This window comes from Chlorocebus sabaeus, chromosome 4 (assembly GCF_047675955.1).
Source record: "Chlorocebus sabaeus isolate Y175 chromosome 4, mChlSab1.0.hap1, whole genome shotgun sequence".
NCBI lineage: Eukaryota > Metazoa > Chordata > Mammalia > Primates > Cercopithecidae > Chlorocebus > Chlorocebus sabaeus.
In genome coordinates, this window is record NC_132907.1 from 54970576 (window position 1) to 55114754 (window position 144179).

A 144179-nucleotide genomic window follows, 5' to 3' on the forward strand; every position below is an offset into this window, starting at 1 on the left:
CATTATGTAGCAGATAATAAGATTCAATGGATACTTGTTAAATAAATAAAGTCTGGTTTTTATGATGTTAATTGAAACAAGTTATTGTTACTAAAAGTCTCTTCTGTGTACTAAAGAAAAAATATGGTTGATAAACTCAAATATGTTGTGGATTGACAATTTCATAAATGATATTGGGGGATGCGTAGAAAAAACAGTTCTTTCATGAGATTTTCTTTGTTGATGTCTAGAGAAGTGGAAGATGGAGTGGGAAGAGGCATGTGAGGAAGAAATATGAAAATTCAAATTTTATAATGAAAAAGAGCAAAAATTTACTCTGTAGGCCACAGATAGCAAGGAATTTCTGAAGGAGATAGAACATATGTGGACAGGAAATACTAATGTTAGTGATAGAAGAATTATAGGAGATTTCTGAAACAAGGTTATTTGCAAATAAACAATGAAAAGTACTGAAAACTGAAGATATAGAAAGAAACACATTTAGAGTTCTAAAAAGAAGAATTTCTCAGAGTTTTTTCTTTTAATATACCAAATTGTTGTGTTTTCTACATGAACTTGTCTTCCATATGAAATGCAAAGCAGTATTAAGTTACTTTCTTGGTTTTATGCCTTTCAATAAAAGCCGAGGCCTCACTGGATAAAGAGTATGGCATTTGAAATAAAATTCTGGCCCAGTTGGTTACTTAACCTCTTGGAAACTCAGTTGCCTCCTCTTCAAAGCACAGATATAATCATGAGGTTTACTGAGATGATTGGATGCCTAAGTACTCAGCCTAGTGGCTTGGCATGTAATCCTCCCTTTCACTCCTTCCTTCCTATTTCCCTCCTAATCACTTTCTTCTCTTTTCTCTGATTCTTTTTTTCCTCTTGCCTGCCTTCCTTGAAGAAAGGAAGACTGCTCTGTACATAAAGGAACTTAAGAGCACTAAGGGAAAATTCGACTTAACTATAATTTATTCTCAATGTCCCTAATATTCCCTTGGGTATCCCTTAATACGGAAGCAAAAGCATTATGTGGTGTGATCCCTCTATAATATTTGGGAGGAGTCAAGATTTATGCCCATATCACAAAGAGCCGTATGTAAAGGAGAAAATCCTGAATTAGATAGAAGCAAGTGTCATATAGTATAAAAAATAATGTCTGTGGTCTCGTGAGGAGGCAGCAAGACTGATCCTACCGATCAGTTGTAGTTAAGAGCAGACTACCAGACTAAGACTACCAGATTAAGGCACTCTTTTCAGGAACATCACTTCTTCTCTTAAAGAATAAGAGAGGCAGTTTTTACACAACTCATTTATGGCATCTCTGTATTGGACTATGGTCTCATTTGTGCTTCATACTTATAAATAAAATAAGATGAATTATGTTAAGTAAATACTCGAACTGGAAAAGGATATCCTTATTTTGAAGGAGTTTTTTAAAGAATGTAAATTTACTTAATCTGAAATTTCTAGAATCATACAGAATTGTGGAATAGGACATTTACAAGATTATCACAAAATTAAAACATTCCGGTTGAAAGAAAATTTATGGTTTTTTTTCTACTTTATTACTACTCTCATCACTTCACTTCTGATAGTAAATATGTGGGGTTTTCTCCCTCCATACCAAGCAATTCTTCACTTCTCCTCTGACATTGACTAGGTGTTCTAATAGAATTTAACTCAGTTCTGACACTGTCCACCTGGAGTTAGTGCCAGATCCTTCAGGCTAAAGATTCAGCCCTGCAAGACTTCCTCCACTTCAGATACCAACTGCAAGTCCAGGTTCTCACTTGTGATTCTGGCTAGAAATGGAAGGTTCTCATCTCCCTCTCATGTAAAATAATTTGTCAGAATGGCTCACAGAACTCAGGAAAACAATTTGCTTACCAGACTATCAGTTGATTAATAAAGAATACAACTCAAAAACAGCCAGATGGAACAGAAGCAGAGGGCAAAGTTTGGAGTTTCCATGCCCCTTTCAGATGGCCACCTTCCCAGCATCTCCATGTGTTCAGCAACCAGAAGCGCACCAAACACTTTTAGTTAGGATTTTCATGGAGGGCTCATTACTAGCCATGGTTGATTAAGTCACTGGCCATTAATAATTAACTCAACCTCTAGTCCTTCACCCCTTTCTGGAGGTCAGGGGTGAAGAGAGGTGGGGAGAGGGAAAGTTCTAATCATTTAATCACTGGCTTGGGTCCCCTGGCAACTAGTCCTCGCTATGGGACAAAAGAAGGTGACAGCAGAGACCAAATCTATATTTTGTTATGTAACACCAGTCCGGAAGGGTAAACATGAAGTATAATGCTAGAGAGATGAGATAATTTTGATATTTATTTCTGTCCTTCTTTCAAACCCCATGTTATTGGCCAAAGAGTGTCAGCTTAAAATTAAACTTCCATCCCTAGGGAAACTTTTGCTATCTTAAGGAAAAAGTAATTGAAAATGAAAAATATGACTTTTGTGTTTTGTTAGTTTCCTGTCTCTGCTATAAAAAGACTTGAATATTTCATTAGACTTCTCACCCCAAGGATGTATCATGCTTCCTCTTAGAGGACATTGCAGCTGTTACAGTGTTTATGTCTAGGGGAATATTAAGATATATGAAGGTAATTATCAGGTTTGAAAACACCTTGGTAGAGTCTGAGATCTCACAAAATATGCAGAGACCCAGTGCATCAACATCCCATATTGGGAAGAATTGAAGTATGCATACATAGACCTTCTCTGCCAATCTAGACTAGCTGTTAGAATATTTTTTTAACCCAAACAACTGTAAGCATGGAGCAAGAATTAAATATACAGTTTTCATTCACACAACTTTTATTTCATGCTTCCTGCTTTACTATTCAAGCATGTTTGAAAATTGTTTTGGAGCCTAAATGGTGTGGTCTGTGTGTTAGCTCTCCATGTGGCATTGTAACAGAATCCTATGCCCTCTATAAAACCACCGATACTGGATATACACACAATGTTAAAAAAAAATGTTACTCAGAAGGTCAGGGGACCCACAAAAACAGATGTTCTGGCTTAGGGATCATCATTTAACTTGTTGGTATTACATCACTATTTTGTCATCTGGATCCAAATAGAAATCATGGCAGTGTCAACACTTTGTTAATATTCTGGGGGTAGATGAACCAGCAGCGTGCCTCATCTGGTTAGCTTTGAGAGAAGCTAGCAGCTAGACTTCTCATTAACTAGGTATGACTTGGCTTGCCACAGGGTTGGGAGGCATTTTTAAAGCTGAGTTACCCTTGTAACAAATGCCAGATGCCAGGCTGGATTTATAAACATGCGCCAGGTTTCAAATACATCTGGTCGAACTTGAAAATATTAATGTGCTGCATTGGAAACTCTGTGTTCTACTTATTTTGCTTTCCAAAGCTTCACACATGAGGTTTAAGTAATGAATTCCTGGGACTCCGGAGTGGGAGAGTGGAAGGAGAGCTAAGGATGGAGGTGGGGATGTGATTTGACAGGAATAGACCTGCTCTATGTAAGGCAAAGAGGTTGTAGTGCAAAGAGGGAACACTTCTGTTTCACTTAAAAAAAAAAAAAAAAAAAAACTTTGGCGTGCTAATGGATTGTTTTTATTAAATAAGTAGGGTTTATCTCCTATTCTCTCAATGCTAAGCAGTAGGGAGTTGGGAGCTATGAAACATGAGTTGTAGACTTTGCTTTTACCCACCTTTCTGGGTCTCAGTGTTACCACATGCAAAATGAATATAGTAATTCTTATCCTTCCTATAGCACAAAAGTTTTAATGATTAATGAGATAAAACTGTGAAAGTTCTGTCACTCTGAAGGTCCTCTGGAATATTTCAGGGATGCGGTTGTATTCTCTATAAATATCTACTTGATTCCATTGTTATATATGTTTTGAAATATTACTTAAATTGTCTTTTGATTTTAAATTGTTACTAAGAAGGGATAATGTTTGAGATCATCACTGAATTTGAGTATATGCATCCTGTGCTTTGACTTACCTTTTGCTTTTCTTTCTTTCTTTGAGACAAGGTCTTACTCTGTTGCCCAGCTGGAGTGCAGTGGCCTGATCACAGCTCACTGCAGCCTTGACCTCCAGGACTCAAGTGATCCTCTTGCCTCAGCCTCCTGAGTAGCACGGACTACAGGTTCATGCCACCATGCCTGGCTAATTTTTGTATTTTTTTGTAGAGGCAGGGCTTTGTCATGTTGGTCTTGAACTCCTAGACTGATCTGGAACTTCTAGACTCAAGCAATCCACTCCCCCTTGGCCTCCCAAAGTCCTGGGATGAGGCACTGTATCTGGCCTGATTTTTCATACATGGAAATAACAGAGTAAACATTTCAAATGGATTTTTTTTTTTGGTATTAAAAAGAGGTTCAATATTTGTAAATGAAAGTCTTCCTCAGAACATAATACACTGATTATTTCATATAGGGTATAGTATTTTAGGACATCAAGTAAATCAGGGTTAAATTCTGGTTTTGCATTTTGTGGTTGGGTGACATTGAGAAAGTAATTAAGAACTCTGTACCTCAGTCTGCATATCTGTGAAATGGGGATATGTTTTGAAGTTAAAAAGACGTGATGCATAGAAAATATTTAGTATAGTTCCCAGCTTATAGAAAGCACACCAAGAATGTCAGCTGTTAATATTGGTTATTACTTATAAGTCTGATGAGCAACTAAGGCAGGACATTTAAGTACATTTAATGTAAGCCACAAAGTTAGTGGCAGAGCTAGGATTTGAACTCCCAGTAGCCTGGCTCAGAATAGCCTGCTTTTAATTATTTTGCCCCTCTACTAAGTTACTGTTATATTAAAATTTTCTTACAAATACATTTTTAGAAGAGCATTCAATGCTCAATACATTCAATTCTGGCTAACAGACATATTTTATAACTTCCATTCTGAAAATAATTAGGATAAGTTCTTTCCAAATATGCAGTCATGAGGTGGGGAGGGAGGGGAGGGATTGCATTAGGTGATATACCTAATGTAAATGACGAGTTAATGGGTGCAGAACACCAACATGGCACATGTATACATATGTAACAAACCTGCACGTTGTGCATTTGTACCCTAGAACTTAAAGTATTATATATATATACACACATATATATACATATATATATATATATATATATATATATAAAATCAGCATGATAGCTTTGGTGCAAAAGACAAAGAGACTTGATAAGTATTTAAATTTAAGGTTTACCTATTCTGTTTATCCTTTCGACTTAACACTATGCTTTCAGGTTACAAAGGTGAGTAGCACATGGTCACTGTATGAAGTTCAGTGTGTTGGGGACACAGAATGAGAATCCAGTGCACCCACTGTTCTGATGGTGCTGTCACAGAATTTCAGAGAAGAGACACTTGAATCAGTGTCATCATAGGGTTGGGAAAGGGTCCAGAAATACTCATAAATTAGAGGATGCTTGAGCTCAGTCTCAGTGGTTGAAAAGGGTGGGGAAGATTTCCAAGCAAAAAAACTGAGAAATCAAGGTGTAAATGCCTGAAAAAGTCTGGCAAATTCAGGAGTGAATATGTGTCAGAATGACTGGTAGCCACGGATGCTTTCTGGATGTAGTAAGAAAATGGACCATCCAGGTAAAGAAATACATAAAAGGATATGGGTTCTGTTTTGAAGGCAGATCTTTGGCAAGATAATTCTGATAGTGAATGAATAAAGATAAGAGAGGCATAGCCAGAGGTGAAAAACAAAACAAATAAATGAAAAAATAAACAAAAGCAATAAGGATGTTTCTACCGTAATCCAGGTAAAAAAAAAGTGATGATGGCATGGACTAAAGTGGTAGCAGATGGGATACAAACAAGGGGCAGAAGTAGAGAGAAATTACAACTGGCATGTGAGGAAGTATACTGGACAAAAGATGACTCACAAATTTCTGGCTTGGGCAACTCAAGACACAACCTGTTCCTTAATACGTTTTAGGCATTTGTTTTTTCTAATTTATGTAATTACATAATTGGTTTGGTGCCTAAAATTTGAAAAAAAAAAAAAAAGTATTGTGTCTTAAGGCAGTTTCCAAGAAAACATGTATTATTAGGTATCACGTTCAGAAATCTGAGTGACACCTTACTTCATCTATCTACTCCCAGACATATTAGTGATTTTCCTTCTGCTTTAAAATTCAATTCCATCATTCTTTCAACATAAAGAATACCCAAAGAAAATGTGATGTTTGCGGTAAAAACTAATTTTTTGGGATACTAAGCACTGAATTTAAAAGATGTAGGTACAAACCTTCAGACTGGCATAATGTAATACTTCAGCTTAATCTTAGTTTACTTCTCTGGACTTCAGTTTCTTCACATGTAAAATGAGTATGTGTTGGTTTAGAATTTTGTTCTTAATTATTGGGGTGCACAGAACTCTTTGAGAATATTAATAAAGATAAGAGGAGCGTGACTAGAGGTGAAAAACAAAACAAATGCACAAACATAATCAATAAGGATGTTGCTGTAATCCATCCAGGTAAAAATAATGAAGACCTGAATTATCTAGAGAAACGATCATACCTATGTGTCAATGAATGCTGCACAACTTTAGAATTGTCTCTGTATCCTTTCTGACGTCTGTTCATGAATGCCAAAATAAACATCTCAGAGGTAGATGATCTACAAGGTCCTTCCTAGCAATCTACACATATTTACAGACAAAATCAAGGAATAGGAAAACAGACACAAAAAGAGTAAAGGAAACTCTGGCCTATTCCTATCTTGCTAAAATCACTTACCTTGAATTAGTACATTAAATCCTAATGCAAACTATACGATCATGTTAATGTAAGTCTTTGTAGCTTGATCAGTTGGATAATGTGCGTCTTTCTATAAATTATTTCTTAAGGTAAAAATCTATCTTCATATATCTAAATTAAAAGCTAGTCAAGCCAAATAAAATAAAACCACCAAACCAAAACAATTTTTTCTTTCCTATGACAAATGAAAATTGCTTTTCCTCACGTGGATATTTATGTTGCCTTAGGAGCACTTCTGATAAAACTATCTGAAAGTATTTGTGACAGTTTGTACTATGGAGATATACATTCAGGCTGTGCTCTATATGTATGTTTGATGTGCAAGGAAAAATACTGAGAAGCGCTTTTGTATTTTGTTTTCAGGCCTGATTAATCTGTCCTTATGCATTCTTTTAGTTACAAATGTTACAAATAATAACTGTACCTGTCAGGTTGGAAAGACTTTCTGGAGGATTTTGAGTTTACATGCCTTACATGTAAACTTATGTTTTCTTCATTACTTAACAAAATAACAATGTGTGTTTATTTAGATCTCCAAAGCATCCAGCTATGAATCATTTTTCCAACTTGGGAGTTTTCAAATTGAACCACTTTTAAACAACCCATATCAAGTTCTTATTTGGTTATTTCTTTGGTAGACTAAAGTCTAATCCTCTCTCTAAATCTAAAGTTAGTTGCAACTTTGATATGATGTTTGACTCTTGAATAAATATCATAAACAACTACAGTGACCGAATTATGTATGAATTTCAAAAGTTATATTTAGTACAGGTTTCCAGCAACTGTTTTAGTAAGTTTAGCACGCTGTGGTTTTATTTCAAGTGGAAAATGCACTTGGTTCCTCAGGATTCCCAGGATTTAAAACAGTCAGTGAATCAACAAAACAAAGCAAGAAAAATCACATTTTTTTGAGGAATAAACAATACATATAAGATTATAAAAATCAACAAAAAATGAAAACTATTTCTAAAAACTCTTTTATATTTAATTATTCTAATTTCAAGTACAAAAATAAGCCATATGATACATTAACTTTTTTTATTCTGAACATGATGTACTTGGCTTTGCAGTGTGGCAAAGGTAACATTTTGCAAACATCTGGATACAATCAGTGTTTGGAAGGTATAAACTTAGTGGCTAAGACACTAAGGTTTGAATCCATCTCTGTGGAGTCTGACAGAGATGGATTCAATTATTGACTCTATCTCTTGCTGACTCAGTTTCTGAAAGAGGACAAAGGACAAATTACTTAATCTGAATGTAAATTTTCTTTTTTCTTTTCTTTCTTCTCTTTTTTCTTTTTCTTTTTCTTTTTCTTTTTTTTTTTCAGAAAGAAGCTGTTGCCCAGGGTGAAGTGCAGTAGTGTGGTCACAGCTCTGGGCTCAAGCGATCCTCCTGCCTCAGTCTCCTGAATAGCTGGAACTACAGGTATGGGGCACCATGGCAGCTAATACTTTTATTTTATGTAAAGACAGGGTCTTGCTATGTTGTCCAGGCTGGTCTTGAATTCCTGACCTCAAGCGATCTTCCTGCCCCTACCTCTCAGAGTGCTTGGATTAAAGGAGTGAACCATTGCTCCAGGCCTAATATTCTTAACTGCAAAGCAAAATAATAATTTTTCTTCTTCATAAGATTGTTTAAAGGATGAAGTGAAATCATGGGTATCACACTGTTTTAATGGCTCTATGTGACTTTAATGTGTTTGAATGGCCTCTACTTCACTCCTTCCATCCCCCATTAGAAAGTAAACTCTATACACAGAGACATTTTATTTTTTTCACCATTGCATTTCTCAGAACAGTACTTGGCATATTGTGAGTGTTTCATAAATTGTGAATCAATGAATGAACACTGAATACCAGGCTGAAAGAAATTTATTTTATTTTCTACAGCAATGAGAGCCACTAAAAGTTTTTAAGTGCATGTAGGGTTAAGAAGTGGTAGCCAAATAAGATAGTAAAAAATATAAATCTAACAAAGTATGTAATAGATGGTAGGGAGATAGGGTGGGGATCAACAGCAGAGGGAGGAATACGTGCTTAGAACTAATTTCTTACAACTTTAGAAAAATAAAAGTGAGTTTCAAAAATCTTCACCCTAAAATAAGTAGCTCCACATGCCTTTCTGGTCCTGGTAGCTTAAAGTGAACTCACCATTACTAAAATTTCTCTCCAAGAGCTCACCTTCAATCCTTTCTTATACATTAGAAAGGAAAATGATTGCATGGGAAGAGTATGACCTGTGCTGAGTAGAAGTCTACATGGATTCACCATTCTTCCCACTTAGGAGAAATAGGACAAATACTGAAATGGCATTTATCTAGGCATACTGTCATCTTCCTTTTAAAATTTACACATCCACCCTGTTCCAGAATGACCATTATTAACTTGGATTTGTATGATCAAAGATGATGGGCCATGTACAGCCTTGCTCATGCTCTGAGCCAAAAGTGAAGTACCCTTGGGATTTCAACAGGAGCTCTGAATTTTGAGAACTATGCCACATTCAGGACAAGATGAATAATGAGTCATGCTGAGTAATTGGCTTTCTTATTTTCAGAGTCTGTAAAGGGAAATCTATACATATAGTACTGCTTGGATACGAAATTAAAGGTTTTCAGCTAGGTCAGTTAACTTACCATGGCAGATATACACCAACTCTCAACAACAGGTCTTTCTTGCTGTTAAATTTGCCTAAATAGAGAATTCCTTTCTTTTTCTGGTAAACCACAGGGACTGCACTCTTTTGGAAAATGCCTTCTTTCACTAAACCTATTGTAGCTAAGTTCATTTCATCCTTTGCATCTCTAAAAAGAATTGAAAAATAAAAGGACACATTTTAGTGAGTGTTTATTTTTTCTTATCATTCCACAATTTGCTATATGCTCCTTGTTCCATTGACATAAATAAAAGATCGCTTCTATCTCTGAGCTTGCTTACTGAAACTCTCACAGCAATGACTATTCCATCCCATGGAAATCCCCTATCCACTGGCACTTCCATTGTTTCTTTGCTAATTATCATCAGCTCATATTCATATATTCACATTCCTTCCTTCCCAGATTAGATTTCATGGAACATCATCAAATCTCCTCCTTTCAAGCTGTCGTCACTCTCTTGCCCTTTGACCTCTATTATACTCATCAGAAAAACTGTCAACCTTTTTTCAACCTAATAGCCACGAGCTCTATGCTTGCGTCTGAGTAGTTGATACTTCTGCACATAATCTTACTACCCTTCTGAGCAGCCCCACTTTAAATAGATGGACTTCAAATTTCAGTTGACCATTCAGCAGTGTCTGGAAAACCCACTGAATTTGCATTTCCCTTCCCAAATCTTGGGAAGAGAGGTAAAATCATTATTTTACTTCCCAAAAGTGAAAATCATTATTTTATTTCCCAATCTTTGTCTCAACATCTCCTCTCTGCTCATTATGAGCTGATTATCTCAGCAGATATCTCAGTCATCGTGACATATTGGATACAAATGGTTCATCTTCTTTCCACAAAATCTATAACCTCCTTGCAACTATATTGCCTCTGTGCTCTCTCTATATATGACAAAGAATCCCTGCTTCCCATGAAGACTTTGATCTACCAGGGATCAGAATCTCATCCCTTCATCTACTCAATGACTTTACTCCAGCAATTACTCCCTCCTCCTCTTCACGACCCCATCTCTTCTGCAGGTTCAATTTCTCTTTTTCTATCGAATCAGTTCCATGACAAATACCCTCAATAATCTCCTCTCCTTTGTTCTCATGGTGTCCCCAGCTAAAGCCAGCATCTATGCAACCCATAACAGAAAACCTCTTGGAAGAGATGTCTTCAGAAACTTTTGTAATTTACGCCTTTCATTCTTTATTTTATGACTTCAATTTGTAAGTAGGATAGCTGAGTCAAACATATAGAGTTTAAACTTCAATAAATTTTGCAAGCCTGACTTTCATGAAGATGATATTAATGCATATTCTCACCAAAAAGTCTTATTTTCACTACATTCTTGATGTGTTGAAAGATTTAATAAAAAATCTATTGTCTTGTAGTGTGGTAAAAGTTCTGTGATTATGTATTATGGTTTTAAAAAGAGTTTTAATAGGAATTAGACTAAGTTTTACATTAAAATACCTTGATTTACTTCAAATTTTATTCTTTTATGCTTGAGAAACAATGACAATAATTAGAATTTTTTATACTTGAGAAACAATTACAAAGAATGTGTGTTTTTCTTTTATCCATTTCTGAAAATAATAACACAACCCAAGGAAGATTGCCTACATATGTTCAGATCCTTAGCAACCTGTATTTTTCAGCATATGCCCTAAGCTTATAGCTTTAGAAAAGTGTAAATTACTTTATTCAACAAGAATAACTAATTCATCTTCATCCAGTAGCATGAATGCTAAAGAGCTTGTAAGTATATTTGATATTATAATTCCTCAAGAAGCTAAAATACAAAATTGATTTACCAAATTTATATTTTAGTTTGTTGTGCTTCAAAACATAATTAGCAATTGTATCTGTCAGCCCACAGATTACATGGGCCCAGTTAGTGTGTTTGATAAATTATTTTAATAACCCTGAAAGACATTAACTTAATAAAAATATGAAACTTTGCTTAGCCATCTGAATAGCTGATGGTAGCATCTGTGGAGTTTGTAATCCATTTTTCACATCTAATAAATTTGACTATTTACTTGTTTGGTTGGATAATTGCAAATGATAGTTGAAACAACCTTTTAAAGACATCTAATAAATTTGACTGTTTACTTGTTTGGTCACATAATTGGACATGATAGCTGAAAACAACCTTTTAAAACAAATTAAACATCACAATTTCATCATCTTTTATATATAAAAAATTTCATTGTGCAAAATCAGTCTTGAAAGTTGTTTAATAAATGATATTTGTCTCAATAAGATTATACAATCTTTTCAAAATTTCTTTTTGAAGGACATTGCACGTTTTATTTTCTATGATGGGACCATATCAAAATCCCAAAGCACTCTCAGAAGAACATATATTAAAATTTGAAAAGTAATGACAATTAGTGACAGAATTTTCAGAAGGTTTCCCTGGACAAACACTTGGTTATAAGCCTATAGTGATTGATATTCCAGTGAAAATTTTACAGCTTTGAAGACAACTAAATCACAAACAACATTGGAAAAAATTTAAGAAATACAGAAAATTTAAGTGTTGATGAGTCAGTGAAGCAAGTATAAGAACTTAAAAATTGTTCCTCCACTTTAGAAAATAGTTTTTCATTATTAAACAAAGTTGAAGATGTACATCATTTCTTGTTACTCAGAAAGTCTATCCATGGGATTCACCCACAACTGTGTATTTTCACTAGCATATGAGGTAAGAAATTTCACAGCCATTGTTTGAATATAAAAAAAATGAACCAAAAGTGAAGTCCATAAAGAGTTGAAAGAATGAAGAAAATTTTTGCTTCAGTATAGTCAATATAGAAGTAGAAATACTACCTAGTAATGAAAATCAATGTGACACACCTACATGCAACATTAAAAATAAAAATCAGGACATGATGTAGAACTAAAGTGCTGATTTTATAAGATTACATAAAATAGGATTCCATTTGCATAAATATTAAAAATATTCAAGTTAAGAAGCATTCTGTTTAGGGATATAAATGTACTTGGTGAAACTCTTAACAATAAACAAGAGGAAGATAAAACACAAAATTTGGAATAGTGGAAGAAGTAAAAGAGTGGAACAAAGAAAAGTAGTCGTGGATATTCAGGTGTGTATTGTATTTTTACTATATACCTTGGCTATGATTTGTAAATCTTACTTTGTGTCTATTTAGTATTTAACAAAAATACATTTTCAGTTGCCCAACTGAACATTTTAGGAACTAACCATTGGGGAAAAAAAACCTCTTGTTTTCAATGTATATCTTGGCTCTGTAATTTTGTTGCTTTAGTTAGGACTCCTTTGGAAATCAACTGAGCAAACTCAAAAGGAGGTAGGATACATTCTAAATATACTGATGACTCTGGCAAATTATGTCCAACCAGGCTTTATGGCGCCTAGAACTGAGACATAACACATTATGAATGCGGCAGATATCCTTCTCTTTCTTCCTCTTCTATCTCCCTTTCTCCCTCCTGCATGTCTTCTGTGCACACTCTTGGGTTGCCTCTTCTGCTATACCCCCTGCAGACCATCTTCCTCTGCTCATCTACAGTTTCCTTTCTGAGTATACTGACTGAGGTCCCATCATTACATGTCCTTTCTTAAACGTACCTCCTTCAGTTGTCAACAATCTTTCATGTATTTTTAGTATAATTCTCAGGAAACAGAATCTGATTAGTTACTGCAGAGCCATCATTTGTACTGACTATCAGTCAACTGTCTGCCATTCATTCAATTAGGTATGGCTAGCACAAAAGTGAATACCCAATAGATGCTTAGATCTGGACAGATTTTCTAAGAAGAGAATATGAGGTAGGGAAGCCACTTCAAAATTAGCCTTATACATTCACATTTATGTTACACTGAGCCTTATGCAAGTTTCTCCATTTGGGGCATGTGGGGCTTCCAACCTGAGCTAAATATTCCCAAAAATAAATGAACATATTCCTAATGGATGTTGTGGTCTCTTTTCCTTTCTGCATTTCCATTCTCCAGGGTGATGTTTTGCTACTCTAGCAAGAAATCAGAAGAATGACAATTGGATTGTCCTCCACTGAGATGACAAATTCCTTGATACAGTGTTTTAGGTTTCAAAGAAATGTCCCGCAGCAAATGCTTCCTGCCTAATGTTAACCTCTGCTTTTCCTTTCCTTTACACAAGTTGGTAGTAAGATGGAATTGGTGAAATTCCCATACTACTTTTCTCTTCCCTGTAGACCTACTAGATCATGTCAATTTGATGGGACAGATTATCCATTTAACTTGTCCCTATGTGCTGCAGGAACCAAAAAGGAACCATTGAAAATATATGCGTGGAGCAGTCACTTCTAACTCTAGAAAAGAAAGCCATTGTAGGTAGAATAGCATATTTCTTCCTGTGTCTGGACAGTCTCTCTTCTGGACTCTGTTGTTTGTATTTATGGAACAGGAGTCTACAAATTGCATTTATCAGCCTCTCATGTCTGCTGGATTCTTGTTAGGTTCTGCCAATAGGAGGCACTTGAGGGAGAAGTTAGTGGGAGAGCAAAATTTTCTGCTTCTGACTTCAGTACTGGGGTGGTTGCACTGGGAGTGGGGAAATTCTTGACTTTAAGAACATGGGTAGGGGCCACCCCTTTCTGGTAGGTTCCAACTTTGACAGACCTGATGCATCTTCAGCAATCCAGGACTGATTATGAGTGTCACCAACAGCATAGTGGCAGGTGCAGGCAAATGGTCTCCAGATGAGTGGTTTTAATTGCTTTGTATCAAAGAAGTGCCACCTTTTATTCTTTTCTGTTTCTTTAGCTCCCTCCACTTCACCTACTTCTCTTTGTTCTTCTTGTCCTTCCAAAACTTATGTAGATAATTCCCTGTGTTAAATTCATTCTGTTTTAAATACTTGGGGTACTTTTTGTTTTCCTTGCTAAACCCATACTCATACACTGCCACTATCATTTTTGGCTCCAATTAGGCCAAAGCTTCTGCATTGCTACTTTGCCCCAGGCTGAGAAGGAAGGCCATCTGTCTGCATCTGGGAATAAACATTTGAGAGCGACACTAGGAACCTGAGAATGCTTTGTGGTTGTGCACTTCACAGTGTCACCTCATTCTGTAAGTACTCTGGATTCTTAGGAAAGAAATATATATATATTCATTCTTAAGAAAACAGTAGCCACATTTTTGAAATAAAGTCATTGTTAATTCTTACAGTGTAAGGTTAATCTTTCAAACATTAAAATGGAATATTTTTCACACATGGCCTATTTTCAATTCCATGAAATGTGGTTTCATAGTAGAATGGTTGTTGAAGTGGTTAGAATGCTTTTCACTCTAAGTTGAATCTCTGTGCTTGACAATAACATTTGATGCAATTAAAAATTTGAAGACATTTAAAACATCAGTTTCAAAATTTGGCCATAAAAATAAACCACTTCAAGACAAGAATTAATGAATTGTGAATGACTCCCTCTAGAGGCACGGACAGTCAGGCATAAAATTTAGAGATGATTGTCCCTGTTTTTGAAAAATCTATTCCAGGGCTCTACTTTAGACTATTTTCAAAGTCTAATTCCATCTAAGTTGGTAACCACCCATCACTTCCCACTGTATATGATTGCAGCCCTTATTCACTAAGACAAGTTCTAAAACTAACATTTGAATATGATTTTCATGTCCTTTGCTCTTTTTCAACTTTAAAATTGTGCATGTATCTTTCTATCTCTGCTGGACAAGTGGGACTAGGGAAAGCCATAACAAAATTCTATTTGTGAGCAACTGTTGGGAAAACATAAAAAACGTGAATGTTACAGAAGCTGGTAACTACTTCTTCACTCCTTTCACAGACCCATCCAGAAAGAGTTTACAGGAGGGCATATTTCCAGAGAGATGTATTTGTAAAGACCTTCTGGAATTATATTCAAGTACATGAGACTCTTTAAAGATATGAGAGTATCTTAATACAAATGCTTCTGAATTCCCAAACGCTGTGCTTGAAAAAAAAATTAAAGTCATAAAAATCAGAACTGCAAAAATAGTGACATGAAAATGAGGACCAATGAATAAGAGCTTAAACTGGGCCTGAGGCAGGAAGAATTGTCAAGGTTTATAAGCACAGTCAGATCATTAGAATTTCACTGGATTCAACTTCAAAATAAATGAATGGGAGAATGACTGCCGGAATCATTAAAATTTTCCATAATGATGACATATTTTTGTGTGTAAACTTGAGGCCAAACCTAAGAAGCTAAAAACAAACAAACAATGAGTGAAGCTTTGGTCTATTGCTGTAGTCTCTGAAAATATATTTCCTATTTATTAGGTGCAAGTGGATCATCATAAAGGTCTTCATCCTCATTGTCTTCATGTTGAGTGGAGGCTGAGGAGGCAGAGAAAGAGGAAGGACTGGTGTTGTTTCAGAGATGGCAGAAGCTAAAGAGGTGGAGGAGATGGAAGAGGGAGCAGGAAAGGCAGGCATACTTGGTGTAACTTTATGGAAATACATAATAATTTCTGCCTGATATTTTTTGCGTTTTCATTAAAAAATGTTTCTATGTTAATACCAATCCTTCTTCTATCATTTCAGTACCTGTATCATATATAGAAGCGTGCATGTAATAAGATAAGCCAAAAGCAGTCTTGAATAACCTGAAACATTCTCCCTGATCACCTAAAGTCAATTTATTTATTTATTTATTTATTTATTTATTTATTTTTGGGTACTGCTTTTGTGACTTCCTTACCATCTGACACTGGTTTGGAATCACTGAACTTCATCAACTCATCATCTTCTGTTAATTCCTCTGGTGTGGTGCCTATTAACTCTTGAATTTCTCCAAGATACATATCTTGAAATGCTTCACCTTCTACCCTTTTTGCCATATCCACAATCTCTTTCATGATTTCCTTGATTGGCTCTGTTATAAATCCTCTGAAGTTATGCACAACATCTAGACAGTTTCTTCGGGAGGAATTTATTGTTTCTTGTTTGATGGCTTTTGTGGCTTTTTCCATAACAACGTCATCCTCAATGGTGTAACTCTTCCAGATGTTCTATTCTTTCATGATGTTCTATTAGGATTCTTTGCCACAGCCTTGACACTTCTTTCCATAGAATACTGTGTGTAATGAGCCTTAATGATCCTTCTGACTCCTTATTTAGAGGTTGAATTAGAAATGGTGTGTTTGGAGGCAAGTAGATCACTTTAAGACCTTTGGTGTTAAACTTATAGAGTTTTTGGTAGCTGGGGGCATTGTCCGATAAAAAGTAGTTACTTACAGGCAAGGTACTTCCTGAATTTAGGGACAAAGCATTGATGGAACCAATCCAGAAAAGGATTCTTGTTTTCCAGGCTTTTATTTATTTATTTATTTATTTATTTATTGTAAAACTAAAAGACTGGATGTTTGTGTTTATCTTTTCCTTTTAAATCTCAGGGGTGGGTGGCATTATAGACAAGGGCAGTCCTGGTCATAAACACAACTGCATTTGCACGAGACAGTATAGTTAGCTTATCCCTTTCTGCCTTAAATCTTGTTGTTCAATTATCATCCTAATAAATGTCCTTTGTGGAAGTTTGTTGTGTTTTTTATCCCAGAATAGGGTACTTTTGTGTGTAATAAAGACCTGTTGAGGCAGATAATCTTTCTTCTCAATGATTTTCCTAATGGTATCTGAGAACTCAACTGCTGTCTCTTGGTTAGCAGAAGATACTACTCCTACTATCTTGACATTTTAAAACCACATCTCTTTCTGAAATTATCAAACCATCCTTTGCTAGTATTAAATTCTCTAGCCTTAGATCCTTCACATTGTTTTTGCTTTGAGTCGTTATATAATGACTTCACTTTTTCTTAAATCATTTTAGAGACTATGGGTACACTTTTCCTATAGCAATTCTGCACCCACATAAAAGGTGTGTTTTCAATATGAAATTAAAAGAAACTGTATTTTACAAAAAATGCAAGGCTTCATGCCTGCTGGTATAGCTGCAGTGAAAGCTTCACAAATTTTCTTTTCTTTTAAAATAATGGTTGTTATGCTGGATTTATTTATCTGGATGTGGTGGGCATCCACAGCTGCAGATGTCAGTCTATGGTACACATCAAGCAATTAAATCATTTTTGTGTCATTACTTTGCTTCTTGGGAACATTTTCAGCATCACTAGTGGCACTTCATATGGGTACCATAATATTACTCAAGGTTTAATGTATTATACTAAACACAATAAAAATGGGCAAGAACTGAAAGAGATCACTTTTGCTACAATATGCAAAAGTTGTACTGGAGAGACAAACTGCTCATAAGGAGATGACTGGTGTCACACAGAGTTTTAAACAAATACTTGCAACTCTTGAGATCACTGCAATAGCAACAAGAGGTCAATAAAAAATTATTACAGTAGTACAGTATATACTACAGTTAATTTTAGGCAGTTATGATTTAATACTGCATCTTTGCATTTGTTTAAATTTCTCTAGAATGCAATGGTACCATATGTGGCCTGTAAGTGTTTATGTGTGTTTTGGTAAATTTTAAATTTTTATAATAGATTTGTGTATATTTTATGGTAGTAAATAATAAAATAGACTAGTATTTACATATATTTTATGCATTCATAGCACACCTAACTTTTTCTTATTTTTTCCAGTATTTCTAAACTACATGGTTCATCTGCAAATTTCTGTAAATTGTCACAAATCTTCAGAAAAGTTTTCAATATATTTACTAAAAAATGTACATATAATTGGACTAGTGAAGTTCAAATCCATGTTTCTCAAGGGTCAACTGTACAATATAACATAATGAGAATGAAAAGTGTGAAAGTCCAGAAAATTGAAGTGGGATTTGACATCAAGTAACCTGCATATCTACTTTACTTGGAGATTCTGAATTTTCTATCAAAAGATAGAAAAAATCTTTTTGAAAATGAACGTGCAAGACATCAGAATATTTAGGTCTAATCATTAATAGTCAAACTAAAGAAATGGTCTCTCAAATCAGGCCTCTCTTTTCTTTATGCTTACAATACCTAATGTGTGTCCTGCTGCATAAGTTTTCCTGGAGAATGGCTACTTTCTAAGTCAGCAGTGATTTTTCTGAGTGGAAATGCAATTGGACTTTTTTGCCCGATGGTCTTCAAGGAATCTGAAATGTGACTCAGACTCACTCTTCTAAATTATTAACTAGAGCACAAAAATGGAGAGATCTCCATAGATAAACTTTTGTATCATGTAATCTGAATGTCCCTGCATTTTTAACATCCTGGCATGGCCCCAAAACACTCCTCCATTACCCTTTTCTTGTTCAGTTTTTCATTGGGTTTTATCCAAGTTCAGAATAAATTACCTTGGCAATTTTAAACACTTGCACTTCCTCTCCCCTTGGAGCTAAATGAGCACAAATCATTTCTTTTCCATGGAAAGAACCAAGATAGTTTGTTTCCCCTCTCATCAGTGAATCAAAAGAAATTTATTTAGCTGTTTGGCCTTTGCTCTCCTAAATCAAACATGCTGTTTATCACTAAAATTAACCATTACTTATAGGCTCATTGACTAAACCAATAAACCGGCAGAAATTTAAGTAAGCTAAAAGCAAATCGAGTAAAACCTAATACAATCATGGTTTGTTTTTGAAGAAAATAAAAAACCAGCTATGAAAAGTCATTTGCAACCTAACTTACTTATTCTACTGAAAAACATTGTTTTGTTCTTAGCCTGAACCCTCTGTTTTTTCTAGCCTATTCTCTCTACAGCAGATTTTCTTATTCCATTCAACACGCACATGCCTAGTCCAATCTACCTTATATTTTCTTTTTAATGCTGTATCTACATAGCATTGAATTCCATTGATTTTTCTCCACTATATTTCCCATACATATATTGTATCAGGCTGTTTTTCGCATTACTGTAAAGAAATACCTGAAATTGGGTAATTCATAAGTAAAATAATTTCTATTTTGTCTCATGGCACCGCAGGCTGTACATGAAGCATAGTGCTGGTATCTGCTTCCAGTGAGGGTCTCAGGAATATTACAATCATGGCAGAAGGTGAAGGGGGAGCCAGCATATCATATGGCAAGAGAGAGAGCAAAAGTGAGAGGGTAGGCTTCATGCCCTTTTAAACAACTTGATCTCATGTGAACTACCAGAGCAAGAACTCACTTATCGCCCAGGGGATGGTGCTAGGCCATTTGTGAGGAATCCATATCCATGGTCCAAATGCCTCCAATCAGGCCCCACTTCCAACACTGGGGATCACATTTCAACATGAGATTTGAAGAAGAAAAACTTGCAAATTATATCATTTCAATCTTGGCCCTTTAAATCTCATGTCCTTCTCACACTACAAAATACAATCATCCCTTCCCAATAGTACCCCAAAGTCTTAACTCATTCCAGCATCAAATCAATCAAAAGTCCAAAGCCTGAAATATCATCTGAGACTCATCTCCATCTGCCTATGAGCCTATAAAATCAACAATGAGTTATTTACTTCCAAGATACAATGGTTGTATAGGAACTGGGTACAAATTCCTATTCCAAAAGGGAGAAATCAGCCGAAAGGAAAGGGCTATAGGCCCTTTGCAAGTCTGAAACCCAGCAGGGCAGTGATTAAATCTTAAAGCTACAAAATAATCTTTTAAAACTCCATATCTAGCATCTAGGGCACACTAGTGCCAGGGACAGGCTCCCAAAGCCTTGGGCAGCTCTACCTCTGTGACTTTGCAAGGTCACCGCAGCTGCTTTCACAGGTTGGAATTGAGTGCCTATGGTTTCTTCAGGCTCAGGATGCAAGCGGCTGGTGGCTCTATCATTCTGGTGTCTGGAGGGTGGCAGTCCTATTCCCACAGCTCAACTAGGTAGTGCTCTAGCAGGTATTCTTTGTGGAGGCTGCAACCCCACAATTGCCCTCAGCATTTCCTTAGTATAGGCTGTCTGTGGGGGCTCCACCTTGTAGCAGGCTTCTGAAATACATCATACAATATCTGAAATTTAGATGAAGGCTGTCAAGTCTCCTTCACTCTTGTATTCTGAGCACCTGTAGGTTTAATGCCATGTATAAGCCACCAAGGCTTATCACTTGAGCATCCTGGAGCAGCAGGCCGAACTGTATCAGGGCCCCTTTGAGCCAAGGTTGGAGCCAGAGCAGCCAGGATGCAAGTAGCAATGTCCCAAGGTGGAGCATAGCAGTGGAGCCGTGTGCCTGGCCCCTGAAAACATTCTTTCCTCCTAGGCTTCTGGGCCTGTGATGGGAGAGACAGCTTAGAAAATTTCTAAACTGCCTTCTAAACCTTTTTCCCATTGTCTCAGATATTAGCACTTGGCTCCCTTTTAGTCATCCAAATCCCTGTAGCAAGAGGTTGCTTGAAGCCTGCTTATATTAGTCTCCTAAAAATGTTTTCTTGTTTGTTTTCTGCCATATGGTTAGGTTGTAAATTTTCCAAATTTGTATGTTCTTCTTCTCTTTTAAACATGAGTTCCAACTTTAAGTCACTTCTTTGCTTCTGTATCTGTTCATAGCCTGTTAGAAGCAACTAGGTCACTTTTTTTTTTTTTTTTTTTTTTTTTTTTTTTAGATGAAGTTTCACTCTTGTTGACCACGCTGGAGCGTAATGGCATGATCTCGGCTCACTGCAACCTCTGCCTCCCAGGTTCAAGTGATTCTCCTGCCCCAGCCCCTTAAGTAGCTGGGATTACAGGTGCCTGCCACCATGTCCAGTTAATTTTTTGTATTTTTAGTAGAGACGGGGTTTCACCATGTTGGTCAGGCTGGTCTCAAACTCCTAACCTCAGGTGATCCACCCTCCTCAGCCTCTCAAAGTGCTGGGATTACAGGCATGAGCCAGGTCACATTTTAAATGCTTTCCTGCTTAGAAATTTCTTCCACCAGATGCCCTATCAAGCTTTTCCAATGTGCCTTATTTTGTTGTTGTTGTTCTGTTTTGTTTTGTTTTGTTTTAGGCTTTCAGCAGCCTGAAGCCATGGTTTTAAGTTACTGTCTCTAGTCATAAGTGGTAAAGAGGAATGAGGAGGGAACTTTACTGGCCCAACCAGAAACAGAAACAAAGAACCCATGACTGTATTCTCTCCCTTGGACACCACTGAGTCATTGCTCTTAAGTTTGGCCTTCCATAGACTTCCTAGGATGTTAACATAATGTAGTCAAGCTCTTTGCTAGGTTGCAACACAGGTGACCATTACTCCACTTCCTGATAACTTTCTCATTTTCATCTGAATCATCATCAGCCTGGACTCACTGTCCATATTTCCATCAGCATTTTGGTCACAATCACTTAACCAGTCTCTAAGAAGTTCCAAACTTTCTCCCATCTTCTTGTCTTCTGAGCCCTCCAAACTCTTCCAACCTCTGACCATTACCCAGTTCCAAAGCTTCTTCCACATTTTCAGGTATCTTTATAGCAATACTTCACTTCTCATCAATTTTCTGTGTTAGGCCATTTGTCCATTGCTATAACAAAATACTTGAGGCTGGGTAATTGATAAAGAAAAGGAGTTTAATTGGCTCGTGGTTCTGCAGGCTATACTAGCATGGCTCCATCTACTTCTGGTGAGGCCTCAGGAACCTTACAGTCACAGCAGAACATGAAGGGGGAGCAGGTACATCACATGGCAAGAAAGGTACCGAGAAAATGAGGGGGAAAATATCACACTTTCTTAAACAACCAGATCTCACATGAACTCCAGAGTGACAGCTCACTCATCACCAAATGGATGGCCCAAGCCATTCATAAAGAATCCTCCCACATGATCCAAACACCTCCTACCAGGCCCCATCTCTAACACTGAGGATTGCATTCAACATGAAATTTGGAAGGGACAAACATCCAGACTATATTATATGTAAATGCTTTTTAAAACAGTAATAAAGGGTTAGGCTTTTATTTTTGCTTAAGGTTGGACATATAATATTTTTCTACAGATTTTTAGTATCTTTTTACTTATCTATATTCAATACAATTTCTCTAACCACCTAATGATAAACCTTTTCCCTAAGACAGAAAAGTTTTCCCACATATACATTAAAAGGAATGAAAACTAGTATATTTACCCCTCTCTACCGAGGTAGTTATAAATCTATTGCAAGGTTGTAAGAAGTTGGGTCCAAGAAAACCAGGCCACACAATAGGAGTACAGAGACCAGAAGCCTGCCTTTCGTCCTCAACACCTGTGTCTTTCCATTCATCCTGATATCTCAGCTGCTGCAAGGAAGCAATGAGCTGAGATAGTTAACATTTTGCTTCCACGAAGAATTTACTCCTCTGTCAGTGGAATCAGACTGTATTTCACTTTCCTTCTTGGTGCTCAGAGAATAACAGAATAACCACTCCAGCAAGTACTTGGAGACTGTGAACATTAATAAAGGTTAATAAAGCATTTTAAGTGCTGAAGAAAAAGTATCATATGACTCAGTCAGATAGGAATTGAATTGTCCTGCTTTCAGGAACTAGCACTAAAACAATCTCATTAGTTGTTACAAATCAAGCTAGAAATGTCATAGGAAACATCGTGATATCTTGATAGTGGTTATCTGAGCTCACAGAATCACCCTTTGAGATTAAGATTTAAATTGCAGGGCAGAATGTCTTCATTAAATTGTACTCCCAGAGTTACCAATTTAGGCTTAGCTATAATAAAAAATGTAGAAAAATGATTTAAAGAATTATCTCATTTATTCAAAATTTGGTTAAGAATATGAAAATCTTGGTTAATTTGCCAAAAAATCAGTTACTTAAAAATTCTTTATATATTATGACCTTATATGTGCAAAGCTTGAATAATATATTCATGAAAAGTAGCTACTGAAATTAATTGTGCATACGTATGATTAAAATGTACCTACAGAGAATATAATGTGGCAGGCAGAAGTATGAATGACAATTTCAGGAAAGCTGCATTTGTACTCTGGTTCCACTATTTTCCAACAGAATTGGAAAATTAATATAATGAGAGATTGAACTTTTAATATGCTTATGAGTTTCTCACTATATAAAAATATTAATTTCATAATTTAGATTAGCTCATGTGAAAGAACATTGACCAATTAGAGAAAGGTCTAGTGCCATATAAATTTAGTGTATATTTTACTGTGCAGAGATTTGATAGTCACAAAAATGAGAGCACTGCTCTTCTGAGAAGTGTCAGCCTCTTCTGATCCACATCACCATCTCTGTGCTCTCCAATCTGCACCACATATTCCACTTACCCTCTACATCTTCACTTGAACATGCAACATACCTTTGTCCATTAGGCATAGGGCTAGAATCTCCCAGCTTTTCTCGAACTTTGGGAAGGTTTGAGACTGGAAAAACATGTCACGAAAGTACAAAAAAGAAAACTTCAAAATCCAAACAATATATGGTAATGATGTCCATTATTTCAATAGCCACAAACTGATTATTATACAGTGAGTGCATTTTAGACTTTTGTTATAATGTATAATATAATTTCCAAAAAGGTGAGACTGTCACTGATATGGTTTGGCTGCATCTCCACCCAAATTTCATCTGAAATTGTAGTACCCATGATCCCCAATTGTCATGGGAGAGATCCAGGAGGTAATTTAATCATGGGGGTGGTTACCCTATGTTGTTCTCATGATAGTGAGTGAGTTCTCATGAAATCTGATGGTTTTCTAAGGGGAGTTTCCCTCTTTTGCTTAGGACTTCTCCTCGCTGTTCCCATCTGAAGAAAGATGTGTTTGTTTCCCCTTCTGCCATGATTGTAAGTTTCCTGAGGCCTCCTCAGCCCTGTGGAATTGTGAGTCAATTAAACCCCTTTCCTTTATAAATTACCCAGTCTGGGGTATGTCTTTATTAGCAGCATGAGAAAGGGCTAATACAGTCACATATTGATAAATGTCCTTAAGTGGCTTTCACTCAAACCCCAAATATTCAAACAATTCTCAACTTCTTCCTTCAAAACTTTCCTCCTCACTGTTCACCAACATAGCACCAAAACAGCCCCACTGGCAGTCTGGTCCCTGAACAAGAAAACGTTGCCTCCAAGTTTCCTCAAAATATTACTCCTTCCCTCAATCCTCCCTGTCCTCCTTAGGGACTCATTTTTCTTAACTCCGGGCTGGACTCCAGGCTTCTAGTCTCAGAGTTCTAGTACTTTACTGTGTATAAATAAAATTTGAAGTACATTTTTAAAACATAGATTTCTGGGCTCCATCTACCAGTTTGATTGTGATTCAGTTCATTTTGGGTGAGGCTTGGGAATCTCTTTGTTTCTTATCTTTTGAGATGCTCCCCCAATGATTTCAACCCCCACTTTGTGAAATATTTAATTTTTTTGTTCAAAGAATAACTACATTTATCCCAAAACATTTATTTGATTCTTTTGGCCTAAAATAATTCATTGCAGTCAGAATAAATGTCTATCTTCTCACCATGGTGCTCAAAGTTCTCTGCTGCAACTTTTGCCATATTTCCAGGCCCACCTTTGTTTCTCAATACAGATAGTGTTCTTATCTATATATTCTCAATCTAGCTAGCACCTTCTCCTCCTTCAATGCTCAGATTGGGCACTACTTTGTGATGGTTAGTGCTGAGTGTCAACATGATCGGATTGAAGGATACAAAGTATTGATCCTGGGTGTGTCTGTGAGGGTTTTTCCAGAGGAGATTAACATTTGAATCAGTGGGCTAGGGAAGACAGACACACTCTTAATCTTGTGGACAAAGTCTAATCAGCTACCAGTGAATATAAAGTAGGCAGAAAAATGTGAAGAGGTGAGACTGGCCTAGGCTCCCAGTCTACATCTGTCTCCCATGCTGGATGATTCCTGTTCTTGAACATCAGACTTCAAGTTCTTCAGTTTTGAGATTCAGACTCCCTCTCCTTGCTTCTCAAACTTGCAGAGAGTCTATTTTGGGACCTTGTGATCATGTAATTTAAATATATATGTATGTATGTGTATATATATATATACCTCCAAGGAGACTTCTGGCCTTTTACCACGGTAACTGTGCACTGGGGACAGGGATGATTAGACATACTGGAGACTACTGGACCCTGACTCTGAGCTGATGTTGATTCTAGGGGACCCAAAACACCATTGTGGTCCTCCAGTTGAAGTAGGGGTTTATGGAGGTCAGGTAATTAATGGAGTTTTAGTTCAGATCTGACTGACAGTGGGTCCAGTGGGTCCCTGGATTCATTCTGTGGTCATTTTCCCAGTGCCAGAATGCATCACTGGCATAGACATACTTAGCAGTTGGCAGAACCCCCACATTGGCTCCCTGACTGGTAGGGTGAGGGCAATTATGATGGAAAAGGCCAAATGGAAGCTGTTAGAGCTGCCTCTACCTAGAAAAATCATAAATCAAAAACAGTATCACCTTCCTGGAGGGATTGCAGAGATTAGTGCCACTATCAAGGATTTGAAAGACATAGGAGTGATGATTTCCACCACATCCCCATTTAAGTCTCCCACTTGACCTGTGTGGAAGACAGATGGATCTTGGAGAATGACAGTGGATTATCGTTAGCTTAGCCAAGTGGTGACTCCAATTGCCGCTGCTGTACCAAATGTAGTTTCATTGCTTGAGCAAATTAACACATCTCCTGGTACCTGGTATGCAGCCATTGACTTGGGAAATGCCTTTTTCTCTATTCCTGTCCATAAAGCCCACCAGAAGCAATTTGCCTTCAGCTGGCAAGGCGAGCAATATACCTTTACTATCCTACCTCAGGGGTATATCCACTCTCTCAGGGGTATATCCGCTTCCTGTCATAATCTTATTCAGAGAGACTTTGATCACTTTTTCCTTCCACAATATATCATACTAATCCACTACATTGATGACATTATGCTGATTGGATCCAGTGAACAAGAAGTAGCAACACACTGGACTTATTGGTGAGACATTTGTATGCCAGAAGATGGGAAGTAAATCTGACTAAAATTCAGGGACCTTCTACCTAAGTAAAATTTCTAGGAGTCTCGTGGTGTGAGGCCTGGTGAGATATTCCTTCTAAGGTGAAGGATGAGTTGCTGCATTTGGACCCTCCTACAGCCAGGAAAGAGGCACAGTGCCTAGTGGGCCTACTTGGATTTTGGAGGAAATACAGTCCTCATATGAACATAAGAAGGCTCTGCAACAGGTCCAGGCTGCTGTGCAAGCTGCTCTGGCACTTTGGCCATATGACCCAGCAGATCTAATGGTGCTTGAGGTGTCAGTGCCAGATAGGGATGCTGTTTGAAGCCTTTGGCAGGCCCTAATAGGTGAATCATAGTGGAGGTCTCTAGAATTTTGGAGCAAGGACTTGCCTTCTTCTTCAGATAACTATTCTCCTTTCGAGACAGCTCTTGGCCTGTAACTGGGCTTTGGTGGAAACTGAATGTTTGACTATGGATCATCAAGTCATCATGCAACCTGAACTGCCTATCATGAACTGGGTGTTTTCTGATCCATCTAGCCAGAAAGTGGGCCGCGCATAGAAGCATTGCATCATCAAATGGAAGTGGTATATACATGATCGGGCTTCAGCAGGTCCTGAATGGAAAAGGAAATGACATGAGAAAGTGGCTCAAATGCCCGTGATCTCCACTCCTGCCACTCTGCATTCTTTACCCCAGTCTGCACTGATGGCATCATGGGGAGGTTCCTATGACCAGTTGACAGAGGAGGAGAAGACTAGGGCCTGATTCACAGACGGTTCTGCACGATATGCAGGCACCACTGGAAGTGGACAGAAGCATCACTACAGCCCCTTTCTAGGACGTCCTTGAAGGACAGCAGTGAAAGGAAATCTTCCCAGTGCACAGAACTTTGAGTAGTGCACCTGGTTATGCACTTCGCATGGAAAGAGAAATGACCACATGTACGATTATATACTGATTCATGGGTTGTAGCCAATGGTTTGACTGAATGGTCAGGGACTTGGAAGAAGCGTGATTGGAAAATTAATGACAAAAAAATTTGGGGAAGAGGTACGTGGATGGAACTCTCTGAATGGTCAAAAACTGTGAAGATATTTGTATCCCATATGAGTGTTCACCAACAGGTGACCTCAGCAGAGGCAGATTTTAATAATCGAGTGGATAGGATGACCCATTATGTGAACACCATTCAGCCTCTTTCCCCAGCCACACCTGTCATCACCCAATGGGACCATGAATAAAGTGGCCATGGTGGCAGGGATGGAGGTTATACATGGGCTCAGCAACATGGACTTCCACTCACCAAGGCTGACCTGGCTATGGCCACTGCTGAGTAGCAGAGACCAACACTGAGCCCTTGATATGGCATCATTCCTCGGGGTAATCAGCAAGCTACCTGGTGGCAGGTTGATTAGGTTAGATTTATTTCATCACGGAAAGGGCAGAGGTCTGTCCTCTCTGGAACAGACACTCTGGATATGGGTTTGCCTATCCTGCATGCAATGCTTCTGCCAAGACTACCATCCATGGACTCATGGAATGCTTTATCTACTGTTATGGTATTCCACACAGCATTGTCTCTGACCAAGGTACTCACTTTATGGCTAAAAAGTGCAGCAGTGGGCTCATGCTCATGGAATTCATTGGTTTTACCATGTTTCACCTCATCCTGAAGCAGCCGGATTGATAGAACAGCAGAATGGCCTTTTGAAGTCACAATTACAATGCCAACTAGGTGACAATACTTTGCAGGGCTGGAGCAAAGTTCTACAGAAGGCCACGTATGCTCTGAATCAGCATCCAATATATGGTACTCTTTCTCCCATAGCCAGGAATCATGGGTCCAGGATTCAAGGGGTGAGAGTGGGAGTGGAACCACTCACCATCACCCCTAGTGATCCACTAGCAAAATTTTTGCTTCCGTTCCTGGAACATTATGCTCTGCTGGCCTAGAAGTCTTAGGTCCAGAGTGAGGAACGCAGCCGCCAGGGGACACAACAATGATTCCATTAAACTAGAAGTTAAGATTGCCCCCTGGACACCTTGGGTTCCTCCTACCTTTAAGTCAACAGGCTAAGAAGGGAGCTACAGTGTTGGTTGGGGTGACTGATATGGACTATCACGATGAAATCAGTCTACTACTCCACAGTGGAGGTAAGGAAGAATATGCACAGAATACAGGAGATCCATTAGGGCATCTCTTAGTATTACCACGCCCTGTGATTAAGGTCAATGAGAAACTACAACAGCCTAATCCAGGCAGGACTACAAATGGCCCAGAACCCTAAGGAATGAAGGTTTGGATCACTCCACCAGGGAAAAAAAAAAAAATCACAACCTGCTGAGGTGCTTGCTGAAGGCAATGGAATACAGAATGGGTAGTAGAAGAAGGTAGTCATCAATACCAACTATGACCACATGACCAGCTGCAGAAATGAGGACTGTAACTGCCATGAGAATTTGCTCCTTCTTTTGTTAATAACGTGTTTGTTCATGTATACACTTGTACTAAGAAAATATCTTCATTTTATTTCTTTTTCTGGTATGTGACTTAAGATTTATTGACTTCATATCAGCATTTAAGTACTGTTAACTTTATGTGATAGGATTTGGGTTGGGTATTGGTATGTTTCTGGTTGTATGAAGGATAGTTGTATTATGTTAGGTGTAATTATGACCTTGTTATTGTCTTTATTTGAAGATTATGTATGATCTCATGAGATATGTATAGGTTCAAGTTGACAAGGGGTGGACTTGTGATGGTTAATACCAAGTGTCAACTTGATTGGATTGAAGGATACAGAGTATTGATCCTGGGTGTGTCTGTAAGAGTGTTGCCAAAGGAGATTAACATTTGAGTCCATGGCCTGAGGAACGCAGACCCTCCCTTAATCTGGTGGGCACCATCTAATCAGCTGATAGAGAATATAAAGCAGGCAGAAAAACGTGAAAAGATGAGACTGGCCTAGCCTCCCAGCCTACATCTTTCTCCCATGCTGGACGCTTCCTGCCCTCAAACATTGAACTCTAAGTTGTTCAGTTTTGAAACATGGCTCTCCTTGTTCCACAAGCTTGCAGACAGCATATTGTGGGACCTTGTGATTGTGTAAGTTAATAATAAACTCCTATATATATTTTATATTATATATAAAATATAATATATATTTTTATATTATATTAAAATATTATTAAAATATAAATTATATAAAAATATATAATATATAATCATATTTATATATTATATTACATATAAATATATGATATATAAATAAATTATATTATATTATATTATATAAAAATATTTTTATTTAATAAGTATATTATATATTTATATAATATAATATATAATAATATATTACATTATATTATTGAATAATATATTTAATAAAATATATAATATATTTATATATTATATATTTTTATATATTATTTATATATTTTATATACATATATAATTAACTATGTCCCTCTAGAGAACAGTGACTAATACGTACCTCCACCAGGTTATATTTCCTGATTAGTTTCATTTGGGTTAGGTGTCTTTCTTCTCATAGCATCTGGTGCATGCTTCTACTGATCTTGAAATATCTGGTCTGTTTAAGTCTTTGGCTTCTGCCCTAGCCTATGAGATCTTGGGCATTAGAGGCTGTTTCTTGGATGTTTAAGTCAATGGCATCTAGCACAGGGCCTGGCAGGTATTCGGCACTCACTAAATCAAGTGAAATTGAAAACAATTAGTTTGTAAGTTGGGTCCTCTTGCCTTCTACCTTTGTGCAGTAGAGAACTTTAGGCAAAGGTATACAGGCCATACTTTAGTTGAGGTAGATTAGGCCATGCCAAAGTAACTCCCAAATTTCAATGGCTTATCACAATAAAAGTTTATTTTTTGCTCATATTACACAAATATGAGGGCTTTGCCACCCAAAACTCAGACAGACAGATGCTTGGACATCTCAATATGAGGTATCAAGACTGCTTAGAGAGCTTCTCTTGAATGTTTTAGTAAAATAAGACCAATTCCACTTTTATATCATAATTCATAAACCAGAACTTATCACACACACTGCTTAACCTCTCAAAGGTGGAAAGTGAGGAGAAGCACATGGATATTTGGCAAAGGGTAAATTTCTCTACCAACAGGCCCTTGTATGCGGAATTTAAATTTCTCTGAAATTGATCCCACAAATCTATTTGAAGCCATCATTCTTGAGACCGAATGACTATTTTGTTTATGTACAAGGCGTAGTAAGTTGAAAACTTGGCAATCAACTAATCAGAACAGACTCAATTAGAAACTCTTTTAATATATTTTATCCACAAAGGATGATCAGATAAGTAAACAAAATAGTGTAAATATTAATTTTTCCAGTTATTTTTCATTCATTTAAAATTGATTGGATTAATAAAATCTGTCACTTTTTAATCAGTTCAACGTCTTTTCTTTTTTATTCAAATTAAGTTGGATCATCCTAGTTGTGTGTGTGTGTGTTTATTTGTATATCTTCATGCAGTGGCGTATATGCCAAGCACATTCATTCTGTCCGTAAGAGGACCTTGGTGTTCTTACAAATGTACTTGGCCTTGCTAATTCCTATGTGTAGTATGCTGGAAAAGGCCAATAGAAATAAGGGCAATTTTCTACAAACTTGGCATACATTTCCTCAAAGTGTTTGATTATTTGTTATCTCTTGTAACACATATTCAGTAGTTTAACTTTATAGGTGTTTTGGTAGGTTGGGCTCTTTAGTTATCAAAACTGATTTTAAATAAAATATGCTTAACTGCTTCCTTGTTAAAATATAACAATTACTGGGAGCTGAGGCAGGTGCAATCATCCTGTTTAAGATTTCACTCACATCTTACTGATTAAGTGACTGGTCAATACAAGCACAGTGTACTAAGTTTCGAAGAATGATGCAAACTGAAAGTAGCAGTTGCCAAAGACTTTGATAAATATTGTTTCTGTTGCTTATTCACTGGTTGTAATTCACATAAATTTTGTCAATTGGTAGCAGCAATCATTTAAAAATAAAAGAGTAGTTTAGAACAGTGTTAACTTTAACTTCATGAGCAATTTACTGTCATAATTGAAATGGGCCAAGTGTTTATTTTGAGCTAAAAATGAGATTAATATTGTAGAGGTTAATGGTACTCATTGCTGTATCTGTCCAATTCTCCTTGAATGAAGCGCGTATTCATAATCCACTTCAAATAATGAAGGAAATTGAAGAATGGCCCATTAAGAGTACTTGCCTAGGCACTACCAGCAATCTAAAATTGGAAAAACATAGAGTATAAATTTGAAACTGTTACCAGTATCTGAAATTCAAGTTACCCCTAGTTACTGGTTGCCTATTCGTATGAGTCCATAGCAACTTCACTCCTTGCCTCCTCAGAAGCAATAATTCGACTAACGGGCATAAAGCAGATAAAGAGACAGAGTCAAGTTTCAGAACAGGAGTGGAAGTTTATCAAAAAGTCTATAGAACAGGAAAGAAAGGACAGAACCTTTGGAAGAGATCCAACTGGGCACCTGAAGGCCAAAGAGAGAAAAGAGCCCCTTTCACCCTGATCCTGGGACTTTACAGGATGGGCTCTTTTCCATGATACTTCCCCTAGTGTGGGATTTCCGCATGCGCAGTGCTTCCCTTACCTTTTGGAACTGATCATGCGCGGTGTGCTTAGGGAGTGAGGCATATGCCCATCTGATACTTTTTTTCCTTTTTCCAGTGGAATGTGCCCCGGAATGTCATACTTCGCCATTTTGTCTATTAACATGCATGCCTAAGAAACTGCTTCTCCCTGGGGTCTGCTTTCAACTAACACTTTTAATGTTAACAGGTATGGACCATCAGGAGATTGCCTCTCCCTGGCTTCTCAATTATCATTTTTAGAGAGTCAATGTGATAATTGCTGAACCATCACTGGACATTTCTAGTGGGTAGGGGAAGAGCCCTCTTCTGCCCTGCTCATGCCTAACTACCTGTAACAAAATGATACTCTCTAAGAATAAGAACTCTCTTAAGAAAAAAAAAAATGCCGTTGTATTGCCCGTTGTAGTGATTCTATCTGGACTGTTTTATTAATCTTTCCTTTTGTATTTTGAAAAAAAGGAGGGAAAATTTTAAGATCTGGAGTTAACATAAAGAGAAATCTGAGGCTTTTTTTGTGACAATCTGGTAAATCACTTTCTAAGGCAGGAAGAAAATCTTGAATTTTTTTGTTTGTTTGTTTTGTTTTGTTTTGTTTTTTTTGAGACTGAGTCTCTCTCTGTTGCCCAGGCTGGAGTGCAGTGGCCGGATCTCAGCTCACTGCAAGCTCTGCCTCCCGGGTTCACGCCATTCTCCTGCCTCAGCCTCCCAAGTAGCTGGGACTACAGGCGCCCGCCACCTCGTCTGGCTAGTTTTTTGTATTTTTTAGTAGAGACGGGGTTTCACCGGGTTAGCCAGGATGGTCTCGATCTCCTGACCTCGTGATCCGCCCGTCTCGGCTTCCCAAAGTGCTGGAATTACAGGAAAATCTTGAACTTTTATTCTTAATGTACAGCTACACAGATCAGTGTTTTCTAATTTCATTCCAATGTTTCCATTTCCAAAATTTCCAAAATGTAAATTTTTCACAAAGAGAAAGCTCTGTGATCAAGTAGTTATAAATCATTTTGCATCTTCTATTTATAGAGACACAATGTATATTTTTATATTCAAGAAAAAGTAAAGAGTTCCTTTTAGAGAAGAATTGCATTTAATTTTTTTTAATCCATCAAACACACCCGTTTTCTCTGTTTGTGTGTTTGTTTCAGTTACATCTATGAACACTTCTCAGAGCACATCTTTTAAATCATGCTCTGCTGTAATAAGTGGGAAATGAGAATTACCAGCTGACCTTTTCTCCATTTGCCTGTTGTCCTTATAGGTGAGAAGTATTTAGTCATGGACTAGCTGCTGTATGTTGTGATTTAAATGTGGAAATAGAATCACTCTACTCTTAGCTTTCATCACCCTTCCATCACTCTGTAAAACTTAATTTGTTTAAAATTCATTTTACTGCTGTATTTTTTGATCTGACACATGGAAGTGTTCCAGCCTATGCCTAATGCTCAAATAGCAGGGTAGGGATATTACCCTGAGGAGGTGGTATCTTGTTTAACTGGGTATCACAGGGTACCTAACTATGTGAATTTGCACATTTATGGCTCTTATCAATAAGAACCCATTCATATTGTCCTCAATATGAATGAGAACTTGATTTCATATAACATATATGATTTCATATAGCCTGCCTGCTTTCCATTTGTTGAAAATGCAATGATTCGAATAATGTTCTTTCACAAAAATCCTTTTGTATACATAGGAAGTATGATTAGAGTCAGCTATTACATTTAGAGCAGTAGTTTCAAAAGAGATATACTAGGACTCAAATATTCATTAATGTAGTTGGAGGGTCATATGTCTTTTGATACATTCTTACTTTTTGACTATGATTTTGGTGTGGCTTTTAGGAAATAAAACTTAGTTACTCTTAATGTAGATGCCCACATCCTACATTAATATAAGTGGGCCGATTTGATCATTAAGAGTAGGACTAATATGTCCTAAAGGGAACTAAACTTACACCCATCTTTAACTCTTTAGAAAAAAAAAATTAAGACAAAGACAAAGGTCATTTTGTATACAAAACATGCTATATGTAAACCTGCCACCCCAAAGGATTCTGAGTATTATTTGAGCATAACTAAGAAAAAGATCAGGGTGTTTTTCATTTGCAATGGTCGTTCTCTTTCTTTACACACAACAGAATCCACATAATTATGACTGTATATATTAGTATGCTCACATCCTTAAAGATAAGCAACATGACTACTATTTTAGACCCTGTAAATATGCTTGCGTATTGGAGATCTGCCAAAAGTGAAGTTGGAACCAAGATTTTATAACTTAAGTCCACTAGAAGAAAGATTTTTTTCTTTTGTTTCTAAGAGGAAAGATCCAAAAAAATTTCACCAGAGTTTTCACCAGAGGAAAAGTTTTACCAATTACCTGGGTCACCAGTTTCAGAGTTAGCCTATCCATCAAAATTTCATGGTCAAGAAAGAGAATGAACCAAAAAATTCTTGCTATTTTGGTGTAGAAAAGAAGGAAATTTATATTTTTTTCTATTCTAAAAATTGACTTAGGATTTTGTAATAGAGTATGGGATCTTTCTTATCCTGTTTCCCAACATCTGCACATTTGAGATTTCCATTCAATGCCTATTGCAGGATTTTCGACATCACCAAATACACTGTTGGCTACTATTGTATATAAAATAGCTGAGTCAAACATCATAGTAGTAGGTATGCTTCATAATAGTGTATTTGATGTTATCCAACCATGACATGGAACTGCATCTTAAATAATTGAAACTTGGATAAGCATTTGACAGAAATCTATTAAAGGTTCTTGATTTAGAGTATTACTTAGATGGCCAACTTCCTGTATTTCCATTTCTTTGTTTACTTAATTTGTTAATCACTTATTTATTCTGATATCCATCCAACAATCCTAAAGATCCAAAGGAGATAACACCTCTGACCTCCAGTAGCTTCTGGCCCAGTGAGGAACAGAGAGATCTTGGTTACTGTACTATGTTAAAAGTGCTATGACTATGGAAAGCACAAGGTTCCCAGGAGTTATGCTTAGCAGCTAACAAAACTTAGGCTGGAGGGTACAGAAAAGACTTCTCAGGGTAGGTGAAGATGATCTCAAGCAATCAGGGAGGATTGGTTGTGAGAGAAAGGTGAAAGGGAGAGAAGCAAATTGGGAGAAAGGCAGAATGGTTAGGAGGGTGCTGCAGGAATCTAGGAGATCAATGAGTATGGACTGACTGGAGGAGGGGCAGAAAGGTGGGATTCCATTGAGAAGTCTTTGGTCACTGGGACATGAAATGGGAGATTGAATAAGCTAGAAGGTTGCAAGGTGACTGTCAGGTTTCCAATATAGACTTCTGAGTAGCATGGACAGAACACGACTCCAAACTCTATTAGAAGCATTCCTTCATTTTGGCTCCCCAAAATAGACCCGAGAATGCCGAGCTCAGTCAGGGCTCTAAGTTCCTTAGAGAGTCCTACTTACAATGAATTAAACAAATTCAATATATACACAATGAATTAAACAAATTCAATCTATACAGTGATACAATTCTGTATCTGTCTAAAAATGACACAGGAAGATGGGGCATAGAGAGAGTACAAAGTTAATGTATCTAAGGTGATGGTGAAACGAAGTTAATTTTTAAATTTAGCTAATTATAGAAAGCCCGGAAAAAACAACGTCTTTTCTTGCCTTGAAGTTTACAATTCCTGTTGCAAAAAATATGGTTGATGGAATGATTTGCATAACATTAAAATCCTGATTGAAGTTTTTCTATCTGGGCTTACCTAGAACACCAGGAATAAAGAATTTTGTAATTTGCTAACCTTTGCCAGAAGAGACTTCAGTTTTCACTGAGACGACAAAGGGTTAAAGTTAGAATTGTCAGCAACCAACAGAACATCTAAGATCAGTACATCTCACTAGGGAATTGCTTGGTCTATTCTGGGTAGATTTTAAGCCAAGATTTGGTAAAATTCCTTCTCTGAATGCACTTATCAAAGTAGCAGGATGCATGAAAGATCACTGAGTTTATTTTTAAATGACAGGGGAAGGCTCCCCCATCTTTTATCTCATTCGAGTTTGTCTTTGTCTCCAAAATGGACTTCAGTGTCACATTCAGTGTCATATTCAGTGTCACATTCATAGAAAACTACAGAGCAGTAAACTCTAGCCAGAAGTTATCAGAAGTATAAGGACCACATGGAACTCTAACTGAAGAAGCTGAAGACAAAATCATGGGGTATATGTAACAATAAGGTGAAGCTGGCAAAAATAACATAGCAAAAGAGAAAATCCAACATTCTTTAATGTGTGCTTATTTTATGCTGTCTTTCTAAAGGGCAGCTAATTAAAAACTGACTCTTATCCAACTATTTATGAGACAGGTGGTTTGCCTTTGGTAACTTACCCAGTCACAAAGCAAGACGGTGGTGATGATGGGCACAGACAGTTTTAAGCCCCATACTAAGATTCTATCCTCTAAACTATCATTAATATTGCTTTAAACGGTGATACATAACAGTTTGACATGACTAGTTATCTGGCATAAGTAGTTATCTTGTTATGTATTTTCTTAACTGGTAAATAAGTTTCCCAATCCCCAAAGCTTTATCTTTTAATGTATTGATACTGATTTATGCCAATTTTATTATTATTATTATTATTATGAGATGGAGGCTGGCTCTGTCGCCCAGGCTGGAGTGCAGTGGCGTGTTCTCTGCTCAATGCAAGCTCCACTTCCCAGGTTCACGCCATTCTCCTGCCTCAGCCTCCCGACTAGCTGGGACTACCGACACCAGCCATCACGCCCAGCTAATTTTTCTATTTTTAGTAGAGACGGGGTTTCACCGTGTTAGCCAGGATGGTCTCGATTTCCTAACCTTGTAAACCGCCCACCTCGGCCTCCCAAGGTGCTGGGATTACAGGCGTGAGCCACCGCCCAGCCAATTTATGCCATTTTATTTTTAATACCTGTTTATTGGTGAACCCAAACGAAAATTTTTTAAACTTATAACCTTGAGAATTATCAATCCAGCATGTCTGATTTTCGCAAATAGGGAAACTGACATTCATAAAAACAAAGGAATTTTCCACAATTGCATTGCGAATATAGACTCTCTGCCACTAGACTGTAGGACTTCTGCAATCTAGAGCTTGACTTTTCCCAGAATTCCTCTTTCTCCCCGTTATTTGGTGCAAGAAGCCTATTCCCTGCAGCTCTGATGAAACACTGCCAGAAAAATATTTCACTGAAACCACTAGAGTTTTTGCTTTGTTTGGCCTTTGCATTGTTTCTAGTGACCCCAACATGTTCAAAGTCAGATTGACTTTGTGGCCACTTTTTTCTTCTTAAATTCCATTATAGCACCTGCATTCCATGAAGAGCATTGCAAATGCTTATATAACCCACATCTCTAATAAAGCCACACATGGTTCCCTGGTCTCTATTTCTCAATACGTATGTAATATTTATCATCAATAAATTGCAATGTGGTGGTCCCTCGCCAAAAGGCTAAAAAGAAGGTAAAAGTGAGAGGTCCAAAGAAGGCCATATAAAAGGCCATGTGCATACATCTTAGTCTGGCATCCAAGGCTCTTCATAACCTGTTCCTGCTCAGTTTATCCGCATTTACCTTATGCCAGGTAAAAGGAACACTTTGCTCCTAGTGGAACAAGTATTTTTAATGTTTTATTCAGGTCAACTCAGATCCACTTTCTAGTAGCCTTGCATCCCACCACTGCTTCATCCAATTTGGATACAATCATGAATATTCTTATTCCTTCCACTTCCCTCTCTGAATCTAATAATTTATATATAATCTCACCTTGTTCACCTACTTTCTTTATTCACCCATCCACATCTCTCTCTTTTATCTCTGAACTTCTTAAATACTTTTTTTTTGCAGTACCACACGATGAGTCTTAGAACATATTTTACTTGACATTCGACTCTGTTTACATAAATTCTTACATATATGTTCTATTCTGCAACTGGCTTCCAAGGTCTTGGAAAACAAGTTGGTGTTTGTGTAATTTAGTTTCTCCTTAAGGCCATACATGGTTCTATTTTGTTGGACACATGGTAGGATTGCACTTTCTCAGTTTTCTTTCTAAATCAGGCACAGCTTTATGACTTGCTTTAGACAATAAAATGTAACAGAAGTGATATATACATACATCATTTAAAGGCAAAAGCTTTCAGAGCTAATTTATGGATCACTTCATTCCCATCTCCTGCCATGAGATACCAGTATTAAGATAGAGCCTCTATCAGCTTGGTTCCTTGAATGACTACAGTGGTAGACTTTACTGTCAATCTGTAATGCATATATGTACTCTTAGTGAGAAATCAACTGTCTCTTTGATATATTAGTAAGATTTGGGTATTCTTTGTTTCTGTGACATAACCTATAATGTCCTGCCAAGTTAAGCATCCTGGATAAATGTTGTACCTGCAGTGGATGGCCAGTAAATACTTGTGAAAAGTTAACAGAATTAACTAGACACTAAAATTTATAATTCATTTTGGAAAAGCCCCAGTGATAACTAATAAACATAATCTGGAACACCAGTGAGAAAGTAAAAACAGTAAAAAGATGATTTTTGTGCTGATTTACCCAAAATGAAGCTTAACAATTTCCTTTAACTCTGATTGACCTTTGAAGTACTGTGAAAGTCCCGGAACAGCCTGAAGTTGCAAATATTTGATAGCTCAGTTACTGGAATATTCATTTCTAAGGCCAGTTTGGAAATGGGGAGGAGGTAAGACAGGAAAAGCTGAAAAAAATGGATGTTTTATAAAATAAGCAAATTGTGGAAGTAAGCAAATTGAACAGGGATTTTTAAAAATTATTGATATTACTTTGAGCCAGTCTGAGATGCACTTATATATTACAGTTATATGTATTATCTTCATTTAATACATATATATGTTATATGCAGAAACATGTCAAAAAGCACAGGAGGCAGGCTGGCATGTGTTTTTTCAGAAAGAAGAGTAGACAAAGCAAACTGTAATGACTTGGTTATTTACATAACTCACATAAAAACTATAAGTAGCACTATCATGACAAGATTTGTCCTACTCACAGTCATTTTCATTTTGCATGTCATTTTCAAATAAACTTTATATATGTATATAAGTGTGAATCATGGTGAAATTTCTTAAAAATAACATAAAACATTGCAATATCCATTTAGTTGTCTGTACTTTCATTATATAATTCATACACTATTATTCTACAAACATTAATTGCCAACTGAACTCTGGTCTATGTAGTGCTCCAAAACAGAGCTTCTCAAATTTTAAGGTGTATATTATTATGAGGGGATTTTATTAAAATGCAGATTCAGACCCACTGGGACAGGGACTGAGATCCTGCATTTCTTACAAACTCCAAAGTGATGTGGATGATGCTGGTGTGGAGCACACTTTGAGGTACAAGTTTCTAAACATAGTTTGTCAGGTTGCAAATGGCCTGCCTTAGAAATAATCCTCCTCTTAGCCCTCTGAGAGGTCATCACTCACTGTGGCCAGTAGTCATTGCTGAGTACCCTGCTCAGTGACTCCTCAGAGGTGCATCCCATGGTCATTTCATAAAGACTGAATGAGCAGTAGTATCCAGCACTCATTAATTTTTTCCGCTTACTGAGCATGGCCAAGGACAAAATCTACCATGTGGATGGTCCATTACCAAACTCTTCTCTACTCATCATAAAGATAAGACCCATTGAAATGATAAAGAATATGTGTTTCTGGGAGCCATGTTGAAAAATGTGCAGCCCAACCTGAGGCTTATCAAGGAGAGGGAAGCAAAATAAGTAGGTGAGACTTCCTGAAGAGTAGGGCACCAAGTGGCCCCATTGAATGTCTATCTTCACATATATCTGCTGCTTATGTTCATTTGAGGCATATATGCCCTTGCCAGTAGCATCCTGGCTAGCTTAGGAGGATGATGATGCATAAAAGTTTTGTAAACTAGAGCTTCTTCATTGTTCTGAAACACTGGAAATGAAAAAAATTGAATCTTATGTACATTTGCATTATACCAAGAAGTTCCCACACTATGTCTATCCATGAAAATAAGAAATATCTGTTAGTTACTATGAATATATTCCTCTGTTGATAATTTTTTAGTATCTATTTTTGGGAAAGTTTCTCATTGATATTATCAATCATATAAAGATATAATCATTAAAAAGTCATCAGAAATTTTTCAGCTATTTCAAGCACAAAGTCTAATATAAGAAAGTATGTTTGGGACAGCCAGCTCATATTTTATGTTAAAAGTTTATAAGGATTGTATTTAAAAACTTCATATAAGCTTAATATTTAATGTGAAAACTAGTCTTTTTATTCTATTTTCTTAAAATTACATAATATAATAAATATAATTTTATCAGTTAAGTCCCAAATAAATGCACTAAATGTCCAATTTACCCCAAAGTGCCAAATAAATATTATCATTCATATTTTTTATGATATATGAAAGGTAGAAAAGCAATATTCTTGGTACTATAGCAGTAAATGAGACAAAGTCCCTGTTCTCATGTAGCTCTCATTCTCATAGGAGAGAAAGAAAATAGTAAATTAATTTATAAATATGTAAAATATCGGGGAGAGTTGCACTTTCCAGAGAAATGTAAAATGAGTTGTGCTATTAAGCAGTAACAGTGTGGCTTCCTTCAATTGGTGATCATGAAGGCTTCCGTTAGGAGGTAACATTTTAATTGGGCTCTGAAGACCAAGGAGAAGCCAGTTATGCGGTATTGAGGGTGTAGGTATTACAACAGAAGAAATCGCCAATGCAAGAACCTTCTGGCTGGAAGTATTTAGCTTGTAGCAGGAAAAGAAAGGCCAGTGTGGTTACAACATTGTAGGCAGAGGGATATGGTCAGAGATGATCTTGAGAAGATCCTCACAGGTCAGATTATGTAGGATCACAGTAAGAAATTAATTCTGGGCATTAAGAGAAGCTGTTGAAGGCTTTAACTGGGAATGTGGCAGCATAGAGCTAGCGTTAAATTCAAGGCCTCTGGAGCCAGCCTACCTGGGTTCAGATCCCAACTCTGCTGTTTTCTAGCTATGTGTTACGGAAAAGCTATTTAACTTCTCTGCACCTCAATTTCCTCCTTGTAAAATGTATGTGACAATAGCATCTGCCTCACAGGGTTGTTGTAAGAATTAGACAAGTTAAAATTTGTGGAGCACACAGAATGGAGTTTGGCAGGTAGAGAGGCTACAGAAGGGTGTGTTTAGTTAGGAACACAGATAGTCTGAAGTTTGTTTATAAAAGATTATTCTGTTTTTACTGTTAACAATGGATTATAGAAGTACAGGGAAATAACCAGGGCTACAAATTGGAGACTACTCAATAGAAATTGGCTTGGACTAGGATGGAATTGGGGGTAAATAGAAACAAATATTTATAGTTACATTTCAGTAGTAAGGAGGTTATAGGACATCAAGTTAGAAAGAAAATTTTAAACATATAGTTAATATTATTGAGACCTTCACATATTGCCCAGGTCCAGATGAATAAAAGTAAATTTAATCATAAGAAGGTTTAATATTTTGCTTCTCTAACAACTTTTGAAGGCTTCCATTTGGTAAGTCTATGTTCTCTGAGGACTTTCAGAGCACACCTTTTTACACCTTGTCCCATCAAGCATTTGCCAACATATTAACAGAAGATTATCTGGTGATTATCTGTTTTGCTGATGCCCAGGTGTTTTCCTTAGCTTCATTCCCACTTTTGAATTCTTCCAGCTCTCAGTGACTTCTATAACTTGTCCCTTTGGGATTAATCCTCCCTTTCTAGAATCAAAGTCAGGATATGTTACAGTCTGTCTACATCTTATAAATGATCAAATTTCCTTCTTCTGGGACCTGAGAAAGGCTATGTTTCCCAGCTTCTGATGCAGTTAGGTTGGGTTAAGGAGATGCAAGCTGGCTAGTGATTGTATTAGTTCATTCTCACACTGCTAGAAAGAACTACCTGAGACTGGGTAATTTATAAAGAAAAGAGGTTTAATTGAATTAGAATCACAGGTTATACAGGAAACATCGTTGGGGAGGCCTCCGGAAACTTACAATCATGGCAGAAGGATGAAGGGGAAGCAAGTCCCTCTTCCCATGGTGGCGGGAGAGTCAGGGGAATGCAGATCCCATGAGAATTTTGCCTTGAGACAACACTAGGGGGTTGGTGCTAAAACCTCAGAAACTGCCTCTATGGTCCAATTACCTACCACCGGGCCCCATCTCTAATACTCGGGATTCCAATTCAACATGATATTTCGGTAGGGACGCAGAGCCAAACCATATTAGTGGTAGGTGAGTGAAAGTGATAAATACTACCTCCAACCCATGACTTCAAATCTCCTTGGAGACCTGCAGTTTGATCTCTTTTCCCTCACATGGCTGGGGCCACACTATGAGAGTAACCTGGAATTCTGAGGCATCATGGGAGAAGAACCACACTAGATCATAGCCTAATCTATATTAAATTGTAAAGTGAGAGGGAAATAAACAGTTTCTTGTGTTGAACAACTAAGATTTTGAAATTGCTTGCTATAGCTATTACAATTAATTATCCAAGTTAAGACTACCAGATGATTCCAGCAAGAAACAAGACTCACTTGATAAAAATTTTGTTCATCAAGTTTTTTAAAAATTAAGATATAGGTAGCTTATTGGTGAAGGACTATATATCACGTATTTTTCCGTGCAACTTCTCTAATTTTTTTTTCAAAAACATTAACAAAATTACTGCAGGTAATAACATAAAGTTTTATGTTAGATGCTTTAGTAGGTACCAAAAGGAAAGTTTTCATCTTTGATAAATGTACGGTTTGGTTTAGGAGACAAGAAATAGAAATAACAGCAATGCAAAGGTCATTGCAGCCACATAAAAGATGGGGTTAATGGCCGGGCGCAGTGGCTCACACTTGTTATCCCAGCACTTTGGGAGGCCAAGGTGGGTGGATCACCTGAGGTCAGGAGCTCGAGACCAGCCTGGCCAATATGGTGAAACCCCATCTCTACTAAAAATACAAAAAAAAAAAAAAAAAAAAATAGCCAGGTGTGGTGGCACGTGCCTGTAGTCCCAGCTACTCTGGAGGTTGAGGCAGGAGAATCGCTTGAACCTGAGAGGTGGAGGTTGCAGTGAGCCAAAATCATGCCACTGCTCACCAGTCTAGGTGACACAGCGAATCTCCGTTCTCCCCCCAAAAAAGATAGGGCTAACTATAAAATGAGAAGTGTAACTATTGGAGTTAACTACAAAATAAGTATAACTGCTGAGTGCTACGTTTACAGAGAAGGAGATGCGAGGTTGTGAGTGGAAATCTAATGAGAACATTTAACTTTTCACAATGCCTGAAGAGAAAAATTAGGGAGGTCAACTACAAGAAAAGCAAAGTGATCAATATAAAGTTAGATAGCAAGGGGGAACGGTGTTCAGTAAAAACGAACTCCCGTCAGAAATTAGGAATCTTACGTTCTTTTTATTTATTTTTCAGAAAACCTTTGCTTCTAAGTAAATGATATCTATATTAAAACATGCACACAAACTACACTGCTTCCTTCTTATTACAACATCAATGTATTGCCTGTGTTAGTCCACAGGTACTCATTTCTGTCCCTAAAACTTCTTTGTACAATGTCATTGGATTAGACTTAAGAATTAAAATATTAGATGAATTTTAACACACACATACACGTGCACACAATTTACTATATATTTTTAAACATATGTAGTAGTTGCTTTATAGTTTCTAGCAACAGCTTTTAAAAATTAATTTTACAAAGGTATTCTCTTCTCTGGCGAATTATATCTAAGGCAATGATTTCTCCAGAGAGTTTATTTAGGTGGAGCTCTTTTTTTCTCATTCTGACAACATACAAGTATTATTTATTTATTTTACCCGAAACGAGAGAGCTCAAGATTAACAAATCTCAAAGTGCTGAGTGCCTAATATAATGACTTTCCAAAATGACTTGCCGTCAAGTTGTAACCGTTCCTGGTCACACACTTGCTTGTGCAGTCATACATACAGACAACTTGAATAGGAAAGCAGCCCTTCCACAATCAAAATGTGTTGTTCATACAAAAACCTATCATACCTCTTCCCTTAAGGATTTCCTAAGTAATTCCTTTAAAAATGTAATTATTTCATGTCAGTTTGGCAGCTCCTTTTAAAAAAGTTTTGAAATACTCCTTACCAAAAAATAGAGTGCTATAGTACATAATAACTGAGATCTACATAGAAGGAAAGTGTTTAGGCACATGTGTCATCTGGAAAATGGCAGAAAATGCGAAAATATGTAGATTACGTAGGATACGTTAGACAAAACAATCTGGCCTCCGATTTGATTAAAAATCAATTTATTTCCTGCAGTCACTCAAGAAACATCTCACAGGGGATAACGCACAGTCAAAAAATGTTTAAATCCTCCTTTTCATGTCTCTCAACACATAAAGCAACTTTTCTCAAAATTACTTTCCTTCCTTGCTGTATTCCAAAATGCAGAACACACCAATTCTCGCCAAATTCTCTGTCTCGGGCACTGTTACCTCATTTTAGTACCCTGTTCTTCTGAATATCAATTTCTTTTCTCCCATCATGCCCTTGGTAGTTCTTTCCAGACTAGGCCTAGCTCATTGATCTGATTCTTATCCCCACCAATTACCCTGCTCTACAGAACAGACCCATGAGTCAAGATACAGTCTACAGGGGCTGACAGTTGGTTGGGAGAGGGTTAAATCACAGACATGAAGATTAATTTGGGACAACTTTCTTACTTTTATTTCAGAACATGTATAAAATTTTAATGTAATGTATAGAAAAATCCCTTAAAAAGAATATAATGGCTTTGGTTATATACCTGAGTCTAATATTTATTAGAACAAGTGGCAATAGCAAAATATATACTATATATTTATGTAGTGTGTGTGTATGCATATACATAGATATCTGTAGTATATATATGTATTACTATTGTGTGTGTGTATATATGTGTATGTGTATACACACACACACACATATAAAATAGCAAAATGTATTGAACTGTGCTTGTCCATTATGATCATTATCCTGAACTTTTATACAGCTTGCCCTGACACTATTCTATGTCTGAGATCATGGGGAGTCAAGCCAATAAATAAATACAAATATAAATAAACATGTGCTTGTATATAAATACAAATAAACTCCAATTCTATATTGTCTTTCAATTAGTTCCTGTTTGCATAAAAACATCTTTTTAATAAATGTAATTATAACTTTTTAAAAGCAATGCAAATTGAGAAAATAATTTTCATCCTGTTCTAAAATATATTCTTTTCTAAAAAAGTGTTCAATCTCTGTGATTTTTTCATCATTGTTGAATATGTTTAAACATGTTTGCATGAACTTTTGTTTTGGACTCAAATGAAATATAATAAATGTTTAATCATCACTTAACCTTACTTTGTTCTATATCAAAATAAGTTATTTTTGAAAAGTAAAAATATCTTACATATTCATGAATGTTTGTATATTCATTTAAGTGGAGTAGAGGTAAATTACGTACTTCCAGGGAACTAAGTTTAGTCATAATGATTTTTGTTAGAGATTCTGATTACTTTAGGCAAGAAATAGGGAAGGAATGACAGAATGAATACTTGATGAGAATTCAGGAGCCCTGTGTTCTATTCTTACTTGGTATAATAGAAGATATCTTACCTGTAAAATTTCAGAGTTGCAATTAGCTTGTTTTTAACTTGTAAATTAAGAAACTAAACTGAGTGAACTTCACATTTCTTTTATCTCTAGTAGCTTAGATATCAAATACAGAACGCCTTCACCATTTTGCTCAGTACTTTCATGTGATACTAAAATTTGCAGTAGTTTTATATTAACCAGTACACAGTGTATTTGAATTCAACCCAAATATAAAATTAATATAATGCCAACTGCCGATACACTGTCTAAAAGTTGCTCAGCTAGATTAACTAAATATTTTACTAAATATTTTACCAGTTGAGACTGTTTTATCAATAGCGCAGCCCTCTGCAAATCCAGAGAAAAGTGTCATCTTCTTGAAGATAGGCCAGAGGTTGCATTACTACCTACATATAAATTCAAATCAATAATTTTAAGAAACAATACTCTTTCTCTTGCTCTCTCCCCCTACTATTTAAACTAAAGTAGAAATTTTAAATTTTCTTTATATTGTTCCTACTTTCATCACAGGCTTTACTATTTTCCTATAAAATATTACTTTCTATATTATATTGCATGTGTGTGTGTGCATGTGTGTGTCTTTTCTTTTTCTACCTACCCCCCCCAAAAAATATGATTACATTAGTCCATTTTCATATTACCATGAAGAAATACCTCAGACTGGGCAATTTATAAAGAAAAAGAGGTTTAATGGATTCACAGTTCCACATGGCTGGAAAGGCCTCACAATCATGGCAGAAGGTGAAGGAGGAGCAAACGCAAGTCTTACATGGTGGCAGGCAAGAGAGCATGTGCAGGGGAACTGCCCTTTATAAAACATTAGATCTCGTGAGACGTATTCACTATCATGAGAATAGCAAAGGAAAGACCTGCCCCCATGATTCAATTACCTCCCACCAGGTCCCTCCCACAACACTTGGGGATTATGGGAGCTGCAATTCAAGAGATTTGGGTGAGGACCCAGTCAAACCGTATCATTGATTCTTGTCCCCTTGGTGAAATTCCTAATAATGTTATGACTATTTTGCTCTGTCTCTTAATTAACTCTGACTCTGAATAAAAGTACCTTAAAATGTGTCTTAGCTTATCATGCTCTACATTAAAACTTCTAACAGGTGTCTCAGTGGCCTTTTTCAAAGTTCCCACATTTATCAGCCTTTGACTTGAAGAAACTGTTATCTTTGCACTTATGTATTACTTCTTTTATCTCTTAGGCATTTTCACCTGTATTATATGAATATGTGCACTGCTTTAACCTCTCCAGGGAGACTTTAGTGTGTCTTGAAATGTCTTATTATCCTTCTATCTCATCCTACCCCCTTTTCCTTTCCTATGACCCTCACATATGGCTGGAATGAAGGGACGTAGGTGATGAGGCAGGCATGAGTATTTGGAGAGGAGGATGCCGAACGGGGAGCCAGAACATGAGGTATTGTATGGGCAACTTTCCTAACTATAAACTTCTAGTTTTGGGCTTGGCTTCCTGAGAATAAAAATTATTTGGGGACAATGAAGGATTTTTTTTTTTTTTTTCCTGAGACAGAGTCTTACTCTGTCGCCCAGCCTGCAGTGCAGTGGCATGATCTCAGCTCACTGCAAGCTCCACCTCCCGGGTTCACGCCATTCTCCTGCCTCAGCCTCCCAAGTAACTGGGACTACAGGCACCTGCCACCACGTCCAGTTAATTTTTTTTTTTTTTTTTTTGTTTTTGTTTTTGTTTTTTTAGTAGAGACGGGGTTTCACTGTGTTAGTCAGAATGGTGTCAATATCCTGACCTAGTGATCTGCCTGCCTCAGCCTCCCAAAGTGCTGGGATTACACGCATTAGCCACCGCACCTGGCCTCTTTTTTAAAAATTTTATTTTATTTTAAGTTCTAGGATACATGTACAGGACATGCAGGTTTGTTACATAGGTAAATATGTGTCATGGTGGTTTGCTGCACCTGTTAACCCATCACCTAGGTATTAAGCTTCTCATGCATTAGCTATTTATCCTGATGCTGTCCCTCCCCACTCTCCCACCCCCAAGACCTCAGTATGTGTTGTTCCCCTCCCTATGTCCATGTGTTCTCATTGTTCAGCTCCTACTTATAAGTGAGAACATGTGGTGTTTGATTTTCTGTTCCTGTGTTAGTTTTCTGAGGATAATGACTTCCAGTTCCATTCACATCTCTGCAAAGGACATGACCTTGTTCCTTTTTATGGGTGCATAGTATTCCATGGTGCATATGTACATTTTCTTTATCCAGTCTATCATTGATGGGCATTTAGGTTGATTCCATGTCTTTGCTATTGTGAATAGTGCTGCAGTAAACATACGTGTGCATGTATCTTTATAATGGAATAATTTATATTCCGCTGAGTATATACCCAGTAATGGGATTGCTGGGCCAAATGGTGTTTCTGGTCCTAGGTCTTTCAGGAATAGCCACACTGTCTTCCACAATGGTTGAACTAATTTACATCCCCATCAACAGTGTAAAAGCATTCCTATTTCTCCACAGCCTTGCCAGCGTCTGGTGTTTCTCAACTTTTTAATAATTGCCATTCTGACTGAAGTCATAATATCTCATTGTGGTTTTGATTTGTATTTCTCTAATAATCAGTAATGTTCAGTTTTTCTTCATATGTTTGTTGGCTGCATAAATGTCTTCTTTTGAAAAGTGTTCGTTCATGTCTTTTGCCTACTTTTTAATGGGGTTGTTTGTTTATTTCTTGTAAATTTGTTTAAGTTCCTTGTAGATTGTCAGATAAGCAGATTGCAGAAAAATTTCCCCTATTCTATAGGTTGTCTGTTCACTCTGATGATCATTTCCTTTGCTGTGCAGAAGCTTTTTAGTTTCATTAGATCCCATTTGTCAATTTTTTGTTTTTGTAGTAATTGCTTTTGCCATTTTCATCATGAAATCTTTGCCCATGCCTGTGTCCTGAATGGTATTGCCTAGATTTTCTTCTAGGGTTTTTATAGTTTGGGATTTTACATTTAAGTCTTTAATCCACCTTGAGTTAATTTTTGTATAAGGAGTAAGGAAGTATTCCAGTTTCAATTTTCTGCATATGGCTAGCAAGTTCTTCCAGCACTGTTTGTTAAATAGGGAATCCTTTACCCATTGCTTGTTTTTGTCAAGTTTGTCAAAGATCAGATGGTTGTAGACATGTGGTCTTATTTCTTAGCTCTCTATTCTGTTTCATTGGTCTCTGTGTCTGTTTTTGTACCACTACCATGCTGTTTTGGTTACTGCAAACTTGTAGTATAGTGTGAAGTTAAGTAGCGTGATGCCTCCAGCTTTGTTCTTTTTGCTTAAAATTGTCTTGGCTATATGGGCTCTATTTTTGGTTCCATATGAATTTTATAGTAATTCTGTTAAGAATATTAATAGTAGTTTAATAGAAATAACGCTGAATCTATAAATTACTTTGGGAAGTATGGCCATTTTCATGATATTGATTCTTCCTATCCATGAACATGGAACAGTTTCCATTTGTTTGTGTCCTCTTTGATTTGCTTGAGTAGTGGTTTATAGTTCTGCTTGAAGAGGTCCTTCACTTCCCTTGTTACCTGTATTCCTTGATATTTTATTCTCTTTGTAGCAATTGTGAACGGGAGTTCATTCATAATTTGGTTCTCTGTCTATTGTTGGTCTATAGGAATGCTTGTGACTTTCATACATTGATTTTGTATCCTGAGACTTTGCTGAAGTTGCTTATCAGTTTAAGAAGCTTTTGGGCTGAGACAATGTGGTTTTCTAGATATAGGATCAAGTGTCATCTGGAAAGAGAGATGGTTTGATTTCTCTCTTTTTACTTGAATATCCTTTATTTCTTTCTCTTGTTTGATTGCCCTAGCCAGAAGTCCCAATACTATGTTGAATAGAATGGTGAGAGAGGGCATCCTTATCTTGTGCCAGTTTTCAAGGGGAATGCTTCCAGCATATGCCCATTCAGTATCACACTGGCTGTGGGTTTGTCATAACTGCCTCTTATGATTTTGAGGTATGTTCCATCAATACCTAGTTTATTGAGAGTTTTTAACATGAAGCAATGTTGAATTATATCGAAAGCCTTTTCTGTATCTACTGAGATAATCATGTGGTTTTTATCCTTAGCTCTGTTGATGTAATGAATTACATTTATTAATTTGTGTATGCTGAACCAACCTTGCATCCTGGGGATGAAGCCAACTTGATTGTGATGGACAAGCTTTTTGATATGCTGCTGGATTCAGTTTGCCAGTATTTTTTTGAGAATTTTTGCATTGATGTTCATCAAGGATATTGGCCTAAAGTTTCCTTTTTTGTTGTATCTCTGCCAGGTTTTGGTATCAGGATGATGCTGGCCTCATAAAATGAGTTAAAGTCCTTCCTTTTCAATTATTTGGAATAGTTTCAAAAGAAATGATGCCAGCTCTTCTTTGTACCTCTTCTTTGTACCTTTGTACACCTGGTAGAATTCAGCTGCAAATCTGTCTGGCCCTGGACTTTATTTGGTTGGTAGGTTATTTATTACTGCCTCAACTTCAGAACTTCTTACTGGTCTTTTCACGGATTCAACTTCTTCCTGCTTCAGTCTTGGGAAGGTATATGTATCAGGGAATTTATCCATTTATTCTAGACTTTCTAGTTTATTTTTAAAGAGGTGTGTATAATATTCTTTAATGGTCTTTTGTGTTTCTGTGAGGTCAGTGGTAATATCCCCTGTATCATTTTTTATTGTATCTATTTGATTATTCTCTCTTTTCATTTTTATTGTTAAGCTAACAGTCTATTTTATTAATTTTTTTTCCCAAAAAAAACAGCTCTTGGATTCATTGATTTTTTGAAGCGTCTTTCATGTCTCTATCTCCTTCAGTTTCATTCTGACCTTACTCAATTCTTGTCTTCTGCTAGCTTTAGGGTTTGTTTGCTTTTGGTACTCTAGTTCTTTTAGTTGCAATGTTAGGGTGTCAATTTGAAATCTTTCTAGCTTTTCAAAATGAACATTCAGTGCTATACATTTCCCTCTTAACACTGCTTTAGCTGCGTCCAAGACATTCTGGTACACTGTATCTTTGTTCTCACTGGTTTCAAATAACTTCTTGACTTCTGCCTTAATTTCATTATTTGCCCAGGAGTCATTCAGCAGCAAGTTGTTCAATTTCCATGTGGTTGTGTGGATTTGAGTGAGTTTCTTAATCTTGAATTCTAATTTGATTGCACTGTGCTCCAAGAGACTGTTTGTTATAAATTCAGTTCTTTTGCATTTGCTGAGGAGTGATTTACTTTTAGTTACGTGATAAATTTTAGAGTAAGTGTCATGTGGTACCAAGAAGAATGTATGTTCTCTTGTTTTGGGGTAAAGAGTTCTGTAGTTACCTATCAGGTCCACTTGATCCAGAGCTGAGTTCAATCCTGAATATCTTTGTTAATTTTCTGTCTCCATGATCTTTCTAATACTGACAGTGGGTGTTAATATCTCCCACTACTATTGTAGGGGTGTCTAAGTGTCTTTGTACATCTCTAAGAACTTGTTTTATGAATCTTGGTGCTCCCATACTAAATGAATATATATTTAGGATAGTTAGTTCTTCATGTTAAATTGAACCCTTTACAATTTTGTAATGCCCTTCTTTGTCTTTTTTGATCTTTGTTGGTTTAAAGTCTGTTTTTGTCAGAAACTAGAACTGCAGCCCTTGCTTTTTTCTGCTTTCCATTTGCTTGGTAAATTTTCCTCCAACCCTTTATTTTGAGTTCATGTGTGTCTTTGCACATGAGATGGGTCTCTTGAATACAGCACACCACTGGGTCTTGACTCTATTGAGCTTGCCATTCTGTGTCTTTTAATTGGGGCATTTAGCCCATTTATATTTAAGGTTAATATTGTTATGTGTGAATTTGATCCTGGCCTCATGATGCTAGCTGGTTATTTTGCAGACTTGTTGATGTAGTTGTTTCACAGTGTCATTAATCTTTGTACTTCAGTGTGTTTTTGTAGTGGCTAGTAATGGTTTTTCCTTTCCATGTTTAGTGCTTCCTTCAGGAGCTCTTGCAAGGCAGGCCACGAATTCCCTCAGCATTTGCTTGTTTAAGAAGGATTTTATTTCTCCTTCACTTATGAAGCTTAGTTTGACTGAATATGAAATTCTGAGTTGGAAATTATTTTCTTTAATAATATTGAATATTGGCCCCCAGTCTCTTCTAGATTGTAGGGTTTCTGCTGAGAGGACTGCTGTTAGTCTAATGGGCTTCCCTTTGTAAGTGACCTGGCCTTTCTTTGCCTTTCTTTCTGGCTACCCTTAACATTTTTTTCTTCATTTTGACCTTGGAGAATTTGATAATTATGTGTCTTAGAGTTGATCTTCTCATGGAGTATCTTACTGGGGTTCTCTGGATTTCCTGAATTTGAATGTTGGCCTGTCTTGCTAGGTTGGAGAAGTTCTCCTTGATGATATCCTGAAGTATATTTTCCAACTTGATTCCGTGCTCCCCATCTCTTTCTGATACCCCAGTCAGTCATAGGTTTGGTCTTTTTAAATAATCCCATAGTTCTTGGAAGTTTTGTTTGTTCCTTTTTTCTTCTCTTTTTCTCTAATCTTGTATGCCTGTCTTATTTCAGCAAGATAGTTGTCAAGCTCTGGAATTCTTTCCTCCACTTGGTCTATTTGGTTATTGATACTTGTGAAGATGCATTGTGAAGTTCTCATGTTGTATTTTTCAGTCCCATCAAATAATTTATATTCCTCTCTAAACTGGTTATTCTGGTTAACGCTTCTGTAATGTTTTATCATGCTTCTTTGCTTCTTTGCATTGGGTTAGAACATGCTCCTTTAGCTCAGCAAAGTTTATTACTATCCACCTTCTGAAGCCTACATCTGTCAATTCATCCATCTCAGCCTTTGCCCAGTCCTGTATCCTTGCTGGAGAGGTGTTATAATCATTTAGAGAAGAGGAACTCTGGCTTTTTTTTGAATTTTCAGCATTTTTATCATTGACTCCTTCCTCATCTTCATGAGTTTATCTAGCTTCGATCTTTGAGGCTGCTGATCTTTGGATGGGGTTTTTGTGGGGTCATTTTGTTGATGTTGTTATTGTTGTTATTTGTTTGTTTTTCTTTTAGTAGTCAGGCCCCTTTTTCATAAGACTGCTGCAGTTTGCTAGGGGTCCACTCCAGATCCTATTCTCCTGGGTCCCTCCTGTACCTGAAGGTGTCACCAGTGAAGGTGCCTCCCTTGGCTGGGGGTGGGAGCTTCTCTTGCCCTGTGTGGCTCCTGGGTGGGCTGTTACACCACCCAGCTTTCCTTGCTCTCCATGGTTGTGCCAACTGCCTATCAGTCTCATTGTGGGAACCTGGATATCTTAGTTGCCGGTGCAGGATTCACTTGCTGTTTTTATTCTTTTTGATGGGAGCCTTTGACCAGAGCTGTTTCTAGTCGGCCATCTTGGTCCAAACAATGAAGGATTCTACAGCAGGGAATCACATAATGAAAGTGTGCATTTTGAGAGGCATGGAAAAATGAAGAGGTAGGCTCACTGAAGTTGATAGTTTATTTAACAATCAATAATAATTTATGTGAAAACAACAATGACAGTGATAGCAGAAGAAAAAATAAAGTTGAGAGCCAATAAGCTCAAATTCAATGATACTTTTCAAACTGTGTATTGCTACCCATTAGTGAGTAGTAAAACTAGTTTTGGGGGTCTTACCTAGTATTTTCTGTTTGTTTGCATTTGTGTTCATTTTATGATCTTTTTCCATATCTATATATAGTAATAAAATTATATTTGATATTTACTTTATGCTTTTACTTTATCAGACATAATAAAAATGAATATTCTTTTATAAAACCTTGTTCCATTTATATGTGTATGTATGGAGTGTCTGTGTGCGTGTGTGTGTGTCTGTGTGTGTATTAGGTGAGCATAGAATATGTATTTCTGAGACAGAATACTATAAAGGCTAAGTCAAGAGCATAAAAATTGGACCATGTTGCCTGAGTATTTACTACCTGCATGACGTTAGTAAACTTAATTCTTTTCTTTTCTTTTCTTTACTTTTTTGCCTCAGATTCCTTATCTGTGAAGTGAGGTATCTGTAAAATGAGACAGGGAATGACTCACCTTCATTTTTAGGAAGATTTTGGTTGGTAACCTGTATCAGGTCTATATATGTTATTCCATTCATGTTCCTCTCCAATGTTATACAATTTTTCAGCCAGAAATTTTTCTGTAGGACATTAGGTCTATGATAATAAATCTTTCTCACATGATATATACCTGTGAATTTGCCTTAGTGGTTTGTTGATTCGAATAAACACACAAAAACATAAGAAAGTTACAAAATCAGACTACTGTTGAAAGAAGAGAACATAAGGAATCTATAAAAAGTCTTCTAAATTTTCATAGAAGCAATAGAATCTTGGATTAAATTTTACTTTATAAATGTGAACATTTATTTATTTATTTATTTATTTATTTATTTATTTATTTATTCATTCATTCTAGTGGTAGGAGTTTTAAATGGTAAAGATGAAAGAGAGACATCAATTTTATTTCCTTTTTTTTTTTTCCTTTTTTTTGCCAGGCTGGAGTGCAGTGGCATGATTTCAGCTCACTATAACCTCCACCTCCCAGGTTCAAGTGATTCTCCTGCCTCAGCCTCCCAAGTAGCTGGGATTACAGGCACCCACCACCACACACGGCTAATTTTTTTGTATTTTTAGTACAGACAGGGTTTCACCATGTTGACCAGGCTAGTCTTGAACTCCTGACCTCAGGTGATGCTCCCACCTCAGCCTCCCAAAGTATTGGGATTACAGGCATGAGCCACAGTGCCCAGCTGAGAATTTACTTATGATAGGAAAAAAAATGATTTGAGAAAAATGTAATTTGATTTTTTAAACACCATTGATAATTAAAACAAAGTACAAAAGAATCCACCTATCTCCTTTGACTATGTAAGAAGTTCTAGCTTAAGGCTATATTTATTTCAGAACAATTATCTAAACTTGGAGCATTGATGTTAATTTAGTCTCCAGCTAAAGGTTAACTTCAGCTGTGATAGGAACAAACAAGGAAGCACAGATTTCTTTCTTTTCACTTGACTTGGGCTGGGTGTACTTTGATGGTGAAGGAGGGTGCAAGTGCCTATGGATACAAATGAGAGATCAGACATTAAGGGTTTAAAGACCCTAACCTGTGTATGTTGCACCCTCTGCTGGTTACTAAAACAGAGTCAAGAACTGTCTATGGACAATGAAGTAAAAAAAATCTGTAAATATTCTTAGTACTCTCAAATATGCATTCATTGCAGAATGGGCATAAAACTTTTTTCCTACATCCAAATTAGAATATTCAGAGGATCAGAGCTCTTTTATTTGTAATACATAATTCAGTTTACACATGACTTTGGTTGGCTATGGCTAACACATAGAAACAGCACAACAGAAAAGTTAGTCATGTGGAAATACAACTTTTGAAACAGATAAAATGGGAATTATTTATTTGAATAACAAAAACCATAATTATGCATTTTCTGTAAATAACTACTTCTCATAGAAATATGTAAAACATTTAAATTATGTTATTCTACTTACATTAAATACTTATAATCGTTTAATTCAAATGCACAGTTGAAAAATACCTCTATTGGGGGAAGAAACCATTTTAGGACTCCACGTACATTATCTTGACTCATTTCTTACATGGAGAGGAAGTAAGTACCCAGGAAACCAGATTGAGAAACTGAGTTAGGGTTAAGTAAGACCTGTCCTCACATGAAGAGCTTCCTCAACATCTCTTGCCTCAGTTGTAGTTATTCCAGGGCATTGGACCCGTGTTGAGTTCATAGGTGAGCATCAGGTAGCTCAAACTGTGAGGCTCAGGTGGAAGCACTGGCGAACCTGATGCCTGTACCTGAAATCCATTCTCTCTGAATGCCTTTCTGATTTCTTATGGGGAGATTTCATAAGAATGCTTTTCCTTTACTTATTACAAAGATGAGGTACACATTATATGCAACTGAGACACCTTTCATCAAAGACCACAAAGAAGAAGAATTCATTCTGGTCCTACCACTTTTGAGATAAGTGTTCACTTTTATTGTATTCACAATTACTGTAAAGTAACTGCAGAAGTTAGCATTGATCCTAAAGCATATATTGAAGCTAGAACATGAGAAAACAGGGACTAATCACTCACAGGGGCCTACAAATTACAGATCTTATTGAATAATATCTCTCCAGTGTGCATATATGGCCACTACTTTAACTGTTAAAGAGACTTCCAGTTACACACTGGAAGGGAAAAAAGACAGAGTAATATCCAGAAAAACAGCACACTAGACTCCATTCTGACCACAAGTCCCTGGATATGGCTGCCAGTGACGCGAATGAAGGAGATTCATGCCAGTAGAAACAAGGCCATGGGCAAGGAGATGTCTTAGCACTACGTAAGGCAAGTCATGGTGGGAGGAGTCAGCCAGGCCGTCAACATTTACCTTTGCCTGTAGTGCAGAAGCAAAATCAGAGTGTTGAATATTTCTTTTTCCTTTTAGAGAAAGGAATAAACAAGGAGAAGGAGTGATTGTCATTCTTTTAAAACCAGAAATAGGAGAGAGATATTCACATACCATGTAGTGTGTGTGTCTGTGTGTGTGTGTTTACACATACCTACACATGAGCAGCAGAAACATATTAGCAACTCATTAGCAACGTGTCTTTTACTAAATATTAGGGCCTCATTTCTTTCTCTGTAAAAATAAGAGGTTAGGTTAGTTAAATGTAGTATCTCTTATAGTCCTTAAAGTCTATGAGTCTATGAGTCTGTACATCCAGCCAGTTTTACTTGTTTATAAAAATGTTTCGGAGGAAAGGCTGAAAATGTTATGAAATTGGCAGAGTGACAGGAATCAGCCGATCTCTCTCAAGGAAGTTTGATGAGGGAAATAGATCTATGTTTGTTTGTTTGTTTGTTTGTTTGAGTTTGTTTTTTTGTTCTGTCGCCAGGTTAGAGTGCAGTGTCGCGATCTTGGCTCACTGCAATCTCCACCTCCTGGGTTCAAGTGATTCTCCTGCCTCAGCCTCCTGAGCAGCTGGGACTACAGGCACGCGCCACCATGCCCAGTTAATTTTTGTATTTTTAGTAGAGACAGGGTTTCACCAGGTTGGCCAGGATGGTCTCGATCTCTTGACTTCATGATCCACGTGCCTTGGTCTCCCAAAGTGCTGGGATTACAGGCTTGAGTCACCACGCCCAGCTGTGGATCTATGTTTATGAAGATGCTTATCTAAATTTGGCACCTAATACATACATTATCAGAATCTAGATAACTAACAGAAAGGTTTTCTTTGAATTATTTTTAAAACTAAGTTGACAAAACCTTAAATAGAGTTTTGAAAGAAAGGAGAGGCTGAGTTTGAGAGGATTGAGGTGGGTATGACAAGCAAGGAAAATGACATAGTTTAGAATTTTAAAGTGGGAAGTCCACTTGAAATTAATGAATGCAGTTTTCTACTCAGACACAATTCCAGTCCTGAAAAAACTGGATATATTTTATGGGAAAAAAATCCACAAAATAGAATAAAACCATTATTCCATTAAATAATGTTAACTAACCAGTATTGACTTGAGAGTGAGAGTGAGTGAGTGTTAGCCAGGTAAATAAAGGTAGAAAAGGCACTCTAGAAGGAGGAAACACCACAACCAAAGGCAAGAAGATTTCAAGAGGCACGGAGGGTGAGGGGCATTGCGGGCATTTCCACATTATGAAAACATAAATTATGAAATAGGGAATAGTGGGCAAATTTAACTGAAAAGATGGTATTTGTGTCATGTTCTATGCCAAGCTAAGAATCTTAAGATTTATTCCATTGCTAGTAAGGACCTTAAGCAAGCTTGTAGTACAGCATAATTAAAGCAACCCAACCAGAGCATGGAGGCTGTATTTGAAAGCAGCAGAACTAGAAGCAGGCTCTTTTAATAGCCAAGTAGTGATTCTTAAGTTGAGACAGGAATAGAAATTTTCAGAACATAAAAACAGCAGAATTTGTTTAATTGTTTGGTTTTGTAAAATAATAGAGAAAACTCCCCAGATTTTTGGTTCCAGTAACCATTGACAGAGATCAGAAACAGGGAAACAACAGGGCGGTGGATGAAGTAGAATTTGATGAGTATGGGCATGACTGTGGCTATGTTGAACGTGGGTTGCAAGTGAGTTATCAAGATGAGTATGCCTCATAGATGCCATGTTTAAAGATCAGAGGCTCAGGGACAAAATAAATTGATAATCACTATCAAAGATTGAATACTACCTAAACACAGTGTTTAAATTATTGGATAGAATTTCATTTAAATTCAATAGAATGTAAACATTTTGTACAATTGTTTGTTTTTGTCACCACTCAATAGATAAACTCATGAAAAAATTAGATAAATTACAAGCAAAATACGAAACTTTCGTTTTTCAGCACAACTGAATTTTATGAGCAATTTGGTTGCTCCTTCTGTCTAAAGCATTTTGCACATTGTAAATATGCAAGTAATGGTGACTATGACTATTAACTAGAATTTAACATCAATTTGGGACTGGGAAAAACGTTGGAGATGTGACAATACTTGTTTCTTCCAATAGTAGAGCCTATAAAATCCCACAGGTGAATTATGCAATTAGTTAATGTTTTCATAATTAGGTGTCAAGTGGAGTGAAAATGAGAAGAATAGACAGAGCTGGGTTAAGGGAGAGGACACTTCAAAAACAGACGGACTTTGTTGGTTTTGAAAGTATTACAAAGAAGCAAATGGAGAATACCTGGAAAGACAGAAGGAGACAGATGGAAAAGGCACTTGTGTGTCGCCAAGGAGTATGGACTTGATCTTGTAGGCTGTCACTGTTTAAACATAGAGAGACTTGAACAACGATGGGTGTTTTGGGTTTGTTCCTTATTTTGATTATGGCATCTATGTAAAGGAACATTGAAACAGTGATAATTAGTCAGGTAAAGGTATGAGCAGAGAGAAACAGGGATTAAGGTAATAAGAATGAAATGGGAGCATGATTAAAAAGACTTTCGGTAGGAAAATCTATAGTAAATGTTGCCTGACTCAGTATAAGGATTGTGGAAGATGGAATTATATATAATATCCTGAAAGCTCTACTTTGAGATGAAATAGTTTCTTGATGGTGCATATTTACCTCACTTTCCTCGAACTTTGCTGTGAAAAATTTAATCAATTTCTTCCTATGTCATAGATGAATGATTGACACTTTTAATTTTTGTATTTCTCATTACTAGGTAAGAAAACCCAAATCATACCATTGTTCTCACAGATTTTCATATAGAATGTTAATTCTGAATTAAATGATTCTCCTTAGCATAAGACTTTTATTATTGCTTTTTATGATCCTTGATTCCATTAATATTACTGGTGGTACTTTTTTCTTGGTTGTACAAAAGTTGTAATATTTGTTTAATGGAGACATGTTATAAGTAAAGGCCCTGAGTTAAAGTTAGCAAGATTAGGCTGGGTATGGTGGTTCACACCTGTAATCCCAGCACTTTGGGAGGCCGAGGTGGGTTGATCACCTGAGGTCAGGAGTTCAGCACCAGCCTGGCCAATGTGGGGAAACACTGCCTCTACCGAAAATACAAAAATTAGCCAGGCATGGTGGCGGATGCCTGTAGTCCTAGCTACTCGGGAAGCTGAGGCAAGAGAATTGCTTGAACCCAGGAAGTGGAGGTTGCAGTGAGCTGAGATTGTGCCATTGCACTCCAGCCTGGGTGACAAGAGCAAAAACTCCATCTCAGAAAAAAAAAAGAGTTAGCAAGATTAGAACAATTAAGAGTTTCAAGAAATATGTTCTGTAAGTGGTGAATGTATGGAAACGCTAAAAGGGTGCATGACATGTTCTCTTATTCATTAAATTTTTAAAATTTTATTATCTAAATCTAAATTTACATTTAGATGCTGTTCACTTAATTAGCCTTACATGTTTAGTGTTTCTCGTTGTTCTAAGTCCAAGTGGGCATGTGTAATGTATATTCCAGGTTCACATTATGAATTAAAACCCAATCATTTCCTTCACCCTCCAGAATTCTCTAAACATTCTGAGAAATAGTCTTGCTCTAATTTCTATATGGCCTTTGAAAACAGAGTTTAATTTTAAATTGGAGTTAAATGCTCATATAGAACAAATGTTCTTTAGTTATACAAAAGCCACTCTGAATTCCATAGGGCAACATTTCTCAAACTTTGGCTCTTCATGTTCTACAATTTTACAATGCACAACTTTAATGTTTGACTCAGTAAGAGATCGCTGAACTCATATCTGCTTCTTCATTCAGTCCATTGCAATATATTGTTTTGGTTTAAGTATAGAGGAAAACTTGGCTTACAAGATATATATATGAAAAAGAAAGGTATATTTTAATAAACTTTTTAGATAATTGCGCATATTTTTTTGTATGCCACAAAAATATGACAAGTAATAGTTTCTTGGAGGTTAGTAGTAATGTGGAGTCTTAAAACATATCACTATGATACTCTATTGCATTGAAATCCATTGACCTATCCTGCACGTTGCATGACTGTTTTGTTCATGCATGATTCAGTCACATTATGCACTGGTTGTTTGGAAAATATTGGTCCTCTGATTTGTGAACATCTTCCAAATTTGAACACATTTCATGATTCAATATCATCATGTGCATGTAGTCTTGGAAAATTCCACTGTATACTTTATAAGAGTGGACACGAAAAAGGCAAATAATGACTTGACTATAACAGTGGAACCTCTTTAAAGTGTTTGGGGACACCCAAGAGTTTGTGGATCACACTTTAAGAATTAATATTCTAGGGAAATTGGCTTCTTTTTAAAAAGAAAATAAAACCGCTGGCAAAGTTTTATCTTTAGCTCACCTATGCTCTCTGTTTTCTTTATATCTACTATTAAAATAGAGGTGTTAGTAGGTTTAGGAGGCCTATTATATGTCACTGGAAGTTGAATGTATATGCCCAACTTGTGTATTCCATTCCTCATGATCCAGTACTGCAGAGTTTTTAAATGAATGACAAATCACATCACATAGATTACACAGACTCTAATTTCATCATGGCAGGCTTCATGGGTAGTATTCATGCATTTTAATAATAGTGTATAAGAGACCTAATGTGTAAAAAAAAAAAAAAAAGAAACAATCTTTTTTGAAGAATGCAAGAAATCCAGAGAATTTCCTGAAGAGAATAAATATGAAAGGACTAAAATAAAATGTATGATTATGAGTTCTTTAAGTCTTTTGGTGCTTTAATAATTAACTTAGATATAATGGTCATGGATATAAATTCCATTTTTAAACTCTAATTGAAAACTAAATGTGAGCTCCATGTTGAATGTAAGTTTCCATTAAATAATTCATATTTTCCATTAAATATTATTTAACAGAAATTTTAATTAATCCAATGAATGAATTAACTCCATTAATATTTAATGGAAAATTTAATCCTATGAATTAATATCTTATTTAATTCCTAGACAAGCATGGAGTATTTGCCAGGTTCAGTTGGCATGTAATGTTAGTTATTTAATTATTCCATGAAAATAATCACTACAGTCTTTTATTGATTAGCTTATATGCAAATATGGAATAACTTTTAAAAGCATGCATGCACTTTCTTTTATACATACATATAAGAAACTGACTTAGGAAGTGGTATTTTCCCCTGAAAGCAGACAACAGATAGGAAGTTTGTATGCCTAGTTTTTTGTTTATTATTCTGAAAACAAGAGACTCATATTTATTACTAATGAAGTAAGTTTATCAAACAGGAGGATAATACTTTCTACATATAATTTTTCAGATTGGCTCTATTTAAAGTAAGTCTTTGTTTCTTATGTATTTCTTTCAGAAAACATTATATTTCAAGCTGCATAGATATTTGCAAAATAAATTTTAAGAATCATTTAATCCAATGGTTTCTAGACTTTGGAGTTCATAAAAATTTAAAATGAGGCCGGGCGCGGTGGCTCAAGCCTGTAATCCCAGCACTGTGGGAGGCCGAGACGGGCGGATCACGAGGTCAGGAGATCGAGACCATCCTGGCTAACACGGTGAAACCCCGTCTCTACTAAAAATACAAAAAAACTAGCCGGGCGAGGTGGCGGGCGCCTGTAGTCCCAGCTACTCCGGAGGCTGAGACAGGAGAATGGCGTAAACCCGGGAGGCGGAGCTTGCAGTGAGCTGAGATCTGGCCACTGCACTCCAGCCTGGGCGACAGAGCGAGACTCCGTCTCAAAAAAAAAAAAAAAAAAAAAATGCCATTTAATTCAAAGGAAAAAGTTTTATTTCCCACTTCTTATTTTGCCAAAAAGATCTTTAAAACTAAGAAGAAAAAAAGAACAAGCAAGAAGCAAACAACAACCTATTGCCTATAACCACCATCAACATAATGTAAAGAACTTTATACCAAAATTCCAAAAGCATTGTATTGAATGCACAGAAATTCAGTATATTACCTTTTTGCTCTCAGACTCATGAAAACTTCATTATGGGATTGCTTGACTGAATTTTGCCCCCCACTACTCCCAAATTATGTGTTGAAGTTCTAACCCCAAAGGTGACCGTATTTGGTGACAGGATCTTTAGGGGGGGAATTAAGGTTAATGAGATCATAAGGTAGAGCTCTAATTTAACAAGACAAGTGTCCCTATAAGAAGAAGAGATACCAGACATTTCTCTCTCTCTCATTCCATTTGTGCACAGAAAAGAGGCCACGTGAGGACACAGTAAGAAGGTGGCTGTCCACAAACCAGGAAGATAGGCCTCACCAGAAAACAGCAATACAATTGTGAAAAAATAAATGTCTGTCGTTTAAGCCACATGGTTTGTGGTATTCTGTTATGGAGGCCTGGACTGACTAATACACAGGTCTATTGCCAATGTCTCTAAATCACTGATCTAATGCTCCATGGAACTAACACAGATGAGGAAAATGTCTTCTATTTTAAAAGATCATTAGAGAAAGGAATTCCAAAACAGATCTTTGACAAATGGAAAGGAATTTTTATTTAATTTCTTTTTATTTTTTCCCTGCCTCTCCATTATTCCACTGAATTGAGGGAGGTAGGGGGAAGGTAGACATATACCACAATTAATCTTCATAAATGGCCATTTTTCTTTCTGGAATGTTCTTCCTCTTTTTGTGTCCTCAGCAAACGCCATATATACTCAGGTACTCAGTTCATACATGACCTTCTCTAAAACTTTCTTTTGTCTCTTGATATGAGTTACATCTCTTCTCTGTGAGTTGTGTATACTTACATGATAGCAATTATATTGAACTGTCATAATCTGTTTGTTATTCCTGTGTGATAATTTCTGATATCAGTTGTCAGCTATAGTTCAGCTGTCAGCTGTTGTATTTTTTGATGTATTCAGTCTATTTTTGACATCTTATTTTGTGATTTCTATTTACCTAGCTTTTCCCAAATTCCTTTACCTTGTCTGCCTTCTTTTAGAATGACTATTTTTTAAACTAATTTTCCCCTCTATTAGTTTGAAGTTATAAATTATTATCATTTTATTGATTAACCTAGACATTTAGCATAGTTATGTCTACATTTATTTAATTTCTCCCCTAATACTAATCATAAGCTTCCTGGAATACCCCCTTTATTAATATTAAGAATAGAGTATGCTATGTTAGTTTTGTCTTGTATTTTAACAGCAATGCAATAATTACTTATTACTATTTATTGCTATTATTTCATGTGAAAGTTGTTTCTCTATATTTCCATAATTTTACAAATCACATTGCTTATTATTCATTTTTGCATCTTAGTCCTTCCTTCTTGCTCTTATTTTCTTTTCCTTCAAGGTTATTTTTTGTTTAGTTTCAAAGTATTTATTGCATCCTTATTACTTAGAAATAATTTCAAAAGATATAATTCTATGTAGACAGCTATTTTATCTTACCACTTGGAGATATTAATTGTCAGGGAAATGCAAATAAAAAGCAATACCACCTGACTCTTGCAAGAATGTTCATAATTGAAAAATAAAAAAATAATAGATGTTGGCATGGATATGGTGAAAAGGGAACACTTTTACACTGCTGGTGGGAATGTAAACTAGTACAACCACTATAGAAAACAGTAATGGCAACTCTTTAGAGAACTAAAAGCAGAACTACTATTTGATCCAGCAATCCCACACTGGGTATCAACCCAGAGGAAAATAAGTCATTATATGAAAAAGACACTTGCACACTGATACGGTTTGACTGTGTCCCATCTCAAATCTCATCTTAAATTGTAGTTCCCATAATCCCCATGTCTTGTGGGAGGGACGAGCTGGAGATAATTGAATCATAAGGATGGTTTCCCCCATCTTGTTCTCATGATAGTAAGTTAGTTCTTCTGACGATTTTATAAGGGTCTTTCCCCTTCACTGGGCACTCATTCTCTCTCCTGTTGCTCTGTGAAGAGGTGCCTTCCACCATAATTGTAAGATTCCTGTGGCCTCCCCAGCCATGTGGAACCATGAATCAATTAAACCTCTTTCGTTTATAAATTACCCAGTTTTGATAGTTTTGGATATTTCTTCATAACTGTGTGAGAATGGACTAATACACATACACATATTTATAGCAGCACAATTTGCAATTGTGAAAAATGTGGAGTAGGCCTAAATGCCCTTCAACTAACCAGTGGATGAAGAAAATGTGGTCTGTGATATATATATATGTGTATGTATATATATATATACACACACACACACCACATTTATATATATAAATATTTTTATATATAAATATTTTATATATAAATATTTATATATAAATATTTTTATATATAAATATTTATATATATAAATGTGGTGATCATATATACACACATACACACACACACACACACACAATCTAATACTACTCAGCCATAAAAGGAATGAAATAATGGCATTCACAGCAACCTGGATGGAGTTGGAGACTGTTATACTAAGTAGAGGAATTGAAAAATAGAAAACCAAATATTGTATACTCTCACAAGTGAGAGCTGAACTATGAAAACCCAAAGGCATAAGAATGATACAATGGGCTCTGAGGACTTGTGAGGAAGGTTGGGAGGGGAGTGAGGGATAAAAGACTACACATTGGGTACAGTGTACACTCCCCTGGTGATGGGTGCACCAAAAACTCAGAAATGACCACTAAAGAACTTATACATCTAACCAAATACTACCTGCTCCCAAAAACTATTAAAATAATAATAAAAATTTAAAGAGATATTATTCTACTCTTCCCTATCTTTTATTTTGTGTCAAGATGACAATTATGTCTGTCTTTTACTTTTTCTTCCTCTTTTACAATTTTTAAAATAACTATGTCCTTAATATTTTTCAGATTCATGGAAATGTGCTTAGAAGTAGGGTTTATTAGATTTATCCAGCATGGAATTAATTATGCTTTGAGAATTTGAGGATTCTTGTCTTGTAGACATTCTGGAACATTCACGTCCATTAATCCCTTTGAATATCACATTTTACTCATTCTTTCTAGTCTCCTCTTTTCAGAACCCCAATTATACATTTATTAATCTTCTTTTACTTTCATTTTCATATTTTTCATGTTTTTTATGCTTCACTGTAAGTACATTCTCTTGTCTGTTCTCTGCCATATTATTATTGTTTCTCTAGCTTTGTCTTACCTGCCATTTAACCGACCTAATATATTTTACATTAAAATCATTATATGATTATCTTTAGACTTAGAATGTCTATTTTTTTTAATCCTTTTTTTTAGTTTTTTATTTTCAGATGAAGTCTCACCCTGTCACTCAAGCTGTATTGCAGTAGCATGATCTCGGCTCACTGTAGCCTGTGCCTCCTGGGTTCAAGCGATTCTCCTGTCTCAGCCTCCCAAGTAACTGGGATTACAGGCTCATGCCACCATGCCTGGCTAATTTTTGTATTTTTAGTAGAGATGGGATTTCACCAAGTTGCCCAGGCTGGTCTTAAACTCCTGATCTCAGGTGATACGCCAGCGTCAACCTCCCAAAGTGCTGGGATTACAGGCGTGAGCCACTGCACCCGGCCACGAATCTGGTCTTTTGTAGAGCAGTATACAAATGAGTAAGATATACCAGCATAGACTTTAAACTTTGAAAACCTTCCAAATTCAGCACTTTTTTTGTTCTGGTGGAGAATTTGGTGGTGGTAGTTGTGGCATGGTGGGAAGAGGGCAACAGCTCAACTGTGAGCAGCAATACAAACACCCACCTTGGCCTTATGTACCACCAGAGGGGGGTGCCAGAGCAGATGGTAAGATGATGGTGGTTGCTATGTTGTCTCTAACACATTTTGTGTATAAGAAAGCTAGAAGTATTTTTTAAATGAATCCCCAGAAAATAACCACATAGAATAACACTTACAGGAAAGTGATAGTCTCACAATTGCAGGCAGAAGTGAAAGTCAGTGACTGAGATATTACTATTAACATGTGCTTATTTAAACCCCAGATATCATGGTCTGGGAAAACAGAGGATATAAAATAATAGTCAAGCTTAGACTGGAAAGTGACTCTGGACAGTAGCATTAATACCAGTAAAATAACAAACTAGCCCCAAATATGACAAGCAATTTGTGATCATGTTAGGATGCATATTTTGTCAGTAGCTTAAAAATATAACTTCATTGCTGATGGAATTCAAACTGAATCTTTAATCTCCTACACAGAGATCTCACCTTTCTCCCCCTACTCTTTCACCATACCACAATGCCAATCACAAATGAAATAATTATGCTACATACCTGCTACTAGTCTAGATATCTAATGTACAAGAGGACTACAGTTAATAAAATTTTATTGTGCCAAGGATTTTTGTTAATTAAGTAGATTTTAGCTATTCTTGTCACAAAAGAGTTAATTATGTAAGGTAAAAGATTTGTTTATTATAGTAACTGTTTTGCTATCTATAAATATCCCATAACATTGTACTGTAAACCTCAAATATACACAAAAAATTTATTTAAAAATTAAACAAAAAAAGAAAAATAATCAGTGATGGCTATTATTTATGTATAAAATGCTATAAAATTGATTTGACTAATATCAGCTGAATCACTGGTAATTTTTTCATAGACAAACTCATCGTGATATTATTACATATATGTATATTACAGCATAGATCTATAGGTGGATTCTAAAAATATTTTCTATTAAGGTGACTTATCAAACAAGAATAATGTCAATGAGCAAAGTAGATCTGAATAAAGCAATAGTACTCTTAGAAAAGTCATGAATTGAACAAACAAGTGTTAAAATATGTTTCTATCAATCTGAAATCAAGTCTGGAAAGGGATTTGTGTGTGAATGCAAAAGATTAAAAAAATGTTGGTTTGGGTTTGCCAATATCTGTAGGTAAATATTTTTAGGATTTATTTTTCTCCATGGAAAAGATTCAATAGTATAATACTTAGCAATTCAACTAAACAAAGGTTAACAAATAAGCCACCTTTCTGCTGACTACCTCTAGCCTGCATCTTTGTCAAATCATCTTTGAAATCATTCACTCATCCCTCATTCCTTGGAAAAGACATTAATCCTCCATCTTCTGTTTTCTAAATCTGTAGGATGCATTTGTTAAGTATCCCAAATAAACAAAGAAATCTCAGATATCAAATGTATAATTTCATCTGCAGAACAATGATTAATAAAACCTTCATGGGTTTCTCTGAAAAACGTATTATGGTTCAGTGAAACCTTTAAAAACATTGGAAAAACTTTAAATTCAGTAACAATGAAAAGATTGAATAAAATAAATCAAAGATGAGGAAAGAGTCAATAGCACATTGAATAGTTTAACATTCAGGGTTAAATTTAAATAAGGTAATGCCAAGTTTGTTTGTTAGCGCTAAAAATGGTGTCGTGTATTTTTCTTTCTTTTTTAAATGAATTCTTCAAGAAGACACATTTACTTAGTGCAGGTGAGTTTTTGTTTGTTTGTTTGTTTTTGGCTAAGTTACATGTCATGTTTTGATTCATTTAAGATTGTCATATTTCAGTCATTTAGCTTCATCTTTTCTCTTCTCTCCAGACATCCTCTGTTCTTTCTCGGATGTTTGCTAAAATCATTAGAGGCAATCACTTAAAATCTCTTGCCTACATTTTGCCTCTTGTTTGAATTTAATTTGTTACTACTAAAGTGTAGTGTATCTCTTCAAACGTAAATAGAGTTATGTCAAACTCTCTTGAAGCAGAATGGCAAAGTATTTTATACAATCATGCATTGCTTAACAATGGGGTTATATTCTGATAAATGCATCTTAGGCAATTTTGTTGTGTGAACATATTCGAGTGTACTTACACAAATATAGGAGGTAGAGCCTACTATACATATATGTATAGCCTATTGTTCCTAGGCTGCAAGCCTGGACAACATGTTACTGTACTGAATACTGTAGGCAATTGTAGCACTATGATAAGTATTTGTACAACTAAACATATCTAAACATAGTAAAAATATGGTATAATAATCTTATGGGATCACTGTCATATATAAGGTCCATTGTTGATCAAAATGTTGTTATGCAGCAGGTGACTTTATTTATTTGTGGGAGCTGATTATGTCAACCCTTTCTTATCTACAAAATATTCATCTTTGCTTCTGCTCACATTCATTTCTACACTGTCACCCCTCTTTGTTTTCCTATTTCCCTGTGATCTTCCCTTTCTGCAAGTACAGAAGTTCTCATTTCTCTATTGATTTATTAATGTATTCACTAATGCATGCAAACTAATATTACATGACACGCATATTATGTTTTAAGAATAAAAATATAAAGGTGGAAAAAGACAGATACAGTCTATGTCCTCACAGTGCTTTTTTTTTTTTTCTAATGGGGGATTCAGACAACTCAATATCATCCTAATTATTAGGTACCATGAATGGGGTGATAAGAACGCATACAGTACAGACATCTAACCTATCTAGGAGTGTCCAAGAAGTCTTCTTGTTGGAAGTGACCACCAGGACAAACAGTTGAAAGGATAAGTAGAAGTTGTATACAAGTTTGAAAGACAAAGGGGTTCTGAAGAAACTAGGAGGATGTTCTAAGTAGTTGGAACAGTCTATGGGGAGGTCCTGAAATAAAAAAGAATATGGCATATTTGAGGAAGAAATTTGGTAGGACTGGGGATAAAGTGCATGAGAGAAGATGTTAAGAAAAATAGGCTAGGTAAAGCTGGGTTTAAAGTTTATTTATTTTTACCATTTTACTGAGACTGTATCCTAAGGGCTGTAAGACACCAGTGAAATGATTTAAGTGGTAGACAGATAGATGTAATCTGGCTGTGATGTGTAAAGTGATTACAGGGGGCCATAACCAGAAGCAAGGTGGCCAGACAATTAAAAGAGTCCAAGCAAAAAATGATGAATGCTTGAGTTAGGGTAGTGAAAATAAAGAAAAAAGAAAAACAGAAGCAATCTTTAAGGAGTAGAATCAATTGGAAAGGTGAGCAAGAAAGAGAAAGAAGTCAAAGATAACGATCAAATCTTTGTCTCAGGAAACTGGGTAAATAATTTATAAACTTTTACATGGACCATTGAGGAAGCATACTTGGAGGTCATGTAAATGTATAAACACAAGTTTGGTAATATTGAATTTTAGTTGCCAGTAGGACCCTTTAGTGGAGTTAGTGGATCACACTCTCAAGAGACATCTCAGAGCTGAAGATGCACATTTGCGAGTAGTCAATGCACATGCCATTGAAATACAGAGAAGTTTGTGGAGTATGAGTAAAATAAGGCTTAGAACAGAGTCTCAAAGAGCACTGATATCTACAGGATGGGCAAAAGAGATATATGAAAGATAATTTGGAATGGACCAGTCATAAAGAATGAAAAATAAAATAGTTTCAAGAATAAGGACATGGATAATACCATGTGATAAAATAAGACCTAAAAGGATTTCATGGGTATAAATCAGTTCAATTGTTCTTCCTTAGAGAATAAGCTTTAAGTAATGTGCAAGTAACTGTATTCAGTGTCAAAAGTCTAGAAAGTATAAAATTTATACAGAACCTAACACAGTATCCAGTCAATAGACATTTAAAATATTATTTCTACCAGCAGAGTATGAAAGTTCTAGTTCCTTCACATCCTCTTTCACTTGATATGGCCATTCTACTTAATTGAAGCCATTCTAATAGATGTGTAATCGCATCTCATTATGGTTTTAATTTTCATTTCCCTAATGACTAATGATGTTGCACATCTTATCACATGAATATTTACCATCTATATTCTTCTTTTTGAATTATCTGTTTAACTATGTGACGCATTTTATTTATTGGATCATTTGTTTTTTCTTATTGAGCATTGAACATTCTTTATATATTCAGTATAAAATTTTTTGTCAGATATATAATTTGCAAATATTTTCTTCCAGTCTGTGGATTGTCTTTTTATTTTATTAACAATGTCTTAAACAACAGATGTTTTTAATTTTGATGAAATTCAATTTATCATTTTGAAAAGTTTTATGGATCGTGGTGTTAGCATTGTAGCTAAGAAATGTCTGCCTAATTTGTTATTGGTAATGTAAAATGGTACAATCAGTTTAGAAAATCAGCTGGCAAAATGTTGGAAATATATTTTCTTCCCAACTCATTCCAACATATTTGGTCACTTTTTTATAATGTAAAAAATAAATAAATAAAATGTAAAAACAGTATTTGGTCATTATATAAAAGTGACCAAATATTTATATAATGAATGAAAAATAAAGTGACCATATAGTTTTATGCTGACCAAATATTTGTTATATTTGGTGGTCACTATTTTATAAAGTAGAAAAATCATCCAGTTGGATGATAACACCAAAATATTTATGACACATTCATGAAAGTAGCCAGACCAAAAAAAAAATGAGTGCTTATTGTATGATCTCATATGTATAAAAATTCCATATAATGAAAACTAATCTTAATAAGAGAAAGATCAAGGGTTTCTTGGGGACAGGAGCTTGGGCACAAAACAAACAAGGGCATGTATTCCAAAGGGGCATAATATTTATTTTGGAAGAAAATAAATGTTTATTTTGATTGTGATGACGCTTTCATGAATGTATTCATAGGTCAAAACTTTTACAAGTACAGTTTGTTGTTTCTGACTTAAACCTCAGTAAAGCTGTTAAATAGTATTTCTACACTTCGATATCACAAATATACCAACTCAATTTTAAAAATATTGCTTGTTCTTGTGATATGATCAAGTAATTCACTCACAAAACATTGCTGGTTTCCTGGAGTTGTCCAGTAGTATTTCACTCAGGCTGAGTGAAATGATCAACTGAGGAATGATAATGAAGGCTTGAGAAAGTGGTGACTAACTGTGAAATATGCACCCTTCTGCCCTAAACTCTCACACACTAAGATGTGAGTTGCTGTCTTCAACAGAAAATGTTTTTCCCTAGTTTCTACATGAACTTCCAGGAAACAATTTTAAAGACACTTTTTTTTCTTTTTGTTTGTAAAAATCTGTTTTTCATGGATTTGAAAAATCAGTTTTTTTCTTACCATGTTTTGTTTTTGAATAAAATATATTCCCCAGAAATGTCTTAGAAAATTATGTATTGGAAACACTAAAAAATGCCTTCACATCTACAATCTAAAACATATTTTATCATTTCACAACTCTTTTGGCTCCTTTGGTTTCTTGAGTAGAGTTTTGGAAAAGGAAGTCAATTTACTTCATTTTTAACATTCAACATCTAAAACCATTTTTAAAAGATTTATAATTCTTGTTTCCTTTTGATCTGGTTGTATAATTGGAAAATTAACCTGACAAAATGTAGCTTTGCACTGTGGATTTAAATTCATTTTATATTTAAGTGATGGAAAAATACGTTATTTCCCGGATTAAAACTCTTTTTCAAGATAAACAATTCTCCACCTAGTCTAGAAGAACTGAAATGAGGAGGCATAAAAGGGAGAAAATTGGCTCCTCGATTTTCCCCTCTCATCTCCACCCTTACACCAAGTTTCAACTCCAAGGGGGAAGATTTATAGAACAGATATGGGGTTTTTCATCCCTAGAGTTTCAGTGGAGAAGGCTGCATGTCCCTTGAAGACATCTAGGCTTTCATTAGAGCTATGTTCCATAGAGCAGGGGAGTAACGTGGTGAAGATAGGATGACTATGCATTCATTTGTTTAGGACACTTTTGTTTTTCTCTTTTTTCTGGCCTATTTATCAATAGCTGTCCCATTTACTCTTAAAATTATCCTGGTTTGAATGATGTATAATCCCAGATCTCCTTCACTGAGCTCATATATCCATCCCATAATAGTCGCTAGCATTGGTTGCTGAAAACCCACAGCTGATCCTTCTCAGGTGAGTTGATCTCAGCTCACATCCAACATTACATGGGAGGTTAGACTTCATCTCCCTACTCTCCACCCACAAACAGCTACAGACAGAGAATTAACTAATGGGGAGAAGGGATGCAAAAAAACTGGCTCTTTTATTCAAGATGGGACCAACTTCGTGATGCTATTTGTGCTCCAAAGCTCCCCATGGATTCAGGCTAAAGCTAGTTTCTAGCTGAGATCACTTCCCTGCTTGGGTTTTTATTTTTGTTTTCATTTTGTTGTTGTTGTTGTTGTTTTTGTTCCTTTACCTTATTCTGCTTTGCTCACTACCCTTTTTTTCTGATAATTCTTTCTTTTTTTCTCTGAGAATTCTTGATCAATAAATTTATGACACAGGAATCTCAGGCTGTGTTTCTAGAAAAACTGACCAAGATAGTACTGGAATTGGTCCCAGGACGCAGTCTTTAAAGATGTGATTTGAGTTGGATACCTCACTTGATGAGGGGCAAGGAGAGCCCAATCACCAGTGGTAGAAATGTCTCTTCCTTTGGCTGTGCCACTGCTGATACATTCTCCTAGGACAAACTTAGATAAGACATAGGTGGAAGGGAATAGACTAGCATGTCAATGTCTGTGGTATTTGAGAGGTATGGGGAAAAGAGTAACTATATGTACTATTGAAATTAGGACATTATAGCTAAATACCTTGTATTGAAAAGAGAAAATGACAGGTTCAGATACATTAATCATGACTCCAAAACAAAATGTGAAACTTGAGACTCTGCTAGGCAGGATTTAAAGCAACTCTTGAAGCGAGAGCGAAGATAGAGCTTAAAATGAGACATAGGACTTGATTATAAAAGAGACAAAACTATTCTTAGTTTAGGCAAGTTTCTTATGCCGATCACAGCTCTCATAAGGAAAATAAATGCTCCTGAGACTCAAGGTGGAGGATATTTGGTGTAGGTGCACTTGAAACCTTGAATCCTCTGATCCCTGAACCTACTGGATCTGCAAAAGTGGACCACTCTCCTTGTTGAAAGGCTACTGGGAGTCCTACAGTGAGACCAATGCCTTACAATAGAACAGTTTCCTTCAGCATCTATACTCATACACCATCATGGCCACCAGATCTATAACTACGGTGAAATCTCAGGATAACCTTACTGGAGAAGTGCTGGGTTGGGTAGGAAAAGAGAATTATACATCAAAGAAACTGTAGAATCTGGCTACTACAGTATGGCAAGAAACTCAGTGGTCAATATAGTATATTTTTAGTTGCAATTTTAGAATTACAAACTGAGGAATGATTAAGTAAATTCAGTGTATCTGAATATTATAATATTTTACATTCTTTTTAATAAAGTGCTTTGTTTTGATTTCTTGTATATGTACTTTGATATTTCCCAATCATGACTCAAATTAAAGTCCCAACTTGATTTTAAAGTCTTATCAAATAAACACATACACATAATCTATTTCATAATTTAAATTATATTTTTATGAATTCCCATTGAAAATAAAAATTACTTTATTCAAAGGAAATTGAATTATAGTAAATATCATTTTATTTCTGAGTATAGTCTCTCAATATTGTTATTATTTCAATATCCTGAAATTACTTTAATCATACCAAATTTGAAGAAATTTTACTTTATAATTTGTAATTTCTCTGGGGTCTTGAAATCTGGAATTAGTTAAAGGATCTTTTTTCCAAAATGAGAGAAACATATATTTTTAGGAAGATCCTTGAAGGTAATGACTTTATAACCAGATTTTCACAAACTGTATTTACCTGCTGAGAAGATAATTTAATATATTTTAACTTGATTTAGAACATACTTCAGTTGAATGCTAAATATATTATCTTCATATGTTTTTCTGCAGAGTGATGCTAACTGATGATTATTTTATAGATAAGGAAAGAATTAAAAAAAATTTATTAAAACCACCCCATTTGACTAGATGATCCAGGTAGAAATATAAATAGATGATTTGTATAAAAACAAATATGAATGCCTGGAGACATATGCTGGCTAGTATGTGGTATTAGTCCATTTTCACAGTGCTATAAAGAAATACTCCAGACTGGGTGATTTATAAAGGAAAGAGGTTTAATTGACTCACAGTTCCGCATGGCTGGGAGAACCTCAGGAAGCTTACAATCATGGCAGAAGACAAAGGAGAGCAAGCACTCTCTTCACAAGGTGGCAGGAAAGAGTGACCGAAGGAGGAACTACCAAACACGTAAAACCAACACATTTTGTGAGAACTCACTATCATGAAAACAGCATGGAGGAAGCCATCCTTATCATCCCATCACCTCCCTCCCTTGACACGTGGGGTTTACAGTTCCAGATGAGATTTAGATGGGAACACAGAGCCAAACCATATCATATGCATATGTCAAGTGCATCCATTTGAAGATGCACCTTTTAAAACATAAATACCTGTGAGGATCACTTCAGTCACTACCTTCTACCAGAGGTTTTCCCACTGTGGTCCTTGGATCCTAAGACTTCCTCAGCAGAAAGTGAATAGTCATTTTAGTTGCAAAGAGACAGAGCTCTAGGCTTCCAACTCTCAATTCAATAAAAGTGGCTTCATTCTTATCTACTGTATACACTGGATTTCTAAATAAGATTGCGTTTGAGGGAAAAAAAGTAGTTCCATTTGAAGATTATTGCCTTTGTTGACAGTCAAGAGGAAGATAATTACAGATTTTTGTCCTAATTAATTCAATCTGCCAAGGTGAGTCCTTTGCTTGGAATAGCAAGTTATCAACCTCACTATTACCCCTTAATATCATTATATCATATGCATGAAAAAATTTAAATCCCTGAATAGATTGCTCACTGAAAAATAAATTGCTCAATCTTAATTTTTAAATTTAACTTTTAAGTTATTTACTCAAATTGCAATTAACATTTGCTCTTTCCATTTTCTGAGATGCTCCATCCTTGCCTCTACCCTTCTTTTGCTTTCTTTTATTATTATTATTATTATTATTATTATTATTATTATTATTCTTTAAGTTCTAAGGTACATGTGCATAAAGTGCAGGTTTGTTACATATGTATACTTGTGTCATGTTGGTGTGCTGCACCCATCAACTCGTCAGCACCCATCAACTTGTCATTTACATCAGGTATAACTCCCAATGCAATCCCTCCCCCCTCCCCCCTCCCCATCATAGGCCCCGGTGTGTGATGTTCCCCTTCCCGAGTCCAGGTGATCTCATTGTTCAGTTCCCACCTATGAATGAGAACATGCGGTGTTTGGTTTTCTATTCTTGCGATAGTTTGCTGAGAATGATGGTTTCCAGCTGCATCCATGTCTCTACAAAGGACACAAACTCATCCTTTTTTATGGCTGCATAGTATTCCATGGTGTATATGTGCCACATTTTCTTAATCCAGTCTGTCACTGATGGACATTTGGGTTGATTTCAAGTCTTTGCTATTGTGAACAGTGCTGCAATGAACATACATGTGCATGTGTCTTTACAGCAGCATGATTTATAATCCTTTGGGTATATACCCAGTAATGGGATGGCTAGGTCATATTCATTCTTCCTTCTAGTTTTAACTTAAAATCACCTCCCCAAAGAAGTTTTCCTAATCTTACACTTTCTTCTTCCAGCTATATTTCCTTTATACTTTTACTATGTCACTTTTTAGCCTTATCTATCTAGCTCCATGAGAACCATGCCTATCTGCTGACCACTGCATCCCCAAATCCAGTAAATCTAGTACTTAATACACACTCTGCAAATGTGGAAGGAAGACATACACCTTAGTTAACAACGTGACCTGTTTGTCACCAATTCTAGGTGGTTTTCTTAGAATTTCTAATTGTTATTTCCTCACACATTGTTGTTTCTCTTGCCATATACTGACTAATACAGCTGCCTCCTGGCTGACATCACTCTCCCTTTTCATCAAGTTCACACGCATTTTCCTGGCTTCCGAGGACTCCACGTCACATCTGCCTTTGCTTCATGTACAATTTTCCATTGAAACTTTCTGCTCATTGTCAGATTGGTCTCTTGACTATCCCTTGCTGAACCTGTGTTTTCTTACTGTCAACCCTGTAATACTGTCTGTACTGACACCCTCACCTAAAGCCTTTTCCAGGTTAAATGGGTCACCTTTTTCTTGACTGCCCAGTGCAGATATTGTTAGTATGATACTTATCCAGTAATTCACTATGTTTGTATATTGCTTTCTTAGTTTTGATCAAATAACAGCCATGTGACTTTATGTAGACTGTTGGACCCAGATTGGGAACTCAATAGACACTTGTTGATTGATTGATTGATTGATTGATTGCTGTATAATATTTATGCCAGTATATTCTGAAACACTTGCTTCATAAATTAGGTTAGTAGATTTTTCCTCTTAAAAAAATCAGTGCTAATTTTGAAATACTATCAAGGTTACAGAAGACCTGAATGTATAGTACAAGAACTTTTCCTTGAATTATTTGAGAAAATGTTGCCAACCTGATGTCTGATCACCTTCAAATACCCTAGCATGTGTTTCTGTCAAAGACCTATTCCTACATAACCATTATACAATACAACCATCCACATCAGGAAATTAATACTGATACATTTCTCCTATCTAAACTTAGATCCCCATTCAAGTTTTTCCAATTGTCTCAATATAGCTTTTTATAGCAAAAGATTCCAGTTCAGAATCATCATGCATTTAATTTTTATGTCTCTTTAATCTTTATGACTCTTTTGAAGATTACTTACCTAGTATTTTTAAAAGACCTATCAATATGTGTTCATCTGTTGTTTTCTTATGATTAGACTCAGATTATTCATCTTTGGGAATAATACACAGAAATGATGCCACTTACTGCACTCTATTTGGTGGCACATGATTTTAATTTGTTCCATTACTAATAATATTTACTTTGCTCACTTGATTAAGGAAGTATCTCCAGGCTGCTGCACTTTAAAGTTACCCTTTTTTTCTTTTTAATTAGTAAGTACATTGTGAAGAGCTCTTTTTAACTATGTAAACATCCAATTCCTCATCAAACTTTCAATTTATTGTTTTGTGGTTTTCTATTTTAATCAGTGGGTCACACAACATTGCTATCATTATTGTGGTGCTCAGCTTGTCATGGATTTGCCCAGCAAAACACTATTTAAGCTAGCTTCTGTGAACTCTTGGGATATTCCCATCCTTCTTTGAGCACGTACTTGCTTTCTGGAATAAAGTGATATTTCAGGCTCATCCTGTAGTCCCCTTGCCCAAACCAGAACTCAGTGATTTTTCCAGGAAACTCTTATACCTTCAAGTGGGGAATGATCATTAGAAGCCAAGATTAGGGTGGTAGGTATATTCATTGCTATTGGGCTATCATTGCTTGCAGACTTTCTTGGTGGATAGAACTAGAGAATATACATGTACGTATGTTTTAATTTTTATTGTTATGGTTTCTTTCTAATTCGGTCTTGAGGTTTATCTCCGGTTTTGATTCATCTTCACCCTAGGATATCTCCTTGTGGGTACCCTCTTCACACATCTGTGCATCAGAGGTCTCCTCAGCACAGTTGTCCTCTGACATGCACAACCATCTTTCTCTCCATGTGGTTGTATCCTTTCCTATTTGGGCTCTGCTATCCCACATCAAAACTTTTCCCATGTGTGGTCAGCTTCGTTATTCCACCTGGTCTCTGACACCTAATGACAAGCTGCTCACTTGCAAAGATATCCTCCTCACCCTGTTTAGCTTCTAAAACTTTGAGCTAGGTCATCCCATAGACTATTTCCTTTTAACTCTGTTCAGATTCTGACTTCCCATTTGAGCCATTCCCACCTTTTGATGTCCTTCTCCTTCTGCTTGGGCTTTGATACCCTAAGCTGATCACTCCCTGCATGTGGATGCCCTGTTCACTTAGCTTGGTTCCCAGCACTCCGCACCAGGTCATGCTTCCACCTAGATGCTTAACTTGCTCTGACTAGCTTCAGAGCATCAGGACTGAAAGCCCTAACTCAGGAAGAGAAGGAGAGGAAAAAGGAAAAGGAAGAAAAAAGATCTTTCATATTTTTGCTTGCTCATAGTCACCAACATTTTTCTTCTTTCTACTGTTTTTCTTTTTTTTCTCCAAAGAATCATTTCCAATTTAATTTGAGATCTCTTATTTCAGACAAACCTTTGCTTTCCTAATCAATGATCACAGCACTAGTTTCTCCATTACATATTCTCTCTCTCTTTTTTTTTTTTTTTTTTTTTGAGATGGAGTCTCCCTCTGTTGCCAAGTTGGAGTGCAGTGGCAGTGGCACAACCTGGGCTCACTGCAACCTCTGCCTCTTGGGTTCAAATGATTCTCCTGTCTCACCCTCCTGAGTAACTGGGACTACAGGCATGTACCAGCACACCCAGCTAATTTTCTGTATTTTTACTAGAGATGAGTTTCACCGTGTGTGTCAGGAGGGTCTTGATCTCTTGACCTCATGATCCACCTGCCTCGGCCTCCCAAAGTCCTGGGATTACAGGCGTGAACCACCATGTCCAGCCACATACCTTTTATGAAAGTCACCATACAGATATAGCTAGACACACTGGGTATTTAATAAATATGACTATTTTAATTCACAGCAGTGTAATGAATTATTGGTCCAACATGAAGAGCACTGATTTGCAAACTCTTAAGTAGGAGTAGAACCTTTCAGAAACTGATCATATGTATCATTATTTTATTCATTTTATTTTCTCATAATACTGCAACAATACTTCAAAAGTGAAAAATCAGGCCAAACACCAGTGAATCTAATCGTAATGAACATATAACTTTTATCTCCATTGGAGTGTCTAAAATGATATATTACTTGATATTGTCTATTTACATTCTTTTAGTAGTGAAATGCTCAGATATATTTTGAAAATTAAATAAAAATGCAAATACAACACAAACATTGTTTTCCAAGGCAAGCAATATGCGATTTTACTGTTTATTTGTCACATACTCAACGTAGAAAAAATATATATATATATAAAATCATGAAGGTTCATGTTACTCGTTTTGACGGTGTTTAACAAAGTATTTGGGATTGTGATATTAGCACATGTTCTAATCAGTCAGATATTTATTCATGACAGAAATAGCAAAGACTCTGCATTCTAGATAATGGGTTACTCTATTATGTAAACCACCCTTTAGATAAAGCAAAACTCTTTTGAGATAAATTAAGAAAATAAAGGATGTTTGAACAGATATGCTGCTTTAAATAGGAGTGATATGATTACCTAAATGTGTATTATCTTTTTAATGGAAAGACAATTTTGTAGGCTTCCTTAATTGTAAGTGAACAGAATTTCTTTATTACTAACATTAGTTAAAAATAGTCCAGTGAGTTCCAGTGGTTTAAACAAACCAAATATTTCAAGCTATTTGAATTGCATCTGGTGGCAGAAGTAACAAGATTTCATCAGGCATTCTGTAAGAATGATTACAGAGGAAAAAAACTAGTGTTTTGGGACACATTCTGTGCGTTGAGCACTATGCTATTTTTTATCTTCTTTAATTTACTTTTCAAGCAACCCTGAAAGATACAAATAACAGCAAATTAAAAGAGAAATTTAGTAACTTGCCTTATCATTTTCTATTATGGGGATGAGCACTCCTTAGGGCATGCAAAGAAGACAATGGCAATGGCAGCTCCTAGAGTGATGCAACATGGTGGACCTGTGTAAAGGTTAAACATAAATTAGTTTCTTCCTCAACTTTCCATGGCATCATTTTCCTTCCCATAAAACCTTTGTACAATATTTCAAGAAAGCTTGTACAGATTAATGAATGCTAAGGAAAACCAAAATCAGGAACTATATTTCAGTCTGCATATAACATTTCTTCAATGAGGAAAACAGTTGAAAACACTAAATGATGTTATGTGAACATAGCAGAAAGTCACTCCAAAGTTATCCAGTTTCCTAATTTTAGCAAACTGGATAACTTTCAACATTGTCCTAATCTAGAAAAATGATTATGACTTCTTTATTAAAGGTTGCAAGATATAAAAATTTACTCTGATTTTACAGCCCTGCACAGTCAAGAATTATAAACTTTTTTATTTTATTCAATATGGCTTTTATATATCTCATCATATTAGCCACTGATCTTACATTAATATCAGAGAGGTGTTTAATACATGTCTGACACTGGCATTTAAAATGCTATTAATGTAAGGAAGAAAGGTTGCTGCTTCTTTTTAATCTCAGCTGGTCTTAAAGATTGTTCTTCAACTTTTATTTTACTCCCTTCACCCCTTGGGCCTCAGATTCTTCTTTCAAGTTGGCAGCCCCTGAATATATATCTCACTCAGTTTTCTACTGTGAAATTGTGAAGTTAATATCAGTTGAGAAGATATATTTAAGAACTTCAAAGGACGCTCTTTGGAATTGTAAGAGTGGTATGTAATGAAAAGAAGAGATGGTCATTGTCACCTGCATGCAATATTTTATATTTCATCTGCTTGTGATTATTTCCACACCACTTATATATATCAACATATACAACACACACACACCCCACATATGCTTCGATGTTTTACAACCGTCTGTACTTTATTAGCTAAACAGCCTTGGGAAAGTCAATTGCACTTCCCGAACCTAATCTTGCTCGTTGAGCAACAGAAAAATAATGACACTACCTTTGTTATTAGATAATTGTAAGAATTCAGTGAGTTACAATATGAAGACAGTTTGATATATAGTCAACAAAAATATTGTCTACACAAAATTTGTAAACTATTCTTTATAATCTACCAGTTGATCACATTTAGTATTTTATTAAATATTACTGCTTATGATTATTTACATTTCTAATTTGTATTGGTTTTATGTACTCCACTATATAATATGTGCGTTGAAGACACTGAGTTCTAAGATAAATTCATAGATTGGCTTATAGATTAGTTCATTAGAATCACTAACATATTAAATTTTAGAACTAAGAAGAGGTTTTAATTATTACAGTACTAACACGTTGCTAATTATAAAATTGTTTAAGTGATTAAATACTTGGTCTATAAAATAAAAATTTATGGTTGATGGAAGAAATGATTCAAACTAATTTATATTTTGATATTGGAGAGATATAACTAGGGACACTTTGAAAGGCTGAGATATTTTTACTTGCACTTGAATTTGAATTTCAATAGTATAGTTTCATAAAATCAAAATCTTCAGAATTTAGAGGTGAAAATTTGCCTGGTTTAGTAAACTTTAAGTAATGTGGGCCTACCTATTCCCTGAGACAAAACAATATTAAACTTAGGTCAATTAACTTGATTTTAAGTAATGTGGCAACATATAGAAATTGTTCAAACTTACATAGACACCATCATTTACCTCAGTCTCATTTGACCAATGATACAATCTTGAACTGAAAAGAAAACTCTTTAGATTAAATACGCAAGATATGCAAGTGTACCTTGTTTTATTGTGCTTCACTTTATTGTGCTTCACAGAGATTGTGTTTTTTTACAAATTAAAACTTTGTGTCACCCTGCATCAAGCAAGTCTATCAGTGCCATTTTTTCAAAAACACGTGCTTAGTTTGTGTCTCTGTGTCGCATTTTGGTAATTTTGTGATATTTTAGATACTTCATTATTATTATAACTCTGATAGTGATCTGTGATCAGTGATCTTTGATGTTAGTACCATATTGTATTTGTTTTGGGGTGCCACAATCCACACTCAATACCACAAACTTAATTGATAAGTGTTGTATGTTCTGACTGCTCCATCGACCAACCAGCCATTCCCCTATCTGTCTCCCTCTCCTTGGGCCTCCCTATTTCCTGAGACACAACAATATTGAAGTTAGGTCAATTAACAGCCCTCCAACGACCTCTCAGTGTTTGAGTGAAAGGAAGAGTCACATGTCTCTCATTCTGAATCAAAAGCTAGAGGCAATTAAGCTTAATGAGGAAAGCACGTCAAAAGCTGAGCTAGGCTGAAAGCTAGGCCTGTTGCAACAGACAGTTAGCCAAGTTGTGAATACAAATAAAAAGTTCTTGAAGAGAATTCAAAATGTTATTCCAGTAAACACAAATGGTAAGAAAGCAAAATAGGCTTATTGTTGACAGGGAGAAAGTTTGAGTGGTCTGGATACATCAAACAAGGCACAACATTTCATTAAGCATAAGCCTCATTCAGAGGAAGACTAACTCTTCAATTCTACAAAGGCTGAGAAAGGTGAGGAAGCTGCAGAAGAACGATTTGAAACTAGCAGAGGTTGGTTTATGAGGTTTAAGGAAATAAGCCATTTCCATAACACACAAGTGCAAGATGAAACAGCAAGTACTGATGAAAAATCTGCAGCAAGTTATCCAGAAGATCTAGTTGGGATCTTTGATGAAATTGGCTACACTTAATAACAGATTTTCCATGTAGTCAAAATAGCCTTCTGTTGAAAGAAGATGCCATCGAGAACTTTCCTAAGTAGAGAAGAGAAGTCAGTTCCTGTCTTCAAAGTTTCAAAAGGCAAATTGCCTTTTTGGTTAGGGACTACTACAGCTGGCAACTTTAATTGGAAACCAATGCAAATTTATCATGCCGAAAATCTCTTAAGAGTCCTTAAGAATTATGCTAAATCTACTCTACCTATGTTCTGTAAATGGAACGACAAAGCCTATATAACAGTACAATCGTTTACAGCATGGTTTACTGAATATTTTAAGACTACCTGAGAACTACTGCTCAGATAATAAGATTTCTTTCAAAATATCTGCTCAAAATTTCTTTCAAAATCACTGCTCAGTGACAATGCACCTGATCACCCAAGAGCTCTGATGGAGATGTACAAGGAGATTAGTGTTGTTTTCATGCCTACTAACACACCATCCATTCTGCAGTTAAAATCATTAATTTTACATGAGCAGAAGATCATTAGTTTTACATAAGCGGAAAATATAGAGACATAAAATAAATATAAATAAAATATCAGAGAGCCACTGTCAGGACCATATTACTCCCATTAGTTAATCATTTTAAGAACTATGTATAAGACATTGGAATAAGTGCTTCACCCAGATTGTCTCATTTATTCCCTATAAAACCCAGCGAGGTATGTTCTATCATTGTTTGTATAATTACATAATTGTACAATTATATTTTTAAACTGTATAGAAATAAAAACTTGAATTATTTAAGTTTCCCAAAGTCACAAAGATAAAAATTGCTCAAATCCATCCAGGGTTCTAGGGCTAAACCAAAAAGAAAACTCTGAATCCTCCTAGTTCTCTTTTGAACAAATCATCTTGTATAATCCCTTTTTGATAGTAACATGATTAAGGAAGTAATATGATTATGTCTTTTGTTGATTTTTTTAATATTGAATTTTCATATCAATATGTGGGTACTTTCTTATAGTTTTTTTCTTATGAATAATGGATACTAAAATGTTTTCAATGCTTACAATTATGTTTTTGCACTTTTTTGGTTAATTTTATAAAATGTATAGATAATTATATAGAAAAAAATAATGACCCATTATGTCACTTTCAAGAGACATTTACTATTTATATCTTGAACTAATTTTGTTTTCTTCATATGTTTTCTATGTGGAGTTTGTTACATTCACCATTTTGTGTTTTTATTTTTTGTTTACCGTATTATAAATATATTCTAATGTTCTCAGCAAATATCATATTCAACATCTTTAAAGAACATTTAAAATATTCATGAAAATAGACTATGGCAGTAAACCCATGTGCTCATTATGCAGCATCAACATGGGGAATATTTCCTCTGTAACTTTTCTCACTTCCTTCTGCTCCAGTCATCATAATTTCATTGAAACATAACTTTTGATAGTCGAATGTTATTCAATCTCATAATAAAGCGTATTTTACTTACAAAAATTTCTGGTTATAATGGAAATCTTGTCACCATATTCTTTTTTTAAGTTACCATTATTTTTGTAGCGATTAGGTCTCATTATGTTGCCCAGGCTGGTCTTCAACTGGGTTTAAGTGATCATGCCACCTTGGCTTCCAAAGAGCTGGAATTACAGGTGTGAGGCACCATGCCTGGCTTCACCATGTTCTTTACTAGAGCATCCACACTTTTCTGTCATACCTTAAGAAGGCCTTTTAAGGTTTTCATATGAACTATTGTGAAATATAACATTTCTTGTAATTTTTATGCTTCTGAATCCTCAAGATTCTCTAGTGTATATGTAACATATTGACACACCAAATCAACAAAAGAGAAAAGCTCTGATTTCAATTGCTTTTGAAATCATACAATTCACAACTGATAATTTTGTAGACACACAATGAAATACCTTGTAAATAGAAAGACACAGTTGTGAGTTCTGATGCAGGCATCAGAAAGTGAACACAACCTCTATCTTAAAATATTAAGAGCACTACGTTATAACATCCTTCTTTTCATTATAAATTCAATTTGTTTTTAACACTTCCATTGATTGGCCCTCTCCTTTGCCTGAGAGGATATTTATCAGGTTGATTTATATTTCTTGCCCACATAATGAAGCTAATGAAAAATGTCTGCTTTCCAAATACTGCCCCAGAGGCCTCACCTAAATTCTGTCAATAATGAGTTCGGAAACAAGAGCATCAGAAAAAAAAAAAAAAATCTTTTATAAAAACTAGAAATTGTTTATGAGATAAAAGAATATCCTAAGGTCAGTTTCAAGGACGCTCGGTTCTATGACCATAAGCAAAAAAGTTTTATCAACAATTCCCTTTAGAAATCCATTTCTGAAAGGATTTCTGAAAGGTTTATAGCTGTTCTGATTCAGTTCCCTTGGGCCCCCATCTGACTTTAAAAAAAAGATGATCTTAAATCATATTTAGCCATTCATCCGAGTTAAGAATTGAATTAATATTTTACTCTGGGTCTTTCTTACACTTTCTACATTCATTACTTTTTTCTATAAATTCTGTGCTCATTTTATAATTGAGACACAAAATCGGAGTTGTTTTTGTGTTGTTAGTTCACTTAGCATTTAATTTTTCATTCTTTCTCTGCAGTCCATTAAGTATATGAATTTTAAGACTGTATTCATATCCTATGTATAGCAGTGCTATTTGGTTCCTGAGTATTAATTAATAAATGATACGTGTTTCCATTTACTGAAGGCTTATCATGAGCCAGGCACTTTACATACTTTATCTCAAATTTGACCTCTCCCCAGCCGTACAAGGTATATATTACTACCTCTTATTACAGGTGAGTTAACGGATCATCAAGGTTGATGAACCTTCATGAACCTTGAGGATCATCAAGGTTAAGAAACTTCATATGGTCACCAAAGGGGAGCACGTTCTGACTGAATACGAGGTCTAACTCTTCTTAAATATTTTCTGAATAGGTGTTAAAAGTATTTTCCTCTAACAATATTCTTGTTCTTAGAGTATTCTCACTATTAATATAATAAACTATTAATTTCAGTTATATAATTGGCTTCTTGGAGTGGAAAATTTATGATTCAACTAAAGTGTATTAAACTGTGTTTATTACAGACACATAAAATTTTATTTATAAAAGTATTTAAAAAGTATTTAGTTTAGCCCAATACAAAAAGAACATTTCCTTATTCTGTCAATATATTCATAATGATATAACATTAGTATTACTAACAAATTAGGTCTAATTGTTGCAGTTGGCTCAGATGAACTTCTACTTGTAAATACTTCACCAGCCATTCCTTTTTATTAACATAAATATTTGAAAGTAAAGTCATTTCACTACTTTAAAAATACTACATGATTCAGGTCAGACTTCTCAAGATAATATGGGTTACAGATTTCAGCTTCTCTCTTTGTGTCCTTATCCCTAGCCCTGGGTGGACTTTTTTTTTTAAGTGAAACCATTGATCATTGTTGATAGGGCTGAGTTTTAGCACATTGGGGTTAACAATTTACAGCTCTAAAAACATGGCTGTAAAATTTATATCATATTACAACATTTTTTGCTTTGTTTTGCTTTTTTGGAGACAGAGTCTTGCTCTGTCGCCCAGGCTGAAGTGCAGTGGCACCATCTCGGCTCACTGCAATATCCGCCTCCCAGGTTCAAGCAATTCTCCTGCCTCAGCCTCCCAAGTAGCTGGGACTACAGGCACCTGCCACCATGCCTGGCTAATTTTTTGTATTTTAGTAGAGATGAGGTTTTACCGTGTTGCCCAGGTTGGTCTCAACTCCTGAGCTCAGGCAATCCACCCACCTCGGCCTCCCAAAGTACTAGGATATTAGGCATGAGCCACGGCACCGGGCCTCAAGTTGCAAAATTGAAGCACATTTTAGAATTCTAGTGCTATAGAATTTTAGCATTTTCTTATGCTGTAGAATTGAAGCAATACTGAGCACCTCATTTCAATATAGTAATGTTGAAAGCATCAGGAGTTTCCAAGATGATTATGATTATTTACCTGACTCCTTAGAGAGTATGATCTAATGAATGCAAAAATCTCTGCTGAAGCTGGAGTTCACCATCTGCATTGCTTTACACTATATTCTAATAGGAGAATAACAGCTATTTGTGAAAACTTAAAGCCTTTAGATCCTCTAAAAGTGTTCTAGTAGCGAAGATATTTTTTAAGTGATAAACAGAGAAAATAATTGTAGGTATTGTTCTGATTATCAGGTAGCTAATAATAACAAAGAAAAATCTGAAATTCACCCATAATTTTTTTCTATATTATTTTTGTCAAATTTGGTCAATAAGTTTATATTGGTATCTTTTTTTTACTCTCTGAAAGAATATCTTTAAAACATGGATTGTTCCTCTCTTAAATTTTCCGTAAAACTCTCCCTAATACTATCTATTATGCTGCGTGTGTGTGTGTGTGTGTGTGTGTGTGTGTGTGTGTGAGTGAGAGAGAGAGAGAGAGAGAGAGAGAGAGAGAGGGAGAGTCTCACTCTGTTGCCCAGGCTAGAGTGCAGTGAAGCGATCTCAGCTCATGGCAACCTCTGCCTTCCAGGTTCAAGCGATTCTCCTGCCTCAGCCTCTGAGTAGCTGGAACTACAGGTGTGTGCCACCACACTCAGCTAATTTTTGTATTTTTAGTAGAGGCGAGGTTTCGCCATGTTGACTTGGCTGATCTCTAATTCCTGACCTGAAGCAATCTTCCTGCCTCGGCCTCCCAAAGTGCTAGGATTATAGGCGTGGGCCACCGTGCCTGGCCTATCATGCATTTTTGAAAAGATTATTTTTGACTAAAGTGGTCGAAATAGTTACATTTGCCTGGAACATATTTTTCTATTTCCTTATTTTCAATCTTTCAATGTAGTTTTATTTTTCTTTTGATTTGCTTTTTTCTAAGAAGCAAAAAGCTACATTATAAATTTTATCTATATAGAAGTAGAGATAAAATTATGTGAATATATATAGAGAGATATTTTTGAGATAGGTCTCACTAGCCCTGACCTCTTGAGCTCAAGGAATCCTCCCACCTCAACTTCCTGAGTAGCTGGGAGTACAGGTGTGCATCACCACATCCAGATAATGACTTTTAATTTTTTATTTTTGTAGAGACAAGGTGTCACTATGTTGCCCAGGCTGGTCTTGAACTCCTGGACTCACATAATCCTCTCACCTCAGCCTCCCAACGTGCTTGGATTTTCTATATTTTAATAGACGAGTTACATCTATTACATTTTTACTGGTTACTCATACATTTGGACTAATTTCTGCCTTTCCTGTTGTGCTTCTGTTAAACGTGCTTTCTCTTTGCTACTTTCCCTCGTTACTTCTGTTAATGAAGTTTTTATTCTCTGATGTAACTTGAAATGCATAATTTTGTTTCTAATGTTTCTAAGGTAAAATATTCAACATCTCTGTCTTCTGTCAGAGAAAGACATAGAACTTAGCAAGCACCATTCCATTCCATACTCAGCCACTTCATTTCTGTCTCGAATTTCAATTGTAATTTTTATAAAAATAATAATTTTTGGTTTTTTTTAGTCGGAGTCTCCCTCTGTCACCCAGGCTGGAGTGTAGTGGTGTGATCTTGGCTCACTGCAACCTCTGCCTCCCGGGTTCAAACGATTCTCCTGCCTCAGCCTCCTGAGTAGTTGGGACTACAGGTGTGTCCCGCTACACCTGGTTTTTTTTTTTTTTTTTTTTTTTAAGTAGAGATGAGGTTTCACCATGTTGGCCATGCTGGTCTCAAACTCTTGACCTCAGGTGATCTGCCCACCTCAGCCTTCCAAAATGCTGGGATTACAGGCATGAGCCACCACTCCCTGCTAAAAATAAGAATTCTTTAATGTCAATAGTAATTATTGCTTTTTTTCTTAGTTATTTTACTTATATTTGCTTCTTGCATTTCTCTCTTTGAGTTCACAATTCTTGCTGAATTAATTCCTCTAGTAAGCCTTTTCCAGGGGTTCTGCATGTTTGAAATGTCTTGATTTTATTATGAAAACTTTAAGCTGTGTATAGAATCTAGTTTTATGGCTAATTCCACTCAACTTCTATTTTTGCTATTGAGAAGTCTGCTGTTAATCTAATTGTTTGTTCTTGGTAAAAGGTAAAATTTATTTGCTAGGAATTATTACTCCAGAGGTAACTTTTACTACCTCTGCTTTATTTTCATTTGCTTTATATTTTACGTTTTGAAATTTCACAGCAATGTGTTTAGATGCAGATTTATTTTTTTAAATGCTCTTGGAATTTGATATTTACATTCTATTTGAGTAAATATCTCTTTAAAATTCTGAAAAACTCTAAATAAATATCTTTTAAGATATTGTCTTCCTATCAACCCTTCTTTTCTCAAAATCTAGAACACTTGTTAAGCATATGGGGGTGTTTTTCATCCATTTTGACTTCCACTAGCATTCAGCATTCAGTTTACTATTGTAGCTTTATCTCTGAGGTTTAGTTCATTGAAATTTTTGTTTCAATGTCAAAAACATTTTTATTCCTAGGATGTCAGATTGTTTTCTGTTTTAGTTTGTTTTGTTTTTGATTCATAGTCACCTGCTTTTTTTCCAGTGAAAATTTTTCTTCTTTTTTATGTATACAGTTTACTTCTTACATCTGTTAATATGTCAAATATATACAGTTTTCAACTACCCTATTATTTGTAATTTTGCAGGAGTAAATTTCCTATTTGTAAAATGTGTTAGCTATCTTTCATGTCATGAATTTTCCTCATACAGTAGGCAATTTTAATTTTGAAGGTAGTCACAAGTCTCCCTTTTTAACCCCTGTCCTTTACCCTTTTCCCCTTTCTATTATTTTTTTTCAGTTGCTTCTACTCACAGCTAACTTCAGATGCAGGTTGTAGGTTGGTGGCTTGACTGGCAATCTTTGTTTTCTTCCTCACTAAATCTTCTCTCCCCCTTTCTCCTTTCTCCCCTGCCACTGGGTTCGTTGAGATAGTGATTTTGGTTTTGAGTCTGCCTCTATCATTTAAATGTCTAAATAAGATAAAGATTATTTAATAAATTTTTAAAAAGTTGACCTATTCAAATACAGCATCTTTTGTAAACAGAAACAGAAACTCACAAACCATCTTGAATACTAATGTTACGCTGACATCTTAGTTACAATCATAAGATCATATAAAATCACAGGAAACCCTTTTATTTAAAAGGAAATGAAGTGAACTTCAGAAAAGACAGGTGACTTATACAATGCCACCCCTCTGGTGAATGAAAAATAGAAAACTATAAACCAATATTTTGGGCTTCTCCCTCTACTATGTATACTTACTTGATCATCTTTACACAAAATGTTAATTGACTTCTTCTGAGAATAGAAGATGACTTTATTTTAATTGGTAGAAACCATTGTCTCAAAATACCTTTGACTCTACATCATAGTGTCCCATAAGGCTGATCTAGTCTGTACATGTATTATTTGTTTTGGCCCACGTAAAGCTAATATTTTATATAGTTTCTACTATTAAAATGCAAGATAAAAAATATAGATTGCAAGACTTGGAGGCAACATTCTAGTGGGGCAATATTCACAGAGATGAATAGCTTCTATGTCCATTTAGATGGAGTATTGCTGCCAGTTCCCCAGATCCCAGCCAACTGCCTTACATAGTCACACTCCTCACCTGTATCCTTAGTTAGTGACCCCTGCTCTAAACTCTCAAGTTGCTGTAACACCATCATTCAAATGTCACATCTTTGGATTAAAACACAAAGTCTCTAATTAAGTGGTATGAGCTACCACTTGCTCATAACTCATACCCCTTTAATAGAGAACATCTATCATAAACATCTACCATAGACAGATCTATCGGGGAAAATTCACCCCCAATATTTCACATGAGTTCTTTTCTATTTCCCTAAGTGTCGGCTGGTCTGAGAAATAAAGAGAAAGAATATAAAAGAGAGATATTTTAAAGCTGGATATCTGGGGGAGACATCACATGTAGGCAGGTTCTGCGATGCCCTCTGAGCTGTAAAACCAGCAAGTTTTTATTAGCAATTTTCAAAAGGGGAGGGAGTTCATGAATAGACTGTGGGTCACAGAGATCACATGCTTCACAAGATAATAAAATATCACAAAGCAAGTGGAGGCAGGTCGAGATCACAGGACCACAGGATGGGGCGAAATTAAAATTGCTAATGAAGTTTTGGGCACGCATTGTCATTGGTAATATCAGGAGACAGGGTTTGAGAGCAGACAACCTGTGTGACCAAAATTTATTAGGCGGGAAGCCTGGTAGCGCTATGGGAGACTGGGGCTTATTTCATCCCTTTGTCTTCGACTGTAAAAGACAGCTGTCCCCAAAGTGGCCATTTTAGAAGCCTACCCTCAGGGGTGCATTCTCTTTCTCAGGGATGTTCCTGGCTAAGAAAAAGAATTCAGCAATATTTCTCCTATTTGCTTTTAAAAGAAGAGAAATATGGCTCTGTTCCACCTGGCTCACCAGCAGTCATAGTTTAAAGTTATCTGCCTTGTTCCCTGAATATTGCTGTTATCCTGTTCTTTTTTCAAGGTGCCCAGATTTCATATTGTTCAAACACACATGCTCGACAAACAATTTGTGCAGTTAACACAATCATCACAGGGTCCTGAGGTGACATACATCCTCCTCATCTTACAAAGATGACAGGATTAAAGACAGGCATAGGAAATCACAAGGGTATTGATTGGGGAAGTGGTAAGTGTCCATGAAATCTTCACAATTTATGTTCAGAGATTTCAGTAATGACAGGCGTAAGAAATTATAAAAGTATTAATTTGGGGAACTAATAAATGTCCATGAAATCCTCACAATTTATTTTCTTCTGCCATGGCTTCAGCTGGTCCCTCCATTTGGGGTCCCTGACTTCCCGCAACACAGATCCTACTGGAACGGTATTTTTTCTGGTTGTCGCCTAGTTTGCATTATCATTCCTTTAATATTTAATACCCAATTTGTCCCCATTGAAACAAGGAGGATAGCTCTACAGGCACAGAAGGTAAATGTGTACGTCCTTCAAGCTCATGAAGGCTTATAAACACCCACCATAAAAATCCTATTACATCTTAGTTTTATCAGATTAAGTATTTTTGAGCAGAGGAAAAAATACCTTTTTTGGAGAAAACATATTTTCTAGTACTCCTGGGGAGGAGGGGCAGGTGCAGGAGGTCAGACTTCAGAACTCTACAAAGTTAGACAGCAGCTAAGAGGACTTGGGCACCTGAGGAGCCAGAACATACAGTTTAAGAGCCAGAAAAGGGAGAACAGAGGGTGTTGATGGCATGTTTTAGTTTCTTTCCAACTGCACTGAGTACTTACCTTAATGTCCTCACTCTACTTCTGAATGGTGTAAGTCATCTACTTGCCCCACCATCACCACCACCACCACCATGAGGACACAGTACTTGTGGGACTTGAGATCTGTCTAAAATTGAGTTCTCAGACTAAGGAAAACAGTGCTTGAGCCTGAAGGACGTACTCACTTAAATTCTGTGCCTGTGGACCTATACTCCTTGTTTCAATGGGAACAAATTGAGTATTTAATATTAAAGGACTTACAATGCAAATCAGGCAACAGCCAGAAAAAAAATATCATTTCAGTCGGAGCTGTTTAAAGAACTGCCCCCCGCTTTTTTTTTTTTTTTTTTTTTTTTTGCTGTAGAGTTTATCAATGAAAAGAATTCTAAAATGGTTCTGTCATCTTTTTCATGTAACTTCACACAAGACCTAGAAATTACAAGTCTCTTCTCAAATTTCCATTTGTGCAGGGCTCGTCATACATTCAGGTTTTGAATGCTGCTAGCTAAATGTAATAGTTTATTTGGGTCTTCTGCCTTCTAGCTATCTCTAGCTTATTTTCTTGGAAATAATCAATCAGGATAATAAATATATTTGTATATATACAAGTACACAACAGATAAATTTTCACTGACATACAGTAATATTTCCCAGAACATACCCAGATAACATAAAGTACAATGTAGAAGAGGTTTTCTTTATGGTATATAATACACTGAAAACTATCTTAAGACCCTCTATTGACTCTTTAAATCAGCTCATGCTTATACCCATTGCAGGACTCACCAAACGTATTTTTTTGGCTGTTATAACAAAATATAATAGATTTAAACAACAGATATTTATTTGCTGACAGTTCTGAAGGCTAGAAGCCCAAGCTCAAGGTATGAGCAGGTTTGGCTTCTACTGAGGCATCTCTTTCTTTTTCTTTTTTTTTCTTTTTTCTTTTCTTTCTTTTCTTTCTTTTTTTTTTTTTTTTCCTTGTTTTGTTTTGTTTTTGTATTTGTTTTTGTTTTTGTTTTGAGACAGGGTCTAGCTCTGTCATCCAGGCTGGAGTGCAGTGTCATGATCTCAGCTTACTGCAGTCTTGACCTCCACAGTCAAGCCATCCTCCCACTTCAGCCTCCTGAGTAGCTGGGACCACAAGCATGAGCCAATTGCCTGACTGATTATTGTATTTTTTGGTAGAGCTAAATAAGGTTTTGCTGTGTGTCCCAGACTAGTCTCGAACTCTTGAGCCCAAGTCATCCTTCTGCCTCAGCTTCCCAAAGTGCTGGGATTATAGGCATGAGCCACCACGCTGAGCTGAGGCCTCTCTTGTTGTTAATAAGTGGCTGCTTTATTAATGGATCCTCACATGATCTTTTTTCTATGCTCATGCATCCCTGGTGTCTCTGTGTGTGTGCAGATTTCCTCTTCTTGTAAGGACACCAACGACATTGGATTAGGACCTACCCTAATTACCTCATTTTTACTTAATCACCTCTTGAATAGCCTATCTTCAAATATGGTTGCATTCTGAGTTACTCGGGGTTAGTGCTTCAACATACGAATTCTTTTGGAGGACACAATTGCACCCACAACACCAAACATCTTGCATTGTTCACTTGATCTGTCTCCTACTACAAGTAAACTACTTGAAGGCAGGAATCATATCACATTAATCTTTGTGCTCCTTATATCTAGCTGTTTTGATTCTAAGCTTTATGTAACTCAACCAGCTCACGAATATAACTATGATGTTTTGCAGCATTTAAAGACATTTGATCTGGTCCTGATGCATTCGGCTGGGAATAATGGGTGTCCAAGGACTTATCTTCAACAAAATTACTCTCAGAAACAATTTCAGCGCTAGCTCTGCATTTAGGGAACCGAGGAATATACTTTTACATTTAAAATGGATATGGAAAAAATAACACAAGGAAAGAAATAATAAAAGTGTGTGAAAATAAATATATATTGGGAGTGGCTATCACTTAATATACACTAGTTTCTATGTCAGATTCAGTAAGTCATTGTCCATACCTTCAAAGAACTCATAACTAATTTATGGAAAAAACATGTTGAAATGTTTAGAAATCCTTAGGAACAAATATGAACAAAATCCATACAGATGAGAAGGTGCTAGCAAGTACCACAAAGACAAGGATTAACATAGACAAAATTCCCATGGCTTAAAAAATGTCTGTGGATTTTGGCAACCGAATGTGGTGACTTCACTGAGTACACTAGGTTAGAGTTCGGCCTTTACAGATAACGGTGATACAGTAGCACAGCTTAAATAGTTAGTTGGTTCCAGAGTATGAAAATTAATGATAGTGAAATTATCAGGAGGCAATTGAAAAAGAAATATCCATAGTGCTTTTGTGACACAAAACTTGTAATTATTTTATTGACCAATATATTGCCTTTTTAAAAATATTCTTTCAGTTCTGCAAAATAAGCTGTCATCATGAACATCTCAATGATAATATATATTAAGTCTATCACCCAGAAAAAGCCCAATGTTTTCAATGGACAAACAGCTAATTCATCATAACAAAATGACATATTATTTTGTGTACCCAGAATGAGAGCTAACATTCTGAAATTTGGGTCACAAATCATCAAGTGATGGTTTATTTTTCTGTTGAATGATAAGGCAGGAAAGACGAAGAAATAAAGGACAACACTTATGATACCTTAATGTCAGAAACCACCCTTTCTAAGTTTATAGGAAAATTCCCATTAGCTTAAAACTTGACAGTTGCCAAGTACTTCATGTCTCCTTGTCCTATACACATTGCATGCCATTATTTAATTTTTTCTTATCTTTTTAGTTTAAGGTGTTATTTCCAACTCTTCATGGTCCAAAGGACAGTTTATATTGTCTTCAACAGAAAAATCAGCCCACACTTTAGGTAAGCCTCTTGGAAAATACGTATCTATCAGTTGATGTTGGCTGCATTTCTTTCTCTGCCTTGGCATAGTTCGCGTTTCTCTCATGTTTATCTTAAGAGCTACATGTGCTAGCACAGAAGTAAGTTGGGTGTACGGAGTGTCCTAAACTACCTTCTATTTGGCACTGTTTAATAAGAGATTATTTTTATTACTTTGAGTAGTTTAAGAGGTGTGTCTTCTCCGGATTTTGTTGTAGTTGACAGTACTTAAGAGTTCTTTAACTGTTCGACTAATGGTAAATTAAAGACCACTTTAGAGGTAACTAGATTCCCTATACACTTTCATATAAGTGTAAATCCCTTCTCTCTGCATGCTGTTTCTTGACATGTTTGAATTCAGATCCATTCTTTATTCTACATTCACTCTGTCCTTCACAATCTGCTCTATATTTTGGGGTAATCTTCCACACTCTCATGTCAGTGAGCTTCTGGATGGGTCTGAGCAGTAAGAAGCACTGGCAGAAGATTGGAGGGTGAAGGAAAGGGAGAGCCAAGTCATTTCTTCACCTCTCTGTTTGCCACGGTAATCACCTTATCTATTTCCTCTCTCTCAGCCTGTGGATGGTAGTGGCTTCTATTTGTTTCCTTTTTTTTTTTTTAATTATACTTAAAGTTCTAGGGTACATGTGCACAATGTGCAGGTTTGTTACATATGTACACATGTGCCATGTTGGTGTGCTGCACCCGTTAACTTGTCATTTACATTAAGTATATCTCCTAATGCTATCCCTCCCCACTTCCCCCACCCCACAACAGGCCCTGGTGTGTGATACTCCCCATCCTGTGTCCAAGTATTCTCATTGTTTAATTCCCACCGATGAGTGAGAACATGTGGTGTTTGGTTTTCTGTCCTTTTGATAGTTTGCTCAGAATGATGGTTTCCAGCTTCATCCATGTCCCTACAAAGGACGTGAACTCATCCTTTTTTATGGCTGCATAGTATTCCATGGTGTGTATGTGCCACATTTTCTTAATCCAGTCTATCATTGATGGACATTTGGGTTGGTTCCAAGTCTTTGCTATTGTGAATAGTGCCACAATAAGCATACGTGTGCATGTGTCTTTATAGCAGCATGATTTATAATCCTTTGGGTATATCCCCAGTAATGGGATGACTGGGTCAAATGGTATTTCTAGTTCTAGATCCTTGAGGAATAGCCACACCAAGTGGCTTCTATTTCTAATCTCAGGGTTACCACACTTTCTTGTTTGGAGTCTCAGCTCTTTGGTCTATTAAATTAATGCTATTTCTGTTGTCAATACTTGAAGTGGCTATCTTTCCCTGGTGAGATTCTAACTAATACATTCCACGTCTTCTTTTTTCACCTGATGAGTTGTAACATTTCATGGTCCTCTTATTTATTATGCAACCTCTGTTGTTATTGTCACCATCAATGATAATGACATATAAGTATTTCTGACTGCAGGGCACAGTGTTTGGCATTGTAGACAGAAAGAGGAAAAACTGGCTGGGTGCAATGGCTCATGCCTGTAATCCCAGCACTTTGAGAGGCCAAGGCGGGCAGATAGCAAAGTCAGGAGTTTGAGCCCACCATCCTGACCAACATGGTGAAACCCCCTCTCTACCAAAAATATAAAAATTAGCCAGGCGTGGTGGTGCGTGCTTGTAATCCCAGCTACTCAGGAGGCTGAGGTAGGAGAATCACTTGAACCCGGGAGGTGGAGGTTGCAGTGAGCTGAGATCATGCCATTGCACTCCAGCCTGGGTGATGACAGAGCGAGACTCTGTCTAAAAGAAAAAAAAAAAAAAGAAAGAAAAGAAAGAAAGAAATAGGAAAGACTATGGCCAAGTAGTAGAAATGGTAAGAATGGAAGACAGAAAACCTGAAATGCGTACTGGGGTTCTGAGTACACAGATGGCCCAAAATATGAGTCCTGCAGATGAAAGATACTAGTGAGGAATGCTGGGGCCTCTGATTTGACTAACGCTTGCAAATATTTATTTATTCATTCACAGACAATTTGAAGATCCAGCTGAATACCAGAATCTCTGTAGGACACTGGAACTAGATATGAGGTAAGACTAGGAGCATGCAAAGTGTCCGCAGGGCAACGTTTCTTCTGGTGGCTGGCAGGGAAAATGTATCCCTTGCCTTTCCCAACTTCTACAGGCTGCCTGCGTTCCTTGGCTTGCAACCCCTTCTATCTTCAAATCCAGCAATTATATCACTCCAATGACTTCTGCTTCTTTAACACTGACTCTCTTGGCCACCTCTTTTACTTCAAAGGATCCTGTTACATGTCGCCCACCCGGATAACCCAGGGTTATCTTCCCATCTCAAAACCCTTAAAGTAATGACATCTGCAAGGTCTCTTATTATATTAGAAACATATTCACAGGTTCCATGAAGTAGGCTGTGACCATCTTTGGGGGCTCATTATTCTGCCTACCACAGCCTTGCAGTGCCCGTGAAGCATAATTACAACCACACTTAGCAAAGGAGATGTTAAGAGCAATAGGTAAATCTGAACCTTTAAGATCAGTAGATGACTTTGAATTATTTCCCAGTGCCTTCCTTTTTAGGAAAGCATTTTCAAAATCAGGAAGGGAGGGAGACATTTAGCAGAACAGGAAACCACTCAGTTCCTGGATACTCAATGGAAAACTTTTGAAAAAATTTGCAGGACTTTTAGGAGGATTTTTCTTAAATTCAAGTTTAGGTAATTTATAGTACCAAACAGTGGGCAATAATGAGTGACGGCAATAGTCTCTTCTAAGTAGCAGGAAATCAGTACATGCTGCATGTGAAATGAGAGCAGAATGGTGGGAAGATATGGGCTCTTCCAGCAGTGGCTGGACCTCCACACAATCAGACATCATGTCCATACTGACAGTCACAGGTGGTACCCTTCCTAAGCTCAAAGCAGACTAGCACAATCGTATGCTATATCCATGTAAAAGGGTATTTCTAGACTATGGTCTCAAATATTCTAAGAAACTCTTTCCAATTTTTCATTAAAGGTTTTGAGCAGAAATGAGAAATTGGTAGAAGCTACCATGTACTCAGAAGAGTAAGGGATCAAAATGATATTTTTAACCAGAAAGAAGGGAGGAAAGTGGGTGCCTAAAAAAACCTTCCCTTAACCTACTTCAGTTTGGGTCCTGTGATGTGCAAAGTGAACCCTGGGTCTTCATGGAGACCTATCCTTGGGGAGCAGAAGCACTTCTTCAGGCACAGAGGTTATTTTATAAGCCTGTAACAATTTTCAGGCCTATTGAGGACAATCAAAGTCCATTTTAAATTTTATATTTGCTCATAAATGGCCCTCCATCATCCTCCCCTTACTCTGCATGAGACTCAAAGAATGGCTCCAAATTTACACACCTGAGAAGTGGGACTCAAATCAGTTATCTAACTGCCAGACCCATAGGAAACTATTTATGTAGCAATGATAACTGATGAAAAGAATTGCCTTTTTCCAATGGCCTGAAGTAACCTTTAATTATCAAAGCATCATGATGAATTACTTCCCAAAAAGATTACACATTTCACATCTAGTCCTCAAATTTTAAATTTATGCACACTGAAGATAGAGATCATTCTCTTCAGGCCAAGGAACAAATTTCTAATAAACAACAATCTATCACTTTTTTAAGCATGGGGTAAGAAATGGGGTAGAGCATAAGGTCTATTTTTCTCAGCAGTTTAATTCACAGGACATGGCTTGATTTGGAAGAAAATGTTCTATGTTTTAATTTGTTGCTAAAGCTTCTTTTTTTCCAAAATCTCTCCTATGTAAGCATGGGGAGGTTTAGGTCAGTGAGAAATACCAGGAGAAAAACACAGGCGTCTATGCAAAGATAAAGAACGGAGTAAGTAGACTGTGAATATTACACAGGACATGTTTATATTTTTACATATAATAATCCTGATTTTTTATGTGAAAATGCACATTTTCACATTACTTTTTCTCAGTTAAACTAGAAACCTAGTCACATTTTCCAGTGCCATGTAGAAGGTCAATAATACTAGGTATCACTCATCTAATATGTGGTCTGTGTTTTGCTTGCATTGTTGCTAATACTTTCAACAATCCAACTAGATAGTTGATGCTATCTCCATATTATTATGAAGTTACTGAGGATCAGGGTACATTTCTAGTAAGTAGCTAAATTGGGATTTCAACTGTGTGATTTCGCTTCTAGTTTGTCTTCTTCCTGTAATAATTTGTTGTCTCTTTTAAATACTATCACTGAGAATATTCTCCCACTGCAAAGAGTGTAGTAATCAGTGAACTATCCAGAGACAGGGACTGGGTTATGCAGTTGATACTCTAGACTTCTCTCTCTCTCTCTTTTATTTTCCGTAATCAGGCTGCACCCCTTGGTCTCTCATATGGGACTTCTTTCTCTTACCATTTAATCAGATTTTCTTAACGAGAGTGGTTTTCTACATCCACAAAAGACAAGAATGATTTTAATCTAATCATTCACAGTCATGAGTTTTCATAGTATTACAGAATAGAAAAATATCTAGTTATAATTTGGCAATATTACTGTCACCACATTTTATATTTATATTTATGAGAGTATTTGGATAAACATATGCAAGTGACTATGGAGCTCACAAATATGTGCATGGATACAGCAAATACAACTAATAGGTGCATAGCAGAATTCAGTAATCAATGATAGCACCATCATTATTATTAACCTTGTGATGGTATTAAGTAGTAGCCAGTAATTGAGGAAATGAGGACTTAAAATTAAATATATTTGCCATTCTTGATGTATGCTGTGATCTTCTTAGTGAACTTCATTTATTGACTAATATACTGGCAGGACTATCCATGTGACCCAAACTAGAAGCTTTACATTTGTCAGGTGTTCTTTGCTCTCAGCTTGTAATTATTTTTACTTCTTTCAGGATGACATCTAGAAAAATTAATACTGTTGTGCTGAGAGGAAAATTCAGTGTACACAATTTCTCTTATTCTTTAGACACAGCATTTGTAAATAAGTTTCTTATTCTTCCAAGAGAGCAAACTGCTAAGAAGTAAATATATGAGATTTATTTCACTAGAGGCATTTAAAATTAGGTATCTCTGTTTTCAGGATGCTTTCCAGATATTATGTCACTTATTCATTTTATATAGAGTTTATTTTAAAGAAGTACCCAGGACCTGTTGTTTACAACTGTAGGCATTTTTATGCCTGCTCTTAACTTGCCATATTCTTAAAATTCCAACCATTTTTTGTGTTTTTCCCTGGAGACACAAGTGCAGAACAGGGAATTGGATAGAGAAAAAAAATACTTAGTTTTAATATTTTCTTTCTTTTTGTCTTAACTTGTACTAATATTTACAAATACATTGGGATGCCAAAATTAGATATAATAGAGTATAATAGTAATAATAATAATAATAATAATAATAATAATGAACCTGAATCAGGAAATTGGAATATCAGTTTTATTATTTACCAACTACATGGTTTAGAGCAGGTCACTTACTTGTAAAACAGAGATTATAATACATGTGTGAAATGGACATTACAATGCTGTGTCTAGTACATACATATTCTTACTCAGAAAAATTTTAAGTGAATATGCATGTGATTTTACAAAAGGCAAGCATTCAGTTAACTTAAAAATATGTTTTTGCCATTATAGCTAAAACTAGAGTAAGTTATTTTTTGCACTGCATTACATTTACAATGTATGCATTAAATTATAATTACCTAGAGACGGAGGCAACAAGCATGGAGGAGCAAATATAGCTTCTATATTATGCAAAATTTATCACATCAGTTAGCTGAGCATATTCCTGAAGAAAAACAGACAGTGGGACATAAAACATTTGACTGCTAGAAAAGTAAAAGTGGAAAATGTGGCTTAGGAATTATGACATCTCAGTGGTTAGACCTATGACTTGATAAGTAAATGTAAGAACATTGGTTATTTGGAAAGGGTTTACCAAAGTGAAGGACAGAATTACTGACATGAAAAATAAGTAAGAGGTTCGAGATAAATTTTATCAGCTACTTGATTCTTCCCAGGTTCTTGCCATTTTGGAAAATCATGTAGTACAGAAACAAGAGTAAAAATAACATTTACGGAGTCATATTTATGTGCCAGAAATTGCACTAGGCCCTTTTTGCACACAAGAATAAAATTACTCTGTAAATCATTTTCTGATTGTTAATGGAAAAAATAGTTCTTTCATATTACCAGAAGGATGCTACTGGAAATATTAGTTATTGCATTGTATATTCCGTATTTAAATTGCTAAGTGGCCTAAATTTTATTTCAGTTTCACCTCATACCCAAGGATGTAGAACTAAGTGTAAGATCTTAGTCAAAGAGAGTAATAAGTAAAGTGGTGTTGTTATTGTATTAGTTTGCTAGCGCTGCCATAACCAAATGCCCCACACTGGGTGGTTAAAACAACAGAGATTATTTTTTCACAGTTCTGGAATCTAGATGTCCAAGATAAAGGTGCCAAGGGGTTGATTTCTTCTGAGAGTCATCAAGGAAGGCTCTACCTCAGGCCTTTTTCTTGGATTGTTGATGACTGTTTTCTCCTTGTGCCTTTCACATTGTCTTCCTTCTGTGCTTCTGTGTCCATATGTTCCTCTTCTTATAAATACACCATTCATTTTGGATTAGCACCCACTCTAATGACCTCATTTTAATTTAATTACAACTGCAAAGACCTTACTTCCTACCACAACCACATTCCTAGATACTGGGGGTTAGGACATCAACATATGAATTCGGTTGACTTGTTCATAATAAATGCACCACAAATATTTGCTAATGATAATTCAAGAATTCTTTGTAACAAATAGACAAAAAAAACTTTATTGCCCTGAAGAGCCCCAAAAGAAATGACTTGAAATTAAGTCAAAATAGAAAACCATCCACATTAGAATACTCTGGGCATTGAACCAGGCCAGACCTCAAAAGCACATTTAGGTTTGAGAACTGGTTGAAATGATAACTCGGGCACAGGGTCATTTCCTCTTTGGTTGATAACCTAACAGGAAACACGCAGTCAAAAATATACACCAGATCAAGGATACACATGAATAGATATGGCTCTCTCACCACCCTTTATTTCTCCCAAGAACATGCCCAGAATTTGAGGAGCTCATCAGGTAGAGTGAAAACCTACCAGTTCAGAGGATTCCCAACCATGGTTTATTTATACTGTTTTAAATGAAAGATTGCAGGGACTGATGAGTATGAAGGAGATGTGGAACTTCAGTATTCAGGGATCCACTCTACTTTCAATAAGGAAATTCTTGCTAAGTCACCACTATATTTCTTACTGTGTCTTACTGTGTCACAGGGTCTCATGGAGGTTTCAGGGAACAGCCATGCCCTATGGCATTTTTGAATAAAGCATAAATTTGAGCATCTATAAAAAGCACATTTTAAAATGTAAAGTGCCATGTAAACAATCCATTTTGAATGTTGTAAATAAATAAGTCATGTATGACTTTCATTATTTATTAAGGAATTATATATACATGGAATACTGACTATATTCCAGGTACTCTGTTAAGGATAGGGCATACAGAAGTCAAAAAGACGGACATCATACCTTTTACATGGAATGTACACAATAACAATTTTGACATAATTTTCATAGTACTAGTCTTATAAAAACTAAATACATACTACTATTAACAGTTGTAAGAAGCCTCTGGAATTTGGCAATAGTTGAGGGGGTTGGTTTCCATGATTTCAAGATGCTGAAATCAAATGTATTCAGTAGTACCATCCCATACCTGTCTCTTCATTATAAATAGAGAAATACACTCTCTTCCAAGAGCAGAAGGAAAGTTGTTTTTGACATTTTCTGCATTTCTTTCCATGACTATAGATTCAAACACTTTTAAATTTCTTTTTCACCTGGCTAGGCAATTTTCAGTACTAGTCTTTGAGGATAATCTAACTGAGCATGAGTCTTGGTCTAGAAAATGCCAGCTGGAAAATGAAAGAATAGAGACCTTGCACCATGCTCTATGGGCCATGCAAGTGTGATGAGGACTCAAAGTCTCTTTATCCTGTAAATGGAGTCACAGAGGTTCTGGTCAATGCCTAAACTTTCTACTAATTGATTTGAAAACTGTGATTATTACTTATATGGTGGTTATCATTGTAAGGAATTAGATGAATTTATCTCAGTCTTTCAGGAAGAAAACTACATCCAGAGGAATTAATTCCATTAACTATTTTAATGAAATCTTCAGCCTATTTAGTTACATAACCTCTCTTCAGAAAATCTTTACTCAGTGCTCTTTCCGATAGGTTTGTTTTTGCTCTGATGAACTTTTGCTGTACATCTTCTGTCACGGCCGAATAGTTACATCTGCAAAGAATGTATACCATGTCATTAACCTTCCTTCACTAGCAGCAAATTAAAACTAAACAACAAAGTCATAATTCCACAGAGACTGAAAGATGGACTTTAAGTAGATTTATGTGGGCTGTGAATTATCTTCAGCAGTAAACTGTTGTACAAATAGCCAATTGAAGTGCACTAAAATGGGAGAGGTTGGGGTTGCTACAATTCTTATCTAACTTTGAGTCTTCATGATAGCCCGGTACCCTGTGGTAGCCTGAAGTGTACTTCATGTGCCTTGCGAGAAAAGGAAAACTATTGCGGTTTTTCTCTTTCCCATTGCACTCTAGAGCAATTTGAACAGCAGTTAAAATTCCCTGTCAAAAGTAAATACTGAGTGTTTGTCAACTCTGAAGACCAAACAAAAAATAATCTGTTTCACTGCTCCTGTTTGAGCATATAAAACATGGTACTGGCCGAGCGTGGTGGCTCAGGCCTGTAATCCCAACACTTTGGGAGGTTGAGGTGGGCGGATAACAAGGTCAGGAGATTGAGACCATCCTGACCAAAATGGTGAAACCCTGTCTCTACTAAAAATACAAAAAATTAGCCGGGCACAGTGGCGTGTGCTTATAATCTCAGCTATTCTGGAGGCTGAGGCAGGAGTATCCCTTGAACCAGGGAGTTGGAGGTTCCAGTGAGCCAAAATCGTGCCACTGCACTCCAGCCTGGTGACAGAGTGAGACCCTGTCTCAAAACAAAACAAACATGATACTAAAGCTTTTAGAGATTCTGGTCCTTTGAGTCTTATTTCTCCTGATAAGAGCTTCCTAGAGAGATGATGTAAAGAGAGAGATTGTAGTCTATGGTATTCTAATTTGCTCTATTTAAATTAATATCCCACTTGTCACATGGGTCGCTAGTAGATATTAATAGAAATTACTGGCATGTCTCTAACAATCTAAGGTAAATTTATATGGAAAAGCAAAGGATGGGTGACAAGTGGCTAAGGGAGAACTGGCTCAGTTAGTTGTGAGTGGCAGTCTGCACTCTGAACAATTTACCCCCAAATTTCCAAATATTGATTTACCACCAAGAGTTTTTCAGATAAACACCCACAGCTTCAGACCATCACCGGATTCTCTAGTTTCCCATCCTTCCTGGAGCCCCTCCCCACGTCCCCTTAGTGTCTCCTCTATCAGGGCCTGCACTCTCCTTGGATACCACCTTCCTCTCTCCAACCGCCTCAAGAGCTTTCTACCTGGAGCAGGATTGCTTTAATTTCTAGTTCTCTTTGTTGAGGTATCTCTGGGTTTGCTGTTTGGATTTCTTGCCAGTTTCTGAATCATTGCATCTTCCCACTCTCTTGTGCTTGAGGATTACTGATGTTTGAATGCTTGCCTAATCTGAGGGCCCTCTAGCTTCTAATCATTCTGTGAATCTAGTTTCCTGAACTATCTCCAAAATCAGTTACCATACATTGTGCTAATGTGACAAGAGTTAGTTATCTCAATTTAAACCAGGGTGATTTAATCTCCTTGGTCTCAATTTTCTCATTTGAAAATAGGATGTTCTGTGTTACATGGAGGTCTTTTATTTTGATGTGTCAATGGGGTTGAGTTGTTAACATACAATTTACAAACTCACCATTTGGTTCTTGATCAGAGTAACTTTGAGATCAGTAAATACAGATGAGTGAATAATTGAAACTAAAGAACTTTTAAAATGAAAGTTGGCTTTCAAAAGTACTTCTGAGTTCGTGACCAGCCTGGCCAACATAGTGAAACTCCGCCTGTACTAAAAATACAAAAAAATTAGCCAAGCATGGTGATGGACACCTATAATTCCAGCTACTGAGGAGACTGAGGTAGGTGAATCCCTTGAACCTGGGAGGCAGAGGTTGCAGTGAGCCAAGATCCCACCATTGGACTCCAGCCTGGGAAACAAGAGCAAAATTCCATCTCAAAAAACAAAAAAACAAAAAACAAAAACAAACAAACAAAAACCACACACACACAAAAACAAAACAGCAACAACACCACCAACATCAACCAAAATAAACCACTTCAGGAACAGTATTTTTAAAAAGAAAAAGGATTCTAACAGATGACTCCATTTTAGCAGAATTTAATTACTCCAAAAAAAGTATTTTGGCCTTCAGTTATTTTTAAGTTATATAAGACTTCACTCTACTAAATTATCCATCTCACACAATGTTAGATTTCAAAAGAAGTATAAATGTCAATTATTGGTATTTATATTATATGCTTATTATATGCTTAGAGCTCTTCTAAATATGTTTTAAATATGATTTCACTATTTCTCAACCCCTATAAAGTAAGAACTATTGTTACTTCTATTTTACAAATGAATTTTACAGATAAACTGACTGAGGAAGAGACGTTAAGTAACTTGCTCAAGATTATACAATTAGGAAAAAGACCCAGGATTTATTCAAGGAACTTTGGCTTCAGAGTCTGTGCTGGTAAACGTCACCCTATTCTATTCATCATGAGCAATGTGAAGAAAATTCTTGAAAGGAGTGTATTAAAGTAGAATCTCTTGAAAAGACAAATCAAGCTTATGTTCATAACACACAACAAAACTTTTAACACTCTTTTCTGCAACTCTACTCTAAAAATGACACACAGAATAAAAGCTGCTTATAAGTCTGTTTTTACTCTCTTTTTTCCCTTTTGATTTTTCTCTCCATCTCCCCCTAAACACAACATGAAAGGCTCTTTCATCTTTTCACCCACTGGTCCATTTTCCAATTTCAATGGATATTTTATTCTTCCTTGGAGGCTCTATGTCTTTTTTTTGTGAGTTGGTTTAATTCCTCTTGCTTGTCTAATACATCTTTGCATGTTCCTGAACACAGATCAACCTGAAGAGAGTCGGAGAAAGAGCTTGCCGAATTCTTCCCAGAGAAGAATGGAAGAATCATATTACCTTAATTTTTTTTTTTTTTTTTTTTTTTTTTTTTGAGATGGAGTTTCACTCTTGTTACCCAGACTAGGGTGCAATGGCACGATCTGGGCTTACTGCAACCTCGGCCTCCCGGGTTCAAGCAATTCTCCTGTCTCAGCCTCCCAGGTAGCTGGGATTACAGGTGCCTGCCACCACACCCAGATAATTTTTGTATTTTTAGTAGAGTCAGCATTTCACCATGTTGGCCAGGCTGATCTTGAACTCCTGACCTCAGGTGATCTGCCTGCCTTGGTCTCCCAAAGTGCTGGAATTACAGGCACGAGCCACCATGCCCAACCCATATTATCTTAATTCTTATTGTCTCTGTATACGTCTACACAACTTCAGATGTTGCTGTTCTATGAAGAATTCATTTATTCACTTGAACTTTCATGGGTTCCTTTACACCAAAATTTCATGTCTATGTCTATTTACAGCCATAAATTTCTTTAGACAATGAATATGAGGGAATATTTGGGGCCAGATATTAGGACCTGTGTCATGTAGATAGGTGAGTCAAGAAGCCCGAAGTAGAAGTAAATAATTCTGGCTCTTATCTAACATTCTGTTTTTCTGAAAACTCACAGTAACATTTCAAAAGATAATATCCACTTTGAAAAAAAGTGTAAGTTATGATTTTATGTAAAACATTTTTTGGCTGAGTGTGGTGGCTCACACTTGTAATTCCAGCACTTTGGGAGGCTGAGATGGGATGATTGCTTGGGCCCAGGAGTGCGAGGCCAATGTGGGCAACAGAGTGAGACCTTGTCTCTACAAAAAGTAAACAAAATTAGGTGGGCATGGTGGTGTCTGCCTGTGTTCTCAGCTACTAGGGAGGCTGAGGTGGGAGGATAGCCTGAGCCCACGAGGTTCAGTCACTGAATGTGGTTCATTGTGTTTGTACCACTGCACTCCAGCCTAGGTGACAGAGTGAGAACCTGCCTCAAAAAAAAAAAAAAAAAAAAAAGGATTTTTACATAAACAACTCACAAGATGAATTGAAATTCTCATTCTTTACCTGGGTGTTTATGGGATATCGAGGTACAATATGAGCGGGAAGAGAGGGTCTGAAATAACCGATGTGTCTTTAAAGAAAATGAAGATTAATTGGGTTTACAGAGTAGGAGACCTAGAAATTTTACACCAAATTCTAGAGCTGCAGAGCTTCTCTGTTTCAGGAATGTGATGTTTGAAATCTGACTTTCAGTGGAGTGACAAAATTCTTTCTTAAAAATGGTTTGAAATTGCATTTTAGGTGGGCAATTAAGCAAAGGACTTAGAAAAATGAGTTCTGATGAATAACCTCAAATTTAAGAAGTTAGGAACTGATTTTATTTTCTCATAGCTTTAAGGAATAAATTAATTAGTGCCTACACTTATGAGTGTGTGAGCACATGTTTACTAACAAAAGGAAGAGGGTGAAGTCAAGCTGAGTCACTGTCAACGTCAGCCTTTTTTGCTTCTGCCTGACACAAGAATAAAACTCAGGCTTCAGGCTTGCACAAGCTGATGATTAATCACTGCGTGACAACATTTAGATACTCTCTACTCTGAATGTTTAAAATGAAGTTTTATTTTCTAGATGTGAAACTTGGAGATTTGTTTTTACGTATTTGCTGAACTTTCAGAGTCTATTTGGAGTTGATCTATTGGAAATGAGCTATCCAGCATGCAAGAAAAAGTTCCAACTCAATGGAACTAAAACACAATTGGGAGATTAGAAAAATATACATGAAAAGTCAAATATCAATAGAATAATCTAATTCATTGATATTTTGAAGTTCCTGGAACTTTTCTTATCTGGGTAGATAAAGTTGCTGGTTTACTAAGAATAAACAAGAAAGGAAAATACCTAATTACATGCCAAAGATTATGCACTTACACATATATATATTGTTTCTTGGATATTTCCTCAAATTTTCACTCAAAACCTAGTTGTTCTTAGTTTATACAATCTTAATACATTTTATCATATCTTATTTCAGACTTTAGCAGATTAAAAACAACTGTTTATAAAGTAGAGGACTGTCTACATGCCAGAACTTTATGAATATCAAGAAATAAAAGTGAATTTACTTAACAATTGAACAATAAGCAGAATAATTGAAGAATTAAATGCTCACAGGAATCATATCTAAAATGCTCTCTCTGCCTCATTTAGGCTATGTAGTATCAATGTTTTAGTTAAATCTTCACTAATCTCCAAGACTGCATTATCAAAAATGGCTTCTCCATAAATTCCATTTAAGGCAAAAATACATGAATCATCACAAGGCACTATGTAAGTAAGAATCAAATCTTTGTGGTAGGCACAGTGTTTTTGTTAGAGCCGGAACCATCTCTAGTACATCCTATATCTGGGGGATAGGTTTAAATCTAAGCAAAATTTTGCCAAGTTTCACAATAGCACTTTGAGCTACATTTCTCCAGAAACACAATAAAAACAAACCAAAGAGAGGAAAGTCTAGGATTAAGCCCCTAAATCAGTTGAGTGATATTGGATTAAACAAGACAAGTTCAGATGTTCCCAACATGTATCTCCTTCCTGGGAAAAGGGAACATCATCTATTAAAACTGAAAGCCTGAGCAGGTTTACAGGGATGGTCTTTAAACTTCAGCTGACACTAGAATCACATCTCTAACCCTGCTCATTTTCTTACAGAAAATAGTTATTTCAGTGAATGCCTACAATCTGTCCCCTTGCCCAACATGTCAAAGATGATTCATTCTCCTATAGCAGAGAAAGCAGAGGAATCTAAGCAATAATGACTCTGGCCAGACTACCTGCTGCTCCCAAGGGAGACTCATGAACAATCATTTCCAGTATTGCCTCTCTGAAGTTTCTGGTACTTATTTCTCTCGAAGGATGTTGAGACCTTGGTAGCTGGACAGTTGTATGACCCAGTCTTGAACATCTCAATGAATAGTTTTTATCAGAGGATCAGTTCAACTTTACTCGGCAGCATTGATGGCACAGCATCGTTTTAAAGAAATACCTCTAAAAGAAGTTACTTCTTTAGTTACTTGAGAAATACTTTGAGGCAATAGGCCTTTGGCACACCACACAGACTGAACCCCTTTTGAGGGGAAATTTATCAGTTAGAGCAGGACTGCACATCCATGCACTATTTGCTACTTCTGGTGACCATCATTAAACGTAGTTTAAAGTTAATTTTGGGGTCTTAACACAATTTTGTTATTTTGTTACTATTTGTCTGGATATTAATAAAGTGCTCAATTTTCCCTGTCTGCTTGAGAAATTAATTGATTTCTAAGAAGAAATAAAAAGGATTCATAAAAAATTAGAAAAATATTAAATTAGCTTTTATAAAAATGCTGAAAACTTTATTAAGGCTACCAGAAGTTTTTCATTTAGATTTAATATAAATCTTGGAGAATGCTTATAATAATTTTTTTTGTATTTTATCATAGCCACAGACATAAAATTGCTTTCATATGTGAAGCCCATCTGTTAATAGTTCTTAAATTATTTTCATGTTATTCCTATGTATTTGTTTTTTGTTTGGTAATGTGGTGTAAAAACTCTGATACAAATCACATTAGCTAGTTCACATTCATATTAGTGATAATTAGAATAGTATAATTGATATTTTATTGGAAAATGATATTTTCCTTTATATTTTCTTCATAGATAATTTCTGTATTTGTAATTTTTATATTAGCATAGTTATTGTGTCAACTTTGTTTTCTATGATAACCTAGTCCTATCTGCATAATAAAAGTCAGTGGTCAGATGAAACCCATTTAAAATAAATAAAATTTATAGAGAATACATATTAAGAATTATGCTCGCGATATGATAATATGTTTTTATTTCATTATCATGCCTGTTGTGTTAATTAGTTTATTGCTTCTTAGTGACACATATATATATTTGCTGGACACAATTTTGGTACCTTTAAAAGGGTACTGAAACTCTTTATCTTAGTCAGTTTGGGGTGTCAAAACAGAATACCATAAACTGGGTAGCATAAACAACTGAAATGTATTTCTCACATTTCTAGAGGCTGGAAATCTGAGATCAGGATGGTCATTTTCTTGTAATCTATTATGGCAGAGAAAAGAGAAAAAAAGCAAGCTCTCTCTTGTCTTTTTTTAAGGGCACTAATCCTGTTCACTAGGATTCTATCTACATGACATACTTACCTCCAAAAGACCCCACCTACTAATACCATTACCTTGGGGGTTAGGATTTCAAGAAGAATTTTTGGGGAGAACACAAACATTCAGTTCATAGCATATTTGAAGGCTGATAAATATCTTTTAATTATCTAAAATCTAATACCAATTATAGTACTTGATAGAATGTATGAACCTGGAAAAATAGCCATATTTCCAGTGAATATATTTGCCAAGATCATTTAAAAGTGGATGGATTAATGTATTCATTAATTCACCCATTCTTTTGTCCACAGACACATATTTGTTAAATACTTACTAATGCCAAACATAGACATATACAATGTGTTAAACTGGTCATAATGCTGATAATAATAATAAGAAAATGAACTGTTTTCCAAGTCGTCTATCAGTCTAGCACAATTCTGACACTAAAATAGAATAAGGATAGCATAAATAAAAAGAAGCTATAAACCTACATCACGTATAAATAAGCAAGGGTTATAAATAATAATTAAACAGGAATATATTTAATGAATAACGTATCATAGACAGAAACAGTCTATCCCAAAGAATGTAAAGATGGTTTAACATCAGAAATATCCATTACAGCAACTTATGACTTTTTGATATTAAAGAAAAAAAATCAATAGACAAGTATAAATACATTAAATATACATATAATTTAAAATTTATAAAAGAATTGAGAGAAAATAAAAGAGAACATGTTTTACAATGTTGATTGGAAACATCCTTCCAATCAATGATACCATTTACAGAAGATATAAAGGCAAAGATACATGTACAGTTGGTCTTCAATATCTATGAGTTCTGAATCTGCAGATTCAACCAATCATGAATTGAAAATACTAAAAAAGAAACCAATAAAAATAATACAAATAAAAAATGCAGTATAACAAATATTTACATAGCATTTACATTGTATTAGATATTATAAATAATCTAGAGATGATTCAAAGTACACAAAAGGATCGCATAGGTTATACAAATAGAACCCATTTTATATAAGAACTTGAGCATCCACAAATTTTTGGTATCTCAGAAGGGTCCTGGGACCAATCCCCTGTGGATACTGAGGAAGCAGCACAGAGCATGAGCACCTTGGCCTGCAGCTTGCAGTCTGTGAGTCTTCTTTTCACCGTAGGCCCTGCCCAATGAGGCCCTGGCAGCTGAGACTGGCACAGTATGGGCCTGTGCATAGACCTTCTCTGCTATTGGTATGTAAATTCATAGAGAAATATAAATGGATAGCAACAGAAAATGGTATTGGAACAGTGGAAATCAGCAATTTTGCACAGGAAGCTTTGGGAGATGTTACTAGAGTCTCTGGGAAGTTGGGACAAAATTGAACAAACAAGATGAGTTTGGTGTTTGGGAAGTGTGAAAACTGCTAGTGAATTCTATTCTCCTCTATAAGGAGAAGTAACTGAAGTTAATGAACCTTTTGTAGAAAATCCAGGATTTACCAGTGAATCTTATGAAAGTGGCTCACTGATCAAGATGACACTAAGTGACCCTTCAGAACTAGATGGACTAATGAGTAAAGTGTATGAGAAATACGCAAAACCTAATTAAGACTGAAAGTGGAACCCCGAAACAAACCAGTATGAGATAACTTCATCCAGCATTGTTGAATTAAAGTAATGGAGGATAGAAGACTTTAAATAGCAACTTTTGGCAATGTGATAGGAAAAGAAACTACTCTCAACATAGCTGGTGAAAGAAAATATGCCTTAACTTTCCAATGATTGCAGATAAACACGATATGCATCCTTTTCAAAATACCCTATGGTGTTCAGAGTAGGTTCTAGTATTCAGAATTTGTGTAATTATTGGTGGTGAAAACTAGTATAGAAATTATGTAATTCAAGAATAACATTATTATCTTAAGCCTTATATTGTGTTATAACTTGCTGACATCCATCCATAGATTTGGATCAAAATACTGAACGACATTTCCACTGGAAATAATTGGGAGTTGAGAAGTTTCTGTTAGTTGTACAATGTCAGATGGAGAACAATCAAATCTTAATTTTGCAATAGACTGCATTTGCTGGTGCTATTTTTATACAGTGAAGAAATAACCTTGCAGCAAAATAAGAAACATAATAAAATATTCAGCTTCTTCAAAATAACAACAAAGTTTGTACAGAGGAAGATACCATAAGTAAAATGAAAATGTTAATGATAAACTTCTAGTTCTTGGAAAGATAAAGTCAACATCCCTTTATCTTACACAGAATTCAATCATAAGACTTGAAAAGAATGCTCACACGCAGCTATTTGAGAATTCTAAGAAGTAAATATAAGAAGACAGATTGGGAAGAACACCAGAGTTCAAGTACTACTAAACCAGCTGTGAGTTTGATACATTTTTCTTCCTTTGTTATGTCCTGGCCAGGACACAACATGATCCAAAACCCAGAAATAAACACCGTAGTGCAGACAGAGAGATATAGAAGAAACCCTCTAGTTTTAACTCAAGAGGCAGAAAAGAGAACTCTCAAAACTCAGAGATAATGGGGGAAATTTCTTGGATTTTTTTTCCTTTTCTTTTTCTCCATTACCTTAGAGGAAAATGGTAGTGGCAAGATCTTCCAGGAATGAGAAAGCAGCAGTAGCCAAAACTTGGAGTACCTTTCTCTCCATTCAATCAAGCTGGCTCCAAGATAGTGTCACAAAACTTGTGTTTTTTGTTTTTTGTTTTTTTTTTCTTCTCTCTCTGTCCTGCTACTGCTTGACCTTGAACATGGTGCAGTGGGCAGTTTCTAGCCAGAAGTCTGAAAAGGGCAGCCCACAGAACTGGAAAATTCCTGGTAGATTAAACAAACAAAAAAAAAGAGTGGGGGCTCAGGAAGGTCACCTCTTCAATTTGTTTATGAACTCTTACGCTCACCCCCAATCTGTGTTGTAGCAGCATGAAGTGGCACAGTGTCTTTAAAGTGCTGACAAAAAAAAAAAAAAAGAAAGAACTGTCAACTCAGAATTTTGTATCAGTGAAAATATCCTTTTGGAATTAAAGATGTCTCTGATTAAGAAAAACTAACAGTAGTTAATGGCAGCAGAACTGCTTTGAAGGAATTGCAAAAGCTCTTTAGACAGCGGGAAATGATAGCAGAAAGACATTTTGAACATCAGAAATAAGACAGAGGAAAAGAAAGGGAAAATATCTGGGTATATATAATACACTATTCTGGGTATATATAATACATTATCATATACTTTGGATTATTTAAAATATGTTTGATAGTTGAAACATAAAATATACTAATCTGAGATGGGAGTTTCAATGTCTGTAGATATAATATTTAAGACAACCACAGCAAAAAGGAGACATCTTTTTTTTAATTTTTTTTTTATTTTTTATGATACTTTAAGTTCCAGGGTACATGTGCACAATGTGCAGGTTTATTACATATGTGTACATATGCCATGTTGGTGTACTGCACCCATCAACTCGTCATTTACATTAGGTATATCTCCTAATGTTATTCCTCCCCCCTACCCCCTCTCCACAATAGGACCTGGTGTGTGATATTCCCTTTCCTGTGTCCAGGTGATCTCATTGTTCAATTCCCACCTATGAGTGAGAACATGCGGTGTTTGGTTTTCTGTTCTTGCGATGGTTTGCTGAGAATGATGGTTTCCAGCTGCATCCATGTCCCTACAAAGGACACAAACTCATCCTTTTTTATGGCTGCATAGTATTCCATGGTGTATATGTGCCACATTTTCTTAATCCAGTCTGTCACTGATGGACATTTGGGTTGATTCCAAGTCTTTGCTATTGTGAATAGTGCCGCAATAAACATACGTGTGCATGTGGAAAGGAGACATCTTAATGGACTTTATAGTAGTAACACTTCTACATTCAAATTAGGTGGTAAAATATTGATTATAAATTGACTATTAAAAAATTAAGTATGCATTTTGCAATTCCTGGAATAAGCTCTAAAAAATAAGCAAAGTGATATAATGACTCTGAGAGTGGTACCAGTGAATAAGAAAATTTTCGAAGAAAAGATAAAAACACCAATGTTCAAATGATACTAAATTTAGAATAAATATGGAGTTTTCCTTCAGCGCCCCTATGGAAGTTTTACATAATGTGTACTAGGTAATTAAAAAGTATGCGCTATCTCTTTAGGTACATGTTATGTTGAAAAAAACAAAGCACACAAAACAAAGAGCAGTGAAGTGAGTTTAATGAAATAGCAAAAGGGTTTCTTTTTTTAACTTTTCTAATGTTATAGCTTTTGATTTATGAAAAGACAAATGCTATCATTTTACCATCAACTAGTCACATTATGAAAAGACAAATGCTATCATTTCATCATTAACTAGTCACATTAAATAATAAATAATCATTACTACTTCCTTTGAATGATCAGTTGCTAAAATTTGACTTACGGTCATAGCAAAAAAAATACTGTTTCATTACCTCTCAGTGTTAAAAATTGAGTCATTCCCACAGACTCCTTGTCTCTGGCTTATGATCTGCTTTCATTTTTATTTTTGTTTTTGAGCCCCATGTGTGTGTTGGGGGTGGTGCTAAATTTCAGAAGTGGGTATTATCATTTATTGAAATTTTGAAATTGTCTTGGCTCTACATGAAAAATTGAATGCTACATTTCATTTTTAGTTTTATTTCATTGATGATTAATTCTTAGAGATTTAATCAGGCAAGTTTACACTAGATTCCTTATATTCTATGACTACACTAAAGGCAACACAAATTGATTTTACAGAGAAAATAATTAGATTAAGGAGGCACAAATTTCCAGTTTAAAGAACAAGATTAAGTGGATTCACTTCCTTTCATTCTCTAAAAGTAACCAATGCAACATTTTTTTTGTCTCTTCAGTGAATTTAATTTTAATGGTTCTGCTAAGTTACTTTGGGCCTTAAGAATGTACTGTGTTCTTTGTCTCTAAATACATGAATATTAGTTAAAGAAGATGTTTAGACTGAAAACCTGTATCTCAAATTTTAAATGAGATTTACTCTTCTAGGAACTATGTGAGGCGCTTTCACATTTTTCTTATGCCCACATTGCTGATGAGAAATCAGTGACTTAAGCAGCTGAAAAGACGGCTCTAAGGACATACAAACAGTAAATGACAGAACAAAGAATTATAATACAATGCAGCATGAACCCACTAAAACAGTAAAATATGAAAAACCGACAAAACAAGAAATAACAAGGATGTAGAGCAAGTGGTACACTCACACACTGCTGGTAAGAATATAAATATAAAAAGAAGAAAAACTGTTGTGGCATCTACTAAAATGAGTACATGCAAACCCTATTCATTAGTTTTTTATTGGTGCACAACCCATTACCACAAACAGTGGCTTAAAACAAAACCATTGGCTGGTCGTGGCTCACGTCTGTAATCCCAGCACTTTGGGAGGCCGAGGCAGATGGATCACTTGAGGTCAGGAGTTTGAGACCAGCCTGGCCAATATGGTAAAACCCCATATCTACTGAAAATACAAAAGTTAGCCAGGCGTGCTGGCACATGCCTGTAATTCCAGCTACTTGGGAGGCTGAGGCAGGAGAATTGCTTGAACCTGGGAGGCAGAGGTTGCAATGAGCTGAGATCACACTATTCCACTCAGCCTGGGAGAAGAAGCGAGACTCTGTCAAAAAATAAATAAATAATTAATTAATTTAAAACAAACAAATGAACAAAAATCATGTGTTAGTTCCCAGTGCTATAGGTCAAAAGTCTGACAGTGTGACTGGGTTCTCTACTCAGATATCACAAGGCTGAAATCAGTGATGAGAGGCTGAGTCCTTATCTGGAGGCTCTGAGGAGAAATTCTCATCCTAGCTTATTCAAGCTATTGACAAAATTCAGGTCCTTGATGTAGGACTGAGCTCCTGTTTCCTTGCTGGCTGTCAGCAGGAGGCTTCTTAGATCTTCAGTCTTTGTATATGGATAGCTGATCATTAAGCCAGCAATGTAGCAAGTATCCTTTGGGCTTCAAATTTGACTTCCTTTTCCATTCCCAGCTAGAGAATACTCTGTTTTTAAAGGGGCTCATGTGATTAGATTAGGCCTCCCTGGGTATTTTCCTATTATGTGGCCCACCTGCATAATACCCTTATCATTTGGGTATAGAATCTAAAGAGTTATTGTTAGAATTATTTATACTTCTTATTACTCAGCGGTTCCAATCCTAGGTATATAACCAACAGAAATGCAAGCGTATGTATTTTGTACATAGAATGCTGATAGAAGCACTACTCATAGTAGCCAAAATCTGGAGAAATTATTCATCAACAATGGGATACATTGTGGTATACTCTTATTCTTGAATACAGAAATGAGGATGAACAAACTACAACAACTTACAGCAACGTGAATGGATCTTGTAAACATAATGTGGAGTAAACAGATAACAGTGTTTAATGGGAGCAAAGGGAGAGGTACCTAATGCAGCCCAGAAAGTCATAGAAAGCTTCCCAAGGAAGATACAGACTAATGCAGAGAATTCAGGTGAGTTATGGCAGGGGGGAGGAGAGTACTGTATTTTGAATCGTAACAATAAAATAAACAGAAGCAACACATCTGTAAGCATCGTAAGCAGATGAATATTATGAATAGGTAGCAAAATGGTGAGGCAGAAGGGGATCAGAACATGGAGAACTTTGCAAGTCTTGCAAGAAGATTGACCTTAATCCTGTAGGTGATTGGGGTATCTCCTAGCAAAAGGAAGGAGATGGACATATTTACATTTGGTATCACTGCTACTACAAAGTGGAAGAGGAAATTAGAAGAGGAAAACATGGAGAGAACTGCACTAGGTAGGAGGTTATTATTCCAGGAGCACAGGTGAAATACAATGAGAGCCTGAGTTAGCTGGAATAGAGAGGAAAGGAGGCAGGATAAGAAAAACAGATGCTTTGTATCCACCTCGCTTGCAGAAATCTCTTCTTAAAGTCTGAATTCATGTTATAGTGTAATTTACTAGCAATACAGTTGTTTCATATACCCATGTGTTCCAAGAAAAGGCAGAATTGCCAATTAAGCAGGGATCTATGATCTATGTTGAAAAGAGGACTTCTGTTGTGCAATGTCAACGCACAATGAAGACTTCATTTTTTAATTTGTTTCTTTTTTTCTAAATCATCAGGACTTTTCCAATACAATATACCTATGAGTGGGAACTAGAAGAGAAGGTGCATTCCAAGGTTGAGATATCTGAGTCGTATCTATGCCTTAATTCTGTGATTAAGGTCAGAAACAGCAGTGATCTGGGAAAGAAATTCTTCAGAACCTCCACGTACTACTATGATCAATGGGGTAGTTGTGTAAAGAAAATTATCTAAGCTATAAATTTACTATCTCTGCTAGAAAATCCTCACAAAGTCAATTTCTGTGAGCACATAGTAGGCCAGCAGAAGCACCAATGAAATCTGCATACGTGCATGCATTTTGACTGGTATAAAAAACTGGTATAAATATACATGTCTTTTATTTTTTAAATTTCTATTGTGGTTGTGTTTTGTAAAGCCTTCTCCAATATTTTAACACTAATTAGGTTACAAAGAAAAATATAATTGAAGTTTAAAATGAACCATATGTATTAATATAATTAATTTCACTTAAATTCTCAAAACTATAAATATAATTGCTATAGCTGTTTTTAATAGATAAATCATTATTTTTTATTACTGTAATTGAACTAAAATGAGTCTGGATTTAGTACTAGGGCTTGATCTTTGAATATCCCTTCCCCCCACCACACACACACTTATTTTCACAGTATTTTTCTATTAATTCATGACATCTGAATTGGAACATTCAGGTGTCATGAATTTGCAACATCAGGCAAATGTTCCGAACTTAATCTGTAAACAATTTTCCTACCCACAACAGAGCTTTTCAATACAGAGAGAAAAATAACAATGTGCAGAGAGAAAAAAAAAAAAAAAACAAACCAAGAAAATTCCTTTTTGAAAGTTTTATTTTTTTCATATGTCTCATGGTTTGATTGAGTTGTCTAAATGAATTTTTATTGTTAGATCTAGGACTTCTGTCTAAGAAGCCAAGAAATAATTTAAAAATTGATGACAACATTGCAGAGGTAGTTTAATCACCACAATGTACAACAGGTCTTTAATTTCCTTGACTACATTTAATATTCTGTTAATGTATCTGGAGGTCAATGTAGAATTTTGGCAGCTCTGGTCCCCAGGTAACCTATCTTGAGCTTACACTTAACTCAGGCACTAGCATACTTAGCACATATAAACCATATTTATATAACTTTTTCTTGGATATTTATTTGCATTTTTGAAACTGAATAAGTCTTTAATAGGACAAATATAAAGGAGTCTAAGTGATCAATGTAATTAAAAAGCAAGTTGGAGGCAAGGGCTCTCCTCATCTTTTTTCTCCCCATTGTCTTGTTCTGAGTAGGGGTTCAATATATGTTTGTTGAATTTAGTTTATTATTGCAGCTTGTTAAGTATTAAATTCTGATTCTGTCTTGTCAAGGATTGAGATTCTGCCAAGCTTCATGTCATCTGCATACCTAAAGATGTCTTCTACTCTAAGCCACGGACGAATGTGTTTAACTACAAAAGATCAACTTGTAACCTGTTTTCAGGTTTGTAAAAGTATTTACTTATGTTTAAATCTAAACATTTATCAAGGTGCTGATCTACCCAAATGATATGGTTTGACTGTGTCCCCAGCCAAATCTCATCTTGAATTGTAGTTACTGTAATCCCCATATGTCCTGGGAGGGACCCAGTGGGAGGTAATTGAATTACGGAGGCGGATTTTCCCATGCTATTCTCATAATACTAAGTTCTCATGACATCTGATGGTTTTATAAGAGGCTTCCCCTTTCACTCCACTCTCCTTCTTCTCTTTCATGCCACCATGTGAAGAAGGTCCTATTTGCTTCCCCTTCTGCCATGATTATAAATTTACTATAATATCCTCCCAAGCCCTGTGGAACTGTGAGTCAATTAAAACTCTTTCCTTTATAAATTACTCAGTCTCAGGAATGTCTTTATTAACAGCATGAGAATGGTTAAATACCATTGCCTTCATTAGAGAAGTTGAAGAAAAATGGGAAATAAAGTTTTCCAACCTAACATTCGTATATAATTGTTCCTCTTTCTCTAACATTAAAAAGAAACTCCCTTCATAATTGTTCTTTATATTTTATTTAAATTTTATCTTAGTTCTGTATTCTGCCAAGGGGCATTTTATTTCATTTATATTCAAGAAGCATTTAAGTAAGTACTTAACAAAGTCTAGAAAATCCCAAATGTGACAGCTAAATAGAAAAAATAAGTCATAATCTTTGTCCTAAGTGGGCTTATCAAGAAAGAGATGTATAAACAGCTATGTGTAAGTGTTATAGGTGATATTTGGTTGTTAATATATGAATATATGTACAGGGAGGGCAAGGGAAAGGAAGGGTCTCACCAGGGTAAAATCAAGATTTCTACCAGGTCATATTTCTTTCTGGAGTCTTTAGGGGATAATCCATTTCCTTGCCCTATCTAGCTTCTACAGGCCACCTGTATTTCATGGTTTATGGTCTCTTCCTCCATCTTCAAAGTTAGCAGGGCAGCATCTTCAAATTTCTCTGTGATGCTGTTCTTCTGCCTCTTCCTTCCACATTTAAAGGAATAATGAAATGTCATTTTTTTTTTCTTCAATGAACATTGGCATTTTGACAAGACAGGAGAATGAATGACCTGAGAAATAAGTGAGTGGCCAAGTGCAAGACAGAAACCCACGACCTTTCTTATGACTGAGGATTTCTCATGCCCTGGGAACAAGTCATTTTCCCAAAGGCAACTTTAAAGTAGATGGCAGGGGCAGACAATATTCTCAAAAAAAAAAAAAAAAAAAAAAAAAAAACCTGGGAGAAACTGATTACACTGGGTTCACTGGATAATTCAGCATAATCATTACTTCTAAACCAGCTGATTATCAACATTAATTCCATTGGCAATTTCCTCTTGCCATGTAACAACATATTCACATGTTTTGGAGATCAGATCATGAACTTCTTTGGGAAGCAATTATTCTGCATACTACATTGGTGTTAATTCTTGTTTGTTTGTTTTTACCTAACAATGTGCTTGTTGGAATCTGTGGGCACCTTCTTCATTGTTAGTTCTCTGTTCTTTTCACAACTTATGTCCACTATAGTCACTTTCTTCTCACATTTGCTTGGGAATATTCTCTTCCCTGCATCTACTTTAAACCTTTCTGTGGGCAAGTGACTTCTTCCTCAGACCTAACAAGGGCCGTGGGCTTCTGTCTTTCATTTGATCACCCATTTATTTCTCAAGTCAGTCATTCTTTGCCATTTTTCCATTTCTTTTTCAAGATTTTAGAAGTTCTTGATAACCCTCTTGATCTTAATGATTCATTTTTTGTAGGTGTCGATCATAATTTTATGAAAAAGTGGTGTTTAACAATAGTTTTAAGTAACTGACAATCTGCTTACTGTCACATTCTATTTTTTTCCTTGGTAAAGCATGTGTGTGTGTGTGTGTGTGTGTGCGCGCGCGCGCGTGTGTGTGGTGTGTGTCAGGGTAATATTAGTTTCCGCAATAAATATTTTTAAATTTTAGTGTTTCAATATATTCTAGTTTTATGTCTCATTAGCAAATAATCCAATAGAATTATTCCCTACTGGCAGGTAATCTTTCTCCACGTGGTAATTCACTTTGTCGTCTCTTTGGAGATCTGTTAATGCACAAAGTTTTGGAGTCCTCTGTAGATAGCAAGAGAAGGGAAAAGTGTGGGACATCATGCATGGGAGTTTCTTATGAACCTGGCCTAGGAATGACAGATGTCATTTCTACTCAGATTCTCCACAGATGGAGGACTGGGAAATACAGTCCATAGACGGACAACTACTTTGCAGTGACAACTCTACAGTGGGGAAGGGAGAGTATGAATATTAGTGGGCTTCTAGCCATCTCAACCACGGCACATTTTTCACTGGCTGGCTCTGTTTGCACTCCGCACCTTTCTCACCATCAAGATCTTTCTAAGTCCTCTATGATTCTTCTTTATAAAGTATTCGTTTTCCTCAACTAAATGGAGAGACTTATGTACATGAGATGCTTTCAGACATGGGATTACATTAATCCCTCCTCCACGATACATTCTTTAGCACATCATACAATTTGATGCTGGTTTTCGTTCTTATTGCTCTTCACAGTACTGTCTCACAGAGTATCAGTCTCTTATTTTCTTTACTTTCAGAAGACTGTGCTCCCCTACTGCAAGGAGACTTTCAGCATAGTTTCTAATTCCAGCAAAGCTTCCCTCCTTCCTCTTTTTTCTCTGCCATGCTTTCAATGTAACACAAATTTCAATATTCTCTATACTCTTCAAATTCTCACATCTCTTATTTTTTGTATAACTTAGTATTGCATATCTAATGTTAGTTCATTCACTCTGACAAGCCAGATTATAGCAGAAGCATTTCCTTAAGATGTGCTGTGGTCAGAGTGTGTGTATACACTCAAAAATCATATGTTGAAACCTAATTGCTGACTTGATGTATGTATTAGGAGTGAGGCCTTTGGGTGGTGATTAGGTCATGATGGAAGAGTCCCCATGAACAGAACTAGTACCCTTATAAAAGAGGCCCCAGAGACCTGCCCTGCTCTTCTACCATGTGAAAACACAGAGAGAAAGCACCTTCTATAAACCAGAAAGTGGGCCCTCAGCAGACACTTGATCTTGGACTTCCCAGCCTAAACAACTACGAAAAAATAAAGTTCTCTTGTTTTATGCTACCCATTATATGGGATTTTGTTATTGCAGCCCAAACAGCCTAAGATAAGACCTTCCTCCTCCAGACAGAGTGGCCAGTATAAATAAATACACACAAGTTTGTTGATTGCCTCTGGCTGTATGACTTTGGAACATTTCTTTGGGATTCTGTGTAATGAAGCTTGATTTCTCAACCATTTCCCACACGATAGCTCTTTGGTAACAGCATGCTGTATGTGATTCTTAAAATTGCATGTGGGTGGTCAATCCCAAAGGTGGTCATTCTGTGGGTTAAAACAAGTGAAATGAGAAAACAACATTTGCAAAATAGTCTAGGTTTTCATTTTCTAGAGTGGGAAACACAAAGTAGAGTTGGGTTTTATATTGTCTCCTTGACTGGAGATCAGTGAAATTCTCCCTTTATCAGGGTTGTAAGTCTTGTTTCAGATTTTTCAATAAAACTGATCAAAGATATGGATCATGACTACAAAATCTCAACCTCATTCCCATCAAATATTTACAGGTGTAGTTGTACAAAATTCTGTGTCTAAGTTCAGGGGAGTTTAAGACATTTCAAAGCATGTGAAACCCTATTTTAGACTTATCTCAAGAAAGTATACCATAGTGATCAAGACCATGGCTTTTGGAGTAAGGATAATCACCACATTACGTGCTTTGTCATCTTTAATACTTTTCTTAACCAGTTTCACATCGTTTAAAATTAGGTTAAAAATACTGCACCCTGTCTTACAGGGTTATTATAAAGGATAAATTAATTTATGTTTCTAAAACATTGAAAACAATGCCTGCTACCTGGGGAATAGTGTATAATTACTTATTAGTTAAATAAACTTAAAGTAAATTAATTTATCAAATATTTTTCTTCTTAAATTTCAGGTCTCATATATAGCAGCTCATCACTATTAGCCCTCTTCATCCAAATTTCTGATCATTGAAGCCTTAACTATCAGAAGGCTTGGATCCTATTAGCCAATATAATTTTAAGCATAACACTTAAAAAAGAAAAGTCCATATTAGCCAGTATAATAATCTGATTATCCTTCAGCCAATACACACACTCACACAATCTACTCAACACACATACACACACAATGGATTAGCCAATAGATTAGATTCTCTAATCTATTTGAGTTACTTTATTGGCCAATATGAACTTTTCTTCTTTAAGTGTTATATACTTATACTTGTTTCAATAATATGAAGAATCAATGTGTGAATGAAGAAGGAAACAAAATATTATATAATCAAGTTGGACAATATTAGAGGAATTCTATCCTTATTATTAGAACAAATGAACAAAAAAAGAAGAGAAATTTTACTTTAGTTATATATCAATGCTTTTACAAGAAATGAATTAACTAAGGAAGAGTGTAATGGCCTGGCATATTAAAGATAAAGTATAATAAAATAATTAAATAAAATAAAGAAAAAGAAACTGTGCTTTATTTTCTGTTTTTCCCTAATTTCAGTCTTTTCTTTCCCTTTAGTGACTTTTATTCTCTCCCAACTTTTAATAATAGACATATGAAACACTATGCCTGTGAACTCATGCCAGTGAGCAGACAGTACATGAAACCATGTTTGATTTTCTTATTTTTCAACACTTTTGTCCCCTACCTTTTTATTTATTAGTTCTTCATTTAGTTCTTCATTTAAACTTTAGCACCAACTATACCACTTAAACACTAACATTTGAAAAGATTATTTCCACCACAAAGAGAAGGGTTGTGTGTTTGAGAGTGAGTGTGTTGGCTAAGGGATGCCTTCAAACACAATTTATGATCAAGAGGAATAAGAACACTTTTTTTTCCACTTAAATGCCATGAACTAGCTGTTATTAGCACTAAAGCAGTAAGTTTTAGAATTTCCTAAGTTAAAATAGAAGTTGTTAACTGGTGAAAACATGAAAACTCTGATTCTTCCAGAAAGAAAAAATATCTCACAATGCCCAAAAGTTTTAGTTTATGTGAAAAAAATTAAACACATGTTAATTGCCTCCTGTTTATTGGTCTGAACACTGAATGGACATTTTAAGACTCCAATGCTTAATTCAGTTCAAATGATCACAACCTTGCTGAAAAATCTACTTTTTGTACCAGTCATTTGAGTGAGCTATGTTCTCCTGCCATTAGGAAAAGGAATCAATGTTGGGCAGGGTACGAGTATTTTTTATTTTATTTTATTTTTTTAATTTTACACAGAAACCCAGCCATTTCTTCTTTAGCATTTCTTATTATTTAGTGGTTATTTGGTGGCTTCTATTTCATGAGTCATGATTTCCAGACTATCATCTGTTACCTGTCCAAACAGAAGGTGATTTGAGCCTCACTAAATTGTTACAAAAGAGTTTAAACCAGAATCTTGAGAAAAAAATGTATTTTATCCTCATTGACATCTGATAAAATTAATTAAAACAAAAGCACAATTTTTGCTGTGATAATACCACCCCAATAGCTGAAATAAATACTAACTTAGCAGGAAATTAATATTCTTTTCAATTAGTGGTTTAACAAAATTTTGTTTGGTTTTAACTTTGGTTTTTATCCAAAAGTAAGTTTCAAACAATGCGTTATCATTTCACATTGAAAACCTGAAGCCACTCGGATAGAGTTCCTTAGTGAAAAGATAACTGGGCTTGAAGTTTGGTCTCAAGAGATACAGTTTCCACTTCTGCCCCACCTACCTTTGCTGATATAATTGGACAAGTCGTGAAAGCATTCTAGGTCACAATTTGCCCAACTGTGAATTGAAGAAATTGGACTAGAACTGGGATTCTGAAATAGGGGTTATGTGGTATATTTCAGGAGTTTCTTCAAAGTTAAAAGAGAAAGACAATACATGTTAGAAAGTGATGTCACTAGTTCACAGTGAGCTGTCTTCATATTTCAATAAAACTACTTTCCCTCTCAGTGCGTTTAAAATACTCTATCAAAATTTCGTATCTAATTGTTGTCTCCCCCACTCGATTGTAAGCATTAAGAAGGATAGCATAATCATATTACCAGGGCCCACGATAGGGCATGTCACAGAGTAGACACACAACAAATACTTGCTGAATACGTGAATAAACAAATGATGAGTGTTACCCTCGTGCTCTTAAGTGTGCAGAAGTTACCTACTGATAAAACTACATTGCATTTCAGTTTTTTGTTGTGTAGAAATGGTCAAGGAAGACTACAGTAGATAATTCCATGGTTCTTATCTTGGCAGTAGAATATTCAGCCTCTTCAGATATTATTTTAATATCAATAATACATAAGCTTGTTTTTAGAAGTGCAATAGTATGTGAAAATATGATTTAAATTGAACTAATTTTGGCAATTACAGTATATCAAAAGAGTGAAACTCCTCTCCTGAATGACTTGCACCTAAATGACTCTTGGGTAAGCAATGAAATTAATGCAAAAATCAAAACAAATCTGAAATAAATGAAAACAGAGACATAATATAACAAAATTTCTGGGATACAGCAAAAGCACTGTTAAAAGGAATGATTATAACACTAAATGTCTACCTCAAAAAGTTAGAAAAATCTCAAATTAATGATCTAACATCACAACTAGAGGAACTAGAAAGACAAGAACAAATGAACTCCAAAGCTAGCAGAAGAAAGTAAATAACTTCAATCAGAGCAGACCTGAATGACATTGAGATGCAAACATCCATACAAAAAAATCAAAAAACAACCAAAAGCAGGCTTGTTTTTACAGATTAAGCAGGATCAATACACAGCTACCTAGATTAAGAAACAAAAAAAAGAGAGAAGATACAAATAAGCACAATCAGAAATGACAAAGTTGACATTACAATCGATCCCACAAAAATACAAAAAAGCCTCAGAGATTACTATGAACACCTCTATGCACACAAGCTAGAAAATATAGAGAAAATTGATGAATTCCTGGAAATACACAACCTCCCAAGATTGAATCAGGAAGAAACTAAAACTATGAATGGAACAACACTGAGTTCTGAAATTGAGGCAGTAATAAAGAAATCTTACCAAACAAAAAAAAGCCTTAAACCAGATGGATTCACAGTCAAATTCTACCATATGTACAAAGAAGAGCTGGCACTAATTCTACTAAAACTGTTGCCAAAAAAAAAAAAAAAGGAAAAAAACAAAAAGAAACTACAGACCAATATCCCTGATTAATACAGATGCAAAAATTTTTAACAATATATATGCAATCCAAATCCAATAGAGCATTAAAAAGGTAATTCACCATGATCTAGTAGACCTCATTCCTGAGATGCAAGTTTGGTTCAACATAGGCAAATCAATAAATGTAATTCACAACATAAAATAATTAACAACAAAAACCATATGATTATCTCAATAAACATGGAAAAAACTTTCAAGAAAATCCAACATCCCTTTATGACAAAAATCCTCAACAAATTGGCATGGAACAAACATACTTCAAAATAATAAGCGCCATCTATGACAAACCCATATCAACATCATAATGAATGGGCAAAAACTGGGAGCATTCCCCTTGAGAGCTAGAACAAGACAAGGATGCACTTTCACTACTCCTAGTCAACGTATTACTGGAAATTCTAGCCAAAGGAATCAGTCAAGAAAAGGAAATAAAATATCTCTAATAAGCAAAAGAAGTAAAACGATCTCTTTTTTCAGACAATAAAATTCTGTATCTAGAAAACCCTAAAGTTTTAGCAAAAAGCCTCAAGGAACTAATAACAGATTTCAGTAGAGTTTCAGAATACAAAATAAATATACAAAAAACACTAGTATTTCTTTCTTTTCTTTTTCTTTTCTTTTCTTTTCTTTTTTTTAATTTGTTTAATTTTATTTATTTTAATTTTTATTTTTATTTTTATTTTTTTGAGATGAAGTCTAACTCTGTCACCCAGGCTGCTGAACTGCAGCGGCACAATGGCACAATCTCGGCTCACTGCAACCTCCACCTCCTGGGTTCAAGCAATTCTCCTGCCTCAGCCTCCCGAGTAGCTAGGACTACTAGCGCACACCACCACACCTATCTGATTTTTTGTATTTTAGTGGAGACAGGGTTTCACCATGTTGCCCAGGCTGGTAGTGAACTCCTGAGCACAGTCAATTCGCCTCCCTCAGCCTCCCAAATTGCTGGGATTACAGGTGTGAGCCACCATGCCCAGCCAAAACATTAGTATTTCTATACAACAATAACATTCCAGCTAAAAGCCAAAACAAAAATGCAATAGCAAAAAAGACACCAAACTAAGAATATATCTAACTGAGGAGGTGAAAGATCTCTACAAAAGCTACAAAACACTGCTTAAAAAAAATTATAGATGAAAAATAAATGGAAGAGCATTCCATGCTTATGGATTGTTTGAAGAATCAATATCATCAAAATGTCCGTACTTCCCAAAGCAATCTACAGATTCAACGCTATTCCCATCAAAATACTAACATCATTTTTCGTAGAATTAGAAAAACTATTCTAAAGTTCATATGGAAACAAAAAAGAGCCTAAGTAGCCAAAGCAATTCTAAGCAAAAAGAACAAGGCCAGAGGTATCTCACTACCTGACTTCAAACTAGAGTAACCAAAACAGCATGATACTGGTACAAAATAAAATAGAGAGCCCTGAAATAAAGCTGCACCCCTACAGCCATCTGATCTTCAACAAAATTGATAAAAATAAGCAATGGGGAAATAACTCCCTACTTAATGAATAGTGCTGGGGTAGTTGGTTAGCCATAAGTGGAAGGATAAAACTGGACCCCTACCTGTAACCATATACAAAAAATAACTCAAGATGGATTAAAGATTTCAATATAACTCTTAAAACTAGAAGAATCCTAGAAGAAAATCTAGGAAACACATTTCTGGACATTGGCTTTGGGGAATAATTTATGACTAAGTCCTCAAAAACAATTGCAACAAAAACAAAAATTGACAAGTCAGAGGTAATTAAACTAAGGAGCTCTGCACAGCAGAAGTAAATACACAGAGTAAACAGACAATATACCTGCAATCCATGTATATTGGAAGAATGGTAGAAAATATTTACAAACTATGCATCCAACAAAGCCCTAATATCCAGAATCTGTAAGGAATTTAAACAGATTTGCAAACAAAAAACAAGAAACCCCATTTAAAAAATGGGCTAAAGCCGTGAACAGACACTTCCCAAAAGGAGACATATCGCCAACAAGCATATGGGGGAAAAAAAAATGTTCCACATCACTAATTATCAGAGAAATACAAAGCAAAACCAAAATGAGATACCATCTCATATCTGTCAGAATGGCTAGTATTAAAAAATCAAAAAATAACAAATGCTGGTGAAGCTACAGATAAAAGGGAATACTTATTACACTGTTGGTGGGAATGTAAATTAGTTCAGCAAATGTGGAAAGCATTTTCGAGATTTCTCAAAGACCTTAAAACAGAAATACCATTTGATCCAGCAATTCCATTACTTGGTATATATCCAAAAGAAAACAAATCATTGTACCACATAGGCACATGTAATCATATGTTCATCACAGCACTATTCACAGTAGCAAAGACATAGAATCAACCTAGATGCCCAACAATAGTAGATTGGATAAAGAAAATGTGGTGTTTATATACACCATGGACTACTATGTAACTATAAAAAAAAGAATAAAATCATGTCCTGCATGGATGGAGCTAGAGGCCATTATCCTAAGCGAATTAATGCAGGAACAGGAAACCAAATACAGCATATTCTCACTTATATGTGTGAGCTAAACATTGGGTACTCAGTTACTTAAAGATGGAAACAATAGAAACTGAGGGCTACTAGATGCGGGAGGGAGGCAATAGGTGAAAAACTATTGTGTACTATGCTCAGTACCTGCATGACAGGATCATTCATACTCCAAACCTCAGCAACATGATATAGTATACCCAGGTAACAAGCCTGTACATGTAGCCCCTTCACCTAAAAGAAAAGTTGCAAAAAAAAAAAAAAAAAAAAAAATGCTTATCATCACTAATCTTCAGAGAGATGCAACTTAAAACCACTATGAGAAACCATGTCACACCAGTCAGAATGGCTATTATTAAAAAGTCAAAAAATCACAGATGTTAGTGAGATTACTGTGAAAATGAAATGCTTATACACTGTTAGTGGGAATACAAATTAGTTCAGCCACTATGGAAATCAGTTTGGAGATTTCCAAACCAACTGCCAGCACCATGCAATATACCTATGTAACACAACTCTACATGTACCCCATGAACCTAAATAACTGTAAAAACACACAATAAATAGAGATCAAAAGAGAATCCACTCACGTTGAGTTAACTTGGTCGTTCTACCATTGTCAAAAGTGAAGCACACATTGGAACTTAGAGCATGACTTCCCCTGGGTGTACCACTGCACATGGAGGAGGGTTTAATATCCCCCTTGATCCTTGCATTCATTTTCTGATCATTCTCCCTTTTTTCTCATCATGTCCATAGGAAACAAAAAGAAATAAAAAATTATAAAAGTCACCAACTGAAAATGCAGCATGAATATTATGTAATCAAACTGAACCCCTTTCAATCCTGTAATCCTGACTTGCACCCTATTTCAGCTGCTCCCTCCCATGGTAATATTCTAGACCTAATCATTATCAATAAGTGCAACACATCAAAATTTCAATTTAATGCATCCCACACTTCACCACCTCCTAAATTTTCAACGTATTTCATCAAATTTTTCAACCCCTTTTTATGAGCCAGTTCATTGTTATTGTCACCATTTCAATGTCATTGATATGTGCTTGCTCTTCTTAAATTCCATAGCCAATCATTGTGATCTATCTTGCGCATACTTTTGACTCCCTTGGTATTCTTTCCTTTAGCCTTACACCAGTTGGCAAAACCATACTCCTGGTTAAAACCAACTATTTGTTCCCTCTGTACCAGCCCACGTGCCGCTGAATCTTGTGGAGAAAAATACATAGCCCTGTTGAACTGGTTCCATTTCATATTCAAAAGTATAAACCTCATAGCAGGTCCTTAACACTCTCAGAGAGTCATTTCAGCGTTCTCTAATCCATTCAGTCTCTTATTCTCTTAAATGACCATTTGATATCTTGTCATTTCTCTGGAAATTCCCAAGAACTCATTCCTATTCTCACTCTCAGCTGACGACCTTAGTTCCTATTTACCTGAGAAAATTGGAGCATTCAGATAAACCACATTTACCCTCTCATTGCCATCTGTGCCCAGAACCTCAGCCATCACATTGGCAAACTGCCCATAATCCTATCTTAAGCCACTTTTTGCAATCTACATTTCTGCCACCATTGTCTGAGCCATCATCATCATCCGGATTCCAGCCTGACATGCCTTATCTCCCACTTTTATCCTCGCATTCCACCTTTGCCTAGTTTCCTTACAAATTGGTGAGACATCCAGTGTATGTGCATGTCAGGTCATGTAACATTCCTGGGAAAATATTTTAAATGGATCTCTGTTTTACTTATACTAAGTCAACAACATTATAATGTGCTACAAGCTACCATATGTTCTTAACTCCTACTACCTGTTACCCTATTCTCATTTGCTCACTCCTCTACAGCTACCCTTGCCTTCTTTTGTTCTTAAAACATGGCAGGCCAACCCTAAATTTAGAGTTTTGCTCTTACTTTTCATTTTTTTCAGACCAATCTTCATTCAGATATTCACATGGCTCACTCCCTCCCCTTCTTCAAATCTTTTGCTAATTTCCTCTTATCATGAGGCCTTCTTTGACCACCTTATTCAAATTAAAACATACCCATGCCCCCCATCTTTCTTAATACCCCTAACTTGCTCTATTTTTATAGCAATAATTGACTTCTATATATTGTTTTATAGTCTCTTTTTCCCCATAAAGAAATATAAGCTGTAGATTATAAGTCATTATAAGTCAAATATAAGGCCATAGATTAGGAGTCATTGGGTTTTTTTTTCACGGATAGATTTTACATGCTAGGAATATCATGATGGCTCAGACTGAACATTCAAATATGTTGGGATAAAGAATGACTATTCATAAAGATTTAATATCAGCATTTGTGAATGGATTTTAATTTAAATTCCTATAAGTATATATTTGATTAAAATATTTAGAAGCATTTAAAAATAGTCATCTAGCTTAAAAACTATAAATTATGTGCAAGATTTCATACATACACACACACCTATCAATACAAGAACCAAATAATTTTAGGGAGGAACTTTTTTATCTCTACATATAAGTAAACTATTAAGCCCAAGAGACAGAATAGCTCAGCTCTTTAATTTATCTGGGCAATATCTTGTTCTTCAGCTAAATTGTTCCATGTACCACAAAACTGGCCATAAGGATGCTTAATTCGAAAAGTGAAACAATTTATATTATTTTCTTCACCTACTCCACTGTGCCTTTGGAGGCTTCTGCAGAAAAAACATATGAAGACATTGCCGCATGATGAATCTTATACTAAAGAAGTGTAACTAGCAAATTGATAGGTTTAAATAGAAGTCATCCATATCTGGTTTTAGCCTGTTGTTTGTATATGGATAGCATTAAAATAATAAATTGGAAAATGTGATAACACTGTAGAAAAGAATTTGAAGAAAAATATCAAGTACTATGAAAAATGAAAGCTTAATCCCTCCCTCGTGAATAGGTTGGGCAATGTGACAAAGAATAAAACATTCTACCTTAAAAATGCTATTTTGAAATCAGATTTGACCTACATTTTGTTATTTGTGGAAATGCTGCATGTCATATTCTCAATAATCATGTGGTTGTGATAGGTCTTAAAATTACTTGTAGTAATTAAGGTTGACATACTATGTAGAAAGATGAACCAGAAAAAAAAAGTGTGCAATAAGAAAAAAGTTTCTAATTCTACATGAAAAAAAAACCCCATAGTCTCTTCCGCAAAGCTCTTTGATCTGGTAAACAACTTTCACAAAGTTTCAGGATACAAAATCAATGTACAAATATCAGTAGCATTCCTATACATCAGCAACATCCAAGCCGAAAGCCAAATCAGGAATGCAATCCCATTCACAATTACCACAAAAAGAACAAAATACCTAGGAATACAGCTAACCAGATATGAGAAAGATCTCTACAACAAGAATTACAAAACACGACTCAAAAAATCGGAGATGATACAAACAAATGGAAAATCCTTCCATGTTCGTGGATAGGGAGAGTTAATATTATTAAAGTGGACACACTGCCCAAAGCTATTTACAGATTCAATGTGATTTTTATCAAACTACCAATGACATTTTTTACAGAATTAGAAAAAAGGATTTAAAAATTCATATGGAACCAAAAAAGAGTCCAGATAGCCAAGGCAATACCAAGCAAAAAGAACAAAACTAGAGGCATCATGTTTTGAAGTGAAGGCATCACTTCAAACTACACTACACTACAAGACTACAGTAATAAAAACAGCATGTTACTGGTACAAGAACAGACACATCGACCAAATGGAACAGAATACAGAAAGCAGAAATCATTCTGCACACCTACAACCATCTGATCTTCATAAAAGCTGACAAAAACAAGCAATGGCAAAAGGAATTCCTATTGAATAAATGGTGCTGGCATAACTGACTAGCCATATCCAGAAGATTGAAACTGGACCCCTTCCTTACACCATATGCAAAAAGAAACTGAAGATGGATTAAATGCTTCAACATAAAACCTAAAACTATAAAAATTCTGGAACATAATGGGAAAGAGCATTCTGGGCATAGGCCCTGGCAAAGATTTCACGACAAAGACTCCAAAGGCAATTGCAACAAAAACAAAAATTGACAAGTCACACCTAATTAAACTAAAGAGCTTCTGCACGCAAAATAAACTGTCAATAGAGTGAATAGACAACCTACATAATGGGAGAAAATATTTGCAAACTATGCATCTTACAAAGGTCTAATATCCCAGAATCTGTGTGGAACATAAATAAGTTTACAAGCCAAAAACAAGTAACCCCATTAAAAAGTGGGCAAAGGACCTGAACAGAAACTTTTCAAAAAAGACACACATGTGATCAACATGTATATAAAAGAATGCTCAACTCACTAATCATTAAAGAAAGCAAGTCAATACCACAATGAGATACCATCTTACACAAATCAGAATGACTATTATATTAAGTCAAATAGCAGATCCTGGCGAGGTTGCAGAAAAAAGGGAACGCTTATACACTGCTGGTGAGAGTGTAAATTAGTTCAACTATTGTGGAAAACAGTGTGGCAATTCCTCAAAGAACTTAAAATAGAATTAGCATTTGACCCAGCGATCCCATCACTGGGTATATACCCAAAGGAATATAAATCACTCTACCATAAAAACACAGGCATCTGTATGTTCTTTACGGCACTATTCACAATAGCAAATACATGGAATCAACCTAAATGCCCATCAGCAGTAGACTGGATAAAAAAATATAGTACATACATATCATGGAATATTATGCAGCCATAAAAAGAACAAAATCATGTCCTTTGTAGCAACATGGATGGAGCTGGAGGCCATTATACTAAGCAAATTAATGTAGGAACAGTAAAACCAAATACCATAATTTCTCACTTATAAGTGGAAGTTAAACAATGAAAATACATGGACACAAAGAGAAGAACAACAAACACCAGGGCCTGCTTGAGGGTTGAGGGTGGGAGGAGAAAGGGGATCAGAAAAAATACCTGTCCAGTTCTACATTTATTACCTGGGTGACAAAATAATCTGTACACCAAACCCCCGTGACATGTAGTTTACCTATATAACAAACCTGTATAGGTACCCTGAACCTAAAGTACAAATTTTTTTTAAAAAGGCAAAATACATTCAGTGAGTGAAACAATTGACTTAAACTTTGACTTAGAAATTTGAGACTTGTAGATTTTACTGTAATGGTGGAAGTCTAAGACTTTAGCCTGAAGTTCTATTCAGATAGAAGTAGAATTTTAGAAGGAACTGAATTCCTAAGTCTACTACTTGACCCCAGTTTCAACCACGAATTCCTTAGCCATGCATGAGGTTTGAGTGGAGCCTGAACATTCTTCTCTCCATTGTAAGCAAAGGAACCAGCTTAGCCCTGTGTATTGGCAGTAGAACAAAGTATCCACTGATTTTAAATAATGATTATTTATTAAAGTCTCAAATTTCCCTTGGACATCTTTTGAGTGATTTAAAATTATAGACGCTCATGAGGTTCAATCCTCCTGATTCAAAGGGACCCAAGCATAATTATTGCTGAACAGCCCCATTGGCAGATTTCAAGACGGGAGAGCCCTTGTTTGATCCTGGACCTTGCCTGGAATTCTGGCTCCTTCCCATGCTTGAGCCAAGGCCAGCACAGGAACCAGGACAGGGATGAAGCTCTCTGCTGATGGTCTCACTCTCTCCATGTGTGCTTTTCTCAAGGAAGCGGGTGTAAAGAGTAGGACAGTAAGTTGAAAGGGAGAGGCAAGATGAAATAGGAGTGAAGAAAAGTGAGGAAATGATAAACATACTTTAACTGCACAGATGCAAATTAAAATTTTCCAGAAATAATCAGCACCCCTCTTCAAGCCCCTCCATATATCACGATCCTGCTGAGGCTGCTATTTCAACCTAGAGGAAAACTGGTAACCTTATGAATATACACATCTATTTGCCAAATATTTGTTTATAAAAGACTCGCTGACCCTTTTGAAGGTGTTCTTTATTATCTGGCTGATCTTAAGAAGTTTACCAAGATTTGGAATGAAGAATCAAAAAGAATATTAAAACTAAATAAGAAGTGACTAAAGCAGGATGAGGTTGTATGGGTGTGAAATTGTAGGGTCAAAGTTAAATATTCAAATCTTTTTTTTCAAGTTTAGGGTATTTAGGAAAAAATAAAATAAACTTTTTTTAAAAGTATTTTTTTCTGAATTGATATACCCTTTTTTGTTGAGGCAAATGCTACTTGTATTTGTTTTTGAGTCAAATCAGATTGTTTTCCTTTTTTAAATTGGATATTGGATATTAGCAGTCTAGTTGCAGATTATGCCACTGAGATTATAAAATGTAATTTTATATCTTCATTTTTTTCTGATTTACTAACAACAAAAACACCTAAAAGCTCATGAAGTCTAAGTAATTGTTAGATATAATAATATGTGTAACTTCATTGAAAATTTAGCTAAGGTAAATTTAAATTATTCTTAAAAATTTTTTTTCTTTTATTTTCCCCAAAGTTTAGATTTTTAAATATAATCTTATATTACAGGCTTGCAAATTCAAAATTATTTTAAGTTTATACTCCATAAAGTAGCCCAAAGAGCCATTAGTAGTTTTAATAGTGAAAATCCAGGATTAAACTAAAGTTAAGGGCAAACTAATGTAATACTATTTAAAAATAAAAATATTATCCAATAAAGCGTTCATGAAGGTAATAGTGCTGTTGAAATAATGTTCAGAATAAAATGTAATACAGGAAAAAGTCTTACATCTTCAAATTCTGCCTGCTAGAGCAAGAAGAATGCAGTATTGTAGAACAAAGAAATGTCTGGGACAAACGTGGGAAAATCAAAACACCTCTTTATTAGCTTTTTTTCTTAATTATTTCATTTTTTGAAACCTTTCTTGTCATCTATAAAACCAGATTGGAACAGATAATCTTTGGGATTCTTTCTCTTTTTGGCATTCTATTTAAAAGTTCAAAGAAGGAACTGAAGAGGAGGGAGGGAAGAAGTTATCTCTGTATGAGTGTCTCCTTTGGAAGAAAATGCAGCTCAGATAGTATCAAGACATTAATCACAAAGCATATGTTTCAGAACTTCAAGCCCAGATGTCTAGCACATGAAACTCCATTGTGATGCGCCTTCTCTTTCTAAGTCAGTATCAGTATTTTACATTTTGTCCTCCTCAAAAAGAGGTAAAGAAAACTAACAAAAAAGAAACATCACAGTGTACATTATTGACAAGAACTTTCTTGGTCAAACTTTAGTCAGGTTCGTTTGATCCCCTTTCTCTATGAGGCCTCTTCCTTTGCCTGCAGAGCCTAGTTTTGGCAAAGAATCCCACGAAGGGGAAAATGGAGAATTCCCCCATCTTTGATATCCAGTCAAGCCCCTCTTCCTACGCTGTTAATATTTAATCAAATTCCTCTTCCCTCTCACCCTTCATACCTAATCAAGTTCCTCTTATTTTCTATCTTCTCTCTTATCCTGCCCCCTGCTTATGACTTCTGTCTCTTGTGTTCAGAGTTGGAAGAGATGGGGAGAATGGAACCAACTTAGGAAACATACTTCACCTTTTCTAGAAAAGCAGAGGGAGCCAGAGTAATGACCCTGAATCTGTGCCTTCCCATGCAAAGAGGGCATGGAGTAGAGGGGTCTGGAACAGGGATTCTGGATCCAGACATATCAATAATCAAGTTCTACTAGCAGTGCTTATTTGCTGCATGGGTTTGGACAACCTCCGTTTCTTTACCTATAAAATAATCATAACACCTGAGACAGACCAAACAAATCATGCTCGATTAACAAGCCATGTTAGAACCTGGACTCTTGAGTTTAGATTGGCTTATAAAACTGCTCTTACGTCCTGACCCATTGAGTTTGGTGCTATCTCTATAGTAGCAGTTGTGTCAACAACACACGGCTGTTTGTTTCTAGAGACATGATTAAAGAAAATGGCAAAGAAGGATGCTTTAGACACTATGGGCACTCGACATCCAGAGTGAAATCTTCTACTTCAGAATAAACAAAGCATTTACAATTTTTTCTTAACAACGGGGGAATCTGAATCACAAATGGAAAAGCTTAGTATGTTGTCCCTAAACAGAGATGACATTTCAATTAGAGAGTGAGGATAACTTAGCATGCTTTAGGCAGCACCTAAGCCTTTTGGTTTCATGGTATTTACCACCCTGCCAACATGAGCATTGTTATTAGCGAGATGCTATTTTTGAACTATGGTAGTCTCTATTTTCATGTGGAAATTTATTTCTTTCCAAGATTTAATACTTTATAAAATTCTCAAGAAGTTTTCACATTATCTTTATGCCTCAACAAAATAGGAGCCACAAATGTGGAAAGTGATAGTAGAAACAAGAAAATAATTGGTAAGGCATTTTAAACCCTGAAAGATCTTTAAAAACATATTACTTTGATCCTATTCTATCGACCAGAGCTTCATGATCTATTATTTCATTATGACCCTGCATGTGTGTGTGTGTATGTGTGCATGTGTACATGTGTACGTATGAGCATGTGTGTGTGTTTAATCAACAAATCTCTGAGAAAATCAACAACTTCTCATAAAGGATGATAAATTCCCTTCTAAGAATGAGTCCTGACTATCAGTTTTCGGTCAGAAAGTCTTTACTGAAAGTCTACGATGTATCCAGCAGTATGCTAAGCTAAGAATTCAGAGGAAAGGTTCCTGCCTCCACGGAGTTTACTATCTACTTAAAAAGAGAAAACACTAAAGCCTGAGGTAGGCCAGGTAATTTTTTTCCTCTCCTCCCTTTCTCCTCCCTTTCTACATGCTCACCTCTTTTCCATCCTCAAGATTGACATGTCCCTTATAAAGGTAGACACCTAGAAGCATATAGTGATGACACTCAGGATAGAGGGAGGGAAAAAAAATTCTTCTACAAAAAGATCCAGAAGCTATAAAAAGAGATATGTGGCCAGGTGCCAAGGTTCATGACTGTAATCCCAGGACTTTGGAAGGCCAAGGCAGGTGGATCACTTGAGGTCAGGAGTTCAAGGCCAGCCTGGTCAACATGGTGAAACCCCACCTTTATTAAAAATACAAAAATTAAACTGGTGTGGTGTTGTGCACCTGTAGTCCCAGCTACTTACAAGGCTGAAGCAGGAGAAGCACTTGAACCCAGGAGGCAGAGGTTGTGATGAGTCAAGATCGTGCCACTGTACTCCAGTCTGAGTGGCAGAGTCAGACTCCATCTCAAAAAAAAACATAAAATAAAATAAAATTTAAAAAGAGAAGTGCAATGTTTGTTTATCATATATTACCTACTTACATAATCCAAGACGTTTTCTACCTCCAATCTCAGGCTTATCTGAGGTGGAACAAGATGGATGTAACTAGTTCAAAGTTGTCCCAAAGGTTGAGGAAAAGAGGTGCCCACTGAGTCAAGTGGAGATGTTCAAGTTACTTAAAAACCATAGAGAGAAAGAAGATAGACAGTGTCTGTTCATTAAGTAGCAAAGACAGAGGTTTTTTAATTTAATGACCACAGAGTAGTGGTCATTGGGAATGACCTTAAATTTCAGTGAAGAACTCCAACCTGAGGAGAGCTGGAGATATATTGACTAGAGAGGCCTCCCTCTCCCTCTATGGACTGGGATATGTGAAGTGAAATGGAGGTCTCAAACACTCTTCTGAATTAAACTTTCTATCTAACTGTAAAGTTGTTTAAAGATGGGCTGTACCAACCTCCTCTTCCACTATTAAAGAGCACACTACTGGGAATAAAATAATAGAAAGACAAGTTTGAACTATGCAGCCAATACACAAGCAATAAATGTTCAGAGAAGAAAGAAACCTGTGTATTGTAGTCAGAAACAATATTAGGAAAATAATGTAATTGAGCCTTGAAGGATAAAATGGATCTAGATGAATTGACTAGGATGGGGATGGAGACACGGTTACGAAAATTTTGCAAATAAAGACTCAGAAATGCAAATGAGGATGACATATGCAGGAGGTAGCAAGGAAACCAACACAACCAAATGCAAAATTTCTAAACGGACAAGATCAGAAATAAGACAAGTTGAGAAGAGCCACCTAAAGACGTGTAAATGTGGGCAGAGAACTATCCAATCACTTCGGTAAAATAATGAATAACAATCCTTTGAATTTCTTTGAACACTCAAGAGACATTATGAAGGCCATATTGCAGAAATATTGGTTATTATGGTTGGGATAAATTTGAGGACAATAAAATGTTTGCACCAGCAAGGAGGCTTTTGTAGCAATTTAGGTATGAACAGAGAGGAATAGATCGAGCTAATAGACATTTCAAAGGTATAAACAGCCAGGGTTGGTGATAGGTTATGTATAAGTGTGATGGTTAATATTGAGTTGAGTGTTAACTTGACTGGATTGAAGTATACAAAGTATTGATCTTGGGTGTGTCTGTGAGGGTGTTGCCAAAGGAGATTAACATTTGAGTTAGTGGGCTGGGAAAGGCAGATCCACCCTTAATCTGGGGGCACAACCTAATCAGCTGCCAGCCAATATAAGCAGACAGAAAAACATTAAAAGGAGAGATGGACTCAGTCTCCCAGCCTACATCTTTCTCTGGTGCTGGATGCGTACTCCAAGTTCTTCAGTTTTAGGACTCGGACTGGCTCTCCTTGCTCCTCAGCTTACAAACAGCCTATTGTGGGACCTTGTGATCATGTAAGTTAATACTCAAACTCCCCTAAACACACACATATATATATATAAAAATAAAATATACATATATATTATATACATATATTATATATGTGTGTGTGCACGTGTGAGCATGTGTGTGTTTAATCAACAAATCTCTAAGAAAATCAACAACTTCTCATAGAGAATGATATATTCCCTTCTAAGAATAAGTCCTGACGATCAGTTTTCAGTCAGAAAATGTTTACTGAAAGTCTACCATGTACTCAGCAGTATGTTAAGCTACATATATAGACATATATATACACACACATGCACACATATATCTTATTAGTTCTGTCCCTCTAAAAGAACCCTGACTGATTCAATAAGAAATGGGAGAGAGATAAAATTCAAAGGTGGCTTCCAAATTGGGAGACCAGAAGAACAGTGTTTGGCTTGAATGTTGCCAGTGTTTTCATATAACATAAGGACCAAGCTGAAGACCTGTCTTTGACACTAATCAGGCATATGATCCCTCAAGTGATGTAATCTATTTGATTAACTAAATGAATTTTTTCATCTTTGAAATGAGATAAGTGGTTTAATTGATCTCTGAAGACTTGAAAAATCTGTTTTTATGAATTCCATTTTAGCTTTGTCAAATTAGTGCACATACTGAACATTATAATACTAAGCAAGAATTAGAAAACACAATGCCTTTAGTCTGTCAACATTTTTTAAATCTTTTGTTGTACACCACAGAACAACTTATGAGCATGTGAGTCACTACTCTACATGTTATGTAACTGTTTAACATTCTGTCTAACCAAGGAATAAAATTAATTTTAATTTGAGTATATGAACTGCTCTTTTCAAACTCATCTGGCTGTTTTCTTGGTCAATCTAGGAAAACTTAATAATATTGTTTTTATCCTAGGAAAAAATGTAAAATCTACGCAATGAGAGTAAAAACAACATCAACAAAAACAACAGTGACTAACATTCAGTTAAATTGGAAAGCAATTGAAATATATTGTGTGTTTTAATATTTAGAATTCACTTTTGAGAGGTCAGTATTATTTTACTGTTACAGCTAATAAATTTGAGATTTAGTAAAATTATAATTCTACTAGTCATAAAGTACTTAGTAGTATAGCTGGGACTATATGTTGAGCCTTTCTGATCCCAAATCTATTTTCTTAACTCGTATATTGTGAGGGAATTACAAGAGTCTGAGTTCTTTCAAAAGATGAATGGGATTTCTTCATGGATTGGGTGAAACTCAAGACACAGGGACAGGACAAGGCTGTTAAAAATTGAACTCACATCCATTGACCTGCCACCTTGCTGTGCTGGTGAAAAATAACACTTTGGAACTGCATTTAGGAGTGAAAAATAAGAAAATGAATCATGACCCCCAACTCTCTACTCCTTCCTTTTCAGCAGAATAGAATGGGCAAAAAGAAATTTCGTCTTTACTAATCTCTACCACAGAGCAATTTAGTACTTCTCGCAGCTTCTTCTCCAGGAGTCAGAATATTAGGCATAGAAATGTGATTCATTATCACATATTTAAAATCTCAAAACACCACTCTGACAGTCATATGGTCAGAGCATACAGAAAAGGCTGATGAAAAGAAACTTCTCTAAGTAAAATGTAGTTGGAACTTTGTAATTTGAAAATATTTTTATTCACACATCATAAAAGATTTAAAGAGTTGGCTTAGCTTTGGCATCATTGTTGAGCTAGCGCTATGAAGCAGGAAGAAAAATCAATAACTTCCTCCTTAATAACATCTGTCATAATAGGTTCTTCATAGTTGCATATCGCGTGTCTTTTCTTTAACTTGCAGAGTGTTGATGAAGTAATATTATGTGTAAAGGATATGTTAAAGCTCTCACATTAAAGTGAAAGAAAAAATATAAATAGAAGCTGAGACAGAAAATGTGTTCAAAATTAAATGGAAAAATATCATGTCACTAAGGAAAGATCAGGACTGAAAATTTCTTCCTCCTGTTAGCCATAACTTACAATATTCTTTCTCTTTATTTTGTATCTTCTGAAATACTTGCATATTTTAGTCATGTTTAAGATATGTTGCTTAAACATATGTAACAAGCAGGTAATAGAAATTTTACTAGAGGGTTTATCAGCAGCTTATGTTTGAGAAAGCAAAACTTAAGGATTTGTCAGTTCATTCTTTGTTGTATAATTTGCTGAGTGTAGTATTGTACCTAACTTGGTGCTAAAGCAGGGCATATGAAAGTGGTGCACAAACATGGATCGTGAAGTTCACAGTCTAGTAGTTGAGAAACACATGAAAAAAGAAATCATGAAGAATATTAATTGTATACTATAGTAAGTGCTTGAAGAACAGAAAACAAGGGCTAATCCAAGAGACTAACGGTGGAGAGGGAGGAGTGGGGCAGATATATGAAGCTGTCAGGGAAGACCTCCTTGAAGAAGAGATATATGAAGTCAGTAAGTTAGTTCAGCAAGAGAAGGAGCTATAGTGCTCCAGGCAGGGGGAAATAAACCGATCAAAAAGTCCTGGAAGAAGGAAGACCCAGGGAAGCTAGGCAAGAGAAGGCAGAGAGGAGGCTGAGGTCCCATCATGCAGGGTCTGGTAGACCACGGTAATGATTTTGATATCAGGGGAATGACAAAGCTGAATTCATATTTTTAAAAGTTTCTTTAATCGCTATGTGAAAAATGGACTGAAAGAGAGCAAAAATGGAAATGAGAATGTTTGCAATGCCTTTGTAAAGGTATAGCAAACCAAAGAAATTTCAGTTACACGGGCATATGCATTAGTCAAAACTGCAAAAACAAAATTACTTTTATGATATGTGCATTTTTACATTAAAAGACATAACTGTAAACAGACCTCGAGCACACATTAATTATGTGTACTGAAGTAGTTAGGGGAAAGCATACTGACATTGGCAATTTACTTTGAAATACTTCATAAAATAAGATAGATTGGTGGAAAGATAGAGGGATAGATAAATAAATTACAAAATAAGTAGATTAATACAAATAATACAGATAAAGAGTCATATAGGTGGTGATAATGGTACCTCGGTGGAGGTGATTTACAACTGTTTATCACAATCATAAAAATGTAGATTTCTTTGACCTAGTTATTCTACTTCTAGAAATATATTCTATGAAATAATCAGAGGCACATACAAAGACTTATTCTTTTTTTTTTTTTTCTTTCTGAGACGGCGTCTCACTCTGTCGCCCAGGCTGGAGTGCAGTGGCGCGATCTCGGCTCACTGCAAGTTCCGCCTCCCAAGTTCACGCCATTCTCCTGCCTCAGCCTCCCGAGTAGCTGGGACTACAGGCGCCCGCCACCATGCCCAGCTAATTTTTTGTATTTTTTAGTAGAGACGGGGTTTCACCGTGTTAGCCGGGATGGTCTCGATCTCCTAGCCTTGTGATCTGCCCGCCTTGGCCTCCCAAAGTGCTGGGATTACAGTCGTGAGCCACCGTGCCCGGCCAAAAAGATTCATTCTATAATATATGAAGATAGTGAAAAGTAAACATAAATATATATATATATAAAAAAACATGGATTAACTATTTTACAGTATATCCACATGATTAAATTCTATTCTCCTCAACATTGTTTGATGGGAAAAAAAATCTAAGAAACTGTGAAAAAATTCAAGATGTATTTCTAAGTGAAAAAAGTAAGTTTGTAATACATGATCAATATTTTGTAAACGATATTTGAAATGTGATTATTTATCACAATGTTAACAATTACAGGTGGCTTATTTTTACCCTTTTCTCTATTTTCTAAATTTTCCACAATATTGAATGTATGTCTATTTCTGTAAATTAAAAATATGTAACTTTAAAAGAACTTCACCATAGTTATTTAAAATTAACTTAGTCACGATGATAAGCAATATTTACATATCATGGCAGAAATATTATTAAAATATAGAGGTAGATTATGGCTTAAAACTTTACATTGTAATCAGAATATTAATTGGGAACGTTCTTAGTCTTTTAGCTATATTCAACTCCTAATTTTATGTAGCATAGAGAAGCAAACAGTCTCCAGGAGGTTTTAGAAAATAGCCAAGGAGAGCTGATGCCAGAAAAAGAAGCCAAGAAGATTGTTGGCTGACATTTAAAATCTCAAAGCAAAGACAGAAAAATCAAAGTCAGAAAAATCACAGTTTGCGTAGGGTAAGTCTTTATGTGTCTGGAGAAAACTGTTTATATTTTGTTTTGCTAACTTTTGAGGTGGTTTTATTTTTTTTCTTCTGTTTTGTTTTTGGTTTTGGTTTCTTTAGTTAAGGCAATGGAAGTTCTATGACCCACTGACCTTATACCATTAAGTTAACCTTTGACTAAAAAATGGTGGATTATTTACCTGTGGTTAACATTTTCCCTCTAAATCTCAGGCTGTCTAGAATTTCTATCAGAAACCTCAAAAGTCTCTTATGATAATGCTTAGTATAAGTGTTGAAAATGTAACTTACATGAGTTCTATTATGCCACTTTCCAAATAGTTAAGCCAAAAGAATCCAGAGCACATTATATAATCTATTGACAGCAGGCTAAATAATTTTCAAGTGACATGCAACACATACTTATATTTAGTCTTTGTTGTTTGATGTCTTAGGAGATAATTTTGATATTAAAACAAATTAACAATTTTTCCAAGGAAAGCTTGAAATGTCTGACAATACATTTAATAACATAATGAAATTTTTAAAGATTAATCTAAGTTGAAACAATGATATAAACTGGGATGAGATGTCAAATGAATAAGTGAGAAGTCATATATTTTCACTGCAAATTATCAACTGCATATAACCAGAATTGGGGAGTATTGGCTTAACAGGTGGGCATAAAATACAAGAATAACTGACTGAAATCTCATTATTTGCAAACAACAACATTCACTTGCCAAAATGA